At 44.6% G+C, this 123594-nt stretch overlaps 6 protein-coding genes across 16 annotated transcripts in view; 3 read left to right on the forward strand and 3 right to left on the reverse strand.

The window, feature by feature from the left end:
- The window catches only part of ddx3xa (DEAD-box helicase 3 X-linked a), a 17809-nt gene extending 241 nt beyond the window's left edge, over positions 1-17568 (reverse strand). Inside the window, exons 1-19 of one of the 6 annotated variants that reach the window (XM_083681974.1) lie at positions 17272-17568; positions 16181-16226; positions 15693-15740; positions 9552-9659; positions 8469-8595; positions 8259-8366; positions 8063-8162; positions 7664-7799; positions 7444-7538; positions 7199-7297; positions 6839-6999; positions 6497-6641; positions 6255-6399; positions 5749-5799; positions 4095-4276; positions 3869-3986; positions 3499-3652; positions 2996-3129; positions 1-2854 (exon numbers count right to left, since the gene is read on the reverse strand). The exon at positions 1-2854 is cut by the window's left edge and continues 241 nt beyond it. In XM_083681974.1, coding sequence (XP_083538100.1) covers positions 2766-2854; positions 2996-3129; positions 3499-3652; positions 3869-3986; positions 4095-4276; positions 5749-5799; positions 6255-6399; positions 6497-6641; positions 6839-6999; positions 7199-7297; positions 7444-7538; positions 7664-7799; positions 8063-8162; positions 8259-8366; positions 8469-8595; positions 9552-9659; positions 15693-15740; positions 16181-16226; positions 17272-17316 — 2091 coding nt within the window. In that variant the 5' untranslated portion in view covers positions 17317-17568 and the 3' untranslated portion in view covers positions 1-2765. Of the gene's footprint in view, positions 2855-2995; positions 3130-3498; positions 3653-3868; positions 3987-4094; positions 4277-5748; positions 5800-6254; positions 6400-6496; positions 6642-6838; positions 7000-7198; positions 7298-7443; positions 7539-7663; positions 7800-8062; positions 8163-8258; positions 8367-8468; positions 8596-9485; positions 9660-15692; positions 15741-16180; positions 16227-17271 lie in introns of all 6 variants that reach the window. The other 5 variants (XM_083681972.1, XM_083681971.1, XM_083681976.1 and 2 more) reach the window with 5 other exon arrangements.
- Positions 17569-20622: 3054 nt separating this feature from the next.
- On the forward strand, positions 20623-23479 carry rpl8 (ribosomal protein L8). The gene is made up of 6 exons (XM_083681360.1): positions 20623-20651; positions 21409-21551; positions 21699-21840; positions 21975-22193; positions 22705-22820; positions 23290-23479. The coding sequence occupies exons 2-6, from the start codon at positions 21414-21416 to the stop codon at positions 23446-23448; spliced, it is 774 nt and encodes a 257-aa protein (XP_083537486.1). The 5' UTR covers positions 20623-20651; positions 21409-21413; the 3' UTR covers positions 23449-23479.
- Positions 23480-24546: 1067 nt separating this feature from the next.
- Positions 24547-56241, reverse strand: usp9 (ubiquitin specific peptidase 9). 4 transcript variants are annotated; one of them, XM_083681715.1, is made up of 48 exons: positions 55832-56241; positions 51213-51493; positions 49386-49531; positions 49136-49215; positions 48776-48888; positions 47647-47865; positions 46510-46625; positions 46082-46333; positions 45717-45855; positions 45356-45508; positions 45027-45131; positions 44426-44632; positions 44110-44246; positions 43349-43387; positions 42552-42685; positions 42299-42389; positions 41865-41978; positions 41438-41666; positions 40420-40515; positions 40076-40287; positions 39664-39904; positions 39327-39476; positions 39048-39168; positions 38766-38896; positions 38326-38604; positions 38059-38184; positions 37730-37867; positions 37026-37192; positions 36649-36757; positions 36322-36468; positions 36077-36223; positions 35666-35873; positions 35328-35548; positions 34671-34861; positions 34334-34507; positions 34064-34205; positions 33187-33946; positions 31872-31995; positions 31521-31746; positions 31003-31132; positions 30663-30848; positions 30335-30555; positions 30005-30093; positions 29693-29849; positions 29317-29529; positions 28274-28384; positions 26930-27028; positions 24547-26714 (listed from the first exon to the last, which is right to left on the reverse strand). In XM_083681715.1, exons 2-48 carry the CDS (start codon positions 51324-51326, stop codon positions 26448-26450), a joined length of 7971 nt encoding a protein of 2656 aa, XP_083537841.1. In that variant the 5' UTR covers positions 51327-51493; positions 55832-56241; the 3' UTR covers positions 24547-26447. The 4 variants fall into 4 exon arrangements, with proteins under 4 accessions (XP_083537841.1, XP_083537840.1, XP_083537843.1 ...); XM_083681714.1 differs by having other exon boundaries at positions 24547-26717; XM_083681717.1 differs by lacking the exon at positions 43349-43387.
- A 2749-nt stretch (positions 56242-58990) lies between these two features.
- Positions 58991-72306, forward strand: med14 (mediator complex subunit 14). 2 transcript variants are annotated; one of them, XM_083682571.1, is made up of 30 exons: positions 58991-59374; positions 59639-59665; positions 59764-59869; positions 60022-60195; positions 60500-60629; positions 60861-60989; positions 61271-61378; positions 62558-62690; positions 62910-63060; positions 63171-63282; positions 63516-63641; positions 63733-63811; positions 64549-64708; positions 64885-65079; positions 65270-65404; positions 65652-65728; positions 65983-66143; positions 66252-66398; positions 66572-66663; positions 66994-67146; positions 67266-67535; positions 67709-67958; positions 68708-68830; positions 69387-69566; positions 69753-69991; positions 70153-70332; positions 70506-70613; positions 70736-70861; positions 71129-71318; positions 71439-72306. In XM_083682571.1, the coding sequence occupies exons 1-30, from the start codon at positions 59202-59204 to the stop codon at positions 71510-71512; spliced, it is 4308 nt and encodes a 1435-aa protein (XP_083538697.1). In that variant the 5' UTR covers positions 58991-59201; the 3' UTR covers positions 71513-72306. The 2 variants fall into 2 exon arrangements, with proteins under 2 accessions (XP_083538697.1, XP_083538698.1); XM_083682572.1 differs by lacking the exon at positions 68708-68830.
- Positions 72307-76388: 4082 nt separating this feature from the next.
- On the forward strand, positions 76389-90057 carry LOC310813293 (cohesin subunit SA-2). 2 transcript variants are annotated; one of them, XM_083682177.1, is made up of 32 exons: positions 76389-76472; positions 77547-77641; positions 77806-77872; positions 78128-78292; positions 78467-78563; positions 78693-78769; positions 78889-78960; positions 79074-79278; positions 79392-79543; positions 79845-79918; positions 80026-80149; positions 80271-80369; positions 80582-80661; positions 80806-80913; positions 81008-81134; positions 81323-81440; positions 81708-81811; positions 81892-81984; positions 82144-82230; positions 82493-82693; positions 82849-82925; positions 83286-83373; positions 83517-83597; positions 84202-84294; positions 84417-84591; positions 85825-85964; positions 86140-86241; positions 86937-87091; positions 87264-87392; positions 87512-87723; positions 87823-87901; positions 88095-90057. In XM_083682177.1, the coding sequence occupies exons 2-32, from the start codon at positions 77598-77600 to the stop codon at positions 88237-88239; spliced, it is 3570 nt and encodes a 1189-aa protein (XP_083538303.1). In that variant the 5' UTR covers positions 76389-76472; positions 77547-77597; the 3' UTR covers positions 88240-90057. The 2 variants fall into 2 exon arrangements, with proteins under 2 accessions (XP_083538303.1, XP_083538302.1); XM_083682176.1 differs by having other exon boundaries at positions 76396-76472; positions 77570-77641.
- On the reverse strand, positions 89857-101987 carry ppp2r3b (protein phosphatase 2, regulatory subunit B'', beta). Its single transcript, XM_083682178.1, is given in 14 exon segments — positions 89857-91274; positions 92305-92411; positions 92507-92619; positions 93016-93191; positions 93404-93493; positions 93652-93700; positions 94230-94386; positions 94584-94670; positions 94816-94890; positions 96460-96562; positions 97206-97309; positions 98087-98272; positions 101532-101534; positions 101536-101987. Coding segments are annotated over 14 exon segments (1527 nt in total). The 5' UTR covers positions 101668-101987; the 3' UTR covers positions 89857-91129.
- Between the last annotated feature and the right edge of the window lie 21607 nt (positions 101988-123594).

The following is a 123594-nucleotide window of genomic DNA, read 5'->3' on the forward strand; positions in this document are numbered from 1 at the left end:
TGCATTAGCCTATAAGCTAGTACAGAAAGCAAAGTCTACATCTAACGAGTTCTGGGCTTCTCCTAGAGGCATAGAGCAAGTCTGGGGCCTAGTTCATCCCAGTCTGCACTGTGCGGCTGCTGTGGGAATCACGTTGCAGCCAAGACATGCTCTATACCTCCGAAAGAAATTGCCCAAGGTTCCATATATGCAAATGCAACAATAGAGAATAAACCACATGTTTGTTTTTTTAAGATTGCCATGTGCCAGACATTCACTGGAAAAAAATAAATCAGGTCAAATTAGAGTAAAGAATCATAAACAATGCACACAATTGGAGAATCCGAACACTTCTGCACTGATACGTTTAAGAAATTGTTTGCTTTTTTGACAACTTTTTTTCCAAACCTTGGCATGTTTGTTTAATTCCATTTCGAATTTTTGATGGCCAATTGGGTTTCTAATAGTTTTCATTGGCCCTTTGGCCTCGAAACAGCTGCGGATATTATTGACCGAGTCCAATATGTCTTAAACATTAAAAAGCTCACACTACCCCGAAATATATAAATTTCACGCATACAGGTGACATTCAACATTCAAGTGCCCGTGTTTTTGTACTGTCTTTTGGTCAAGTTTCTTGAAACTTTCAAAGAATCACTTTGAGGCTTACAAAAATAAATATTTCTCAAAAATGCTTAATAAATTACACAAAACTAGCAGCAAAAGTAGAATCTAGAAATCTGTGTGCAAATGGCTAAATTCCCCAACTGCTAAATCCCCTGGTCCCAAATAAATCCTGGTTGAACGTTGAGAACCCTTCCCCTTTGTAAACAAGCTGCGTTTTTTCACAATCTCCTCACACACAATATTTGGAAGCTTAAGGACACGTATTCAAGACATTTATATAAAACTCTAGATGTGCAATAAAATAACTTTTGTAAAACTCGATGGGCACGACATACAAGGGCCTACACACCTAACTCAAGTAGCACCATTCAATCTTAAGTTCACAACACTGTCAGTGCATCCGCTTTAAGTTCATCAATTTTTTAAAAAGTTTTCAAGGCACAACACGCATGAGAAGAAAAAAGAGCACTTATGAGGTTAAATGCCCTATCCCTCCTCCTCTCGTTGGCTGGTCCTCTTTGATAAGCCACAGCTATTATACACATTTATGCAGATGAACTCCCAGAGGAGTTGACAGTACTTATGTACCACAAGGAAGGGTAAACTCCCCTGTCTTTGGCCACCTCCACAGCTACAGTACAGAGCAATGGAAACCAAAGCCACGGACTACAATGGTGGTGCACTGAAAACTGCGCCCCAGACCTGACCCCTAACCCCAGCGGCCAGAGTGCTGCTCTGCCCTGCTCTGCCCTTGCTTAGACTGGTAAACCTCAGTGATCGTTCTAATGCCTCTGTCTCTGAAAGATGAGCCATGCCTCCAACGCAGCTTGAAAAGAGAAAACGTTTGTAAGTAAGTTAAGCCTGCGACTCAGTTCATTTGTCTTATATCTCCTTGACCAAAAAACAAAACACTAGCATGCGTAGAATAACGGCTGGACCTCGCAGTTAACGGTACTACGGTAAACGTTAACGCCACGCCACGCTTTGCCCCTCCCCCCCCCGATGCTGTGGTTCTTATGCAGCCATTTTGAACTTCACTTTCAAGATGGCGGGCATTTTTTGTTTTGATACATATTTGTAAAGAAACATTTCACTCAAATCAAAAAACTGAGTCAGTTCATCAACCATGCGCGCGCCCACTCTAAAATGTTTCAAGTAAAAATAAACCAACAAAAAACACCGCCCACTTATGTAGCTAGCACGTGGTAACTTACTAGCTGCCGTAACACTGTCAAGTCAATTCAAAGATGTGGAGTAACAAGTTCCAGCATTGAGTGTTTTGCTGTTTATACCCCAGTGTGTGTTAGCACTGAGATAAACGACTCTCAGTGTTAATTAAGATCACAACTGGAATGGCTTTTTGAACACTACCATATCCATAATAGCGGAGCCTATCCAGGATAGAGTGAGCGAAAAAAGAAAAAAGTAATCGAACTCTTCGTCCCTTAAGATTAGAATACAGTTGCCACACTAGGAGTAGACCCAGTGGAATAGGACGCTATAGTGATGGCTCCATTAGCTGTTTGACTCGGGCCTGTAGAAAAGGCTTCATGATGTCCCTGCAACAAATTTGAAGTTCAAATGGAATCATGACTCGAGGGAGCCACAACACCAAGGTTTTGCCAAGGTTTGATTAAGTACAAGCTTATTTTTCTATGCTTTTCACCAAATAAAAAAATAACAATAACAATTTCGAGCTCTTGGCCAAGTTCATTTGGTGAAATGACAACACAGATTTCCTGCCTAAATTCAAAAGGCACAGTACATTAACATACAAATGATCCTCAGGTTATTCATTTAGTTAGTTTAACTTCGTTTTTTTTTTTTTGCTTTTTTTTGTTTTACAAATAAAGAAAATGATTTGCTGTTTTGAACAACGAAAGTCCAAGTTGCTATCAGACAATACATGCCAGCATCCATGCCCACACTATCTAAAAGGTGAGCGAATCTCTGCTTTCTCCAGTGGATCGCGCTTGCTGGTTTCTTCCTTCGCGGCGTGGCGCGCTGCGCTCCGTTTGAGAGAGGCGAAGGGCAGAGAATCAGAGTTGGTAATGTACTGTGTGTCAGTGAAGCTACACAGGGGGGGTATTATGGTCTGGCTAAAGTTCACATGTGGTTTCCGTGGGAATGGGTTGGCATGGCAACCATTGATATCGTAACTAGTTGCCCCACCAGTCGGTACCGCTGCCGGAGTGGCTGTAGTTTCCTCCATAGCCATCGTTGCTGTAGAAGTTGCCACCGAAGCCACCTGGGAAGGACAGGGTCATGGGTCAGAGTTCAAATAGTAGCTCGAGTAAAAAAGGAAAGAGTCAGAAACCCTTACCCAATGCTATATACATCACTCCAAATCAGTTATGTAGATAACAGATCTGACAGATTCCAGTTTTACCTCCACCGAAGCCACGGTTTCCTCCATGGCCCGAAGTGCCGCGTCCGCCGCCACGTCCACCGCCCCCGCCGAAGCTGCTGGCCCCGCCGGGCTGCTGACGGTAGTCCCTTGCCCCGAATCCACTAGAAGAGAACCTATAAAATTGACAGTGTTCTACATCATTCACTTGTGATTGTGTACCCATAACTATTTGGGTGTATGTGGAGTGTCTGTGCACAATTACATGTCTGTACCATTTTAGTTAAGTATGTGTGTAGCTCTTGGTTGCTGGTGTGTGTGTGTGTGTGTGTGTGTGTATATACCTCTTAGAGCGTCCACGGGTGGTGCTCTTGTGCTGGTGTGTGTGTGTGTGTGTGTGTGTGTGTGTATACCTCTTAGAGCGTCCACGGGTGGTGCTCTTGTGCTGGTGTGTGTGTGTGTGTGTGTGTATACCTCTTAGAGCGTCCACGGGTGGTGCTCTTGTGCTGGTGTGTGTGTGTGTGTGTGTGTGTGTGTGTATATACCTCTTAGAGCGTCCACGGGTGGTGCTCTTGTGCTGGTGTTCGTAGGCCAGACTCTCCAGCCAGGAGGGCACCTCCTGTTTGGCTTCCACCAGGATATCCAGAAGATCTTTGGTAATGTTGCTGTTCTTGTCGTTAAAGAACGACGTGGCCAGGCCTACACGCAAGCATATATACAGGCTTTAGCTATGTTGCAATGTCCCTGTTCAAGTTCAACAACACCAAGTTCAACTAACCCTGGTCTAAGTGGTGAGCAGGCTTTTGTTCAAACTGGATTGAAACCTGTACTAGTGTTGATGACCCCTGCTGTAAAGACTTTGGTGAAAAACACTGGCTTGTTTTCATTCAATTTAAAAAAAGCTCCCACACGTACCCAGGTTTCCCACACGTCCCGTACGGCCGATACGGTGGACATACTCTTCTATGTCACTGGGCAGGTCAAAGTTGATGACGTGTTTCACGTTGGAGATGTCCAGACCTCGGGCTGCCACCTGCAGCAGCAGAGAGACGCCACGCTCAATGAATTTCAAGGCCAGACGAGGTGAGACTAATGACATCATTACTGCAGAGTGTGTGTGTGTGTGTGTGTGTTAACGCACCGCTGTGGCCACCAGGATGGGGCAGCGTCCAGACCGGAACTGGTGCAGCGCCTCCTCTCGGTCTCTCTGGGAACGGTCTCCATGGATACTGGTGCAGGCGTAGCCCTCACGGTACAGGAAGTCCTCCAGAGAGTCGGCTCCCTTCTTTGTCTCAACAAAGACCAGTGTCAGAGAGTCCTTACCTACAGAGAGAGGGGGAGAGGGAGAGGGAGGGAGAGAGACACAGACAGACATTGAGACCCAAGCACACAGTGAAGAGGTGGACAAACAAATGAGGGAGCCATGGGAGCAGGAACTTAAATGGCACGGCACTTTAAGGCAACGTGCTGTGCGACCTCATTAACCATGAGAAAATAAACAAAATGGCAACTGAAAATGGAGACCAGAGGTGCATAAGCAGCTGACAACCATTAAGTAAAATCTGTTTTATTTAGTTTTGTGTTTACAGCATTGTGTTTGCCTAAATGGCAAACACTTATCATAATTTTCTGTCCTTCCCATAACATATCTGTTCTTTAAGTTTAGAATTACTCAATCGGCCCAATATTTGGTCATTTGGCACAAACACTTTGCATTAATGGCTATCAGAGCAAATTAAACTGGATGGAGAGGTGGGTGGGGGAGGTGGGTGGGAGGGGCAGACAGGGCCATGAGGTCTTTGGTCAGTGCCATCATTACCCTACAACCCTGCATCTTCTCGGCGACACCATTCTCACACACAATCCCATAAGGACCTGTAGACCTAACCCTGGGCATTTGGTCTCCTTCTGGAAGGATTGGACAGGTATAAGCAACAGCTCCACCTTGCCATCTGATTGGCAAGGGGGGAAGCCTTTTCACAATCGAGGCTTGTATCCATCCGATTCTTTTAGATCTCCAAAAGCCTAGGGGGTCAGGGCTAAGGGCTGAGATTGAGTAAGTGGCAGGTTGGCCATGTGAGGGTTTGGGTAACGTTGCCATGGCAACATTAAGCAGTGAGGAGGATACACATCTACATGCTTTCCCCTCTCCAGGCCTGGTTATCATGGTGATGGAGACGAGTGCTTGCTTTGGCCAAGCTGCCTGCGACATCTATTTGTTTACTTTAAAACGGTGACTAGTAGCCAGGGAAACAGCATATCAGGGCAGCATGTCAACGTTTAATTTCTGGTTAGAAATGGCCAATACAATTGGTTGGGAAGGAGTGGATTGTTCGGTGACGCACTCAATTCTAAAGGAGAGCAAGTGAATACACAGGGCTTGTATTCTGTTTACCATGGATAAGACCCATACCTCTCTGATTTAAGTCCTCCTGACAGTTGACCAAAGGAAACTGGAGCTCAGTTTCCAAAGGCAACAACACAAATTTGTCCACATTGACTCACTACACAGGCAGCTGGTGTGTCTGTGTGTTGCTGTTGAACATCGTCCCAGACAGTAACTCTAAGCCAAAACGTCTATTTTCACCAGAAGGGGAAATACTTTAAATGCAAGACGAGCTTTGTTCCATTTAGGAAAACCTTGGTAGAAGACAGCAAGGACTGTTGCTGCTCCTAAGCTCCTATCAGAAATGAGAGAGGGGAAGGTCGGCCAGGGAAGAAGGAAGAGAGGGGGATGAGGAGTGGGATGTGATGTTTCCAGCTGGTGGGTCAGACAGGTATTATTTCATACTCACCGGGTTTCTCTGGTGTCTCTGCCACAATTTCCTGAACCTCATTCGGAATGACTAGATAAATACAGACCGCCCAGTAAACGCAAGGCCGTTCGGTACACAACAGTTAGAAGATGTGGGTGCTAGTATAACATTAGTAGTGGATGAGGAGAGTCCCCATAAAGTCAAACGCTTTGAGGACATGGGACTAAACTAAATAAAACGTAACGTAAATTATTTATTATTGGTTTACCAATGGTCCAATGTCTGTAATAAGGGTGAGGGTTCATGGTAACTAGCCAGCTCCAGAGGATACACCTGGGTCTTACGATGCCTTCTCTCTCCTTCTACACTGACTGGGCATGAGGCTGACTAACTATCACAGGAGGATTGGGTGGGGTGGTTGGGGGGGGGAGTTGCTACCTCTAACAAACACTCACTATCCTCAATGAGAAGATCCAAAATAGTTTATCATTGGTTTAATTACAGTTAGAGTAATGTGTTACTGAATGTGTGTGCGTGTTCCTTACCTGTAGCATTGAGCAGATCCAGGAGGAAGGACCTCTTGTCTCCGTCCTCAACCCACACCACCTTCTGGGTGATATTTTCAGAGGTGGAGCCAACACGACCTACCGCTAGGAAAATATAGTCTTCCAGGAAATCACGAGCCAGGATCTACAAAAACACAGGTCACATTTTTTACTCCAGTTTTTTCCACAATCAATCAATGTAAAGTGAGTGTGGGCACACGCGAGTGTGAGAGTTTGGGTACCTGGATCTCCTTGGGGAAGGTAGCGCTGAACATCATAGTCTGGCGGACGCCTTTGGGGGGCATGGTGTCCTGCTCCACGATGCGTCTGATCTGGGGCTCGAAGCCCATGTCCAACATACGGTCAGCCTCATCCAGCACCAGGTAGCTACATGACACAAGACATACACCTCACTTAGCAATCAATTACAGTACTAAATCGCTCAGTACTAAAAAAAATATATATATATAAGCAGGAAAATCATGCAAAAATTATAAATACTCCAAGTTTCAAGAAATGGATGCAGCATTACTCGTCTGCAGAAACATTAGCATGAGCCAACTCATCAGCGCCTCTCCACTCACTTGCAGCAGTCCAGGCCGATCTTGCCCCTCTCCATCATGTCCACTAGGCGTCCGGGCGTGGCCACCAGCAGATGGCAGCCTCGCTCCAGGTCTCTGATCTGCTGCCCGATGTCTGCCCCTCCGTACACCACACAGGGACGCACACGAGAGCGGTACGCAAACTACAGTGGGGGGCAAATAGAGAGAGATCTAAGGTTGAGATTCTTACTCTTTGTGTGATGGGGACAAAGCATAGCAGCATTAGCTAGCAAGAACTTGAAGCAAGCTAGTCAACCTCTTAATCATGTCCTTAGCTATGAGGAGATACAGCTGCAAGTATTAGAAAACACATGAGGCCAGCCTGTATGGGTTTGTCTCTACCTTTCTGGCCTCTTCGTAGATCTGCAGGGCCAGTTCTCTGGTGGGAGCCAGGACCAGAGAGAGGGGGTACTGCTTACGACGGCCATATTTACCATTGTCCTGAGGGAGGAATGAAACATTTTACAACTTGTCAAGATGAAGTCGCGTGGAGGTGTGTATGGTGTATGTATGTGGGTTCAGAGATGGGTTGAGAGGACATCCACTCCTGGTCAGGATAGGGCATTGGTTGTGTGTTTGTTCAGTACCTGTCCGCCATTCTTGCCTGAACTGGCATCTCCAGGCCCCATTGTGTAGATCTGACTCAGCACTGGCAGAAGGAAGGCTGCAGTCTTGCCAGAGCCTAAGAGGGAAAACAAATACACACGTTGTAAGTCATATAAAGAGGTGACCCCCAAGCAGAGTATGCCACGTTAGATCATTCTGATGCACCCAATATTATTCAGTACATCATGTTTAAGACCTTACCAGTCTGTGCGCAAGCCATGAGGTCTCTCTTAGACTTGATGATGGGGATTGCGTATTTCTGGACCGGGGTGGGCCGTGTGTAGCGAGTCAGAGCAATGTTTCCCATAATGATCTCCCCCATGTCCACGTCATGGAACTGAAACACAAACAAAGCCATTATAAATGTGACGTTTTTATTAAAAACGTTTCAGTCCTGTATAAAGCATCAATAATCCCAAGTTATGCCTTTATAAACCCCAAAGCTGTTTATCTGAAGGCATGTGATGGGTGTAATCGATATGATAAAAACTCCACCAAGCCTTTCCATATTGCTTGCCATCCAATTCCATTTAGACCTTCAGTAAATGCCAAGGGATAGGGGTTTAATTTCCTACTGGACACAACAGTAGACTGCCTTACACTCTCGATGTGGGGAGGGCAGTTGGCTCCAGTGGCCTCCACAGGAATGTCGTCATAATTATCAAAGTTAATCCCTGTGTTGCTGCTAGAGAACAGCTCACTAGAGAAGAGAGAAGAGGGGTTTGGGTTAGTGGAGATAAGACACATAGTAGATTTGTGAGGAGATGCTGGACAAAGTGTTCAGAGGGAGACTCACTTCTCCAGACGCTCGTTAGAGGCTGTGGGTTTGGACCAGTCCTCTTCATCTCTGGAGTCTTCTGACCAACGGCTGTTTCCTCCACCCCCAAAACCGCCACGCTCATATCTACCACACACACACACACAGTTTAACACAGCTATTAGTCAACACACAGCTTCACAAAATGTGGTTTAACATACAAATAACACATCAACAGACGTCACTCACCTTCCTCTGGTGCCTGATCCACCGCGGTCATTGAAGAAGGCAGACTTGCCCCGCCCACCAAAGCTGTTGTAGGCTGCGTCCTTGGGAGCACCGCCCCAGCCGCTGCCGCCGCCTTCACCTCCAAACCCTGGGGAGTAACAGAGGGGAGGTTGGAGAATGGTAGAACGGCAGAATGCCTTGTTTCCCCTCACATCAACAGTGTCAAGTAAACATTTTTTTAGCTGTGATGTTCTTACCAATAAACTGATTTTATGGGTATTTATTTACAATTTAAGTTTCTTCATATTTTGTAGCACAATGCAGATTGATTGTTGTTAATTATACAATTTAATCCAACCATCCAATTATTTTTAATATCCATCATCTGTGTGGTTAAGGAAGTACTGCCTCTGCAGATTCCGTCTGTTAGTATAATATCCATCTTGTAGTATTAGTAGTCATTTAAAAACAATCTTAAACAAAGTAGGAATTGGAAGTTAAATTTTGAAATTCTAATACTATGGCACTATCTTTTATTGTAGTCACTACTAGGGGTGTGCCGATATCTCTTAATTAGGACTCGATACTCGGACAACCGGGAGTGTGATTTTAATGCCTAAAATGATGGAGCAGGTGGTTTAGAATGTCATTGAGCTGCGCAAGTCGGCCAGGTGCTTACATATTTAGCGAGCGCCCTGTCACCATCCCTCCTCACAAATTGTTCCTTCCAGCCATTTCATGCATGGGTCATGCGGGTAGGATACAATCATAGCAGTATTCATTGCACACATCTCCCATTTGTTCACAGATCGCAAAACTGGAGTAATCATTTTGAGAGATTGATGGAAAGGAATCCCCTCTCATACCGAATAACATCTCAAAATGATCCGAGTGATGATCGTATCTGTAAAATGCCCAAAATCCTCAAAGACTACTTGTTTCGTCCGAGTAATCGGCACACTCCTAGTAACTAGGCTACTAGTATACTGATTAAAAAATAATCAATCAATCAGGCTATGGCACAGTAGGTTTCCCCACCTGCATTATGCATTGGCTGATTAAACGAGCCTCCGCCCCTGTTACCACGGTAGACGCCGCCCCCACCTCTATCATTGCGAGGGGGTCCTCGCCCACCGAAGCCCCCATTCATGCGGTTGTCATTGTAACCATTCACGAATCCGTTGCCACGTCCGCCATCCCATCCAGGAGAGTCTTCGTGGTGAGAAGAAGGGCATGAAAAGAGGAGAGGAGTATGAGAAAAGGGGTGTAGAGATTGGATACTATGGGGTTGTCTTGGTCAGTGAATATGAGGGTGGATAGTAGGGTTGGGGTTGATATTAGATATCAAATAGTGATATTTGGAGCAAATTGTGATATTCACAGCATACCGTGATATTGTTCTCTTACAGAAAGTACTATGCAAGTGTGCTTAAAACTCCAGATATGGAGATAACTAGCAGTGCAGTTTCCCACTTTTTGCATCTAATGGTGAAAACATGTTTCTGTTTCAGGAGACTATTCTCAACACCAGCCATACACTATGCATCACAGTTCAGTCATTTTGCTCACCCTGGCATGTTTACACCGGGCCTACACAGCCCGCTGTCAATCAATCCTTTGCTACCATACAAGCAATTATAAAGCTTATACAGGCCTCAAATTGACGATTGATGAGAAAATAAACAAGACTCAATAATCGCATTGTCAAAGGAATCCTAAATAAACTCCTACACAACTGGACATGTTCATTCCAAAATCTTACGGACAAGAAGATTGAGGGGGACAGCTAGATTGAGGGGGACACCGATGTGGAAACTCTTGCCAACCATCCCAACCTCAAGAGCTAAGAACTTTATTTAGCTAATGTAATGAGGGCTTCTCTTTCCAATACCACACATGCCATTCCCCAGCCTCTGAAGGACATTTACCACAACGATCTGCCGAGCTCAGCACAGTGGCTGTGTCATCGTTCCCATCGGTGGCGACACTGCTATCAGTGCAGGTGGGGGAGGAGGCTAGGAGGGACAGTGTACAGTTAGTGTCACCAAATTGAGGCTAGGCCTACCTAGGCCCGAGTCAGAGGTGACACATGGCCCCAACACACCAATCTAGGGTCAGATTTGATCTTTTAACTTTCTGATAGAGGTTTAGGTAGGGAGGGTTGATCCTTGATCTGTGGTAAAGAGATCTCTAACCTAAACCGGTGGGCAGAGCTCCTTCAGTGCCGACCCCCCCCCCCCCCCCCCCCCCGACACACACAGCTGTGTATACATTCACACAAACACCACCAGCTAACAGCCATAGACCGGGTCAAACGGCTCATACCCCGGTCACTATGCAGAACAGAGCTAGCCACATCATGCAGTATCAAAGACTACTATTCAGGTAGGCAACACTAAGGAACTTGCCTATAATGACTGAATAAAAAAAAACTGTTTAATCTTAAGACTATAGGCAAGAAGTCCAGAAATACTTGGCTCATTTAGCCATCCAGGAGTGCAAACTGGGCATTAGGCCTAAGATAAAGATGCTTGTGACTCACATGGAAGCAGATTAGCATAGCCTGGGTCATATGATCCATCTAAGGTGGAGCCCTATTCAACCATACAAACTACCAAACATAAAAAACAAGTGTAGTCAGCTCCTCATATTGATAATCTTGTGAACAAAGCATAGAGGCTTGCATAGTTCATATCGGAAAGTAATAATGAGAATTACTTAACTGAAGCGTACGAGAAATTACACTTTTAATGGCCCAATTAATTTTAGCAGGTATAAATTTAGCACGAACAGTCTACTTCTCTTTTTTTTTTTTTTAGAGATGGACTATTTCTGGACAGTGGAGTTAGTGCACAGCACACCAAATGCAGGAGTAAGAATACAGAAAACATCTCTCAGTACTCCTATGACTCAAGGCCTACACAACACCACACGGTCTGGTGTCACTATACAAGAAGGCCCACTGCCAAAGACATGTTTTTACATCACAGCGAGTCTACTGCCCATTTTGGCTCAGTTTTCCTTCCACCCACTGAAGTCCTTTGCCAGCATGGGACTTCGCAATCAGTGTCAACTAGCTGCAGGTGCTACTCAAAGGTAATATTTCTTATTCATGGGTGTGTGCAACTTAAGACCACTTTTGAGATGCTAAACCACGTGGAAAAAAATGGTTAAGTAGCAGCCATTTCATTTTACTAGACAATGACATGTAGCCCAGTCTTGTGCCGTCATGAGGGTTAGACTTCGAGAAGAGCTTATCAGACAGAAGTGAGCCTGACAGGGGCATTTTAGAGAAAATCTTTACCTTTACAACAAATTAGATAGCCAGCCACAGGTGCAAAATCCATGAGGAGCTTCTGAGCTCATTTAACAGGCTCCATTCCCTGCTTTAACTCATCATTGTAGGAATTCTACCAGAATACAATGGGTAGTGAATACTGCGCACCAGAGGCAATTTTAAACGCTACGACTTTCAAACTTCAAAAATATCCAGCCTCACTGGCATTATTAAAACACAGCCACACTGATGCAGAGCAACATCTTCCAACACCAAAAAAGCATGCATCACAAGCAAGCAAACTACAATGTAAGCTTTGACACCACATTAGTCACATTTCAAATTGCTCTCAGGTAGGGACCATGACAAAGCATTGATGCCGTGACCAAGGCCTGGCTTTAGATGCTGTGGTGTTCAGCAGTGAAACTACGGCAACCCAGCCAGCGAGTAGGTGGCATGGCGTGCAGGTACATCCAGGTATACCACATCTGCCTGGCCAGCCCCCACTGTAGGCATGGTAAAAGGCAAGCTCCTGAGAGGCCAGTCTTGGGTAACCTAAGCAAAGGTACAGGGGAAGTAGACTATAAAAAAAACAGAGACTCTCCCATGGCAATTGGCTGGTGCAATAAGACTTGACACTAATAGTTACCGGTCCTACAGTCATCCCATCCAGGAGTATAGCTATTTCTGTAGCTCTGGTTGCCCTCTTGCTGCCATGTTTGGGGATACTGCTTAGGAGAAACTTTAGGGACATTACATATGTGTAAATATAGGGGAGCTTAACACAATACTCTGAAGACACACACATGAAACATCATTAAAAATGCAAGACAGCAGCCTTGATAAGATGTTAAAATGTACTGCAAAGTCAGCAAAAAAAAGGAGAAAAAAAAGCCCATTGTTGGTGATATCAAATCTCCTGTTCCTTTACTCCAAATGAATAATTAATCAAACATGTGAGAAGTGGGTGTTGAAGTGTATTGCGAACTGGGCCCCTTCATATTGGCTTTGCTAGTGTGTAAATGGCTATTTCATGCATCTGGGAATGCAGGTTGCCCTCAGCAAAAACAGACAGAAGGGACTTACAGAGGTTTACTGGTGCCACAGAATAACCACACTGTCTACCAGAGGAATAAGCATTTCCTGCGGTGGAATAAGAAAACAAACGAAAAGTAAGTCAAATATGTGAAATTAAACTCATCAAGACAAATTCATTGCCATGTTCAATGAGATGTTGAATCGAGAACCATTGGCTTTGACTGAAGGTTTTATCCACATTCTCTCAAAGAGCAGAGACATCTTATTGCAAAATTACCTGCAGGCCTCTAGACTTCAGTTTAGAGCAGCCTTTAGGAGGCGGAACAGGCATTCATCATCAATGAATTATTGTGTGAATTGGCAGCAATTCACACAATACCAAAAAAATATTTTCAATTCAGAACTGCCAATTTCCATTCAGTAGTGGCCAAATGACTGTCTGTTATTCTGTTTAGATCCTCTAAGAATACACTGCTCCTGTCCCCCTATTCAGGCCATTGCTAGTGCAATCCCCTGCTTCATGACTACTCGTCACCTGTTAAAACCATACACTAACATTACCCTGTCCAAAAGTAGAATACAAATACATGGAACGTACATTTGTTCCAGCCCATTGACTGACTGGTTGTTTAATCCGCCAAAACACACATTCAACAAATAACCCCGTTTATAATTGAAGAAGTGCATTATTTACAGAGAAACAGGCTAATGACAGCATAAAACAGAAAAAAAAAAAATTATACCAGGACACCGAATATACCGAATACAGAAAATACCATGTTTTGTTTTTTTATTTGGGGGGGGGGGGGGGGGGTGTTCATAAGATGTGAAAGGGGGGGTGGTACCAGGTGAACCCCTAGTTTAATTAGTTAAAAATTTAACAGCAGGTTGTCCTATTCCATTGAGGCCTTTGACCTTTGCTGTAATGGCCATACATTTTCCTCTCTTATGAATAAAGTCTAATTATCCCCATTGATGAACAATTTCTATTTGTCAAATAACTTGCATAAGAGAACAGCTAGATACTACAGAAATATATTGTTGAACAGACACGCCTAAATATTAAGTAATGAATCTTGTCGGCTCTATTCATTCCATTTCTATGGGCATCTAGGACCAGGTCACTCAAACAAACAGCAGAGCGGCGTTGTGTAGGATGACTGCACTGAACTGATCCCATCGAAAGTCACTCATGATATGCCAATCGCAATACGAATCGGCCGTGAGAAGTGCATGTTTTCTCAACAGAATGCAGCTATTCTCTACAATTCCTTGCATGCCTCACCACGCGCGAATGCATTCTCAAAAGCAAACTGGCAGCTAGTACCACTTATCAGAAGTTCCATTTATAATGCATGGACATTCTCTGAAGTGAACTGGCAGTGAGAATTACGTATGAGAAGCCCCATTTATTATCTGAAAAGTTAATTTTCAACACGTTTTACGGTTTAGTTTAACTCTCAATTCTCTACCAAGTAGCCTACTACAAGCATGCATTATTTTATTTTGTACGCATGAAGTTGCACTCGCAAATGTGCTTCTTAATTATATTTTTTCACTCGCACCCTCACAATCCTACGCGCATATGCAAACAAAATACACGCACTGTAGAGCTCTGTACTGCAAGTAGGCATTTTCAGTAGCCTTCGCAAGATTAGAACGTTTTGAATTTTTTTTAAATATTAAACATCATTTATACATGGGTGTCCCACTTAATGCTTACATTAAAATACATTACATTATCCTACCTCACAAACAATTATTTCGATTTAATACAAATTACAAACAATTACACAATATAATCAATCAAGACACGCACACTCCTCAGACGACAGATCCTTTATCAAGGTTTTAAACTAGTTTGAGTACATTTTGAAGGTTATTCCAGGTATTCGGGGCACAAAAACGAAAGGCCGATTTACCCAGCTCAGACAAAACATGTGGAACTTTAATGGTTAGCCAAGGTTAGGACGTGGTCCGGTACTCAGGAAAGCGTGCCTTGCCACAAAAGCAACAATGCGAGGTTGTGGGAGTTAAAATAACTGCTTGAACTAATTGACAAATTTAGTATGGAAAATGACAGGATGTCATACTAGACTTGCCTTTCCATATAGTATGAATTCACTGCACACTATTTTGGAAGTCATTTTCAATTTCAATCCCACAATTCAATAGAGCAGATAAAGGATACATTTAACCAATTACCGTAAACAACATGGTTGAGATACAGATGATGATTTCTCATTATGAATGAGATGTAGTATGTTGAAATGTGTTGCTTACTGCCTACATTGTTACTAAACAATATGGCCTAAATAGTATGTAGTATGGTTTGTATGCAGTATATCATTTTAGTAATGAGTAGGCAATATGAGCATTCAGACACGGCCCATGGTTGGGGGAGTTGACCATGTCCATCAGCATGCTCCTACTGATGAATTGGATTCACATACTGAGTACATGTTCATTGTGATCTGACATGGGTAAAATATCTGGCGGCATGCCCTACTTTATAATTGCCAATGTAAGTTATCATGTCAGACTCTCTTCCAAATTCCACATACTGGGGAAATTGGATTCTGTCAGTCATCTTGGAGAGGATCATCAATACTGACAAAGAGTTTGAGTTATCAAAGTAGCATCCTATTTATTTAAGATAGCTGACATTAGTGCATAGTTATTGTCAACTGTTTTACTTAAAACTAACACAATCAGCAAAGCCTAATGCACACCTGTTTTAATGACATTTAATGACATTTGTTTATTTGTCACTGCATCAAAAGGTCAAACAGAGAGCATGGCATGTCTGGGAACTGACTGGGTAGCAGCAGTATATAATTACTGAGTGTCAGATTATGTTACCAAGGACTGAAGTGAATCAGTGCTGATGTCTTGTGTGTATTTTTCAAGGTGTCAGAGAAAACACTCACCGTTTTTGGAAACCTCTCTGTTCCTCAAGTGAGGTGGAATGTAACGCCCTGAGAGAATAGGAAAATGTGTGTTAAGAGCTATGCATACACAATGAGACACATGAATCATCGGCAGATTACGTCAATCACTAGTAATGCAGTCAGCATGATGATTTTCTCTCAATGACACTAACCAGGATAAATAAAGGTTAAATACAAACGTTTTTTGGGTAAGTCATCCCAATGACCTACACTACAAGTAAAAAACACCTGTGATAACATGCTTTCAGGGTTTGTGTAAGGTTGTTTGAAGCCACCTGTGGTGTTCCTTAGCCCCCTTTAAATGTGCAATCATGGTAAAACATTATCTGGAGAAAGGTCTGCTAAATCATGTTAATTGTAAAGTAGCTAGACATATGTTTGGATTTGAAACGATCATATTGCCAATGTAATCTGCTTAAAATATCTATACAGGAATAAAACTTGAAATACTGAATTTCTTTACTTACTGCCAGTACCTCCACCCTGTCCGTCATTCAAGTCTAGGCCAGCAAGCTGTAAAACACATTTAAAACGATTGATCTGTATTAACTGCATGGTAGAGGTCCCTTTAATCTTGACAGGGAAACATGCTTCTACGAAAACAACAAAATCGGACAGTGCTCAAGGACGTCCTACATTTTCTTAGCTCGTTCTGTCCTACCTCAAACTTGAATTCAGAGGGAGTTAAAACAACGAAATGGCCTGACTAACATTAACTCGCAAAGTTTGCATTTTATGTGGCCGAAACATAGTTTCAATGTACTCGTCGCCACAACTTAAATATGTTAGGTCGCTAGCCAAGTTACAGTATTTCCTGCGCCACGTTTCAAGGCTCTGTCTACTTAGCTAAGTCAGACGCCGGCCGGTTGAAGCTAGCACATAGCACACCGCAGACCTGTTAGTAACGAGCTAGCTAACTGGCTCTATAAGCGAGCCCGAATTAGCTAACGCCAGTTAGCTTGCTAACTACAAGATTACTATCATCGACTGCGCAATCAAGGGTCGGTCTAATTACTGGAAAGGAAAGGAACGCTCCAGTATTTGAGCGCTATTTGACACACAATGTAAACAAAATGTCGAGTTCATACATTGTTTCCTTTCTATTGGAACATCCTGATTATCAACACATTAAGAGAGATACTATTTAATCGATAGGAAAGGTGCGCTAAGAACGACATGGGACGATCTCGTTCCAGGGATTAGTCAGGCCGCAATCGATACTGAATGGTCACGTGTATTACTAAACAATAAAATCCAGACGTTTTAGGCCCGATTGTAGGCTTTAGTTGGCTAGTATTTAACAATAATTATTTTGATAAGAAAAGTTTTATAAAACTTGAATGTTGATGGACAACATTAACATGCGCTACCCTCGCCTCGCCAGCATCACCATCAAAATTTCACCGGCGACATGAACCACCATTTTACCAGCAGCCACGCAGATGGCTGGCTATGTGTGGCGAAGTAGGCTACTTTGACTATCTTTACAGTTCACAAATTCCATCAAAGTTCACCTACACTTGGATAAAATAAATGATATAATGAAGCAAACACTTACCTGTTGATCTAGACCGTGTGGATTATCGACGACCACATGACTCATAACTAAAAGAGAAGTGTGAGGATTATTTCTCAAGAGAAAGGATTTTCTTTGTTAGCACGCTAGCTAGCTAGTTTTATGTAGAGCACGGAATTCGTCCGGATTCCAATCCGCAATCTGTAGCTACGTTTAATTCCTCTTGGTCAATTAAACAAAAGTCTTTACTGTAAGAATAATTGTTCCTTATTGTGGTTTAACGTGGTTATCCTAATGAAAGTATCCGCTGAGTTATAACCGACACCTTCCGCTGGCTTGTCCGTGGTGGAATGGTTGGAGCTGAATGCCCAGGTACCGCGAGATATCACTAGAACTCGAAACTTGGTGGGCAGACCAGTAGTGGCGTTCGTTTTGATTCCCGGTTTACCGTGATTGCATTCATTTTGAAACCTGTCAACTGCTTCCTTTACTCGAGTCGAAGCTGGCGGCAAATCTGTAAAATCCATATTGATATCTCAAGCAGGTGCAGTGTTTTCAAGTGCATAAAGTGTTTGCTCGAAGTCATATCCATTGACATATTAACACGCCTTTTAAAGGGAAACTAATTCGAACATTAATGTTATGAAAAGGGCATAAGGACGTTATTTGTTTCTGAACGATCGATCATGTTGCTTTTTTGACAGGGACCTACTGATTTCTCTTTGCCCCGGTGCGCTCCGCCCTTGTGCAAGGCCACTTGACGGGCCAATGCCCGGTTAGACCTAATCGAACGCCACAATCGAAACCTATAATCTTTGGGCAGAACATCACAATGTTGCTTTTCTGATGAGACATTTCTGCAGATAAATATTTAGCCAATTTGTTTTAACTGCTTGGTTGAATAATAATGAGAAGTCCTTATAATGACAACTATTTTTACAATCAATAAATGAGACAGCATAGGTTACATCACTTGTGCATCTCACTTGTCTTTGGTAATCTCCTCTCTCTCATGGTTTTACCTTCAGCTGCACTGCAGCATTCTGTCTTGTAAGAACTGGACAAGTGAAAGTACATTTGCTTTTTTACAGCCCCAGATCAGTCCAGAGAAGAGAGAGAAATTGAGGAAAGGAAGACATTTTTATACTATTGAGATAAAAGCCATATAAAGGTTGCAAGGTAGTAGGCATGCCTTGGACTGGAGGAGAGAACTACTCCCAGGGTGAGCCTGGAGGTCTCGATCTGGCCTTGCTAGAATAGACGGGCATTATTTGATTTGCTCAACAGTTCTGACAGTTCCGATTTTGTCCTTTCTAGCTTGGTCATCTATTAACTACCTTGTAAACCATGGGCTTGCCAATCCTTATGAGGGCAAAACCAAAGGCAGCTGGCACTGTGCCTCTACTAGGGCTTTCTCTTATGTGAACCTGTGTGTGAACTGAAGCCAACGTGACATATTTGAAGAACAAAGAGCCTCTCCACTCGAACTGGTTTGTGAACTAGGGAAAAGCTTTGATGTAATGGCAGCCCTCTCTTTATTGAGCAATTCATCAATTGACTTATCTGTCTAAGGGAGTGTCACATATATAGTTTACATAAAAGAACATCACACAGACACACACACATGCCTGCCCTGCACTCTCTGTTACTCCTCCTAGTGTTTGTTGTACCAAACTGGATAGCTGTCTGGAGTGGCTAATATAATGTGGTTTATATTATATTATATATTCTCTACCTCTGATTCTCTCCCCCCCCCCCCCCCCCGATCTCTTTCTCTGTCTTTGCTCTCTATTTCTGCTCCCTTTCCATTCAGACTATGAGCCAGTCGTTTTCTTTTCTTAATGTGTTGTCGAAAAGAAAGTAGTCGAATAGAATGTTGTCGAGTAGAAAGTGTTTTTCCATTTTAAAGATGGTACAAATCAACCACCATAGCCCCTATGTATTAGCCCAGTGAACCAGTTGGGGGGGGGGGGTGGGGGTGGGGGGTTGACTAGAGCAGCCAGAGCATATGTTTAGGGGATCAGGTGAATCAGAGGTAATTGGCTGTGTGGAAGAGCTTGCCTGTGGGGATTTATGAGTTAGGCAGGCTGTGTTGTCGTTTTGAGAGGAAACTAGCTAAATCCCCCAGACTGAGCAATTAGTCTCATGCCAAAGTAGTTACATCTCCTCATTAAAATATGTGTTTTAGTGTTCCACAACGGTTAATAGAATCACAACAGGAAAAAAATAAATACACTTCCTATTCATTTTATACAAGAGGAGATGTGTCAAACTATGTCATCTAGTAAAAAGCCTGGTTGCTTTCTTGTTATTGTCCTGTTCTGTTAAAGGTTCAGTCTGTAAGATTTCCAGTAATTTCAATGAATGAAGATTACAAAGATTACAAAGTGTCTTAAATGTCATTAAAGTCAAGCGCTATTTGCATGTGAAAATGTAATTGCTACATTGTCTATATCCACTATTGCCAAAGTGGGGTACGCGGGGGTACGCGGATCAATCTAGGGGGTACGCCAAATAAATCTGTGATTTACCTTCCCAAACAGTCCTGTTGAATAGCCGACTGCAGTCTCAGTACCACACACAGTCTCAGTACCAAAAATAAATACATGCACCCTATCCAACAGAATAATATTACCACAATGTCTAATATGTAAGGTATAATGTTCATAGAATATCAATTAGGCTACAAAATAACCGAAAGGGGGTACATGACTGTTAAAAGTTTGGGAACCACTGGTCTATATGTATATTGGTGGCTTTGGCCCACTATTTCATTATATGCATGAGGTGTATATTCTGTTGCCTGGCAACATGTAATCTTTCCACAAGCAACACACCTGTGTTCAGAAACCTAAACAGAAGAGAGAAAGAGGAATAGAGTGAGGGCCTGTTTCCTCCTTCCTGCTCCTACAGAAACTACGCCTCCCCCTTCTAATATGGAAGGTTAGGTTTCGGGGAAGGTCCAAGGTCAAGTTACTACAGCATGAAAAAAGAGAACTATCTGCTGTCACCTGCTGGACAAAGTTAATCCCATACAATTTATGCTCGATAGTGTGGAATCAAGGGATTCGACACGTTTTTCTTTCACTTTTCACTTGTGTCGTTAAATTGAGACTGCGCCAAAATTAATTATACCATGTTGAACTCATTCTTTGCAATACTATCACTATTAGCGGTGTATAATTATCAATATGATCACTGCCACGACATAAAAATGAGGTACTCTGTAATATTACATTTATTTATATATATATATATTTTTTTCCATGGTCCGAGTTATATTTCTTTCAAATGGAATAAACGTGGCAGAATATCATAAAATGCAAACGAAACTACTATTCCCATCAGCCCCACAGCATATTTCTCCGGAAGAAATCGTCCAGTTCCCCCTTACGCTTCCTCTTTCCGTCTACGGGGTTTAGGTACGAGAATGGTCGTTTTATGCTCTTCATACAATCTAATTTAAATCTTGTTTAAAATAACCTCATCCACTCTAAAACATAATTTGAACATTCACAATAAGTACTCAGTAGTGTAACGCTTATGTTATTGAAACCAAAATTCTAGATTTTGGTGTTTAAAATACTATCCAAATGTGCTGTGTATTGGTACAGATCCGTAGTGACATGGCCTGTCATAGCAGTGCAGTTGTGACTAGCTTTGATAGCGGCTGCCGGTAGCTCGTTTTAATGATTCGGATCAGTCCGCAGATGTTTCGCAATATATTTTCAATGTTACGAATTTGCCCAATTGTTGTGAAGTCACACACTTTTGTTTAGAAACTTCACTTAAAAGTCAGTTGGCAACTACAAGCTTGCGATATTAGTTAGCATGCAACTTAGCAGGCTACACATCACCATGTTGGCTACCTAGTCCGTGGTAGACCCTTGAATGATTGTCCAGGAAACATAACTATTGTTTGACTGTAGTATTCACGTGGCTCCTTTCTTAGTGCTGAGCACGACAACCAATTGCTAGCTTTAGTTCTATTAATTAAGTTGTCACTTGTAGTCAGCTAAGCTAAAGCTAGCTAGTTGCCCGTGGCCGGTGAATTGTGGCTTGTATACATGCACGCAGTCATGCAGTTTGCACTAGTAGCGATTAAAGCATAGTAATATCTGTTTTTTTTATTGAAAATTCATACTGATATCTGACATCAATCTTGCCTATCCATTTCAGACACAATGGGACGTGTGATCAGGGGACAGAGAAAAGGTGCGGGCTCCGTGTTCAAAGCCCATGTGAAGCACAGAAAAGGTGCTGCTAAACTCCGCCACATTGACTTTGCTGAACGCCATGGCTACATCAAGGGAATCGTGAAGGTAATGCTCTACGTTTAAAGTCCTCCTGTAACCAATACACATATATTACTATATGTCACTGTCACAGACGTTATCCACAGTAGAAAGGAAATCTTAATTAATTTCAGCATTATGACCTGATTTAACCTAATCATTCGCACCTCTCAGGACATCATCCATGACCCCGGCCGTGGAGCTCCCCTGGCAAAGGTGGCTTTCCGTGACCCCTACCGCTTCAAGAAGAGGACAGAGCTCTTCATTGCTGCTGAGGGCATCCATACTGGACAGTTCATCTACTGCGGCAAGAAGGGTAAGGGCAGGGCTAAGATGTTGGATGCTGAGTTGCTATGGCTGCTTAGAATCATGAGCACAATGCAGCAGCTGGTGGTTTCTAGCTATCAACACCCTCCCCCCTCCCTTCTGCTCTGCCTCTCTCCATCACAGCTCAGCTGAACATTGGCAATGTCCTGCCTGTCGGCACCATGCCTGAGGGTACCATCATCTGCTGCCTGGAGGAGAAGCCTGGTGACAGGGGCAAGCTGGCCCGCGCATCTGGAAACTACGCCACCGTCATCTCCCACAACCCTGAGACCAAGAAATCCAGAGTCAAGTTGCCCTCTGGCTCAAAGAAGGTCATCGCATCTGCCAACAGAGCTGTTGTCGGTAAGAACCCTGCCCATGAGAGATGATGGGCTCCTAGGCTTTTGTTGGGTTTTATTCAGAAATTCCTGCTTTTGTGATTTCAAATTGAGTGTCAGAAGGAATGTTGTGTATTGGAAACTGTTCTAAGCCTTTCCAGACTGATGTTGTACCAATTGTCTTGCTAATGTTTCTAGGTGATAGAAAAGTGGGCTGTAGTTGAATTTGGCAGGTCTGTCAGGACAGACCCTTTTTGTGCGAGACTATTCTGGTTAGACTGTAGGATCCTTGTTATGATTCGGAATGCTTTGAAAATGCTTACTTCAAAGTAGGCTAATCAATGATCTAGAAAGACCAGATTTTCTGATGCAATGTAGTAGGACCCATGTTGTCACCCATCCAAACATTGGATTTGAAATTACCTCAAGGGAGGGAAGGATGTATTCTTAATGTTTTTTGAACAGGGCACAGGTTGACTGGTATTCCTGTTTTTAATATCATGTTGAGTGACTGTTCTGTCCTGTGTGATTTACAGGTGTGGTTGCCGGAGGTGGTCGTATTGACAAGCCTATCCTGAAGGCTGGTCGTGCCTACCACAAGTACAAGGCTAAGAGGAATTGCTGGCCACGTGTCCGTGGTGTGGCCATGAACGTAAGTGGCCACTTAATTTGGTTGAATATTACATTATTTAGAGCATCCCTCTTACCATACCTTACCAGGTATTATACAACGTTGCAAAGTGGACTGCATACAATGAACATATACAGGACTGCAATTGCTTTTCATCTCTAATTATCCAGTAAGAAGATCATACCTTAAGTCTTTAATTAACATGATTCTGTGGTGTCTGACAATGACGTTCCCTAGTTAAATGGCAATAAAAAAAACAACATCTGAATGACCAGACCTTACTAAAGGATTCAATTTGGTGAAGAACAGTTACAATTTGTAACTGTTTGACAATCTAACATTTCTCTTTTAGTTGCTAGGCTTGGATGTGCAGGTTTCCACATTTTCTTATCAAAGAAGCAATGAGTGATTGAAACAATAGGACAACATTATTGGGGTGCAGATTCATTTTAGTCCTTAACCAGTTCTCCCTTCTCTTGCCTCTCTGCAGCCAGTTGAGCATCCCTTCGGTGGTGGTAACCATCAGCATATTGGCAAACCCTCTACTATCAGGAGGGACGCACCCGCTGGTCGCAAGGTCGGTCTCATTGCTGCCCGCCGCACAGGCAGACTGCGTGGAACAAAGACCGTCCAGGAGAAGGAAAACTAACTGTCTTGATAATAAAATATGTTCCAAGAAATCTGACCTGTGTTGATTCCTTTTGTGTTTGGTTCGATATACCACTTGCATCTTGAGGGCCAATTGTAATCTGGGGGGGCGGGGGGGGTTCTGATCAGTAGCTTTAGTCTCCTGGCTGAATCAATTAAACCAAAAATATTATAATTTCTAGGTGCTTGGCTTGCAGATTTATTCTGGTCCTAAATGAGTTGGCAGTGCTGACCAGGTCAAGAGGGCAGGAATGTTTAGTTCTATGATGGGATAGATTAGAACAGGTGTTTTCAATTCCAGTCTAGGGAACATCTACAATCTCTGTTTCAGCCTAGCTCCACCAGGGTTGGAGTTGGTTGAATTTCAATTCACGTAATACCTAGAATGAAATTGACATTTGACTTCAAAGGCTTGTCTTGGCCTGGGACTAGCATTAAAATATCCTGACTTGGAGGTACTGTGGTCAAATTAACATTAGAAATGACTTGCTTCCCTGATCCATTTGACTTAAACTTGAACATACATCTTAAACGGAGGGTTTAAAATAATCATGAATTGACATGGTTGATTGATTGGTCCTAATCATTAAGTCTGAATAATATAGCACAGTAGATAACATTTATAGTGAAGGCCAGGATGTAAGAAGGATACATCCATCCTGGCTCACATTTGGTCCACAGAAAGTGAGCAGGATGGAGCAGATCTGAGAATGTGTTAAAGGCACATGTAGCCATACAGGTTCATATCCATCTACTCACCCCTCTTGTATACCTGTGTGCTATATATTTTACCAATCTGGTCTTCCCTCCCAACACTTCTATTTATAAACTCATAAATTAACTTAATTGTAATGGGTTAAATTGTTTGTAAATACTTTAGTGTATGGAAATGTAATGTACAGTTGTGTGATTTTAATGTGATTGTACATGCCATATAAATATTGCCCATTTGTGCCTGACACCACAAACAAAGCCCCATTCTCTTATTTCTTGACATTGAAAGTTGCAGCTTTGATCAGACAATCCAGAAGTAAATACATTTGTATATTTAATGTGCATCAGATGTTTATAGTGAGGCTTGAATACAAACGAGACAGTCAAGATTCCATGTTCTTTATTTGCTAAGGGCGCAATGCTTTTTTTGTTATATTTCTGTGCACAAAAAACCTCACAAAGTGAAAGTTCACATCGCGACTGTAGCTCCAGAATTCAACGTCACACCATGGCCAAAACAAAAGTCGGCAAAAAACAGGGCGCAGAACTCTGTACAGTCAATATCTTCTTTAAAAATAACACAAGGACAAAAATGTTCCTCTTAAATCAAATTCTATTCTTTTTTAGTGAAATACAACAAAATAAATTCTATAAAATAAGAGCAAAATATTTAAATATAATACGGTGGGCAGAATATTTTCATTTGCAGGAGTATTTGGTATATTTTAGACAAAAAAATCCAAAAAATACACGCATTCAAGTTACCAATTAAATACAGTATTTACTGATGTTTACCTTTTACTCCTAAAGAATTACACTTTACTTAGCTCAAGTTGCAACATGACTAACCAGCCGATATCTTATGGTACAACCCTGCTGTGTGCCCATTCTCCATGGAGGGAGGGGGAGGTCTCAGACACCATAGCCCAGGATCAGTTACCCTCCCTGGGCAGCAGAGAGACATCCAGCCTGGAGAGCTCCAAGGAACAATGGAAGCCAACAGGCATTTGTCTGTCTAAAGACTAGGCTCTACCAAGGAGAGACAGAGAAGCAAACCACACACAGTCTATTATACACCAGGCAGCCTGGCATAGCAAATCTGTTGCATATATGTGTGTTTTTCTTTTTCAAAATTCCTATAGATGAAAACTAAGCTGTCTATCCCACCAAAAACTGACTGCCGAATGTGAAGTTGGAGGATTATAATAATGTGCAATTGAAAAGCCACTTATTCTTACATTGGTTCAAAATATCGCCCTCAATGTACAAGGGGTAGATGAGAGTAAAAAAAAAAAAAAAAAAAAAAGACCTAAGGAAGTCCCCCTCAGTAGCTGCAGATTAAGAACATCAGCTGTTGGTTGTTATGATCACAAATCTTCCCTTGGGCTACACTATTCTGGTGAGAAGCCATGCTAAATGTTACAGCATATTAACTAGAGCTTCAAAAGGATTGAATTAAATTACCAGAACAAAAAAAAAAAAAGAAAAAAGAAAAAAAAAAGAGAGAAAGGCAATGAGAGTTTCAGAACAATGTTGCATCACCGCTTTTTCACATCAACCAAACACCGTAAAAGTTCACCCAACCAGTCCACATCTCACACTAAAACCAACCCCAGCAGTTGATTTGGCATGGGTCAAGAGGTTGCCAAGGAGCTTAATAATAATAATAATAATAATAATAATATTGATGATGTGTCCTCCTAAAGATGAATGACCAGTAACCATCCGATGGCAGACCAAACCTCACTGCTGAGCACGGGTGATAAAACAAAAAGGAGTTTTTTGTCTTTAAGTGTTTTCTTTTTGTTTGTTTTTTTGTTTCTTATATCATCCATTTTGTTTCTCATTAGATCTGCAAGATCTCCCAACAGCAAACCTGACAAAATTACACTATCAGGGGATTTTTGAACAGTCAAAACATTAACATACTATTTACACCTTTTTGTCATGTAGACAAGCGCATCAGCATCATCAGGCCTGGGTAATTTGTATATGTTTATTACAACACTATCCACTCACTCCTCTCTGCAGCTGGCAGCAAGCCCCAGTCTGCAGGGCAGGCAGCCCCAGGGAAGAGCGCCCCCCCCCAGGCTGGCTGCAGAGAAGCGGGCTGGTGGGGGAGAAACTCGCAGGGGGGGCCTGGAGAGGAGCTGTGAGGCCCTGCCCTACCCTGCCCTGCCCCTGGAGGTCAGAGAGAGAGTGTCCCGATGAGGAGCCCGGTCGATCGGAGGATGAGAGGAGAGAGCAGGACGATGGAGGCTCGAGGCACGGCAGGGGGGGCCGATGTTACTCCTTAGGCGGGGCAGGCGCTGGGGTGGTGGTGGAGGTGGAGGTAGGGGTAGGGGTGACCTCCTCAGTGCTCTCCCAGTTCTCTTGTGCTCGTGGACCTGGGCCGGGGGTAGGGCCTGGACCTGGACCTGGGGTTTGGGTAGGGCCTGGGGCAGGGGCAGGAGCAGGGGCGGGGGCAGGAGCAGGGGCAGGACCAGGACGCTGGGGGTTGTTCATGTGCTGAGCAGCTGGGCCTGTGTATGGCTGCCCATGGGGGTGGTTGTTCTGCTGGAGAGAGGAAAACCAAATCAGGTTTTAGTGCAACTACTGATGCCCTATGACACACAATGTCTGCTGTAATATGCCTCTGTACATTAGTGAGGCCATGTTCCAACAACACTTTATTAGGGTTCTTCTGAAGTTAAATTGCATAAAAAGAAGCAGTTCTAATCTTCTGCATCTAACTGCTAGCCATTGGAATCACTGAACAGTGATTGTACCTGCTGAAACTGTGTCGTCCCAGGAGAGCTTGGGTAGAGGGAGGTGTCTTCAGGAGGGGAGGAGTCCTGATCATCATGAGCTTCCTGGTCGTCGGGCTCCTGGGAAATGTAGACATATTTTCATTCCTCTTACCTCTCAAGCTAACACAAAACATTCCTATTTTGCTGCTAGTACAGTATAGACCAAATAGATCTCTCACTCAGTCCCAAGTGTCTATTATGAACTGACTTTGAACTAATGATGATAATAATAATGATAAGTGAGACACTCTACGTAGGAGTTCCGAAACCATAAGATTGTTACCATATCAAAGAATTGAGAAATAAATATAAAAAAAGAGACTTAATTATGTGAGTAGGTGTAGGCCACACCAGAGTGCATCTACACAGCAGGAGCGATCTCTTGTTAATGTGCTGTTTCCATAGATCTGAGGGGCTCATACTAGATTGCTGTTCTCAGTGAGTTTTATGGCTGTTTTAGACTAACATCTTTGACAGGGTAAAGTCATAAGCAATAGAATGTTGCTGTGTGTTCATGATTTGTTCTGGTTAGAGTGACAGGGTGACAATACACAATTAGTACTGTACACATTACAACAGGTGACTTCTGTGTTAGTGATGACAAACATTGTCAAATGTCCTGAAAACATGGTATCGTAATGAAATGTCTAACAAATAGTCAATAATTTAAGTGTATACATGGCAATGTTTCAGCTTTAAACAAACGTGTGTTGTTAAATAAGTCCTGTTAACAAGCAGTATATGAACATATGCAATCAAATGGCTGATGCACATAAATCATAGGCTCCCCTTACTCTACTGCACAGGCCTGATCTCTCAACACAAAAACAAAAACAACACTTGAACACACATACAGTGACACATCATCAACGGTAGCAATTCATACACTATAGCCAAGGCTTAGAGTTTTCGATCGTGTGTGCGTGGCTGGCTATATGCCACAGTTTGAGTTTGCTTTGGGGAGGAAGAACAAACCGCTTTGATGGATAGTTCAGATGGGGGACTGGTTAGGGGGGAAAGTAAGTGCTGCTTTGGATGACCAATGAGACTGTGCTACTGGACTGAAAAGACAGCAAATGTCCACTCAATGTTTGCTACTTCTATATCAGATACTCAATGAAGCTTTACGATGGTACAGTGCCATCTTGCGTGTCCAGCTCCTGTGCAACAGTGTGTTTGTCTTAGGCTGTGTGTAATGGCTGTTCAGTAATGGCTGTTCAGTCACTGTGCTACTCTACACCACGCCCTGTGGGCCACCATGAGAGGACGGAGGATGGCGATAAGGGGCAGAGGAAGCGTGTTGCTGGGGTACACAAGTCTTACAGTGTGCTGTTGCTGTCCTGTCCCTTCCCCTGGCAAAAGCTGCTGTGGCGAGGACGATTTCCGCATCGCAGCATCTTCTTCAGACACCCCCTCGTGCTTCGTTAAGTGACACTATTTTGAAATGGCAGTTAATATTACATATAGACAAGTGTGGATGCTTGGAATTCCTTCCCCAAGTCTATGAAGTTTATCATTTGTATAATTTTGCAAGTTATGATAATAAAAAATAAATTAGGCTAAACATCGTTTGTACATTGAGGAAATTAAAGAACAAAAATAAGACAAATAATATTCTGAGGATACTTAACATCTTAGCTTGAATTCGTATACATTAAGGGGGGGAATAAGCTGGAAATAAAATAGTTGAAAACTCAAGTAAACATATCTGAAATCATATTCCTGCAAATAACAGCTTTCTAGACAACCTAACAAGCTCAATTGGAGCTACACTTGAAGCTAACAATACTTAGTACACACAAGGTTAAACGCCTAACCTTTTAAAACACAATAGGGAAGAGTGAAAAACAAAGATGGTTAGCAACATTGTCAATTTACACAACAGATAGATGCCAAGCCATACAGACCTAGAGGCTAAAATGCCTTGATTTCAAGTTATTGCCAGATATCAGTGAAAGTAAAATGTACATAACATGGAAAATAAACCTATATGGACATCTAGCTTATTCGCTATGGTATTTCTATACTCTCCATGGTTCATCAAGGATGTTTACAGGGAAGCTCTTTTCAATAAATGTCATCAACTATCTATGGCAGCAATGTTAACCTAATAAACTTGACTTAACTGAATTACTAGTTCTGAGCCATAGTGAGTCCTATCTGAGAGATGGGAGACTGTACACAGACATTGTCAATATGGTGCTGCCAAACCGTTGTTTTTTGGACCATCAATACTGACATTAGTCTACTTCTTAACTTCTGCCATGCACTTATGTTCAATATTATTGTATTGTTTGTGAGATAAAGTGTGTGTGTGTGTGTGTGTCTGAGTTCATCACATCATAATGCATTAGGCAGAGTGTTACCTCCTCGGGGCAGAGTTCGCAGGCCTTGGCCAGGGTCATGCGTGCACTGTGCGAGCGCTCCAGGAAGTAACCGTTGGAGGTCTCGTTGCTCTGGACGGGAGGGGACCAGTTGTTGTAGGTGTACTGGGGGTTCCCCGTGTACGGCCTCCTCTCCAGCTCATCCCCCAGCCACTCCACCGCCCACGTCCACTTACGCTTCAGGTCACCGTTACTCTGCGAGCACACACACACACAGCGTTACCAGTGATCAGTATCACCAGAAAGACCAGGATAGGCAAATTTCTGAATAAACAGCAATAAAATAGAGACCCCATACATTAGATTGAGATACAGAGTGAGAGAAAGGGAGGGATGGAGTGTGTTGCCTGAGTGGTACCTGAAGGATCTGGTAGGCCACAGAGCAGTTGCTGAAGAGGGCCACCATGCATTTGATGCACTGGTAGGCCCGTTTCTGATAGTGGTTCTTGGAGCGCTGGATGGTGTCAAACAGCCCGTCCCTGTCGTCAGGGATCCCCTTTAGAACGTTGTGGATCCTACAGAGCCAGGGACACCACTTATAATCAACCAGGGATAAGCATGTGGGATTCTCAAGGTCTAGAGGATTCCTTCATTGGTTGAATCAACACACACACAAATAGGGGTGAGGAACACTTTCGTTATAGGACGGGAGAACAGTTGACAGTCTGACCTGTGTGTCTGCCAGGAGTCCTCGATGAGCAGGATCTGCAGCAGCAAGTCCAGGTAAGGCCTCAGCTCGTAGGTGTACGAGTACGCCACCTGGGAGACAAACACGGTTTAGATTGCCAGATCACATTGTTTTGCAGATGTTCACAGTCTTTGCATACTGGCATTTTAACCCCTGTTTCATGACGAACGTGATATTGTGAAACATAGAACAGATCCCAGTCAATTGCCTGGTCTCACCTGCCAGAGCAGTGTGTAGTAGAGGAGACCTGGGGGGGGGGGGGGGGGGGATTCTTCATTAGCTCACTAGTACACAGGTATGTTAACCCCTTACCTGCCAGAGTAGTTCGCTGAGCACAGTAGAAGAGAACTGGGGGTTTTCCCAGCAGCTGAAGCGCAGCAGCTTGACCGTCTCCTCAGAGTTGCTACAGTCCTCGATGATCTTCTTCACATAGCTGGTCCTCACAAACAGGATCTCGCCAACCAGCTGCTGAACAGGCATCACAGGGGCAGTCAGGTTGGCATCGCCGTACGGATTGGGGAGAGGGGGATTGCCTGGAGAGAAAAGAGAGAGAAGGAGGGGGTGAGGTAAAGACAAAAGATTAAAATCAGCATTCCACTATAGTCTGTGTGGCAATGGGTAATGACTCCTGTCCACTTACCGTTGATGGAGGACTGCATGCGTGGAGACACATCACAGCAGCGCACCAGCTGGGAGACCACAGTGTAGAGCTTTCCCAGTTCAGCATACTGGTACTTGATGGGAGGACCAGGGCCCTCATCCAGAGCCACCAGCATGAAGGTTGCAGGAACACTCAGCTTCAACAGCTGGGTCTTCTCTGCCAGGCCTGGGGAGGGAGGGAGAGAGGGAGAGGGGATGTGAGGAGGGGGTGTATTCTGTGTATCCCTTCTGTCTATATGGTGAAGTTATATGTATGTGTGTGTGTGTGTGTGTGTGTGTGTGTGTGTGTGTGCGCGCACGCGCAACTGTCAGGTCCTTACCCAGGTTGGCGTACATGACAAAGAGATTGAAGTACTGCTGCAGGTGACGTCCGTGTTCAGACACCTCTCTCCTGAGCAGGTTCAACACAGCTCTCAGCAAGTGGTCACTTAGACTCAGGTTATCACAGGCCTGACAGAGACGGAACAAAGACTCAAAGTCAGAAGAACACATACTACATTCAAGAGAACATGTTCCACCACACAAGATCAAGGCTTTATTAAGTGGTTGCCCAGCTGTACACATACTAGCAAAGCATAGCATATGAAGCATTTACCGTTTACCCTGTAATACTACCCTACGATGCAGAGCATATAAAAAGCTACTATTTATTTTTTGTATCTTATTTTTAGCAGCTCTGATCCCGGTCCTGTATCCACAAACTTCCTCCAACCGTCCACATAGTCAATTAGGTACTTGATGGGAAAGCTATTACTATGTGATGCAGCCCTTCACTCTCTTGCATGTCTGCGCTTGAACGACTGATGTTCAGTGTAGTTTCTGGAGGCCTGGTACCCACCTGTGTGGAGGGGCCTGGGGAGGCGGTGGGTGAGGGGCAGGGGCCGTCTTGCAGGGAGAAGTGTGCGATGAAGACGATGAGTTTGGCAAATGCGCCCCGGACCTCTGCACTGGGGCACTCGAGCAGGTACTCGGAGAACCGGTTGGCGTAGGCAAACAGGACGTTGTGTGCAAACCAGTAGCGTACATTCTTACTGTGTCTCAGCAGCACACAGAGGGCATCATACCTGTAGAGAAGGGGATGCAAGAGGAAGAGGAAGAGAGTGGAAGGATCACTCATTTCTGGTCAACGTATAAATCAAGAAATCAAAGTTTAAAAAAAGGAAAGAGAAACCGGCAGCCCTTCACTTACCAGTCACTGGCGGGACCCCGCACTACTTTCTTCGTGTGGAACCCTGTGCTGAAGAGGAACCTAGCAGCCAGCTGAACACTAATCATAGCTATCTCCTCTGCTTCTGGCAGTAGATGGTCTTGTCCTGTCCAAAACAGAACAGAGATCAGCAATCAGTGCCACATGGTGAAGACAAAGCGCCTCTAATAGCATAGGAAAATAAGGGCAAGGGGATAGTAATGGACTCTTTACTACATTGAAAAATACCAAATCAGTAGTGTATGAGAGATGTGGTCCAACGAGCTCCTGAGCTTTATAGGGAAGGTTTATGAATTATATCAAACGTAACATGCCTATACCTAATTTCTATCAAATTTGGACATTAATGGTGGCCTTGGCTAGCCGCTCAAGGATGCTTATAGTAGGAAACGCACACACGCTGAGCTGAAAGCATTTAATCCTAACCAAGTGCTTTTACACTGATGGCTACCCCTGTAGTTCATTTCCCAGTGCAGCACATTGGGGCATGGTTTCATTAATAATGCATTGGCACATATTAACTTCAGATACAGATGGAAACTGCAGTTCACAGCAGCCAATGTTCACCACCACTATATCTTACTCCCCCACTGAATCTAAATCTCTAAGGGGATACTGAATCTTACTGCATCTAGAATACTGTATCAGCAGCAGAGCATGTGAGCGGAATGGGGGTATTTTGAAGATGGAGTGTGGGCTTTTTCTCTCACTTTTTCACTCACCTCATGAGCTCAGGGCAGCGATTTTGAAGCAAATATGGTCTGTTTTTTACTTCACTAGTTAAAAAGTAGCTGCATGTTCATAATATATGGTCACAAGAAATGGAGGCTCTCATTAAACAGGTAAAATGACATTAATTGAACATTTTATAACAGGAGCGAGTCTTGAGTGGCACCATTATCCCTGCGAGCAGTGAGCGCAGCGGAGCGGGGAAGTGGACGCAGAGCGGGAGAGTGGAGCGTTAACAAATCCTTGTGAGGGATGAGCGATTTTTCCAACTACTCAACTCAACTGTTCACATGCTCTGATCAACAGCAATAAGATTAATGGAAGGGGAATATCAGTTTAGCAGTAAACAGCAGTGATAAAACCGGCCCTTTTGAAATCATCATTGAGATTATTGCAGGAGCCTTGAGGTACAACAGTCATGGCAATTCACAGTGCAGTAATGAAAAATAATACATTTGCATGTCACAGTTAAATTAATCCCCTTAGGCTATTTACACAATAGCAAAGGCAAAAACAGGGGAGTAAAAAGGTCACTCTATATTGTCTACAATTCATCTACAATACATACCTGGAGGAGGGTTTAAATAGACACTGTTACAGGTCAGAAGTTTCTTAATGAACTGGAAATATTCCAGGCTGTATTGCATACGGTTGTGCATGAACTGCACGTTCTGCTTGCGCACGCTGCACTCGATGACCCCGGGCATCTTGACCTGGTGGGGCTTGTTGGTGGACGAGATGGTGAGCTCTGAGATGTACTTCACCAGCTCACTGTCCTTATCCAGAGAGTCCATCCTCTCGTAGAAGAGGATGTAGGCGTTCCACCAGCGCTTCTGCCTCCTGTACGACATCCTCTTCATCATGTGGTCGAACACCTCGCCCATGTACTCCCCTCCGAAGCACTGGTTCTTCATCTCCTCCTCGTCGTCCATCTTACACTCTGTCACGTCTCCGTCGTCAAACTTGTACCAACGGTTCCTCTCGCCGTCTCCCCCGTTCCTCTGGATGATGTAGGAGTAGTAGTGGCCTCCACTGGCCTGGCCCGAGTGGACCAGAACCCCGACCAGACGGTACTTGGAGCTGCCGGGGGGCTCTGGTTCTGAGGGCTCGTTCTGCTGGATCACCTGGTTCTCCGGGTTCACGTCGTCTCCCTCCAGCTTGGCCACTCCTGCCACTGTGTAGGGCTCCATGTCCAGTTCCCTGGGGAACTCAAAGTAGTCGTTGAACTTGATGGCGCACTCCCGCTCCCAGTCGTAGTCAAAGCGCTTCAGTTGGATGGCCAGGACTGGAGGCAGCTTCTTGATCAGCAGGCGCTTCACCGTGTCCACCTGAGGGCAACACACACACACACCACAGGTTAGTACACTGGGCTTTAGACTGACCTGGTGAAAAGCTATTGTATAAACGGAATCCCTGTCAGTACTGGGCCTAGTGAGTCCTCTCACCTTCTTGTTGCACTTCTCACAGTGGTACGCATTAGCTCCCTCCAGCAAGTCTCCTTTCACATACTGTTCCATGGAGTCCAACAGGTTCTGGTGGTTTCGGATGTCTACATTCAGCGTAGTGAACGACTCCTCACACTCATACCTACAGAACACACACACATCAACCCAAAGTTACCAATAACACTGCAGCATGCTCACTATGCAGAGATATTGAAGGTTATCATCAGTAGATGATCAGTGGACATTGGATAATAAAAAGGATGTAGTTACCTGTGGGGACAGCCCTGACAGATCTTCTGGTCAGCGAAGGACCCTCCCAGCACCTTGCTGAGCATGGCCGGGTGGCCCAAAGCTTTCAGAGCCTCATCCAGACTGTCCACTAAAGAGTTAAAGAACTCCAGCGCATCATGCTGCTCCCGCAGGTTCACTGGCTCACCCCATAACCTAGAGAGGGGGAGAGAAGACACCAGAGAAGGATGAGATGGGTCAAGATGGGGTGCAGCAGAATGGGAAGGAAAAAGCAGTAGGGACATGGAGCATGGTTCTGCATTGTAGGTTTTCTTCAAAGGTTTACTTCATGTCAATCAGACAGAAACATTTATCGTACCTGAACTGCTTCCAGAACCCTCTGGGTACATAGTACTGCAGCCTGGAGGCCGCCAGGTGGCCAAAGATCACCTGCAGGTGGCGCAACACCCCGATGTTGTACTCCTTCCTGTCCTCCGACTTACTGAGCGAGGGCTTGTCGTCGAACTGATGGTGGTAGCTGAACACCTCGTCCCGCGGGTCTACGTTACTCTGTGGAGACGTCATGGGCAGACAGGCTCAGTGAAAACAACATGGACTGCATGTCAAATGACTGTCTATTTCTCATAAGGCATTTCTATAAAGCTTTGTCTTAAAGAAGCACAGTGTCTCTAGTGCTATTCCTGCCCTCAGCTCCAAGCTCTGCCTTCACAGCATGTGAGCCTGGAGTAGGCTGTTTTGTCAGTCACTGGATGCTGAGAAAGGATGAAACTCTTCATCGGGCAAAAGCTGGAGGCTCATAAATGTCTGAGTTAGGAAGGAGGAGTTATTTTAAGCTGTAGGACTAAAATGTCTCTTCGACAAAATGAAGTGCCATAATTCAGTGGTTCCAAAATGTTTGAACACCATGACCCATCTAAAGCCTGTTGAATTTTCTTGTGACCCAAAAAACAGGGGGAACTTGGCAATGACCTACCATAGAGATCTGTGCACACACCCACACCCACACCCACGCTACCTCATTCTCCTGCTTCTCGTCTCCAGACATGTCATCGTCCACGTCGCTCCCGGTGCCCTCTATGGCCAGGATGCCATTGCGGATGGGCGGGATCATGTAGAGCTGCTGGATGACCGAGTTCATGTAGCAGGTGGCCCCGGCATTCTTCAGACCCACAAAGCCTTTAGTGGGTCGCGGCCCCACAGGGGGCAGGTACTCCCACTCTGTTAGCGCCTCGCAACCTGAAAACGTAGAAAAAACGTGTCCAGCTACATTCACACAAATCATCTCTCCTTCAGCACTCGTACCTAGGAAAGGTTGCACTCTTAGGCAAAGCATGGTGCGAGGATAAGTCTTACCTAGGTAGTACATGTCTGTGAGAGTGTCTACGATCTGCTTCAGGTTCCGGACACAGCCGACTGCTAGCGCCACCAGCAGCTCAAAGCCGGCATTGATGGAGGCTGGGCTGCTGCAGACAGGGATGGCCTGCTCTGTGGGGAACTCCCCACTCTTCATGAACTGCAGGTACACGTTAGACGCAGGGAAGATGAAGTCATCGATCAGCTCCTGGAGATGAGAGGAAGAGGGGGAAGAGTGAGGGGACAGTGAATACAGGGGGGAGTGGAGGCTCTGAACTGGCGTCTCAATCAGAAGCAACTAAGCACACGATTTAACATTTGAAAACGGAGGAGGAACAATTCAAATATGTCCAACACTCATTTTCGTTCGCCATGTGAAAAACATCTGTCAGAATGCGACCCCTATTTTACCTTTATGAGGTTGGCCCCTCCCTTCTCACAGCCGATGTAGTACTTCTTCTCTGGTGTCTGGAAGGCCAGCAGCTCCTTGGTGACACCGATGTGGCCCTCCAGGATGGTCTCCTCTACGCCCGTCTCTCCGGTCCTCTTCACCTCATCCTGGAGAACATAGCACCGCAATCAGCTCTGGCGCACTCTCACGGACCAGAAACTCAACAATGAGCGGAGCGCAATTTGTAGCTATTTGCCCATCTTACCCTGATCCTTTTGAGCCAGTCGATCTCGTTGTTGAGGAGCACCTCTGCGTTGGGCAGGTTGATGTTGCTGTTGTAGGCGTAGTTCAGTAAGTGTCTGAGCAGGGTGAAGTAGTCCCCTGCATGCTTGGCCCTCTCTTTAGCTGTGCTCTAGAACAGTCAGAGAGAGAGGAAATCAACACTCGGCACTGACGGCTCGGTTGGTACTAGCCTACTGTTTGCAGCACCAGTTGTTGTGGGGTTTTTATTCCAGCATGGGGCACACACTGAAGTAGCTTTGGATACAAGTGTCTGCTAAAACACAATACAATAACCGATGTGGATTCTTACCCCCAGGACTGTGAAGAGGAGGGTGATGAAGAAGAGGAGGGGCCGGTGTCCCATACAGCACCTGGTGGCCATGAGGAAGAACTGCTCCTGAGCCATCTGACGAACTGACCTGGGAAGGGAGGCAGAGGGGACAGTTACAGCAACAAACGCATTATACCACAGGGCACCGCAAACACCATCCACTGAAGGTGTTGTGGCGCAGTGGTCATCAAACCTGACACTGGGGCTGCAGGCTTTTGTTCTAGCCCAGCTCAATCATGTGCTTTTTTTGATGAGCTATAACAAAAGCCTCTAGCACCACGGTTGATTGCACACACCCAGTCAGAACCTCTGCTCTCTATACACACACACACACACACACACACACACGTACGTACTTGCTGTGGCAGTGCAGTAGCAGGTCAATGATGAAGGTCTGCCAGGCCTTCTCCTTACTGAGTGTGTCCAGAGCCGTGGGCAGCAGGGCGAAACACAGGGTCATGACCTCCAGCGCCTCGCAGCAAACCTGCTCATCCTCCCCGTCTGGCTCCTTACCCGCGTTCGTCTGGCAGAGGGGAGAGAACATTCACATGGATGAGTGAACGCACACACACCTAAAACATACATATCCATGTGCACACAAACACACTCGTGCGCACACACAAACATTTGCACACAAAAACACACCCATATACACACAAAAGCAAACAGTCAAGTAGAACGTAGAATATATCCATCCACACAAACAAATGCAGTGTTTTGATGTTTTATTCAAATCATTAAATTGTTTTGAAAACTAAATTCAAGCTCAGCAGTGTTCCTTCCAAAGCCAGACTCACTGATGCTTCTAGCAGCAGGCAGCAGGTGCCCAAAATCAACTAATTAGTCATCTCAGCAAGCTCATAATCTCATCCCATTGACTCCACATGGAGACAATTACCAGTGTACAACACACACAGTGTACAAACAGACCTGCGAGTGTAAATGCCAAAACAAAAATACTTCTTCCAGACAATGCACCACCAATAAACCGTACGCACAAAATAACTACGACAGCACACAACACTTCACTATTCAAATAGCAAATAACACCCAGCCTTACCTTCTCATAGATCTTGCTGATATCTTCGTTGGAGCTGAAGACTAGTTGTACGGTGCCACAGCCTGATGCCCACACGATCTTCTGCACCGCCCGGATCACACAGATGTCTGGGATGTACTTGGATGCCTGGAAGAAGTTCTGGAAGAGAGAACAGTCCTGTTAAAACAGGTATTACAGACATTGCTATGGTATATCAATCAATACATGGCTGTTATATACCCCTGTACCCCTCTCGTCCTCCCTATACTGTATCAATCTCGCACTCCCTCCTTAGCTCTACCCCCTCTTGTCCCCTGCCCTGTATCACGCCGTCTCCAGCCCCCTGTCACCTCATCTGAGATCTGCTGGGCCAGTCGTATGGCCACGTTGCGCAGCATGCACTCAGAGGCAGGGTTGGGGATGTTCTGCAGAGCGCTCTGGAGGACCAAGGCCTGGTCGTGAGTCGCCTGATTTATCTGCAGGGGAGAAACGAGGAAGTAAAAAGAACATTCACGTCAACAACAGGCTGATGTTGATGAAATCAGAGGGGGTGAACTGGCCACAAACCGGTACAACAAGAATGTGTGTGTGTGTGAGAGAGAGAGAGAAAAACTAACCGGTGAGACAGGGATGGTTCCCTCTGCGTTGGGCTGGCAGGCTTCTGCCACTGCCTTGACGTGACCAAATCCCACGGCGGTCAGCAGCAGCTTGGCGATCTTCAGCGCGTTGAGGTAGGCCCCGCGCCTTGTCTCCATGTCCGCACTTGGCAGGAAGTTGTTCCTTGTGAGCATGCTCAGTACGAGAGGAAGCCCGCCGCTCTTCAGGAAGTTGTACTGGAAGTCACTGGCGTCCTCGCCCAGGGTGGCGCTCGCTGGCATAAGTAGAGCATAGACCACCTGAGGAGAGGGGAGAGGAGATTGGGGGGGGGGGGCGTGAGCCATACACATAGAAATACCAATACAAACAAACAAGTATAAATGAGTGGCAAACACACACTCACAGCTACATTCTTGCACACAAAACACACATTACAATGTTCACATCAACATGGACCCACCTCTATGAGGTAAAGCACTTGTGAGGGCGAGGGGCCGAAGAAGCGGGAGTCCAGAGTGGGGCTGAGGCTGTTCTCCCCCAGCTTAGCATGGTCCAGACACACAGCACGCAGGTTCTCTACGGTAGTGTTATCTACATAAACACACAGCACCACCACCACCACCATCATTATCAGTCAGGAAAACACATGGCAGGGCCACGTCTACCAACATCAACATCAAGTAGTCTGGTCAAAAGGTCTGATCAAATGAATACAACAAATCATTCGTGTGTGTGTGTGTACCTGGGGGCATGAGCTTCATGAGTACCCTGGCTCCGTCTCTGAGCAGAGGCATGTTGAGGTTACAGCCCAGGTCTGCCACCTGCCACAGGAAGGAGATGTAGCGCAGGTGCAGAGACATGATCTGGAGGACAGGAGACACACAGGTTAGCGCTGGGCTATTCTCATATGGCAAAAGCTCCACTACCAGTTGAGAGGTAGGCTTGAGTATGAAAAAGCCAATGTCAGTCTCTTAGACTTTGTGTGTGTGTGTGTGTGTGTGTGTGTGTGTAAGTAACTCACCACTCCGGGCAGGCAGCTCTCCACCTCCGGGTTGGGCCCATCGCTGAAGTGGTTGCCATGGTTTCCAGGTGAGCCAGTGGAGGAGTCTGAGGAGCTGTCAGGGCTGGAGGGCATGTTGGCGCTCACCTGGGTCAGCTTGGCTGTGATTAACTATACACACACAGACAGGAGAGGAGAAGATCTAATGTAATACATCTACCAATGCAATAAAAAGTTAGGAAATACAGACACACAATGTGCAGGTAATTCTCCTCTCTCTTAAATTAAATGATATCCTCTAATCCAAACACAGAACAACAGTTATTTTACAGTTCTCTCACCATGCCATCGCACTCACCGTCTTGTCTTTGAGGTTGAGCTGTCCAATCAGCTTTCTGTCGTCGGCTGGATCGACAACCTCCCCACCAATGAAGAGCTCTATCTTGGTGTGTGTGGCGTTGGCCTTGATCCTGGTGAGGATGCCGCGGCGCACAGAGCCAATGGTGTCGTTGGTGTGGGACCAGATGTCCAGGTCGTCCACCTGGCGGCCCTGGTTAGGGAAACGCACGATCAACGTGATGTGCTTCCCGCGGAACGCCCTGAGAGAAGGAGGGAGAGGGTGAGAGAGAGAGAGAGAGAGAGAGAGGAGGGTGGAGAGAGCGAAAGAGAGAGAAAGGGGGGGGGGGGGGGGGGGTGAGATATGGTCTCGGTATAATAATCAGTACAGCTAGAATGAATGATGCCTCAAGAATAGTCTGTCTGTCTCCTACCTGGACATGGGCAGTATGGTCCTCTCCTCGTGGTAGTCGCTGTCACACTCGTTGATGTACTCCTTCAGTACGGTGAGCACTCGGACCATGCGGATGGCCTCCTGGCGGGCGCAGTTGATGCTGTCCTTGTCTCCATCCAGCACACACAGGGTGTCATAGGATGCCTTCAGACGGTCAAAACACGACTGGATGAAATCCTCATGGATCTCTACCTACAGGGGAAAACACACAGGGGACACACTCATTAGATTTGATAGAGCACAATTCAATACTAAACGCTTAACCCCAGTTAGCAAGACAGATGAAGCTATTATTGCAGTGGGACAAAAGGACAACAGCTGTACCTGATTGACTTGTAGTTTTGGTCCGAGGTTGGTGTAGATCTCCTTCAGCAGGTCTATGGCTCGACTGGCGATGTCATCACTTCCTTGAATTACGACCTGCAGGAAGAAATAACAGGAGAAATCAATGTTGAGCCTCTGGCACTCTCCATCATACTGTAGGTAGTGTGTGTGTGTGTGTGTGTGTGTGTCCGTCCTATCCATCACACTGTAGGTCACAGCACTGGAGTCAGTAAGAGCTATGACTCATCATCTCCAGGCTCATTAATAGGCACTTAGTACTAAAAAGGACCAAGCCGACCCTCACCAGTCATGACCGCTGGCCTTCAACTAGCACAAGTGCATTAGCCTACAGTCTTAGGGTCGTATGTTAGTGTGTGTGTGTGTATTAGCACAATCAATCAGTAACATTAGTGCGTTTAGAATGCTTATTACGCCATGAAATATTCACAACCAAAAACTCATGCATAAGGAAGTATTAACACAAACCTATTGTGTTAAGTACCCACATTTAAAATATCCTCATTCCTGAATGAGTGAGATGGTGGCCAAGGGTGGGTGTTGAACAACCACTCAGGTTTCAGCACCCTAATAAGGAGAACTCGATAGACTATGCATCAAACCAGTACCACAGCAGCTCACCCACAAGCCTGACTGTGAATGTGTTTTACATTGGGTAAATAAAGGGATTATATAGCAATGTAGGTCACCAAAATAAACAGCTGCTTTCAACTGGGTCACTCAACGCCCCCCCACCCCATACATACGTACATATGCTAAACCTATCAGTTATAGCAGCTCCTGAGACAATCCCGCTGGTGTCAGAAACAGCAAAGAGATACAGCAACACACAGGGTTTATATATGGAAATGACAAACTGAGCATCACCTCACATGGTAGCACTTAGACAAAAAGAGATGATGGACTGAAGTTTTGCATTTGGTTTGATGAGATGTGACATGATCAAGCAGCATAGTTGAAGGCCTAGTGTATGTGTGTGTGTGTGTGTGTCTCCACACACCCTCCAGAGGTAGTCCAGGCCTATGAGCTCCAGGTCGTCCATCATGTAAGCCCTGCGTTTGGCCACCAGCTTGCCCTCCCTGCAGTTGACAGCCTTGAAGAACCTCTCAAAGCACTTCATGCCGTTCTCCGTCAGCAGAGATGGGTCCAGCTGCAGAACGTTGTTTTCAAAGAAGTCCTTGTTGATGTCCGGGTCCAGGTCCGGCTCGTCACCCATCAGTTTGGAGTACCTGTCAGCGGCATAGACAACATTACACTTAGGATTTAAGGAAGTATACTGGTATGTTTTATATTTAACATGTATATTGGAAGTATCATCAGTATGGAGGGTGCTATGGTACAATGCTATTGTGCTACGCTAGAATGCTGTTGTGCGATCGTAGAATGCTATGGTAGACTATGGCGAAAAGTGGATCTGTTTACAGTACCATTTGAAGCAGGCCTCTCGGTCACATAGAAACACAGCGTTCTCAGCCAGGCACTTCCAGATCTGCTTGGCCTGGGGAGCACACAGCCACAACTGGCCATCCTTCAGCAGGAACCTGGTACACAAACAAACACATCCATTAACAACCAAGCTCTGAAGGCAGTGGTTTGGTTCCCAAATGTTATTGCATTACATCCCCCATTAAGCCTTTCAAATACTTTAGACCCAGCAAATAGACAAAACTATGTTTTAAACCACAACCCAGTCTTCAGCTAAGGGTCAAGAGGGACTGGCTGCCAACCACCATTGGGTTTGTTCCGACCATTGAGGAAACAAGAGTTACTTCTTGTTTTGTGGTCATTCCATAAACACAGAACATGCACGGTTCTATTCAGTCATTGGATTCGTAGAAACAGAGAAGTGCTGACGTCATACCTCAGGAAGTTGAGTCTCTCCTGTACTTCCTGTACGTGGCTGTAGCGGCTCCCTGCCCTCACCGTCTGAGGGTCAAACTCGGCCTGCTCGGCTGCAGAAACCATACAAACACACACACAAACACACGTAAAACAATGGCTCTTACATAATCATCTACGCCAGTGCTCAAGGTGACGTATATCTCTAAATATCAAGAAAATACCGGCACTCTGAAACATAGAAATGTCCCCAGGGCCCAGGCACAGTAGCCTACCTTTCGAGAACTGTCTCATGGTCTCCATGTAGGCAGAAAGGTTCTCAGCCACCAGGGTGACCAGGGCGTGGTTGTGCTGCAGCTGGTTGATCAGATCATGACGGTAGAACACATGAGGACTCCTCTGTGTCTGACTGTAGAGGATACAGAGAAAGAGGTGCAAGATGAGGGAGAGGGAGGGCTAGGATGTGTCTAAAATGAGTACAGAACATCAACCTTACATCACCTGCCCACACCCCCACCCCCACTTGTAGACACAATGATTCTGTACAATTAGTTAATTTGTGGGTTTGTTTGTCTGTCTGTAGCATAAGGAAAGCAGTATTGGTTCCAGCATTCTAACAAGTAACCCATGATCTCTGTGTGTGTGTGTTTACTTGTGTATCTAATAAAAGAACTGCAGGAACCTTAGTCATAAAATCACTAAGTTGTTGTTTTTGGAAATGTGAGTAAGCGCCCCAGAAATGCCCCCAATATGTCGCCCTGCAAACAGTCAGTGATTAGAGCTGAGAGGAGCTGGTGCGGAATGACCAAGGCTGTCTCAAATGACATCCTATTCTCCCTATAGAGCACTACTTTGGACAAGAGATCTACATGTATGTGGCTTTGGCCAAATGTACTACGCTATATGGGGAATATGGAGTCGTTTGAGATTTGCCCTAAAAGAAGTTTGCTGAAGCAGATTTATGAATGTAAACATTATAGATCTGTTGTAACAAATCGGGAAAGAACAAAATTAGACATTTTCACAATTTAAAAATGGCCATAATATCCCCCCAAATTAGCTGTCAACTTACCCCGCTAAGTTCGTTTGTATGTTAATAGGCATTTTCTTTCTGAAAAACAACAGGCATGTGGGCTACATATTTGCTGCATTTACTAGAAGTACTACTTCAGTCATGTGTCAATTTATGTTGTTAAAAGCGGCATTACAGCAAGTCAACAATTTCTATGCTACTCTGAGAGCAGTGTTTAAGATGTTTAGCATAACTTTGTATGTTTTAGTCTTAAAATGTTCCCTGTCTGATGTTAGTGAAAACATAGTCAAACTGGCAAGGTCACCCAGACTGTTGACAAAAATGCCAGTTTTTTAAAAAGTTGGCATGCCTCAGCTCCTCTGAAAATGTGATTAAAATGCCAGGGACATCAGTGTGTCGACTATGTGAAAAATTAAGGCCATGCTTTCTTTTAAGGTTGTTCAGGCACAGTATAACAGAACACAGCTACCAGTCTGAGCACAGCACAAAGATTAGCCTTATTCTGGGGGCAGCAATGTTTAAAACATTGACGTTTAAAACATTACACATGCAGACAGAAATGCATTGTATAGAGCTGACACAATTCCTTATTATATGATAGAGAATTGTGACTGTTCAACAGATTACTTTTCAATCTGTGATATTGCACCCTCCAGAGAAGACCAATCTTTGCTCATACTGTTCTGTATCTGCATTTGAAGTTGTCCATCACTATCATGGTTCATGCTTAACAGAAATTCGGGAACTACATTCCCTTTTCCAAGCCCCAGGATGAACTCTGACCCTGTCCATCTCTTTACCTTAGATTCTGAGGAGCTTCTCCGAACAGGCTACAGATCTCTCTGATTTGCTTTAGTGCAGGAATCACCCATTTGTCATTGGTTCGCAACTCTTCTATGAAGCGATCTATCCACTGGATCTTCTGCGTGTCTCTGTCCTACAGTGACCCAAGAACAAACATGATCGGTAATAAGTAAACACACACACTAGACACACACACTAGACACACACACTAGACACACTCTCTAATGCAAGCTGGGATCCTCTGTTGCCTTTGGACAAACTTTGTCAAAAGGAATCCGTGTCTCCCCATCTTGCAGTCGTAGTGCTGTCTACCTGTGAGCAGCTGTAGTCCAGTATCTTGATGTGAGCGCTGAGGGCCTGGTCCATGATGTCCACAGGGACGTCATCACTGTGAGCCAGGTTCCACAGCAGGTTCAGGACCTTGTGGGCCATCACCCCATCCTTGTCATCCTCCGCCAGGCGCCTGATCAGCTCCAACAGTTTCTCACGCTGCTTCTTACTCGCGTTCGTCCAACTGGCCTGCAGGGTACACGCATCATCCGGGGATTAGCACAGCAGATACAAACGTCTGTGTTTGGGCTATACGCTGTTTATTGCTAAAGCTAAACATAGTGCAGCTCAAGGGTAGGTCTGCGCGAGGCACTGTACAGGCTTCACTGACCAATGGACAATAACAGATCCATCCTTTATTATTTTTTGCAGTTGGAAGTTGCAGGTACAATACATTGATCAGCATTTCTTGTTATTTACATCATAATGCATCACATAAACGTAGTAGTTAATCATAATTAGTCATAGATCATAATCACAAATGATATACAACAGATCTTTACTTAACAAATGTGCAAACCAGCCTCGCTCAAGCTGGCTCCTGGAAACTGAGGTAGAGTAGATTGATCAAGCAACCACTCACCTTGAAGCAGTCGAAGAGATGGTCGAGCTGCTCTGGTGAGAAGTCCCATGCCAGCTTAGCTAGGAGGTCATGAACGTTCTTCACAATGGCCTCATGTTTTCCAGCCTGCGGGTCAGATAACAACAACAACTCTGCTGGATTAACATCATTCCTGAGTCCCTTATATTGCAGATAAAGAAGATGAACTGCCACATAAACAGCATTTTATCTGAGGAGGTCATGCTTAGCTAAGATCTTTTTCAGCACAGAAAACCCAATGACCTGTAAACGCCCCAAGGTGAGACATATTTCACACATGCAACACACACACACACACACACACACATTACCTGTGCAGCCCAGATGTTGTCCAGATCTTGCATGGTAAGAGCTTTCTCCTTGATGACGAAGCGAAGGATCTTCTCCAGTTTCTCCACGTACTGAGGCTGGTGCAGGCTGTCCCTCAACACGATGGATAGGATGTGGTTCTGCTGGATCCACTCCTGACAGAGAGAAGGGGGAGGAAAGAGGTTATTGAAGGTAATTGGGGTCGCGAGGATCAATTTGTATATCAATTTGTGGATGTGTGCCGAGAGCATTAGAGAACCCCTGCGCCAAGCACTTTGTGACGGATGCACTTGTGAAAAGCAAACGATATTTGATAGACAGACATGCATGCAGACGTACACCCAGACAGACGGATTAACTCACCGCCATTCGTTCTGCAGTCAGCCACTCCTCCTCCTCGGGGTTGCCATGTCGATGTGTGTAGTAGGACACACTAGAGATCACCTTGTTTACTTCATTTAGTGCATTCATCTTGCCATTAAAAGAGGAAATTTGCAATAACCTGGGGATGAAAAGATAACCAACACAGATTAGTATCTAATTATCAAGGATTTGTTTTTCTTGTAAGTGATCAATATTGTTATTGTGTGCATGATTAAGTGCATCTGTTGCTAGCCTAATCAATGATGGAAAAAGCTATACATCGGCAATTACAATATTGACTTGTTCACAGGGGTTACATGACAGGAGACAAAACAAGTATGCAATTATGTTTGGTTTCAACTCACCTAAGAATCATTTTTAACCTAAAAATCTCTAAGTTTTTCACTGTCTCCTCCTGCCCTGGTACTCGTGAGGCCAGGTTCTTCAGGGACTTGATTATCATGGACAGTGCGTCGTTTTTGGCTTCATTCTTGGCCTCCTTTTTCAGCTCCTCATCTGTGAGGTTCTCCAGAAACTGAGGAACCATCTCTATGACTGGGAGGAAGTACTTCTTCACGGTGTGCAACGTGAGGAACTCGTAACACTGGCCGAAAGGCCTGCAAAACAAAACAAAAAACACAATCATACCACATCGACTTGTAAAAGATTTCCAAAAAGCCAAATTCTGACTTAAACTATGATCTGGTGGAGAATAGGCAGAGTTACCAAACCTACAGTAAAGCTCTGAGAGACTTAGTTTATAGTTGATGCATGTTTTCACTGATGGACTCACTTGATAAGTGCAGCGATGATCTGGACGTTCAGTGCTTGGCCACTCATAAAGCGATCGTGCAGCGTTTGAAACCCGTTTAACGTGCCGAATTTGTTTATTAAATCCACCAACCAGCCCTGCGAATAGGGAGAAAGAACAGAACAAAACAGAAAACAGAAAAAGAGTTAAGACACTTGCCATCCCTCTTATTGCAAGCTATCACACATAAAGGCTGGGCTAAATTGATGATTTAATCAGACAACTTCTTCCTGACTACACTACACAGACACACACCCACATCAGAGACTGCAGAGGTAGTACTGGGCTGCATGCCATGTAACACAGACAGGCAGCTGCCTTGCTTTCCTGCAGCAGTGTTCATATTGACCCCCCTGCCCACGCTGCATTTCCATGGTAGAACTCATACTAACTGGCACTGCCTCCCTCTCATTTAAACTAGCATTACCACTCGAAGAGTCTCAAGTGCATCCTTTTATTTTATTTCCATCCTTTTGTTTTAAACCCTGTCCACTGAGGGATTCTCTTCATTTCGCTCAGACCCTTAGGGCAAGGCCATGGAGCTCTTCCGTGTAAGTGGATTCATTCCAAGAACCGAAAATGCCAGCAAACAGCCTATTTGAGGAACAAAAAGCCTGTTCTCCGTATTTCTGTTCCTATGGCAATTGCACAGCGAATTAAAAAGATGTAACCTGTGGAGCATCCAGAGGATATTTAATCTAGCCCAATTCTAAAAATGTATCCAGACATTTTCATTTTTTTCAGTTTCATTGTGTAGAAGGACATTTACACAGCATAGGCAGTATCACCTTAGGACCCAGAACCTAGTCCATTTAAGATTTTAAATAAAGATTTATATTAATAAAGATCAATAAATGTCTTTCAGCTTATCCCAAAACACACTTCCCAGACGCAAACCAAAAAACTCCTTATCTTCTCAATTGAAGACCGGGGACAGGTAAAAGTCCTTTGAAGGCTGCATATTGAGAGCAAACAGCTAAGCTAGCAACTAGTGGGAGAGCATTGGTCCATGGGGCTTAAGGGAGGGAATGGGTCAAAGTGAGGATTTGAGGCTTGCCTTGGATGAGAATGGGGGATGTGGGTTGGTTATTCGGGGTCTAGTGCAGGTTTGTGGCCTACCTTGGGTGACCGAGGGTCGGGGGGGCGGGCGAAGAGCTCGTCGTCGGCCAGCTGAGCCCCAGCGGGGACGGTCTCGGAGGGGCGCGTGCCGTTGTAGATGTGGAACTTGCAGTGGGGGTTGGCGGCCATGGCCAGCAGCTCCAGTAAGGGAAACCAGTCCTGAGAGAGCTTGGCCACACACAACTCCACCAGCCGGTGTGTGTTATTGATGATACACCTCTGTGGTCAGAGAGAGGGGCAGGGGAGCGACCGTAGTTAGTTAACACTAATTACACAGAACACACACAGCATAGTGACCTAGTATGCAATACACAAAAATGGGGTGGTAACAAAAAAAACAACAACATTATACTGGTTGGGGTAGGTCACCCCTTCTGTGTTTGCAGATCTCAAGGAACTGGATAGGTGTAAGTAATATGGTGATGGCTCAACATAGCTTTCCAGTGGGCTAAGGGAAGCTTCCCCTATATTGCTTACAACTATCTGGTTCCGTCAGATCCGGTTCCTTTTGAGAACAGCGTACAGTAGCAACTCAAAGAGACAGAACCATGAGTATCTAAGATTCAGAATAGACTCCTCTCCTCCTCTTCATCTGCAAAGATCCAAAAGCACAGGACAGGTGAAAGCTATAAATATCACTGAAGGTGGATTTTGCTTTCACCTGTCCATATATTTCACATCTGTTTAGATGAAGGAAAGGACTCACGGCTTTACTGAGGAAGGCTCTTCAGATCAGATCAATCTCATGGAATTAAACAGAACAGCCCAATCAAAACACCTCCAATGAAAAGAGCATGGATCACCCCTGGCATCGTCTATTCCTCCAGCCCATGGACCAAATAGCAAACTGAATTTATGGACAAAACTGAGGCGGTGGAACTAAATACACCCACTGAGCTTTCAACAGCCCGAGGAGAGGAGGAGAGAATCACTGATGCATTGAATTCATGTTCAAAAGCCCTGAACAGCAGGGTGGCTCTGGTGTCGTCACTCGAGTACGTCTGGGTTTCTGGATGTGTCGTGTCATTTGGTATAGATTTCTTCATGGATCTAAGGACTCCCTGGATAATCGTGAACCCAGCGTCGCTGAGAGCACTATGCAGCTTAAATGAAATTTAAAAAGTCTCACATGGATCTCAAACTTCCACCCGCTGACAGCCTCGTCCGTCAGGATCTTAGTGAAGGAGATCGTCAGGCCGTCTCGGAAAAACCTCTGGCAAGCCTCACACTTGACATCGAGTCCTTCAGCAAGAAAAGAGAAATTATTGAGAGGCTGACATTGCAAGAATATTTTACAAAGTGAAAGTGAAAGAGAGACATTTATGAGTGGCTTCAAATAAAAAAGGTGCAAACTCCATTTGACTCGACTTGCCATACTGTATATTTCATACGCTTGAATAGAATACATGGGAAATATGTTCCCAACGAGCACATAGCCAAAGGTTAAAGCAAATACACAGCAGAGGTTTCAATCTTATAGCATTCTTACCTTTTTTACTAAGATCTATAGCAGCTTCTAGAAGAACCTCCAACTCTCCCTTTGGCAGAACTGGAACAACCCAGCGGGGTCTGGAAGCACAAACATCCAAATGAATACAGATACTGTATACACACACACACACACACTCTTACACACATGCACTCACACACCCTTTCACTGTACCAGTAGAGATGGGGAGAGACATTCAGGATGTCACATTGGTTAATCATGCAAGATAAAAGGGTGTATGTGTACCTACCTGTTGATCATGTCGTCCAGCTTGGCCAGGTCTGTGTGAGGGAAGGCTGGCTCCTCCTCCTCCAGCTGAGGGGGTCCATCCCCTTGACCCTGCTCATCCGGGGGGCTCACTGGAGAGTTCTCATTGGACGAGTTAGGAGACGACGTCTGAAACACAAACACACACGCTGTCTTACAACATATACAACATACTGAATGGAGCGTCAAGAGCCAGGGCACAAGACAGGAATAGAACAGGAGGGGCCAAGATATTCTCAGAACATAAGAGAGACGCATAATATTGACAAGAGGACTGGAGAAGCATAGAGGCCATTTTGACAAAATAGTTGATTCTATTCACTCAATCTCAAGCTTATATGAAGAACATACTCATTTTCCCAGCCACTGCTTTGACAAGATTTATTTACAAATTGTAGCAAGAATATTTCGGTAAGATAAAATTCAAGCTTCAACATAGAAAATGGAGATCAAACATCTGGTGTGACAGGAATATATCTATTGAATTCTATAACAAATTACAATCCACAGTTTGTTTCTCATGCCCAATCTTCTGGTGTGTGTGTGTGTGTGTGTCAGGTGTCTCTCTTGAAGTGCTTCTAAATAAGCTCAGCTGCCATCTAATCAGAATCTTCTCCTGGTGTTATTTATACAGAGTCTAATTTACTCATCCTTATCGCCCTCAAGGAAAATCCCCACGGTGTGTGTGTGTGTGTACCCCGTTTCCTGCTCTGTGTTCATAGCTGAATGTGTGTGAGTGCTGGTGGTGGTGTCAGCGGCAGAATGAGTGTGAATATGAGGGAGCTGCAGAACTTGGGAAATGTGGGGGTGTGTGGAGAAGGCTCCTTCTGCTTGGCTGACCTACATAGGCAGCTTGCCTCTCACGTCTGGGCGCTGCTCATCTCTAACTAACAGCAACATGCACGTCTGCGCGCGCACACACACACACACACACACACACACACACACACACACACACACACACGCACACACACGCACACACACTCTCTCTCTCTCTTTATCTATCACTCAGGGGCTTGTGTTCATTGATTCCTTCCCCCTCTCTCTTCCTCTCCCTCCCTCCCTCCCTGTGTGGTTAGTGTGAGCCCTGACTGTTGAATGAAAAACTGTGCTGCAGTGTCTCCTGCAGACACACATTCTCTTTCTTCCCTCCGCAGGTTAATTCAATTACATGTGTGCTTCTCCTGCTGCTGTGGGCTGATGGGTTGTTGTGAGCCCTCACTGGTGCAGTTAAACTTTGTAACAAACCAACACTAGGTAGCCACCATCCCAGATCAACAAAATATATTACATCATTCATCAAACACTCAGTTGTGCATATGCTACGTTTCAGATGTAAAAAGGGGAAGAGAGAGAGGAAAGATAGAGGAAATTATTTAAAAAAAAGAAAAAGAAAAAAAAAAGAAAATGGAGGGCAGAGGGGTGAAAGGGAGAGTAGGGGAGAGGAAGAAAATAGTGATGGAGTAGAGGAGGGAGACAACAGGGAGGGAGAGAGAGGACAAAGGCAGGATATTGACAATGGAGGACAGAGAAGATGAGAATGAGAGAGAGGGAGCTCAGGATGTCGTTACGGAGATGAAGGACAGAGAGATGAGCATGGAGAGGAAGATGCCGGGGGGGGGGGGGGGGGGGGGGGGAAGGCAAGGATGGTATGATGAGGAGAGAGATAGAGATAGAGAGAGAGGGAGCGAGATAGGCCAGGTGATTAGGCAAATAATCGAGACCAGATGTTGAAGGAGAGATGAGCAGAGGACAAAATGATGAGGCTGGAGGTGCGTGCGAGAGAGACATAGCGTTTCTGGATTCTGACCTGGTTCTGTGGCAGCGGGGGCTGGCTCTGGGCATCGGGCGCCTGGCCCTGGCCCTGGCCCTGGCCCTGGCTGTCGTTGCCCCCCACCGGAGAGCCACGCGTAGTGGCCGTCATGCTCGCCACAGGGCAGATCTTGGCAATCTTGGCCTCTTAGGAAGGACTGGCCAGAAGGGAAATCACAACCGCCTCAGCCTTGGAGCAGAGGGAGGAGAGCCCGAGCACGAGAGAGAGGGACAGAACCACCTGGAGATCTGGACGGGCCGCTGAGACCATTGCATAACCTGGAGAGGAGAGACGAGAGAAGGTTAGGGTGCGTTATAATTGTCTGGTACCTACAACCTAAACTAAGCCAATCAAAACTGCATTCTCACTAGCAAACGTATCATGGCAAGACTGCCATAGGAACATGGTACCCAACAACGCTACAGGTTGAGGACCTGAACATATCAGTGGGAGCAGCCAGTGTTAGAGACACTGGTGAGGTTGATGAGCATAATAGTTCCTACATGATAAGGAGGCTCTGTAGGAGGAGGATACCTGGGGCATATATCCTCAAGTCTCTAAAACCTGTTACACCAACTCTAGGCTGCTGAAAATTCTCAACGGATCAGCTGAGAACTTGGCATGGGTTGGCCAGATGTCAGTATGATGATCATTGAAACATGATATCGCTTGCCAATTCAGCACTTGGCACAAGTTAGACTGCCTAATCAACAACACATCTAGCATACACAAACAGGCATATACATCTCAGCATTTTATGACGGTTCAATGCAAGGCCTGGCCATGCCTCCCCAGGAAGTGGAATCAAAAGAATTGGTTGAAGTCAGCTTGGTCGTAGTACAGGTGAAAAGAAAAATGAGTGACAACATTGCTAGCAATTGAGGTAAGAGAGGGGAAAAATAACAAATCAACAGATGGAAAGAATTCTTCCACTCAGCAATAAAGCTGCCAGAAAGCATGTTCCAAAGGCTGTAAACGTACAGAGAGCAGCACCCTCTCCAGTTATGACAGCATGACATTGACACCATAGGCCTGACGGGAGAAGAAGTGCACTCTGAACCTGCTACAGCATTATCACAATTTAGGTTTGGAAAATTGGCTACAAGTCATTTATTGGAAATACTGTAGGCTGGTTCTTAATTTTCACACAAACAAAGTTGCATTTTATTTGACACAAAACAAGCATGAAGACAAGGCTTTTTGTCGAGCTAAAAACCACTGCAATGGAACTTAAGAGTGAAGCTTATTGATTATGTTCAATGCATTCAACATAACCAGCAAGAAAACCTATTAATAGTCAAGTGGCTTATTAGCATGAGAGTTGTGTGCGTACTAGAGTGGTTACATCAAGTTAATGTATCTGATTTTCTTAATATTCCTCCCCACAGTCTGTACGGCATTGACCATCCAGAGAGATCTCTCCTAAATGTGTACATTGATGAACCACCGAACCAAACACAAGCCTTTGTTCAGTAAGAAATCCCTAATCTCCAGTCCAATCTTCATCAGTGCGAGTCGAGATCAGACGCAAACCATGCATGGAATAAAAATTATTTAATAAAGGAAAGGAAGGTGATGTCATATGAAAACAGTTAGGCATCACTAACTGAAGTTTGCATAGGCCTTCAATGTGATGGAAATGTGAGTGACATCATACTGCTGAGTGCTTTTCCTAATGCCATAAAACTCTGACCAGAGGGGAAACTTGTCCAGTATGCTTGAAACCACATGCAACCTGTTTCGACTTTCAGATATTGTCATTCCAGTGAACACGTCAGTATTTTAACTCTGGACACCATAATGGGAAGACACCATGACTTTGTGAGTTTCAGACAAGTCTGGGGATTTCCTGCAGTAACCATGGGATCTGTTGGCAAGGAAGCAGGATAGATATGCTCATCCTTGCCTTTTTCTCTTTACTTTCATAATCTCTTCCAGACCACAGAACCTTTGGATGAAACACAAATGTATGGACTTTTTCCCCCTTGCCTTGAGGACATCTGCTCAACCACTTTCAAAACAAAATACATTTGCTGAGGAAATAAAAACAAAAAGTCAACATCTAGCCTACCTAATGAACACATCTTTAATATCACTCAAACTCATCAACAGCAGTTTTATTCTCAGCATTCTCTCTGCAGCTAAAAGGTCCTATCTGTTTGATAACCACAACACGCACGCTGACCTCCAATGAGCCAACAAAGCCCAGCTACGGAGGACACATGAGGCCATGAGCCATAATGATGAGCATTGTTTACTCTCTCTCCACCCATCTAAAAGTCTGGCTGCAGTCAGTCGGCTGCCCAGAGACACCAGTCGCCTCGTCTGTGGTCTGACAGATAAACAAAATGACTGGAAATGCACACCAGCATTGGACAAGAGGGTTTCATCATGCATTTCTAAACATCATATATATATATATATATTTTTTTTTTTTTCATATTTTCCTTAAAAAGACAAGCCCTGGTGCACAGCACAGCCACATATTTAGACAATTGCAAATAATTCCAGTAGAACTGTGACTGTGACTAAGTATGTAACGTCATTTAAAAACCACAGCAGCTGCACTGATCATGTAGTGCTGGATAGCTGTGGACACAAACTGATCGACACCTGGCTGCTTGATTTTATGTATACTTACATCACACTACTCATGCAGCAATCAACTGATCAAGAACAGCTTTGTCATCCTAGAGAGGACAAGACCCATCATCATCACTATACTGACCCTAAACTCAAGCCTTACATAAAACACCATTTGATCAGTGATCAAACATACTCTTATGCAGAAGATGCATGGGTGTGGTACCACTCTTTAAACATATTCAACTGTTTATACACACACGGTCATATTTGTAATTCGGCGAGTTGCTGCTAGGGGCAAATGCAAACTAATTTGACTAAACTTTAAGGTAGTGAAACTGGGACATTTCCTTTCCCTTTTGCAGGTGGCCTTTGACATCAGAAATAAGTGATCAACTGCAAAACATCCCCAGAGCTCTACTCATCATCACTGAGACACAGTCCAATGTTCGGCTCCAACAACATTAAGATACTAACATACTCAAATGTGGAAATAAAATCAATCATGTAATTGTCAATCCACAGTAAGTATCTGACAAATGGACATTAAATAATACGATATACAGTTTTGAGACATGGAGGTCATCCTCTGTTGAACATCCAGCCACTCACTTGCTGCTGCAACACAGAAGTGCTGCTGTTATTGTTGAGGCCTGTCGGAGTAGGACACTTTAAATCTCACAAGCTAGATCAGCAGGGGTGGACCAAAAAACTATGATGAAATATGTCTACCGATTATACTATCTTCCAAATGACAGGGGCAGGGACATAGACGGCAATAAACACATATAAAACTCTCGACTCATTCAATGACTTAGAAATTATGCTCATGACATTAATAGGTGTCAAATTTCTGTACCCCACTGATCTAGCTAGCAATCTAGCTACCTATTCTCATATCCACCAAAGTATTTTACAAATGTTCCTCAAACATACTGTTGACGAGCTAACATAATCACACTTTTGCGAGTTTAGAAAAAAATCTGTAGATCATTGAGCAACCCAACATCAATTATGCTGCTTCATCTTACATAAAAGACTTCCCTTCCGCACCATGTCAACTTAGCTAACGTTGTTGGCTCGTTAGGTAGCATAGAGCTAGCTCGTCAAGAGAGCTCTGTCTGTCTGTCTGTGCTTAAAAAATGATATTGTCCTCCCAAATCAGAGTCTGCAAACACTGGGAAAAATCAAGGTTAAAAACCGCATATTATTGTTGCAGCTGGCTAGCTTATAAAAGCCCAAGTTACATTGCGATCCGCCCCTTGTTGAAGGCCTAGTTTCCAAGCGCAGGTTCTCAGGCCTGTGTGGCCGGGCCAGCTACCGAGCTAACGTTAGCGCAAATTGACAAGTAAAGCAGGGTTTACTCACTCTCTGCCGCTAATATCTCCAGCCATCTTATGGGGTGAAATAGTAAATTTAGCTCATTTCGCATCACGCGAATCTACCAGCTAACTAATATACTCGCAGAGTATTAGCTAGCTGCTAACTTAACTCTTGTCTGTTAGCTAGCTAGGAGCAGGCCGTGCAACCACCAGTGGGATGACATTTTATGGGGTAGCTACCTACCTAGCAAGTTAGCTTCCCTAGCAGATACACATCAACTAACCTTAACGTGTTAGTCGTCTTGCAAACTGTCTAGCTAAAGCCAATTCGCAGTATCGACCAGGCTTTTACTGTTCACTGCACTGATACTGCCAGCCAAACTAACTGGCTGTCTAATAAGCTAGCTAGCTGTATGAGCTAACGTTACGCTGACAACTGACACTACAGCGTCCAGGGAGCCGTTCTGTCCCACTGTCTGTCAGACTAGTGTCAGTTACTTGTCGCTATCTTACTATCTATTAACAGAACATGCTGTCTAACATTGCTATCAAATTATTCAATTATGAACGACCCCTATCAACGTACTTCGATCCTAGAAATTTCAAACAAAAGAAATGCAGTCAGCTAGCTAACGTTATCAAGTCAGCTGCCATACCTGCATCCACCAGCTGACGCTAACGTTAGCAATGTGCTAGCTAGCTACCACTTACCAGGAATTTGATAGGACTTCCCCTCTATTCACGAGCTAGTCCAGCCTTGACCGATAGTGTAGTTGTTTAATATTACATAAACGAGACCTATGTTGCTATTTCGTTTCAAGCTAAACTGGCTGTTAGAATGATCTGGTTCCTTTGGGTTTTTTTGTCAGCTCTTGGGTGTTTTTCCTGCGTCACCAGCGCGGTAGCAGCCCCCCCAACTCTAGCTTGTCCGATCTCTCTGTCAGTTCGGTCCCAGTCAGTCACAACTTGCTACTAGTGAACCGCTTCAATATGGCGGAAGCGCAGTCCCCAAAACAACGTCGCGCATCTAAACAGAAGCCAAACGACTTTACGAACTCCAACGGTCAATGTTGTTATCGAGCCAAATAGCCCTTCTATCGAGAACAATTCCTCAAATGGAACCCGTGCTGAACGATTAAAAAAAAATCCATAGAATGTGGATTGTTGAATCCAGGTCCCACACTGGATTCACGGCTCCAAGTTTTTTCTCAAACACAGAGCGGTAGTTGAGTCAAAAAAGGGGTTTGTAAGCCTACTTTACCGCCTCCTATCGTCATGGATCTGGTCAGATCAGATTTTATAGCTACACTTTGCACCTATTTAGTGTGTATGAGAACAGATAAAGGCCATGTTAAAGTATTTTAAATGCACCCTTCCTTCCCTCATTCCAACCATACTTGCTTCCTTCCTGTAGGCAAGTCGTGATGATGGTTTGGAACCTCCCTTAATCAGTCACATTCATGCCTATAGGGCTTGAGACCCAGGGTCGAACTCCAAACTGTCACACTATTGCCATGACCCGCGATCTTTCAGTGGTGGTCAAAGGGGGGCCTTTAGCTTAGCGGATTAGGCGTTGTCAGCTACATGGGAGACCTGGGTTCAAACCCCCAGTTGGTCCCCCAGGATGGGAATAAAAGGGGGAGCCCCTGAATGAGACATGAGCTCCCCCAAATGTTTGAGTGGTCTGTAAATGGCTTAAATATCTCCATCTACTTGTGTGTGTTGTGCCTCTAGTTTCACTTTGCCAAACTCACACAGTGGCCTGTATCCTTATATAGATGCTTTGGGTGATGCTAGATATATATGATATTTCCAAGTTTGCCTAAACAACTGCGATGTAGGCCTAAAAATATAATTGAAAACAAAATGGTGACCCCCCTGGTCACACCAGTGCATCAGATCAATTGTAGGGGAAGTAATCAATCACGGTCCTATAGGTTGCTCAAAAATGTGCAATATCCCTACTGCTTTCCAACATCACCAGTAGTAGAAGTAGTGTGGTGTAGGATGGTCCGTCATAGACATAGATATCAGGTTACTAATCTTTTTCTCTTTGACACCAGCAGCACTGACAGTTGCCATGGCATCAGTAACCAGACTGTCAGTCATCCTGGTCATTCATGTGAGTGTGTGTGTGTGTGTGTGTGTGTGTGTGTGTGTGTGTGTGTGTGTGTGTGCGCATGTTAGAGAGACCTGTTCTGTGGGAATGAAACTATGGCTGGGAGTTTACAGAAAGAGGGAGAAAAAGAGAGTTGACTGCTGACTCACAGGACAACAATAGTCCTGCAGGATTAACCCATGCCACACATTTCCCTCTCTGGTGTATGTGTGTGTGTGTGTGTGTGTGTGTGTGTGTGTGTGTGTGTGTGTGTGTGTGTTCACATTTTCAGCACTTTCCCTTTGTCTCATCAACTTTAGTGTTACGACCCTCCTTTCTCTGTCCTGCAGTGGTTTGAAATTACATCAAAGCAAGTTGCTCTTATTTGCAAAATAGGTGAAGAAGTCTAGTAAACACATATTCCCAACATAATCTATTTGCTGCATCCACTTCTAAACTATGTTCCTCTCTGTCTAGACAACGCATAGTAAAGTGATAATTGTTGTGAGAGTTGTCAACAATCTCTCACTACATTTTGTGTAACTTTTTATTGCTTTGAAATCTGTATGACAATATTATATCAATCTTGTTATGTATCTTCATGTCTCTTTGTTGATAGTGAAATATTGTTTTTGATATAGTTTCTATCCCCAAGCTGATTAACAGTTGAATTGTATGACTGTCTCCTATACATTCTTTGCACACACTATATACACCACACACTACTGCTTACCACTGTGCAGGCATTTACTACCTGGTGCTCTGCTGCAACTATGTCTTATATATCACATGTCTTGTATAGACAAACTGTATTATTGTGTATTATGTATTATTGTGTTACGATTGTATCCTGTGCTACTATTGTGTTCTATTGTGTTTTCGAAGATGAGAGCTCGTGACTGAATAATTTCATTGTACTGTCATACACCCCCCTGTATCCCAGTACATATAACAATATATTTTGAACTTGAATTGCTGTAAAATAAAATGTTGTATAAAGCAATGCATCATCCATTGAAAAAAAAAGTCAAGTATTGTACCCTGTCAACATGTTAGGGTTTTCTTTATCACTAAAGCATGAGAATACTGAATCAAATAATAATAATTTTGTTTGTATTTGACATTTGTGCCACTGTATGTTTATGCATAATTATATTGTTTTGTATTCTATTTTGCTTGTGTGTTTGTCTGTGGTGCTGTGTGAAACGCAATTTATCCCAGGACTCAATAAAGCATTGATTGGCTCTTCCATCTAAAATAAAAAGTAATCTTATGTCCCACTAAATTCTGTTCAGTAGATATTTAACTGTGAAGAAAAAGCACCCAGCTTAAAGCACCCAGCTAAGGAAAGCACCCAGCTCCCCACCCTTTGGTTACTGTAGCTCAATTACAGTGGAGTAGGACTATATTCGAAAAATAATTAGAAAATAAAGCAAAATAAAACGTATAATCTTTGTAAATTGTGAAACTAAATGTGATTGACAAGAGAAGGCACATTATTTCAGATGAAGATAATGAAGATAAAGTAATATATTTCTATTAGATATTTGGTAGTAAGTACTATTTTGGGTCTACCTGTCACAGTTTAGAGTGAATCCCTAAATGAAATTGGATCCAAACTTAAGGCATTACAATACTGACCCTAGAACGGCAAAGCAAAAAAAAAAAAAAAAAAAGCAAAGATTTCAGTGAACCGGTTCACGGGACCAGTAACACTGCCTCCGTGTTTTCTGTTCTACCAAATTGAGATCACTTCCCGTTAGACAGCAAAGATGGCGGGTGAACAGCATTGAATCTTTTTTTGTAATAAGCTATTAAAACGCGGGTATTTAGTGACATTTCTATGGGGCGAAGACGCCGAGCCCTTTCTAAACAATTACGGCTTAAGAAATGTTGTAGAATACGTGTAAGATTGGTAACTACGTCTCGGTATTTGTAATTTTTTTCGGTGTCCATCGCAGGAGCTCGTATTGTTATTTTAAAATGGCTCCGGTGCAGATTGGATCAGATGGGCAACTGGTGCCGGTCGGGGGTCCGACCTCGGCCCCCCAGCCGCCTCCTCCCGGTACCCCGGCGACACAGGGGGTACGGCTAAGCCTTCTGATTGAGTTTCTCCTCCAGAGGACCTACCACGAAATCACCCTGCTGGCTGAACTGTGAGTGATGATGAGATCCCTGTTGAGTGGGAACCCGCTCTTGCCGGTGTTGCCTCCAACTCTGTCATCTGATGTCCCCCTAGCCACAGAATAGTGTTGGCTTGTGCCTTAAGAATAGTAACCATTGATAACGTAGTATTTCTGTGAGTTGTTTTCAAAGTTACTGACTGGCGTCGCGTCTGATGAACTTTGGAATGGTGTTTTTTGTGCTTGTTGTCAATATTAATAAATTAGTTATTAATGGTGATTATCTGTGTCTTTCAGTCTTCCCAGAAAAACGGACATGGAAAGGTAAGATTTGCTCTGGAAAGATAGTGAAAGTCATTTATGACATTTGCTCTGACCTCTGGTAGTAATGTTTTAACATGGATCTCAACTGTTTCTGACAGGAAAATAGAGATAGTCCAGTTTGCCAGTCGCACCAGGCAGCTGTTTGTGCGTCTCCTAGCCCTGGTGAAGTGGGCAAGCAATGCAGGGAAAGTGGAGAAGTGTGCGGTATGTAGTTACTGCAGTAGCCTACTCTCAACATGCCAATCATCTACTTACAAAGGACATGCATGGTTCGAATCTGTACATGAGATATGCACATACACCTCCCAAAAATATTTGTGATGCTAACCTTTCACCCCTGGTTTCCATGGTAACAGATGATCTCTAGCTTCCTGGACCAGCAGGCCTTCCTGTTTGTGGACACGGCCGATAGGCTGGCATCACTGGCAAGAGATGCCCTGGTACATGCTCGCCTGCCCAGCTTTGCCATTCCCTTTGCCATCGATGTGCTCACCACAGGGTCCTACCCACGCCTACCCACATGCATACGGGTAAGCTGCCTGCCTGTATATAGCTGATGTAGCATCAATAACTGTCAGTTGTTTAATTCTAGAGGAGTTGGTTACAGCAGAAACAGACAAAGCAATCTGTTTTTTGTGTATTTGTGAATATTTATCTAAGAAACATTGACAATGGCCTTTGATTTTAGCCCTGCTAGTGTGGTAACAAAGACAGCCCAAGCTAGCTTATTTTATCTGTCTGTCTCATGTTTGTATCACATTGGTGTCATCAGTGTTGGAACTTTATCTTTTGGGCTAGCTCATTAACCCTGTCTGTGTGTGTGTCTGTGTGTAGGATAAGATCATTCCTCCAGACCCCATCACTAAGGTGGAGAAGCAGACGACTCTGAACCAGCTCAATCAGATACTGCGACACCGCCTTGTCACCACAGACCTGCCACCTCAGTTAGCCAACCTTACTGTGGGTAAGCATCACACGCACACACACTACAAATTCATTTTAGCAACCTCAATGTGGGTAAGCATCAACTTAATCTCACACACACATGAAAACACACACTCTACAAAAACACAATTAGACTATGATTTGAGGAGATACACTTTCGCTAATGCGTGTGTGTGTGTGTGTGTGTGTGTGTGTGTGTGTGTGTGTGTGTGTGTGTTTGCACGTGTGCCTGTGTGTGTGTCTCCCCCAGCTAACGGGCGTGTAAAGTTCCGTGTGGAAGGAGAGTTTGAGGCTACTCTGACAGTGATGGGAGATGATCCTGATATTCCCTGGAGACTGCTGAAGCTGGAGATACTGGTGGAGGACAAGGAGACTGGAGGTCAGACACACAACATTGAGAGAGAGAGAGAGAGAGTGCGAGCAGTGTGTTTGTGGAATCTGTTTAGTAGAGTGAATATATATTCTGTCCAAATATACGTCTCCTCACCCTTAATATCCCCGTCCCTTTTCTGTCTTTCGCCCTTCTTTTCCCTTATTACCCCTCCTTTTGCTCTCTCCTTTCTTCTCTCATCATCCCCTTCAAAACCCTTTTCTTCCTCCTTCCCCTGTTCCTCCCTATCCCTCCCTTTCTCCTCCCTATCCCTCCCTTTGTCCTCACAGATGGCCGAGCACTGGTCCACAGTATGCAGGTGAACTTTATCCATGAGTTGGTGCAGTCACGTCTGTTTGCAGATGAGAAGCCCCTGCAGGACATGTACAGCTGCCTGCGTATCCTTTGTGTGTGTGTGTGTGTGTGTGTGTGTGTGTCTGTGTGTGTCTTCTTCGTTCAGACAATGGGCTCAAAGCCAGTGCTGGCATGAAGTGCTGCAGTAGTAATATAGTGTGGGGGTGTGTGTGCACGTACGAGTATGTGCGTGCTCATGTATACAGTATTGACTGAATGACCATGCAGAGGTCCAGGCAGACACAGCATTCCAATGAGCCACTAGCATAGCCTCTCTCTTTGGAATGGTTTTCTAACAGTGTGGAGTCACATGTCCACTCTCTTTCCTCGTTTTATCCCACCACCCCCTTGTTGGGCTTTGTAACAACATACTGTACAGACTGGAAACAGCTTAGGCACCGGTAAATGATGAACACAGTGAATTTACTATGCCGTGCAGGTAATGATAGTACTCTCTGTAAGGAGGGGCTTGTAGAGTGTGTGAGCCTACATCTGTTGCCAAGTCTGAAGTGTGGATGCGGTCCATTTTTCAAGGTGTAAGTAGCCATGACTGAATTACTGTATATCTGGCAACTACAGCTGCTGACAAGTGACCTGCCTTGCTTAAATTGCATTGTTTCTCAAGTTAATGGGGCCATAATAGCATTATAAATAATAGAATTACCAAATTATTGTCATACTCCGATAACAATGCTTTAGATAATAGTGTTATGCCCAAGAGAACAACACAGATGATTATAGGTGTGGAAGGTCTATTTTGTATTAGTCTTTGTTATCGCACATCCGTAGCAACTATCAGTCAGCCGCAGCCTGGTTTCAAAGTCTCTCAGCATCTCCCTAGCCCCTGAGGCACATGGGAAAACAATAGCAACCGCTTGTTAGCATTATGCTAACATCAAAGACCCTAATCAGATATGCAGGAGAGCATGGCCATGTTAATCACAATGCTAATCAGAGCATCGTTGCTCTGCTTCCCTCACATTTAACACACTAGTTCTTTACAATCTCTCAATGGGACCAGGATCTTTGATGCAATTAGTTAATTAACGTGTGTGTGTGTGTGTGTGTGTGTGTGTGTGTGTGTGTGTGTGTGTGTGTGTGTGCGCGTGTGCGTGCGCGTGCGCGTGCGCGTGCGCGTGCGCATGCGCATGCACACACACATGTTCTGCACTCATCCTCCTAGTGTTTTCCTGCTAGCTGCTCCTTAACCCTCTCCTCTCCAGACTCGTTCTGCCTGTCTCTGCAGCTGGAGGTGCTCCACTCTCAGACCCTGATGCTGGTTAGAGAGCGCTGGGGAGACTTGGTACAGGTGGAGAGATACATGCCAGCCAAGTGTCTCACACTCGCTGTCTGGAAGTAAGAAACACACACACACATGCACACACACACACACACTTATTGACAGAAGTTATACACAAGAAGGGATGAGGGATTGTTTGACAGATTGCTCTTTGTCTCAACAACGACTATTTGCTGCTTTGAAAACTGTTGATTGTGCTTTTATGCCGTGCCAAATGAATTTCCTTTCAAGGAATAATGAGGCATCACTTGACTCTCTCTCCCCCCCCCCTCCAGCCAACAGGTCCTGGGCAGGAAGACTGGCACTGCGTCGGTCCACAAAGTCAGCATCAAGATTGACGAATTCGATGGATCCAAGCCACTTCAGATATCGCATGAGCCTCCACTACCCGCTTGTGACTCCAAACTCATGGAGAGAGCCATGAAGGTGATAGCGTGTATAGAGTGACGAGACTAAATAGCCTGCTCTGCATCCCTACTGTTTGTTGTTGTTTCTCATGACCCCATATCCTATTTCTGGCCCCGCCCCTCCTGTAGATTGACCATCTGTCGGTGGAGAAGCTTTTGATTGACAGCGTGCACGCACGCTCCCATCAGAAGCTGCAGGAGCTGAAAGCCATTCTGAAGACCAGTAACCCCAGTGATAACTGTGAGTGTTCCTGCGACTACTGTTGACACTAAAAGATCTGTCCACTGGTCTTGGGAAAAAATTTTTGTTGCCTTTTTCCTCACAAATTACGGCTAAGAAACGGCTTCCACTGAAATGAGTCACTGGTTCCCTGATTCTCCCTTGGAGCTGGCAGTAGTGAAAGAAAGTCTTAGTCACTGAGTGAAAAGAAAGGTTTCAATGTTTGAAGACTGGTTCCCTTCCCTGTGTTTCAGCGTTCATAGAGACGGCTCTGCCCACTCTGGTCATCCCTATCCTGGAGCCCTGCGGCCGCTCAGAGTGCCTGCACATCTTTGTGGACCTGCACTCAGGAATGTTCCAGCCCATGCTGTATGGGATAGGTAAACACACACACACACACACACACACACACACACACACACAGACAGACACAGACACACACTCACTCTCTTCTCTGTGTTCTCTCTCCAGATCAGCCCATGCTGGATGACATTGAGAAGACCATCAACGATGACATGAAACGCATCATATCTTGGTTGCAGCAACTGAAGTAAATCCACTACCTGTCTATCTAGATGTGGTCTGCCTGTTCAGAGCTCAGATACCCATTCTAGCAATACAGTGCCTCACCCTAGTATCCTTGTAGTGCACACCGCTTATTACGGATGGATATTAGGACACAGACATTGTTAGGCTAAGTTTTTTGTTCTGTAGCGTCAGCTTGAGTCTATCGCCTGTCACTGTTCTGATGTAGAGTGTTATAGGCTGGACCGTTTAATCCCCGTCATGGCCAGAGTGTTAGCAGAAGTGCTAATGGTATGAGCGTGAGCATATGGGCTGCAACATCATGTTAGGGCTGTCTGTTCGTCTCTGAAGATGGCACAGACTGGCACACTTGGCCGCAATTAGGGTTGGAATGAGATATCACACTACTGTGGGATAATGTCTGTGAAGCCCCAGCTGTCAACGGGAATGGTGATGTCATGTCCGTGTGGAAAGGCCACATCAAGTCGTGTTTTTTTTTTTGGTTCTCTTTGAGAAGTTTGTGGTGCACTGGTTTTTACTCATGCTCGTGTCCAACTGTGGTTTTAACTAATCTCTCGCTCTCTCTCTCTTTTTCTTTCTCTCTCTCTCTCTCTCTCACTCGCTTTCTCTTTCTCTCTTGCTTTCTCTTTCTCTCTTGCTTTCTCTTTCTCTTTTTCTCTCTCTCGCCTTCTCTTTCACTTTCCCTCTTTCTCACTCGCTCTCTCTCTCTCTCTCTCTCTCTCTCTCTCCCCCCCTCTCTAGGTTCTGGTTAGGGGAGCAGCGCTGTCGACAGTCAGTGAAGCACCTCCCCACAGTGTGCACCGACACACTGCATCTCTCCAACTCAGCCTCTCACCCGGCAGGCGACTTGTCAAAACACAGACTCTTCATCAAGCTGACACGCCTACCACAATACTATATCGTAAGGCCCCCCCCCTCCTCTTTCTTTTCAATGCAATTCACTACATCTTCAGTGTCTCCAAAGGGACATGTACAGTACTTGAAGCAAAAACATAAAACTAACATAAAGCCCATCTGTTTCTTCTCTCTCTCTCTCTCTCTCTCTCTCTCTCCCCCCCCGCCCCCATCTCTCTCTAGGTGGTGGAGATGTTGGATGTTCCTGGCTGTCCCACAGAGCTGCAATACAAGTACTCCATCCTGTCAGTGTCCCAGCTGGAGGGAGAGGAGGGACCTCCGTGCGCCCAGCTCCTGCAGCACTTCAAGCCCAACCTGGAGCAGCTCGTCCTGGACACCGCTTCTGGGAGAGGGGCCCGTCCTGGAACTAAGAGAAAGGTGTGGGAGATAGATACATGATGGTAGCCGTGCAGAGATACTAGCACTAATGTCAACCATATACTGCTTAGGCAGATGAATATTCTGTTTCTATGACCTACCCTACACTATTGAGAACACAGGGCAACATGCCATTTCTTGTGACTGACAGTGTGCTCAGTGTGTCCCCACTCTGTCTCTGCTCCCTCAGCTGTCTGGAGACCAGGGTACTCTGGAGCCTAAGAAGCCCAAGCGCTCTGGGGAGATGTGTGCCTTCAACAAGGAGCTGGCTCACCTAGTGGCTATGTGTGACACCAACATGCCTTTCATAGGCCTCAGAACAGAGGTAAGGAGGGAATCTACCTCTCTCTACCTCTCTCTCCCACCCTCCACCGTTTTCTTCATTGCTCCTTCCTCCCTCTTACCCTCAGTTGTCCGTCCAAGTACTCAATCTTTTTTGTGTGTGTGTGTGTGTGTGTGTGTGTGTGTGTGTGTGTGTGTGTGTGTGTGTGTGTGTGTGTGTGTGTGTGTGTGTGTGTGTGTGTGTGTGTGTGTGTGTGTGTGTGTGTGTGTGTGTGTGTGTGTGTGTGTAGTTGTCCAACATGGAGATTCCACACCAGGGAGTGCAGGTGGAGGGAGACGGCTGTAGCCACGCCATCCGCATCCTAAAGTAAGACAAAGACACGTACATACACATAAAGGCATGAGGAACAACCACAGTATTATTATTATTAGTAGTAGTAGTAGTATCTTGTGGGAAAATGCCATGGTCGATGCAACTCCAGATAAGGATTCAGCTTAAGTTTTTAATCTACTACCTACAGTAATGTCATGCTTAGGTCACACATTTTTGAGTGTTATTATGCCATTTAAAGCCATCTTCATAAGAGTTTGGATAACAACATGCCTCCCCCCCTCCCCCAGGATCCCCCCCAGTAAGGGTGTGGGTGAGGAGACGAGGCGGGCTCTAGAGCGCTCCCTACTGGACTGCACCTTCCGCCTGCAGGGACGCAACAACCGCACCTGGGTGGCTGAACTGATCCTGGCCAACTGCCCTCTGAACAGCACTCACAGCAAGGAGCAAGGTACACACACACACACACACACACACACACACACACACTGCCTCAACAGAGTATTTTTATAGTTTTATTGTCATTTAACGTATTTAACGTATTTGTCTGTCTCTCTAGCGTCAACGCGTCACGTGTATCTGACCTATGAGAACCCTCTGTCAGAGCCTGTGGGCGGGAGGAAGGTGGTGGAGATGTTCCTCAATGACTGGAGCAGCATCAGCCAACTCTACCAGTGTGTCATGGAGTTCTCCCGCTCACTACCAGGTGTGTGTGTGTGTGTGTGTGTGTGTGTGTGTGTGTGTGTGTGTGTGTGTGTGTGTGTGTGTGCGTGTGCGTGCTGTTGAAATGTGATGTGTTGATAACTGTATTTGAATGTAAAGCTACCTTGGTAATGTTGATGAATGTGGTCCTCTTGTTGTTTCTCTTCCTCCTGCCAGAGATGCCATCGTACCTGAGTCTGTTCTCTGAGATCAGGCTGTATAACTACCGGAAGCTGGTGCTCTGCTACGGCAGCACCAAGGGCAGCTCAGTAAGTACACCTAGGGGTGGTGTGTGTGTGTGTGTGTGTGTGTGTATGTGTGGGGGGGGGGGTCTCAACTGTAAGCCTGAAAACCTTTGAAACCACTTAGGGACCCACATATTGTAAAAAAAAACTATTTTTAGGTACACACACGAAACATTTAGCAACAAGAAATATACATATCATATCCCTAGCCGTCGACCTGAGTATAAACAACAACATGGTGGAAGCGTAACCCTACCAGAGGGTGAGAGTAAGCTATGACCAGATTGCTCTGAGGTTATTCACTTGTTCCCCCCCCCCCCCCCCCCCCCTCTCTCTCTCTCTGTCCTCCCTCAGGTGACCATCCAGTGGAACTCCAGCACCCAGCGCTTCCACCTCTCTCTGGGGACAGTGGGCCCTAACTCAGGCTGTAGCAACTGTCATAACATCATACTTCACCAACTGCAAGAGATGTTCAACAAGACCCCCACTGTGGTACAGCTAATGCAGGTACACACGCATGTGCACACACACACACACACACACACACACACACACAGCTGTAGGTACACATCCCGTGGCACTGCCAGCTAAGTGATATATTGTGGATATTGTTGTTCTCCTGTCAGGTCCTGTCAGACACCCAGGCTCCTCTGAATGCCATCAACAAGCTGCCCACGGTGCCCATGCTAGGCCTCACCCAGCGCACCAACACGGCCTACCAGTGCTTCTCCATCCTGCCTCAGTCGCCCACGCACATCCGCCTGGCCTTCAGGAACATGTACTGCATAGACATCTACTGCCGCAGCCGAGGCGTGGTGGCCATCCGAGACGGAGCCTACAGCCTGTTTGACAACACAAAGATCGTAGAGGGGTTCTACCCTGCCCCGGGACTCAAGGTACAGGAGAGACTGAGCACAGGGATATAGTGCTGGGTGGTTGAAATACTTTGGAGGAAGGAAAAGCTCAACTTTTGAGGAAGTTGAGGATGACTTTCCCCTTTTACATCCTCTTTCTCTCTCTCCCTCACCCCCCCCCCCCTCCCCCCCCCCGCCTCCTCTCTTCTCTGCAGACCTTCTTGAACATGTTTGTCGACAGCAACCAGGACGCTCGCCGCCGCTCCGTCAACGAGGACGACAACCCGCCCTCCCCGGTGGGTGTCGACATGATGGACACCCTGATGGGCCAATTACAGGCCCAGCAGCAGCAGCAGCAGCCAATGAGAGGGGCCGGGGGAGGGGTGTACCCACCTCTCACCTCCCCGCCAACACCGTACCATAACGTGGCTCCATCGCCATCCATGATGCCCACTCAGTCCCCAGGTAAGACGTGTGGGTGTGGGTGTGTGTGTGTGTGTGTGGGTCGGGTAGGGGGGGGGGGGCGGTGGCGGTGGCGTCCAGGGGTGGTCGACTCTGGAGTGGAACTCCCCTGGTGCTGCTGTGTTGGGGGGGGGGGGGGGGGGGGGGGTATTGTGGTGGGTGAGAGGAGTGTGTGAGGGAGGGGAATGTAGTGTGGTGGGGGAGAGGAGTGTGTGAGGGAGGGGGGGTGTACTATGGTGGGTGAGAGGAGTGTGTGAGGAAGAGCAGTGGTGTGTGTGCCCCCGTTTTTGTGCCATGTGTGCTTGGCAGCCCTCCATAGAAGCAGAGGAAACCGGCTGGTTCAGTGGTTTGGCTCTCCGCACTCATCACATTCCCACTCGCTCGCCCCAGCTGTGTGTGTGTGTGTGTGTGTGTGTGTGTGTGTGTGTGTGTGTGTGTGGTTGTGAGAGCATGTCATTCAAACATCGGGTGCATGTACCCTAGCCTAGAAGGCAGAGAGCATGCATTCGGCCCTACTCCTCCTCACCCATGTCAGCCTGAAGCCAGCGCCCGCTTTAGCGTGTGTGTGTGACTGTGTGCGTGCGCACTTGCAAATGTGTGTGTGTGTGTGTGTGAATGTGAGGGAGAGAGGTGATCTTGTCAGCCAATATGAGTCTGATGAGCCCGTCGATTGATTGGTTGGTGTGTGTGTGTGTGTGTGTGGTATATGTATGTGTGTGTGTGTGTGTGTGTGTGTGTGTGTGTGCGCGCAGGGACCATCCATACCTCCGGCTCCCCTAGCGGAGCCCTGAGGGCGCCCTCTCCCTTTGGGCCCACCCCGTCTCCCTCTTCTCTGGGGATAACAATGGGCCCGACCAGCTTTGCCAGCCCGCATGGTAAGTGGCTGAACGCACTGACCACAGGGACAGGCTGGGCAGGGTTGGAGGAGGGGGCTGGGAGGGGCTGGCCCAAGGAAAAGGCAGGCTGTGGTCAAGCCGGGTGGTTGGGGGGGGGGGGTCATTTTGACCCAGGCCACACTGCTCAGGGATGAGCTGGGCCAAGCCGGACCAGAGGATGGGCTGTAACAGTGACAGTCTGGGTGGTGTTACAGTGGAACCATAAGCCCTGGCACCCTGGCTGGTTATATCTGGGAGTGAGGATGGGGTGAGCTGTAGCTAGCCCTGTGGTAATGTGCCTGTCTTGAGTTGATCTGTTGATCCAGACTGAGGTGGGCACTCACTCAGTCTTTAGCATGGACTGTTGGAATCCCAATTTGAGAAGTGTGTGACCTCATGGGAGTTGGTGAATGTTTTTATTTTTGTTTGTTTGTGTGTGTGTCAGGGTGTGTGTTTGTGTTCACAATCCTGACGATAAAGGGACTGAGGGCACTTGTACTGTTCCTTACTGTGCTGATGGTGTGTGTGTGTGTGTGAATGTCTGTTTGTTTCCCAGGTGCGCTGGACCCCAGTTCTCCGTATGCCATGGTGTCTCCCAGCCAGAGGGGCCAGTGGCCAGGCTCCCCCCAGGTTTCAGGGCCCTCTCCTGGGGCTCGCATCCATGGCATGTCCCCTGGCAACCCCTCGCTCCATTCCCCCATCCCTGATGCATCACACTCTCCACGTGCTGGCTCCAGTAAGTACCACTCTCTCTTCCTCATGTTATCATGAGGAACTGTCCCATGTGCCCCAGCCCATTACAGGAAAACATATCATCTTATCTTATTTCTGCATACAAACTTCCCCTGTACACACATTTCATTTTTAATCTAATTAGACTACTCTTTTCTGTGTGTGTGTGTGTGTGTTTTCTCTCTCCCAGGCTCCCAGACCATGCCCAGTAGCATGCCCCCGCCCCGTCAGCTACCTCAGCGCTCCTGGGCCGCCTCCATCCCCACCATCCTTACCCACAATGCCTTGCACGTGCTGCTGTTGCCTTCGCCCACGCCCTGCCAGGTGCCCGGGCTGGCAGGAAGTTACCTCTGCTCGCCGCTCGAACGCTTCCTGGGCTCGGTCATCATGAGACGCCACCTGCAGAGGATCATCCAGGTGGAACCCAACGTAAGTGTTTCTCACACTTCTCCATCTCTCTCTGCTATCTCTCTCTCTCTCTCTCCCTCCCTCCCTCCCTCTGTGTCTGTCTGCTTGGGCCCAATGTTAGTGACATCTGTTAGTACAATTCTAAATGAACTAATGTCAAACTCTTTCTCCCCCCACCTCAGTTGTCCATCGTTAACTCTAACGAGCCAGGAGTGATCATGTTCAAGACGGAGGTGCTGAAGTGTCGCGTGGCTCTGAACCCAAAGACCTACCAGACACTCCAGCTCAAAGTCACACCGGAGAACGCCGGGCCGTGGTCACAAGAGGAGCTGCAGGTTCTAGAGAAGTTCTTTGAGACCCGGGTAAGACGAACACACACACACACACACACACACACACACATACACACACACACACACAGGATTCTGATTAAACAATTCACTCCCCTTCCTCTGTCCTTGTTGACCATGTGCGCTTTATGTTGTTGAGGCACACTTTTGTCTTCATGTTTCCTCTCCTCTCTTGTTTCCTCTAGGTGGCAGGACCTCCCTTTAAGTACAACACTCTGAATGCCTTCACCAAGCTGCTGGGGGCTCCCACCAACATCCTCAGGGACTGCGTACGCATCATGAAGCTTGAACTGGTGAGTAGTACAGATACATGTGATGTGTGTGGGTGGAGGCGAGGTGTGTGTATATTGGTGAGAGGAGGAGGGAGATATTTGTGTGAGTGTGTGAAAGTATCTCACTCACTCTCTCTGTCCAGTTCCCTGACCAGGCCACCCAGCTGAAGTGGAACGTCCAGTTCTGTCTGACCATCCCTCCCAGTGCCCCTCCCATCGCCCCTCCAGGAACTATCGCTGTGGTGCTCAAGTCCAAGATGCTCTTCTTTGTGAGTAGAATTCTCCTCTCCTTTCAATACTGCACGGTCCAGGTCTAGCCATAGTCCTCCCAGGATGGATCCACACAGACATTTACAAAAGCCTGTGCTGTACACTTGTCACACAAAAAATCATACAGTAGTGTCACAAAAGGCTGGTCAATGAGTAGAATAGGCAGACATAGTACACAAAGGGGTGTAGTCTGTTTCACTCTGTTGAATTTAGGAAGTTGTGTGTGAAACAGAACTAATTATGTATCCTTGCTGTCTGCCCCTCAGCTCCAGCTGACCCAGCGGCTGCCGGTGCCCCAGGAGCCAGTGAGCATCATCGTGCCCATCGTGTACGACATGGCCACTGGCCTCACCCAGCAGGCTGACATACCCCGCCAACACAGCTCCTCTGGAGCTGCTGCACTCATGGTCTCCAACATCCTCAAGAGGTTCAACGAGCTGCATCCCGCCAGACAGGGTGAGTGTCTGTTTTTGAATATTGACAAGCTTTGAGAACAAGTGAGGAAAAACAAACCGCTTTAATAATGGTTCAATTGCCATCACTTTGACACTTTGGTGTGTTTTTGTCTCCTCGTAGGTGAATGCACAATATTCGCCTCTGTTCATGAACTCATGGCCAACCTCAGCCTGCCTCCCGGTGGCCGCCAGTAGCAACAGCATCTTCCTGGTCAGAAACTGAATCCATCTCATGGACCTCGACTGGACAAGTTCCTTGCTAGAACTGGGAAGGATCCATCCTTGAGTCAAGCAAAATTGGGGTCAAAGTGAACTGTGCTTTCTGTATGTCACACAATGCAACATATCTCTTCTACGCTTCAGCCAATGGACATAAAACTGATGTACAGTTAGTTTTATTGTCAAAAAAGGGAGCAAATTATGCAGAACCATTAAACACAATGTTTATTCTTGATAAAGAACACATTTATGACTCAAATAAAGGAACAATTGGAGGTGTATTTCGAAAGAAAGGTATTTGTTGTTAAGAGAAGAATACGAGAGAATAAGAGACTTATTTTTTTCCTCCAGATCCACTTCTTAACAAAGGATTCACAAATTGAAAATATGGTTGTTTACCAAAAGATGTACATTGTTGTATATTTCAGCATTGAAAATAATCATACACAGTTGGATTAGTTGGACTTTTGCTAGAGCACTGTATTCACAATCTTTTTTTTTTTTCTTTCTTTTTTTTTATAATGCGATATCAATACTGTTGTGGTATTGGGGATGTATTCTTTCTTAGTACACTATTTAAATGTCTTTTCCCTTTATGATGTCATGACCTAGACCCTTCTTAGTTCAACCTGTCACTTTGAATACTGTAAAACTGTGACAAACTTTATAAGCCAGCTGTATTTTATTATGACTGCTTTTGAGTCCTGAATGAAGAATCTGAGACATCTTGTCTGTCTTTGATTACTATTTAATAAACCAGTCAAAATCTGTCCAGAGTTTTGTTTCATTTGAGTGTTTCATTCATTGTGTGAGCTGTCAGATATTTGCTATTTGAATGGCCTGTCATATGATGACTACAATACAACATATATGGTTGTATGTTATTCTTTTAAGTCCGTTTCTCGATAAGTAAGTCAATAATTAAACAGGATTAGACGCAGTAATGTATCCCTACTGTGCACAGATGACGTGCCCTAGAAATCATCAAAATCATGACATCATGCAGAATTGGGGTAGATTCAATAGAAGGTAATAGCACATACAGTCATGGGCGTGTCAACGGCGAAGTTACCAGCAGGCACCAGCTGTCTGTGTGCCCATCAATCCATCTCACCCTTTGTTTACGATGATTAGAGTGGATTACCTGTGGGCTATATTTTGATACGCGCGGATAATCCTTTTATTGGAGATAATCGGCCTGTTGATACAACAGCACACGTTATATCTATCTTGAATGCACCCCTTGTGCTGGACATAAATAATTCCGATTGGATGCAAAGACAAAAGCATTTTTCTTTCCGCATCCGAAACTGTACTGTGCTGTGCACACACCCATTAATTCTCCCATTTCTATTAATTCATTTGTATTTTAAATGACAGAAGTTGGTTTATCAGTTCGATAACCGAACAATAATTCTGATGGCAGCAGTCAGCATCTCCGAACCGCTATGTCACCCTTGCGTTTATCATGAGCAATTCAAAGGTAAGTCGGAGCATCATTGACCCACATTCACTCATGTATTTCATCCGCAATTAACATAATGACGTAATGCAAAATGCCATGCAAAATGTCTGTCTATACAGCATTTGGGACGTTTAGACTATTGCTTTGATAAATAACGAATTGCCTTATAAATATTTTTTATCAACCAATGTTATAGAGCTGACACCATTGCTTGACAGAGAATAATGTATGTTCTGTTACATACTATACAGTATGTTTCTATAGCTAAAGGCTATATGATCAATGATCAATATTACATTCCAAAGTGTTGTCCACTCCCCTCCCTGGACTGAGAGCAATAGAGGGCAAGAACTACAGTATATGGGACCATGGAGGGGGAGTAGGAATTAGATGCATCTCTGACCTGTACTGTATTGACTGACTGTATCGCCTGTGGTTAGTTGAGCTGCAATTGAAGAGGCCTCTGATGCCGGTCCACCTGAGCCCGGAGCAGGTGGGGCTGGAGATGCTGTGTCTGTGTGGACAGCTAGACCTCCTTATCAGGGCCCAGGTACAACAGGTGAGACACACAGACACACCCTGAACCTTCTGGCACAGCCCTTCCCTCCATCTGAACCCTCTCACCTGAGGCTGGAAGGAACCATATTTGAGTGTGGTCGGTTCAAACGAATCAATGATGTGGATTGGAAGTTAGAGTAGCCTAATCAAGACTTGTAGAAGACCAGGATTAGAAACACTGATATAGAAATGTATTGTATGTGTTTTACAATGTAGATATATCATGTATTTTACTATGTAGATATATTTTTAATTGTAATTATACTATGTAAGCCTTACATTATTTCTATTAGAAACTGTGTTATAACTCACAACAATAACATATCTCCTGTGAAGTTCCAGGAGCAGCTGAGTCAGGACTGCAGCCCAGAGGAGTCAGACACTTTCCAGGTTCAAGGTGAGCCTCATTCAGAAGCCCCTCCTAACCACACTACAGTGTCTTTATAGTCTCATGTTTCTCATCTCATCGTCTTCCTCCATCTACACTGACAATCTGATGTTTCTGATCATACAGGTGCTGAAATGATTGATCAGATGCTCCAGTGCTTAGAACACCTGCCTAAACCTATGCCACAGCTGGAGGTACCAACCTTCCCATCATAATCATATTATAATAATGAAACGATACAAAATATGTTAGAAGATGACGACATGATTTATCTCAATGTTTTTCAAATTCAAGTTTATCACATGACAGTCAATACAAGCTTAAACCCATGGGAATAACAACAGTCCTAGTTATGATATTATGTTTGTTTTAGTGAATGTAAAACATTTTTTTCCAGGACTACCTAGATATGATGGGTCTGTCAGCCATGTTTCCTCGTGTGGAGGTGTTCCTCATCCAGGGCTGCCCAGTGGACATGCTGGAGAGGCCGCCCATGGACGGTGAGAGCTCCAGGTAGAAATTGCCCTTAGCCACAGTTATAGGATCAGAATAACCTTCCCTCAGTTGTTAGGAGGATGAAAATATCTCACCATCTATCAGTGGTTAGGGACAACTCTACTACCTCCAACAGGCGAGGAGTAGGATGAAGTTGCCTCTCGACACTAGGCTGATGTCTATTTTGTGTTTTTCGCCTCGAATGCTAAAGGTTGGGATTTGGGGATGGTAAGCTGATCCTAGAACTTTACCTAAGGGCAACATCTACCTGGAGTAGTGAGTTTAATAGTAAAACATTAAAAACACAATGGGAAAACACAAAAGCATGTCTACACAATAAATTTAATTCTGAACACTCGTTGCACATTGCACCCTTCTGATTATTTATGGCCCAGATGTCTAACCTGAGATTGTGTGTGTGTTGTAGACTACTTCTCTCACATCGCCAGGCTGAATCAGCTGCTTGTTCTCAGCCAGCAGCTGGAGGAGGACGTGAAGCATCTAGGGAGCCACAAATACATCGCCCACCAGCTCTCAGTCATATATGTGAGAGGAGCGCTTTCATCATCAATATTCCTATTCTACTCTATTCAGATTTATAAAAGCTTTGTTGTCACACTTTGACAATTGGACCTGTATAAAAGACGCATGGATTCACAGACATAACATCCTATTCTGTTGTATTCTATCCATATGTATGATATAACCATACCCCTAGAGAAAGAACAGGCAGCCCATAGACATCCACTAGCACCCCTTTTATCTGTTTTAGCATGGCCAAATTGTAATGACTAGCAGCGGTCCTCTGCTAGCTCCTATACACCCAACTATACAATGTCTCCACTTGTTTGTGTTTTTCAGCAAGTGATTAGCTCTTTCAAAGGCATCCTGCCCTTGTCTGCACTGAAGAAAGACATCGAGGCCAACTTCAAACAGATGAAGATGTCTCTAGTGTCAGAGGAGGGGTCCAGGCAGGAACCTCAGCTGCCAGCACACTACATCAGCTGGTGAGAGCAACCAAACCCAAACATATTTATGATTCATCAGTTTAACTCTGACAGGCATGGTTTTCAATATGAATTAACATGTGTGTGTTTGTGTGTGTGTGTGTGTGTGTGTGTGTGTGTGTGTGTGTGTATGCAACCCCTCCCTACAGGGTATTAGAAATAACTCATAGCATAACATCAACAATGTCTTCGCTGTCTGAGGAGCTCACTGATGACCTGAGCCCGGCCATGACCTTTGTGTCCCAGCTCTCCTCCTGACCTCATCACATAACACCTATCTTGAACTCAGACGTCACTTCAGACCAGTGTTCCCACCTACCCCTGGGACTGAATAGGCTCAGTGAACGATTGTGTGTCCACTTATCTGTAAAAGAGGTGCTAAATTATTCAGTTCATTAAATTATATACAGGGGTTACGAAATCATGTTTATAATGATATTACGCTTTTACAGAATCCATGCCCATCTGAATGTTTACATGTGACTCACACAGTATGTAACTCCAATAGTTTGGGTATGAATGTTTACATGTGGCTCACACAGTATGTAACTCCAATAATTTGGGTATTAATGTTTACATTTGCTTTTATGTATAGGTTTTATATAGGTTTTATGTATGTCTATTCCTTTAGTTGATAATGATTCACAGAATATGCAATTTTGCTGGTTTTTATCCAACCTCAACAATAAATGGTGTATGGAATTGTTTCAAAACGTGTCTTGCTTAATACAGTTGCATGAAATAACAGTGAGACTAATGCACATACACAATGTGTCATAAACTATGAGGCACATGAAAATATGTATAAGTTCAGATATTTCACCCAAGTATTTTAACATAGTATCAACATAAATAATGTTGTAGTATTATGATCAAGTTATTATGATGACGTAAGCGCCGTGCGCCCTAATATACTCGCTCCTCCTGTTTTTACTCTTGCGAGCCACGCATGATGGCGCTGTAATATCAGATCCTTGGCACTGTACAATGACAGATCCTGCCTTTGAATTTCTCACGCCTCTGGTAAGACAATTGCATTTTATCATCAGGACGGCTTCGTTGCTTAAGTCATGGAATGTATGTGTCCTATATATACAAAAGACGGTTTAACAAGCTTTTCACCATAATGTTCCTTGCTGCTAAGACTTCCTTGCTGCTAACGCGGAAATAAACAAACGTTCTTGTGTGAATACTGATACAAACAAAGTGTTTTATGTATTTATGTGCTGCGAAATCCATGACACAAATCTCATACTACCGCCAGGAGAAGCCAAGTTTTACTTGCTCATGAAATGTGTCGTGTCGGTATGAAGTTGTGAATCATGGGGGATGGGAGACTTGAGGAGGTCTGAGAGCCTACAGTACAGCAAGAAACACTGAGCGACACTCCGAGCATCCAATCAAACTGTGAGCTCTCCACTCACTGACACATACTAGCCAATGGCAGGATGAAGTGAGCTTGTCTCAGTCAGGAAGTGGCAGTTAGACTGTTGTTTAACCTATTCATGGATAATAGTAGCAAATAAATACTCTTTATAGATAATCTAGACAGTAGCTTTTACAAATTATATTGAATTATCAATTATTATTATTGTTGTTATTATCATCAGAAAATGCATAACCCATACCGGTATTGCATACACATCGTGAGAGATTAATTATATTCTGATTTCATACGCATAATTCAGAGGTGTTGTAATCAAATAAATTCTGGTGTAATGCAATAACATTCACCACCCAGCGTACCGTATATCACTAGAGAGAGGTTTCTCTGAGGATCTTTGAAACTTTTGTGTGCTGAGTGCCTGCTACCCAAAATGCAGAGAGAGGGTAGATTGCTGAAACATTCTCAAGCATCTTGATTCGTTCTGTTGCCTAAACTGTTCATAATCTATAAAAGGACATTATTTTCGACCAAGTCAAGCCTGTACCCATAATTGGATCAAAATCAAAATAGCACATTGATTAGTGACCGCATTCTTACAAAATGGCCATAGACAATCTATTCCTCAGCCTAGATGCAGAATGTGATAACGGCCCAATAGTCTCCTCACAGTATGCATCTAGCTGGCGTGAAAACCACATTCATGCTCACAGGTCCTGATAATACCCGTCTACAGCTCCAGTGTGAAGATGATCTGAACAGAGATGATAGCAGAACCTACAGTCTCCTCTAGGTCGTCAGTACAGAAGTAAGGACCTTTGCTTTGTTATCTACAGAATAAATGCCTTTAGATTTGCAGGACTGCATTCCTGAAATGTAATCATAATCTATTGGTTTTACTTGTTATAATCTGATAGTAATAAATGCCCTGTGCTGGTGATATCCAACAGTGTCATGTCTTTGGTTTCCCAGTGAGAACTCAGCTGTGGAAGTCAACTCAACCAACTCAGCCAGCAATGAGAACAGAGAGCAGATTGTGGTGGGTGCTGGCATGGATATGGAGATATATATATATGTGTGTGTGTGTGTGTGTGTGTGTGTGTGTGTGTATATATATATATATTTTACATATTCTAGAATTACACTCATGGAACCTTCAGCTGATAATCATATAACCTTTTTGTTCTTACAGCCTGTGATTGCACAAGAATGTTTCATATTCATCAGTATAGTGTGTGTGTGTCTGTGTGCATGTACTTGTGTCTGTCTGCCTATATGTCTTTGCAACCCACAGAGGGGGAAGAGGAGGGCACGTGAAGACTCAGAGAATGCCAAGCGGAGACACACTAAGACCAGCAATGGCAGTCTGGGCCGTGCGGAGAACAGACACCTCAAACATGGGGACATCGAGGCTGTCACCCTGTTTGAGGTGGTCACCATGGGCAGGGGTGCCATGCAGGTACAGGATGCTAATTTTGACGATCTCTACGCTATATCTAACCATTATTAAGTGATGGAAGAAATTGGTTCACTTACTACACAGCGCTTTGTTTAAAATGGAGGGAGTTGTAGTTTTTTCTATGGTTTCTTTGAATCATGGTGGTGGTTCTGTCTATCTGTGTCCTCTGGACAGGCGGTGGTTGATGATTGGATCGGGGCCTATGTGATGGACAGAGACTCCGCCCTCCTGGACCTCATCAGCTTCTTCATCCAGTGCTGCGGGTGCAAAGGCAAGCAGTCACACACACACACACACACACACACACACACAAATGTCCTAGCCTAGCTACTTGTTGGTCGTAGCAAAAACGGACACCTGGTGAATTAGACGTTGAGTGTTTGTTCCCTCTCTCTTCCAGGTTTGGTCACAGCAGAGCTGTTCCAGAGTAGACAGGACAGTGATGTCATGAGTAAAATGGTGGAGGAGCTGGACGAGGTAAGAGTCTGTTTGTACTCTGTGTCTGTCTGTCTGTCTGTCTGTCTGTCTGTGTCTGTCTGATGATTCTGTCTTTGGCTCTGTTGCCTATTATGTGACAGTGATGGTGTGTATCTCAGGAGTCTGGGCTGCAGTATAAGAAGTTCCTGGCCTTTCCCTGGATCCTCACTGTCACATGGCCCACGGACATGGTCAGTCTCTCATATACAGTATATGTCTTCATTATGTGTATGGCTGTCTAACTGCAGAGACTCTGACCCTGTCTCTCTCTCTCGCCCCCTCCTTCCCCTCCCCTCGGGTGTAGGACAGTGGGGAGTACCCCCTGACCATGTCTGGTCCATACTGGCGACGGTTCCAGTCTGAGTTCTGCGAGTTTGTGTCGGTGCTGGTGGCCCAGTGCCAGTACAGTGTCATCTTCGACAGCTACCTGATGGACACAATCATCTCCCTGCTCACCGAACTGTCTGACTCCTGCGTACTAGCCTTCAGACACACCTGCACCCTCGCAGGTAACACACACACACACACACACACACACACACACACACACACACACACACACACACACACACACACACACACTGGCTGATGTCAGTCTGACCTGTGCCCTTTGACCCCTCAGCGGTGAAGCTGCTGAGTTCTCTGGTGGGCGTGGCGCTGAGCCTGAGTGTGAGTGTAGAGAACAGCCAGAGACTGTGTGAGGTAGAGAGAGGCAAGACCCCAGGACAACGGGCCTCACCTCGACTGGATAGAATATACGGGAAGATCACTGAGGTAAGCCTGCTGGATCTGATCTGTGTGTGTCTGCGTCTGTGTCTGTGTGTGTGTCTGTGTGTGGCAGGGGGAAGTCTGTGTGTGTGGGGTTTCACACACTACAGGGCCAACCTGAAGAATACGGGCTCCGATATTTTCCTTTCACGTTGTCCTTTTCAGCACTAATTCAGCAACTATGGTGGATGCCAGCCCAGTACAGCTCAGCTCGGTTCGGCTCGGTTCGGCTCTGTAGTGTGAATTAGGTTGAAGTGTTTTTGTCTTGCCAACAAATCAAGTGACATGTAAATGCTTTCTCTCTCAGCTGCAGGACAAGAGGGTGGAGATAGAGAATATGATGGATGCTCTTTTCAAAGGAGTCTTTCTGAAGAGATACCGGTAACAGAACATTACTCTGTTACCGTTCTCACCTTTTTTGCCTATGTGAGTTTCTCTTGGTGTGCCTCTAACTGTGTGTGTGTGTGTGTGTGTGTGTGTGCTTGTAGTGATGTTCTTCCAGAGATCCGTTGCATGTGTATGGAGGAGCTGGCTGTATGGATGAAACTCTACAACCCTGTGTTTCTCACTGACAGCTACCTCAAATACATGGGCTGGATGATGCACGACAAGGTAAACAACAACCCTTTGTTGTCAATAAGTCATTTGTTGTGTAGTCAATACATAAATCAATCAAATTCTATTCATGTAGAGTGTGTGTGTGTGTGTGTGTGTATATTCCGTTCCTCCTCAGCAACCTGCTGTGCGTATGCAGTGTGTGCTGGGTCTACAAGGCCTGTATGGAGACCCCCTCCTCCTGCCCAAAATGGACCTGTTCACCAGCCGCTTCAAGGTACTGACCTTTGACAGACACACTGTTTTTGTGAACTCATTGTGTTTTAACTATTGCTTAAAGAAGTAAACAATGAAATAAACTCAAAACTGAAACATGTCTGTAGGCTTTGAATGTGTGTGTGTTCATGAGTGTGTGTGTGTGTGTGTGTGTGTGCGCGCGTGTGTATATATGTGTATATGTTAACTTGTGATTAACTGTCTGTGCTACAGGGCAGGATGATGTCTATGTCTCTGGATGTGGACCAAGAGGTGGCAGTGCAGTCCATGAGACTACTCACACTCATCTCCCAGTGAGTCTCTCCCCTGCTTCTCTCTCCTTCCCCCCCTTTACCTTCTCTCCCCTTTACCTTCTCTTACTTTCCGGTCCTGCTCTGAATGAACACTGATCATGGCAGCACCCATCTCGCCCTCTTTTCCCCCCCTCTTCCTCTCAGGTCCTGTGATGACGTGTTCAGCCCTGAGGACTATAAGCAGCTGTTCCAGTTGGTTTACTCCTCACATCGCCCCCTTGCTGCCACCGCGGGAGAACTGCTCTATAAACGGTCAGTGGGGATATCAAGTGGAACAGCTAAGACAGCGTGAGGGGGGCGGGGGTCACTCACTGATAATTTCTGTACTGGTCACCTCTCCTCCCAGGCTACTCAACCCCCCTGTCCTGACCCTGACCCCTGTCCCTCAGGGCGGGGCCAACGAGAAGGACGCCCACACACGGCTGATGGCAGCCAGAATGCGAGCCCTACTGCGCTTCTACCAGGAAAGCGAGGTGAGACCGAGGCCTTTGCTGTGGGTGTGTATGGGTCGTGACAGTATGGGATTGCTTTGCTCTTTCAAGATGGTAGTATACTTGATAGGCAGCCTGTGGGGCTGTGTCTGTGTCTGTGAGAGTCAGAGTATGTATTATACACAGAATTGTATGATATCTTAGGTATTCTCTACCTGTTCTCTCTGTAGCTCCATCAGCATGTGGCGTACTTGGTAGACAGCCTGTGGGACTCTGCTGAAGCCTTTCTGACGGATTGGCCGTCTCTCACATCTCTGCTGCTACAGGACCCCTCCACTCAGGGTGCAGGTCGGTCCTGTGTGTGTGTGTGTGTGTGTGTGTGTGTGTGTGTGTCTGTGTGTGTGTGTGTCTGTCTGCGTAGTAGTCATTATTAAACACACAATTTTTTCTTCAGTATTCTTAACTGCTAACATTTGTTTTAGATCAAATCAATTTGGACAAGTGACAAAAGTGATTGAAATACATGAGAAGAGGGATGGACAAACAAGATAATTTCAGTTTTTTTTGTGTAGTATGTAGTGTGTATAATGTGTGTGTGTGTGTTTGTTTGAACAGGTCTGACGCAGGCTGAGCAGGCTCTGGTGGTGGAGGTTATGCTGGCATCGGTGCGTCAGGCTGCAGAGGGACCTCTGCTGGTTGGGAGGAGCGTAGGCAAGAAGGTCAGTGTGTTAGAGATTAGTCCTAACACAACCACGAGCCCCGAACAATTGTTGATACTGGGATTGTGTGTGTGTGTCAGGGTCAGGTGGTCAGAGAGAGGAAGACTCAGGTTGACGACAGTGAGAGACTCACTGGACATTTCCTCACGGTGCTTCCCCAGCTGCTTTCCAAGGTAAGACAACCATGACTTCACAGTGGTGTGCAGGGAATGATTGTTTTCTAAAACAAGATGAATCGAACAAATAAATGATTCTGGTAGACCGGCAATGCTGCTGCTGGTGAATGAGAACAGCTATAACGATGATGATGATGATGATGATGATGTTGGCAGTATTCAAAGAGCCCTGAGACAGTTGGGTCCCTGATGAAGATACCTCAGTATTTCCACCCAGTCTCCACTAATGCCGAAAACCCTCAGGTCAGTCTCCCCGCTCCTCGACCCCACAACTCTTTTAGTAGAATATGAAAAGAAAAAAAAAAAATCTGATTATATTGTAATGACTATAATACACATATTATACATTGTTTTTGTATTGCTTATTTGTTTGTATAGTAGTGAAATGTACTATGCGTGATGTTATGTAGCCTTCTCTACGAGGACCGTTCAAAGTAGTTGAGTCTGTCCTTATCGCCCCCTCTGCTAGTGAGGATGAGTCAGTGTTTTTTCCCCTCCCCTCCAGGGATTGTCAGGCCTGCTAACTGAGATGGGAGTTGTTGCGGAGCTCCACTCTGACCCTGTAGTGCTTGAGGCTGCTGCCCGCTCATACCACACCTTGTGTGGGGAAGACGAAGCCTGGCACCCCCTGGCTCACCCTGCCAGGGACTCATTGATCCAGGGCTGGGCAGACAGACTGGCAGCACTGCTGGGGGTGACACTGAAGGTGGGCACAGGGAATATGGTTTCATCATATCAAAAGTCTACAGTGGTCAGATCATGTCAAAAGATGATGTACTGTATTCACTTTGATAGCATATTCAGATGTGTTGTAGGCAAATTATTTATTTCCATGATTCTCACTCTCTCTCTCTCTGTCAGGATGGCACCTTTACTGCTGATGAGGAGAAGACAGGAGAGATTTTATCTACACTGAGGAAGCTCACTGCCTTCCACAAGTAAGATGGATATGTACAGTTAGGTCCATATATATTTGGACTCTGACACAATTTGTGTTATTTTAGCTGTTTACCAAAACATATTCAAGTTACAGTTATATATGAATATGGGCTTAAAGTGCAGACTCTCAGCTTTAATATTATATTTTTGTTCAACCTCTTGAATTAAAGCTGAAAGTGTGCACTTCAATTGCATCTCGGTTGTTTTATTTCAAATCCATTGTGGTGGCGTACAGAGCCACAATTATGAAAATTGTGTCACTGTCCAAATATTTCCGGACCTAACTGAATATACATTCACATATGATTGTGTGTGTGTGTGTGTGTTAGTAAACATCTTCTTCTTCTCTCTCTTGTCAGTGGTCAGGACCTGTCCCGTAGCGGTCTGTTTGAACAGTTGTCTCCTCTCCTCTCAGTAGATGTCACATATGGGGGCTTACCTCCACAGGTAATAATATCACACTCATCACCAAGCCCCCTTCCACCCTCCCAAAGTCATGACTCAACGATAGACAAAACAGTATTTTGTGGCAGTATTTTTCCCCCCCCCCCCCCCACACACACACACACCTTCTTTCTCTCCTTCCACAGCTCATGGTGGAGGCAATGCAGTGTGTGTGTTACTCTGTCCTCTGGAACCTCAACAGCAGTGGGGAAACACTGACCTCCAGGGTGAGTCCGCCCCCCCCCCCCCCCCCCCCATACCTGTCATAACTTGACTGCTAGTTAGTAGCCCAAGCTAGCCAATGACACATCTGCCACAACTCTCCACAGCTAGCATGTTGCTAATTGAGTCAGGCAGGTCCAGGTGATTAATCATAGGCCGGATCATAATATCTCTGGGGCCCTGCTCTGTCTGTATTCATCTCTAGTGTGGCGGTGTTATTGGACTCATATATCCTCCCGTGACCTTTCAGAGACAGCTTGCCGTGGGTGGGATCTAGGTGTGAGACCATGGTTTTACCCTAATCTGCAATGCTAATGTCAGTGGCATTTGGCTGGGGAGGGAGTGGAGGGGAGGGGAGGGGGGGGGAGAAAAGACACACTCAGCATAAATTCCTTATTTTAATGAATCCTTTTGTTAACATTTGATTTAGTGTGTTTTTGTACTTGTACAAGGGTGTTAGCTGACAGTTGTGGCACTGGAACAGGTTTACAGCCCACACAAACAAAAAACAACTAAGACATACACACCCATAAGAGGCTGACCGTGTGTGTGTGTGTGTGTGTGTGTGTGTGTGTGTGTGTGTGTGTGTGTGTGTGTGTGTGTTTTCAGGAGAAGGCCGTTGCCCAGAGGAATCAGCTGGGAGCATTGTGTGAGAAATGCCTGCGCTGTCTCTCCCACTCAGACCAGAGTGTGAGGGAACAGGTAGGAAACACACTCTAGCACTATGGCAGTGTTTAGTAGATACCCTTCATTCTGTTGCTTAATCTCTCTCCATAGTTCAGTCTCTCTCTCTCTCCCCCTCCCTCCCTCTCTCTCTCTCCTAGGCATTTCTGTCCCTATGTGACGTCCTGACAGCCCATAACTACCAGATGCAGGTGTGGGACCCCACATCCTCTGGCCCCCTGCTCTACACTACCGACCCCAAACTGCAGAGGGCGCTTGTGGCCTTCCTAATGGAGCACGTCTTCACTGGTGCTGAATATGACAGCCACAGCACAGGTGAGGGGGGGGGACTGTTCTCCTACATGTCCAGCAGATGGCAGTCTTCCTCTGTGTTAGACTGTAGGTTGTATGTCTCTGGCTCTCAGCGGAGTGAGGAGGGCATGGACTCACTATAGAAGTAAATCATGATAATAGATGCAGATATTAAATGCACAGACGCAGTCTTGGCTAATGACTCTGTACAGGGCTTCTCATGGACTCTAAATCAGTTCATATTTTCCTCCACAAACCCGAACCTTAATCGTGTTTTAAGAGACCCTGTAATACTCCCAGTGCTGCACATTATACAGTTCATTATTAGTTCAAGATGACAATTAGTCTTTTTTTTATGTGAAATTTCCAGGCAAACTTGATACAGTATGTAAATATACAATGAGAACAACACACTCCACAGGGAAAGTACAACACATCTGTCCTGAAATTAAAAGAATAAAGACTATATAATGATTTTACATTTTTACAACAAGAGGAGTCTGGATCAATAGAAAGTGCAGGTCATGTTTCATTCACACTGAGTAATGGCTTTTTTACTTATACAGTCTTGTTGTTTGGAGTAAACCTATATATATAAAAATGTAAAATATATTGATGGTCAACGGCAACCTAAAACAGGTATTAATAATCTGATTTGGACAACAGCTTCTCCCCTTTGAAACATATTGCGTCCACACGGATAGTCCAGATAAGTCAATAACCATCCTGCAAGGAATTTCTCATATGCTCAAACAAATGCAATATGGGACTATTGGTTTTTGAACATGTAATAAAAAACCTATTGTTTTATTAGATTTTCTTCGTAGCGGTTATAGTATATAGACGCACTGTTTTCTATTAGGTAGTGGATTTGAGATCACTCTCAGGGCAAAGGCATTACGTTAAGTTATGAAATAAGGGCAATCTCTTTCCGTGAGAAAATAGCATTAGCTTTGGCTCACCTCAGAGCTTGTTTTATTAGGCATGTGAGGGATTGGGACATGGTGTCAGAACTATAACTCTACTCTCATGTTATCTTTTATATCCACCTGTTAAATCCATTGTCCTGAAACTAGGTAAACCACTTCTCCCTCTTGTCTCTGTTTTTTTTCTCTTCCCATGGTTCTCTCTCTTTCATATTCTTTTTCAACATACTTTTCCCTCTGTTTAACCGCGATTGTTTTTCTTTCCGTCTCTGTGCGTCTCTGTGTCTTTGTCTCGCTCTCTCTCTCTCTCTCTCTCCCCCCCCCCTCCCAGGCAGTGATGGAGAACCTGGAGTGGTGGGGTTGGAGGACCTCCACAGACGTAGGAAGCTGTTGGCAGCCTATTGTAAACTCATAGTGAACGGGGTGCTGGAGATAAGCATGGCGGCAGAGGTCTTCAAGTATTACATGAAGGTAATTAGATGGATTAGATGAAGGTAGTGGGAAGAGAGTCAGCACCCACTCATCAACATTCTCGCCAAGGATACACACACACACACACACACACACACACACACACACACACACACACACACACACAGAGGTGGTAGTGACATGGTTCTCTCTCTCTCTCTCCCTCTCTCTGTAGTATTGTAATAATTTTGGTGACATCATCAAGGAGACCCTGAGCAGGATCAGGCAGATGGATAAGATAGAGAGCGCTCGCACCCTGGTGCTCTGTCTGCAACAGGTATGTAGGGGTCCCTCCCTGTACCCCTCTATCTCCCCTCTCCCTCTCCCTCTCCCCCTCCATCTCAGCTCTTCACCTGTAGTTCACTCTTTTCTTTCTACCTCCGTCCTGTAGCTATTTACTTTCTCTCTCCCTCTCTCTCACTCTATCTGTACCTGTCCCTCTTTTTAATTCCTCAATAAGGAGCAGAGAGAAGGAGCCGAGTTAGTGGACTGGAACCTGTCACACTAGCACTCCTGTCAACATCTCACAGACACAAAGATACCCATCCCCCCCCCCCCCCCCCCCTCAGCCCCTCAGCACAGTGGAATGTTCTAGTCCATTCTCTGAATAGCTAATGGTAGATCCCTTGAGGGTGGGAGTGGGTGGCTGGCACTGTCTTCTTACACTATCTACAGGGTATGTGCTGTACTGTAGTAGCTCTATCGTAGGTTTGTATTTTCATATAGAGTCATAGTTCACCAAACTTACCCAAGATATCAACGTTATTGACCATTTTTGTCAGAATTCCAGAAAATGATGGATTTAAATACACTTGAGCTTGGTTGAGAAAGGTTATGAATTGGTGTTTAAGTGGATGCTTTTGCAGAGTGGAGTAGAAGAAAATGGCTTTACATAGACTTGAGAATTAAAGAACAGTAGTAAATTGAGATAAATGTAGTTGAACTGAAGGCGTGCGTGTGCGTGTGTGTCAGTTGTTCCTGAGTCTGAAGCAGGAGAAGGACAGTGGTGTGACCTGCAGCCCAGGTGTCCAGAGCTTCAGAAGCATCAAGGAGCTGGCCAGGCGCTTCTCACTCACCTTAGGCTGGGACAACAACAAGGCCCGTGATTGCCTGGCCATGATCCACAGGTACACACTGCAGGCCTGGCCAAGTCCTGGACTAAATATACACCTTCAATGGAAATTCTCCCCCACTTCTACTGTAAATGCCTGCGTGTGTCTGTATTGCTCACTCCTCCTCCTGTGTGTGTGTGTGTGTGTGGATGGCTGGATGGATGGATGGATGGATGGATGGATGCAGGGATGGTATTGAGTTTGTGTTCCAGGGGTTTGTCCAGAGAGCAGAGAATCACTCTCCTCCATATATCTCCTACCTCACCATCCTCACCGAGTTCTCCGGCAAACTGCTGAAACCTGACAAGAAGGCAGTGTGAGTTTTCTTCTGTGTGTGCGTGTCGGCTTCTTTAACATGACTCGAATCGTTTCTCTCTCTCTGTGTGTGTGTGTGCGTGTGCGTGCGTTTGCTGTGACCTAAATCTCTCCCCACAGATACTCTTACCTGCTGAGGTACGCTGGAGAACAGACCGTCAGTAACAGGGACGCGTGCTGGTTGCCACTCATGTACTACCGATCCTCCCTACTGTCTACTGGGGCGGAGGGGGAAGACACGGTGTCCCTCATCAGCTCTGATACGCTGAGGCAGCCGTCTCCAGCCAATCAGTCGCTCTCTCCTTCCGTCATACTCAGTCCCGGTGCAGACGGTATTCCATTATTACCCACAGAGTCTACCTTCATTGGTTGTAATGTGTCAGTATGGTAGCACTACAAGCATAAAACTGTGTGTCACCTCATCTTCATAGGAGACCAGATGTCCCCTCCTGCTGCCACCTCTACTGAGATCAGAGGAAAGAGACCCCAGAGAGCCAGCTGCAGCACAAGGTACAGGTTAGGTTAGATAACAGCAGAAGGGCACATTCTGACATATCCATGTCTACTGTACACCTATGATACTCTTACCAGAGTTCTCCATGACTCACCCTGATCTGCAGGGACTGGCTAGTCCACATTTAATGTTGGGGGTCATATTGTCTATAGAAATAAATCTATCTTTTCAATCTAATTCTATGACCAGTGATTTCAATCTCAGCCCAGAGGAAAAGAAAACAGAAGCGGAGGCATCTCCTGTCGTCATGGCGTCCTCGTCAACCACAGCGAGGTCAGAGGTGCCCACCCAACGAGCCAACGTGGAAGTAGACGTGGACACTGTTGACCTGTAACCTGGGAGTTGTTGTCACACTAAGGAGTGTTCTTTTAAAGTTTTAAACTTTGCATTGGGATGGGAGCTTTTTGGGGTGCATCTCAGTTGTTTCAAGTGGCTTCCTTTTCTTGTCTCCTTCCCCCAATTCACACTAAACTGTATTTAAGAGACCTAGAATGGTGAATTTGCATTTCATTTAATTAATGAAGAGGAAGCCTTTCTAGATTGTTGAGATGTACGCCTGTTGGGCCTGTTTTGTTTTTCATATGAACATAAATCACTGTATTCCCGATAACACACGTGGAAGTGCACACCTGCATTTATGCCTATTGGTATTGATATACACGTATCTTTGTCATGCATAGAATGTCAAACTCATATACAGTGCGTTCCATAAGTAATGGGACGTTGAAGCATTTTTTCTTCTTTCGGCTCTACACTCAATGGGTTCGATTGGTTCATAGTTAACAAAACTGCCCAGATATATTTAAGATGGATTTAAATACTTGAGCCTGGTTAAGATGAAGAGTAAACGGCTTAAAATAGATTTGAGAATTGAAGAACAATAAGTTCAGAGAAATGCATTTGAACTGAAGTTTATTAAACTATAGGTGGGTCTGGTGAGTGTGAGTGTGTGAGAGAGAGAGAGAGAGAGAGAGAGTTGTTCCTGCATCTGGAGCAGGACAGTGGTGTCACCTGAGTGAAGAACTTTTTCTTCTTTCGGCACTCCAAAATTTTGGAATTGAAATCAAACCATTACAATGAGGTTAAAGTAGATTCTCAGCTTTTATTTGATGGTATGTACATATTGGTTCCACCATTCAGAAATGTTTATGCATAGTCCCCCTATTTTAGGGTACCCAAAAGTAAAGGGACAATTGGCCGTGACAGGGCAGAGCCAAAAGAAAAGAAAAATGGTTCACTGTCCCATTCCTGACACAGAGCACTGTATGTACAATGTTTACTTTTATTACCAAGTGTGTAGTAAGTTGAATACATTGTGAACAGTGATTCAACTTCCTTCACAAAGATACCAGGAATGAGTTTAATTTGTATAGATAATCTGTCTGTACTGTCCTTGAATGAAATGGTGCGTTACTGATTGAAGCATGTTTGATTTGTACTGTAATTATGGAAAACCCATGTAATTGCCAGTGCTGTGTTACATTTGACCCACAATTGCGTGTTGCTCTGGGGAAAGTACCTCCAGAGACAGACAAATGAACTAAACTGCACTTTCTCAAACTTAATGTGTATTTATATCAGTAGCTTTTAAGAAAGTTGTTTTGACAAGAAGCTTTATGTAAATATGAAATCAAACCACCTCATCTTCATAAGTAGCAATGCTATTTAAATGCCAATGTATTCATTAATTTATATTATAAAACAAATAATATATAGTAGTGTGTACATTTAGGTTTTATACCGTAAGGCTTTTTGTAGTTGTCAACACAATGATTTGAAATGAGGAAGGTTGTTGTAACAGTATTCTATTGATCCAACTTAAAATGCATCCTGACTAGTAGACCCATGTGTCCTGGCTTAGATAGTTACTGATGTGAGGTTGATGGAGGAATGACTTATTAATGACTAACTCACCACTGACTGTTCATTTGTGGCTATATTTTGCACATCAGTGTCTCAAAATGATGTTTCTGTGGACTGTGGTCATACTAACTGATTTTTATTTACAGACAGAATCCATAGGAAATATTCATCAATAACATGGAATCATGTGTATTACTGAACCGTGTGTGGAACTCCATCCTGAATTGTTCTGACAATGAAAATGATTTGAATTCAAATGTCTAACCTCCTATAAATAAATGCAACAAGATCAACCTTTTCATTCTTTATTTGAACAAAAAACAGACATTGAAAAATTGGTTCCTTTTTTCCTGTATAAAAGTACATTGTTACATAGTACTTTTTCACAGATAGAAAAACAATGAGCATTATTTGTTTAAAAACATCTGGCCAACTCATTTGCAACACGGCAAGCACAAAATAAATATTTACAGCTATTTATAAATATTTCTAATAATTTATAGAACCCCGGCTCTCACACAAAAGTCTTTGATACAGAGGGAGCATGGTGAACATCTACAGATAAACTCATTATTGTACAACACACACACACACACACACATCCCATGAAGTCATCTAATTGTGTGTGTGTTTGTGTGAGAGACCTGTATGGCATTTAGAGTCAGCTCCAGCAAAAACCCTCTCACCCCTCACAAACCATGCCATGTTTGTAGTCAGACAGACAGAGTCACTTCGGTTAATATCTGTGGAATGTCATATTAGCCAATCTCTACGAGTGATGAAAAACAAAAAATATATTGTGTGATCACGTCCGTACGTATCCATTAATTCAAGTGTATCTCAGTGAGGCCCAGTGTGGTGACTAACGTGTTGTGCTCACACCCAGTAGGAACTAGCCATGATGACCCAACAGTGCTCAGGACCGTTCAGATGACACAGCACCTCTCTGGGCCAGCGCAACCTTTCCCTTATCATTATTATTTCATGTTGCAACAACTTGTCTGTGTACTTCAACAGAGTAAAGAAGACGTGAAGGTTAAAAAAAACAAACAAAAGTACGAATTAAAAGGGTGAGGGGGTTGGTGGGGTGATGAACTCAGTGGCAGTGGCCTCTCCTGAGGCGTGAGAGGTGATCACAACAGCATCGTCTGGCGGTAGGAGACGCTTTCCCCCACCGCAGACTGTGTCTACTACCTACTTCCTGTCCAGTGTTTGGCGTTTCCTGTTCCTGTGGTTAAGAGCGAGTGGTAGCCAGCTCAACCAGTGATGCTGCTGTATGCTCTGTCCCTGTGAATGGTTTGGCGGTTCCTCTGTATGCTTCATCCCTCTCCCAGTGCTGAAGCAGGGTCAGGGGTCAGGGGTCATTCAAAGTCATCCTCGTATTCGTACTCGTTCAGGTCCAGGTTACAGTGGGGATTAGGGATCTCAAAGAAGTGCCTCTTCTCTGACATCAGACCCAGCTCACCGGAGAGGTGCTGCTCTATGGGACTCAGATGGTTATCGTACCTAGGAGGAGGGAGAGAGAGAGACAGAGGAGGTGAGAGGAGAAGACAGATTACAAATGTTACTTAAGATGTTCAAATGTTAAAAAAACCTATTGACGTCAACAGCATATTGATTTTTACAGTACTTTTGGAAAAATAAGGGTCAAGAAATCCAGGGGAAACACAGGGATCACCTCTTTACAAACAAGCTTACGTTCTCATTGTTGGAGCAATCGACATTCACATTGTCCACAACAAGACACCCAACAATGGGAACACCGAGTGGGAAGAAGGTGAAAAAGAGTGACACCACTCAGTGCTGAGGAAATGTCTGGAACACTGCTGCCCAGTTCCAAATAGACTCCTACCCCCTAAGTAGAGTTACTCTCTAGCTTACGCCTAGCCAATGCTTAGATCTATGAGAGGTGGCTAGTAGGGGCTAGGTGGCAATTTGGAATTGAGCCAGCGTAGACAGAAAGAAAGAGAGAGAGAGAGAGAGAGAGAGAGAGAGAGAGAGAGAGAGAGAGAGAGAGAGAGAATGAGGAGAGAGCCTAAAAACCTGCTGACACCCTGAATGTCTTACCTGCCCAAGATAGCAGTCAGTCACTACTCAGCCTGCCTTTAGAAGTCAGTGGTGTTCCTAAAACCGCCACACAAGAGACCTGTCAGTAGCCTCATCCCTCACGCTGTATCCCTCCTCCATCAGAGCTGTATTTACTGTTAAACACATGCTTAGAGGTCATAGCAATGCCACCCAAGGTGACATTCTTAACCTGTCATATATTCATTTACAGTGATCATCTAAGTCCCGACAGCAAAGCTGGTGGTCATGAACTACAGCTCACCCTGGCCCAATAGAGTCCTTTGTAGTGTAGTCTGAACCATGACTGAACTCTCTGGAACAGGCTTTGTACTGTAATTAGCGGTGAATCACTATTGACTTTCTCCTCCAAAACACACATACTGATGAGCGATTGCTCATTACATCAACGAGAGGCCACTGTGGTTACAGGTTTGAGTGATCAGTCAGTCAGTCGGCCAGTCAGCCTCACCCGTCGTTGTACTGATCGTTGGCCGTCTCCTCTGCTACTAGGATATCATACTCCTCTGCTGCGTACTTCTCCCAGTCTGACATCTCCTGGCCCTCTGCCTCTGCCTCCTTAGAACACAAACCACAGCAAAACACATTACCCCTCAGTCCCAGTCCCTGGCTACATGAGATCATATCCTGTCACAATTCACTAATATTCTTACAACAGAGAAAGGGTCCTTCTGCTCGTGGTCCAGGTACTTCTCGATGTTGAAGAAGGTGTCGTAGAATATGTGGGAGAGCTTGCACCTCTTCAGGTCACGCAGAGTGATCTTCCCTGGAGGAATGGAGAGAATCATCTTTTAGACACATTCCCAAACTCAATGAATCACGGCTGCTTTGTCAGGCTTTGTTGTACTAAATATTAAGGTGGGAAAAAAAAGCCTAAGCCTAAATCCTATTTAGAAAAAGCAGTAGTGGTGATACTGTTGTAGGTTCAAGGGGGAAGTTGGAAAACAGCCTAGGAGACACCAACAGCTGGCATGGGACATTCTAAAACTAGACAGGTCATATCAATGGGACTTTGTTCTATAATGGTCTCGTCGGCTGACGACAAATGATCAGGACGGGCCTGAACATGTGCATGTCTCTCCCCATTTGGCTGTATGGAACAAGCTTAACGTGTGTGTGTGTGTGTGTGTGTGTGTGTGTGTGTGTGTGTAGAAGGACTGACCATCGACCTCAGGTTTGACGAGGTCAAGCATCTGACAGAGGCAGTCCTCGAAGGGCAGGGGCTCGATGGCCATGGTCTCCAATTTCTGACACTGCTCTTCATAGAAATACTCCAGCTCATACATAGACAACACCCCATCCCCATCCAGGTCCATACACCGGAACCAGTACTCTATACTGGAGAGGGAAGGGGAGGGAGGGAGGGATGAGAGAGAGAGACAGAGAGAGAAAGTGCTGTGTATCAGTGACTATATCTACACAACACTCAGGGATGAGATCGGCACAACAACACAGTGATAGAATCAGGAAATAAAGCCTACTAGTCTTCACTGATAAGACACGGTGACAGTATGTTGACTGATGGTATTGGGGGATGTGTGGGTGGGTACCTGGTGTCTGTCTTCTTGTCCTCCTCTGAGATGAGGAACCAGACAAAGTCAGCGTAGCTCAGCCTGCCCTCCTTCCGCACCAGCCTGCCCCTGGGGGGGGGGGAGACGCGGGGAACGTTAAACACAACTAGCCTTTATTTCACTCTCCACTCTGTTCAATATATGTTTCGTATTTGCAAAAGAAAACCTGCAAATACTAAAGAATTGGAAGTTTTCCATTCGAATGGACACCATTTTATGGGACTCACCTTGTTACCGTCCCTGAGAATATTCTTTCAATCATCTTGTGGGAGATGGCTGGAAATCATAGAACAGAAATGACATTTACAATCTGCGTAAGAGAATACTGTATCTGACTAGGGCGTTATGAGTTACTGTATAACTGTTTCATAATGGACACGATCCACAGACACAGGCCGTAAATCTATAGCATTGGAGAGGGAATTGAATGATGTAACTATTCCGCTCTTTATCTTTTCCATACCGTAAATTCTCCAGTCATCATTTGTGCTGGGAGAGGGGATATACTACAGCAGTAATAATGGTGCCAGACATGGCGTCATTCTACCAGGATATTCATGGGGGGGGAGGTTATTGTCTCATTGATGTTACGTCTCATTTCCTCTCACTCATAAGAGCATCAACCAGGAACATGTGGTCTAGAGTGTGAGTGTGAGTGTGTGTGTGGAGGACGGGGACTTTCAGGAGAAGCAATTGGATCCCACACGTATGTGTACGCATGTGTATGTGTATACCTTGGTCATTGTGAGAATGGTGTATGAGTCTATGAGTCTGTGTGTGTGTGTGTGTGTGTGTGTGTGTGTACCTTGGTCTTGGTGTCGTGCTAGGTCTCTCTGGTCTATATAGAGGTCGTGGTCAGTGTCCAGCTCCCAGAACTTGCAGTAGATGACGTAGAAATGCTCGTAGGAGAAGAACTCTGTCAGCTGGTTGACATCCTCCTCCTGGTCTAGTAGGGCCACATTCTGGTGGATCAATCAGCCAGTCAGTCAGTCAATCAACATTTATTTTCGTAGGGCTTTTTTGCAAATACACTATCACAAAGTTGGCTACAGTGGAAACAAGACTGGCACATAGACCAACATTACAACAATGTCCAAACAACAATGTACAGCAAAATAAGCTGTTGAGAAGAAGCAGTTGTGTCAGAGTGGTGGCCTACCTGGAGAAAGCTGCTCTTCCTGAGCTCTGAGCATGTGATTCTGCCTGTCCATGACCGGTTCACATTGTAGAATATCCTCTGGACCACCTGCCAACACAACACACACAGTTCAACATTTATCTACAAACACAGCAAAAACAAATACAACATATGTATCAGTAATGGAATATTGTGTGTGTGTGTGTGTGTGTGTGTGTGTGTGTGTGTGTTTGCAGTCTTCAGTCTCACTTACTGTGGTGATGTAGCGCGAGTGAAAGTCCGATGCCTCCTTCAGAAAGGCCAGGCCTGTGTGAGAGTTCACCACATCCTGAGGAACACAAGGAATTTAACAACATCAATTCACTTTCTGTCTGTCTGTCTGTCTTCACATCACAACACACACTCACTCACGCTCAAACATGCACACATGGAAACAAACGACAGGACATTTACATACGGTGCCTACCACAATGACAAAATAAAAAAAACATGTGTTAAATCAATCTCTGGGATTGTTGGGACAGAAGTCTCTGGAGAGTATTGTACAGACAGACCCCATCTTTTGGTCTGCCTGTTAGTGAGATATTACAAGTGGGTTGGCAGGGATCTATAGATGCTTGCCTGACATTTTCATACATCAAAAGTAGCCTCAAGTCAATCTGAATCAATATATCCACACACCATATGCTGTGTAGATCTAGCTTTGATCTGCAGTAGGAGAAATCTGCAGGCCTCAATTCTAAAATCAGTGGGAGAGATGGTTACCCATGTCATTCAAATGTTACTTCTGAAGAACGAAAACATCTGACAAATGGATTTTCGGGGTGGAGTGAGCTTAAGCTCTGCGCTCCCTTCAGATGAGGGGGCCATGCTGGAGACATTGAGGCCCTGGGAAATGAGAACATAAGGGGACTGAGGGAGCAGAGGCTGAGCCCTGCTGGAGACCCTCTTATTCTGCTGGTCTTCCCCTTGCCGAACCACCAGACACAGGGCATTTCATGTGGTGAGCAGAATCCTAAATGAACTGTATATCCATGTCATGAAACTCACACACGGCACTTTTCCTTTTTTTTTTCCTACTGGGGTGGGGTGGGGGGGGGGGGAATGTAATGTTGACGTAAATTCGAAGGCGGCGATGAAATTAAAAGGCCTTATTTTGGGGCGGACGCCGTGCCTCCTTGACCCTTCCCGTGAGAAATTAAATAATAGAAAAACACATAAATCACCAGGCTGAGGAAACAGGCGGGGACAGTCAAATCTACTCCCCTGCAATCCCTCTTTCATTCATCACAACAGTCAAAGCCCATTCGCAGAGCGGCACAATACAAATTAAACACTGTGTGCCAGAAGGCATCTCCCCAGTATGCGAACGGGTGGCCGGCAAGGCCCAGCCGGTTCTGCCAGCATGAATATGAAACAGATGTACGCTGTACGGATACGGTACACAGGCAGGCCACACAAACGGCCAGCACAGCAATACTCCAGGATGGGATGTATGACAGTATAGAAATGGTCCATTTCAATTATTTCACAGTATTCCTGATTGTCTGAGGTCATCTCTGAGTACTGTTGCTCTAACTCTCTATCCTGCGTACAGAACAAGGATGGTTTATAACAACCCCCCCCCCCCCCCCCCCCCCGACCTGCCTGGGTTAGGGTTAAGGTTAGGGGAAAAAGCTATTCCAGTACTGTCCCACTATCTGTACCCCACCACTCCAAGTAGTGTTGTAACATCTGCACCCCTACCCCACCGCTATAGTACTGTCCCAGCATCTGGACCCCACCACTCCAGCACTGGCCCACGCCCAGCAGTGCCTCAACCACCCCAGTGCTTTCACCCCACCACCGCCAAAGCCCTCTCCCTCTGACCCTGTGGGCTCGTGGCTTTGTACTGTACCTGCAGGAATGGAATAAGGTCCTCTTGTTCCAGGTAATTACAGCCAGGCTTGGCCAAGAGGTGCACAAATTTAGACGCGTCGTCGTGACAGGTCTGCAGCATTCTGGAACAGAGAGAGAGACTGAACAAATGGTTTCAGGGTTTCTCCCTCTTTTTCTACTCTTTCTCTCTTCGCCTCTTTCCATTGAAGAACATTAATCTTAAATTGTTCACCTCAAATGTGCGAGTGAGGGTTAATGCATTCTGAAATTAGGATTCTGAATAGTTGCTAGGTCATTCTAAAGGTGGGAGTGTTGCAGCAGATGATAATGACATAATGGAACAGTCCTGTCAGACACCCTCTCCCAGTCACATGGTAATGTCAGAGGCCATTTCGGTCCGGTTCTCTGGAGGCTACCAAATTAATACAACAGCCTGCCTACAACAACACAACACAAAGGCAAGAGCACAGACACTACAGCACAGGGCGAGGCAGTATTCACTTCAGTGTCCAATAGAAACTGAGAACAACTGACTATTCATTCACACACGCTTCCCAGTTCCACATGTGGTCGTTGGTCTTTCTTTACTGTTGTTTTTTTTTTTTAATGAAAAAAAAGAAAAGTATAAGCCATAATAGAAAGATAACTATGTCTTTGCCTATGCTATGCCTGATCCCATGCGCGTGGAGATGGTCTGGGACTATGGTGTTTGTGAGTGCCCCAGTGGGCTGCTGTTGCTGGGTATGAGGGGCACCATTGTCTTACTTTCTCCACATGGCCACAAACTTGTGAACAGACACACAGCCCGTCCTGTCGCCTCCAGCCGAGTTGAACAATGGTGCTTTCCAGTAGAGAGGACACTCACAGGCCTATGGGGGGGGGAGGGAGAGCGTGAGAGAGAGAAAGATTGGAAGAGAGAGAGAAAAAAAACAGGTGATTAAAAGCTTAGCTTAAAGGTTACTTTCGAGAAGTAAAAGATGTCAGACCACTCTAACCAGTCTTGTCACAAGCTTAGAGCATATAATACATGTGCGTCATACAACATCCATTGCCCAACTGTTTTTTTTGTTAAGATGTTGAATGTCTCTCATTAAAAACCAGGTGAGGGAATTACACTGCATTCTGAGGTGTGGCAAACTCTAGTCTAAGGGAATCTCCGAAGGGAGTCTGAATAGAAGAGTTTTTCACTGGTATGTTTTTTCTTGTTTTGCTTAACCCCACAGCTGTCAATCATTCACCTCTGACCCAAGTGACAAAGTTTAAGGGAGAGTCATAGTTAGGTTGATCTAACAAATGGCCAAATGTGACAGAGCATTTCCTTTGGCTCTGACATGCACAAACACAGCAGAAGGTAAACCTTGGACTTGGTTGATTGTGTTTATGAATGGCACTGCTCATTCTGATAATGGCCGTGTTTCACTCAAACGCCTCCCTGAGGAAACCTAGCTGACATTTCCCTCTCAACTCAGGTTCCTCTCAGGTCAGTGCTCACATACCTCAGGGTGACAGTGATAATATTTTTTTGGAGGTTAAGAGAGTAAAAAGCCATAAGAGCAGCAAACATTGATAAAGCCAGGGGCTAATAGCGCTAATGAAAACAATTTGCTGGGGGGCTGCAGAGCCTCCACACTACAAATCACACTCACCATGGCAACCTGCCCCATGTCCTCAATGGTGGCCCTTTCATTGGGGAATTGGGAAAATATTTTCTCGATCTTGGAAATGAGGCTGTCAATGTTGATATTGGCTTTTGGCCGCCCTCGCGGGAAGTAGAACTTTGGAATGCTTTCACTCAGCGCTGTGGCAACGGGCTCCTCGGGCTTCACCTGGGCCTGATGAGACAGACAGGACAGAAATAAACACTGTTAGCCACTGAGACTAGCACTCGCTAACACTTTGCAAGCACTTACACTAGCACTCGCTAACATTATCAATGGCTAACCCAAACCCTAGTAAATACTCCCCCCCCCGTGCATGTCCCTGCCATTAGGGAAGAGTTAGGATTGCTCGGCAAATTATTCCCACCATCCCTGGCCATTAACCATTTAACTGTAATGGCTTTCAATCAAAGATGTGCCAAGTGACTTTGGTATGTGCAAAATACACCATTTAGAGTCATTTCCTCGGGCGCCAGTGGCCAAGCACCGTGATAGACCTCTTTGTGGACATAGTCTATAGCCTAGGCTATAGACTATCTAAGGAGAGACTCATGAGTGACATTATCAATCAAACTGTCTGGATAAGAGCAGGGCAAGCGAATGTTGGCTTCAGAGACTGCCAAAGACCAGTTATAAATAAAAGTGCTTGCAACTGTAAAGATGGAAAATACATAACATATATGTTGTGTAGCCTGGCTGCATCATTAGAAAGTGAACCCTGTTTGACCAAGTTTATGTAATAACACAATAACACAACCGCTAAATGGATTTTGCATGGTCATCCCACAGCTCTGGTTTGTCCAGACTCCAGACTGTCACTAAGGACAACTGATTACGGGGTCAAGACAAGTTCATCAGGAAGGACTGTTTTCAGATAAAGGGAACAAGGAGACATTCCTAATCTTCTGTGAAAAACACAGTGGGAGAACACAGCAAAGGGTCAGCTATTCCCAGACAACCCAACAAATGGAAAATGTTAGCACAGTACATAACAAGTGGTAACAGATAGCAATGTAAATAGGAGAGATCAAAAGGGCTATGCTGGGCTTGGCCCTCACTTGCAGCTGCTGCATAGGTCCTAGGAGGAGAGGAGTGTGTGTGTGTGTGTGTGTGTGTGTGTGTGTGGATGTGTGACCAAGTAATTGTAATCCAGCAGGGAAATAGATAACCAGTGACCAGATAAGCATTTTGTCTCTGTGGCTATGATCATAAGACAGAGACCCAGAGAGAAAGAGAACAGAGGAGCCATCTTGGCTGGGCATGAATGCCAGTCCTGATTAGAGGAGAAGTGAACAGAAGCCAATGACAGCAGCAGAGATACAGACAGTGTATCTGATTGGGGAGGGGGGGGGGGGGGGGGGAGTTTATAGGCAAGGAACAGAGGCATTGGCTGATAAGACACCCATCTAGTTTCTCTTTGCTCTCTGAATATGTAGGACTCAATCCTATCTAACTCCTATGAATGTCATTCCAAAGTGCCACAGCACCGCAGTAACCTAAAACCCAAAGCATGTCAGAGCCTGTGTGTGTGTGTAACCCCAACACTGTTTCCACCCAGGACACAGAATGACAGCTTTGTCTGTTAGGCCTCAGCAAAAATGACTGCAGAAAATGGCCTCAGCAAAAATGACTGTGTTCTTAAACTCTACAATCATTACATTGGAAACCAGTGAGTCTGTCCTTTCATATACAGTGTAACAACTATGACCTCATGCAATTGGGACCTCATAATTGGACCTAGGCCTACCTGTCATGATCAATTTGATTCCATGCGCGCCAGTATGATTAACACAGACCTACCATGCATCGCAAACATACACTTGGGAGATCTTCTAAAACGGGCGAGTCAGACAAGGTCTCTTATGATAGGCTCTGTCCATATGGTCCAGTGGTTGGTTTCCCCTCATATACTATAAAGAGGATGACAACAACCCAAACCCTGAACCCATTCAATGCAAAACCAGTGTGTTCTGCCACTCACATCACTCTCACATTAGCTATGAGCTAAAAACAGCCTGGCCTGGCCTGGCCTCTGCACTGCTCTAAATCACTACCTCATTCCCTGAGACTATTTACATGACTCGAGAATCTGGATCTTTCTGACCGTCCTAAGTTGTGTCCATGCGTCTCTCTCTCTCTCTCTCTCTAAATGGCATGCGTTTGTTATTCTAACTTAAACAGACAGTCAGTGGCCTTTACTAGCCAACATCCAACAAACATAGCTCTCCCCACACACCTTGTTACACTTAAAACTATCACTATCAAACTCTCTCAATGAGGATGTCAAAACACGGCCGTATATCCTAAACGTTGACAGCAGTAAAAAAAAAAAAAAAAAGAAGTTGACAGATGATAGCCATAAAATAACCTACACCCTAATCTTTTCTATCTGCAGGGCCCTTGTATGGTGTGTGTGTGTGTGTGTTGACTGTTTGGAAATGTTCTGTGGCATTCCGTCAGGGGGATTCTGCTCAGTGTAACCCCGGGAGACATAAATGCTGTTGATCCTCTCTCCTCTCTTCTCTTCTCTCTCCTCTCTGCGAGTGTCAGCCATGGCTATAAAAGGGCATAGACATCTCCTGCTGCCCCACTGAACGGCATGCTCTGTCTCTCTCTCTCCCTCTATGTCGTCCCCCCCCCCCCCCCCCCCTCACACACACTCCCCTATCTCCATGCTAACCGCTAACAGAGCTCCTAAGCACAACCACTAATCCCTGTGATATTCCGCACATTCGCAAGAACGACACAGTCTGACCGCGGACAGTCAAGCGGTCAAACTGAACATAACCACCAAGGGCACCTCGACCCGGAACTAACCCTCGCACAAAACAATACCAAGTCCCCATATCAAATTTTACAACCACAACAACAGTTTCCTCAAGAGATAATATGACAGAGCTACAGTACAGAGAAAAAAGACCAGGTAGACCGGTAGGATGACAACTGCTGGAGGCAACTATAGTACAGCCCCCACACCCACAGGGCCCCTACTGACATCCGCCACAGATTGATAGAGAAACAGACCGCCAAGAACAACATATTTTATTGGTGGAGAGAGAGAGAGAGAGAGAAAGAGAGAGAGAGTTTATAGAGAGAGAAAGACAAGATAGAACCGGTAGGACTACAACCGAAACTGCTGCAGGCAACCCACACCCACGCCACTACAGACCCCTGAGGGCTGGCTGCCTACAATAAAGAAACACCAAGAAACATGTCTTAGCCAGCACCAACGACCAACAAAACCAAGAGACTACTACAGGACCGCGTGCCAGATCTCAAAGGAGGGTTCTTATCATTTAAAAAAAAAAACTAGTGAGAACAGGGAGAACTACAACCATAAAACATATAAAAGCCAAACTGTGGCCAGACCAGCACCATAGAGCGGGGAGGCAGACCAGTAGAATGACAGATTGATATAGTTGTATAGGAGCACCTGCCTGTCCTTGCTGGAAGGCTCGCAGCCTCTTCTTGAAGCGGGAGGGCAGGACAAAGTCACAGCCACGGGCCAACAGAGCCAGCTCCTTCCTCAGGTCAGGGTCCTGACGCAGAGACAGCTCCTTCATCCTCATCCTAGCGCCAGACAGGATGGGACACACTCACACTTCCCCTTAGAGTAGAGATTTTCCTCCTCTGGACTATCCCCAGTAGTAGCAGCAGCAGCGGTAATGTAAATACTGTAGTAGCAGGACTGGTCTCTGTCTGTGCTTGTCCTCTCTCTGAGTGAAAGCCTCTTAACACAGGGTAGCAGCTGCTGCTGTGTCTCTCAGCCCAGCTCTAACCACACACTCACACAGTCTCTCAGCGCTGCCTGCCTGCCTGCCGTCCTGTCCCAGTCCTCTCGCACACATACACACACATACACACACATACACACACATACATACACACACATACACACACACACACACACACACAGGTCAGGGAGCCCCAGTCTCACAGCCACTAGGGGGATAAGGGGTGTGGGTGTGTGTGTGTGTGTGTGTGTGTGTGTGTGTGTGTGTGTGTGAAAGAGAGATGGGAGGGGTACGTGTGGGGTGGATCTGCCCTTTCCAGTTTGCATTCCTCGGCTCTCATAGAAGGTTATGCAAAGAGACAGACCTGTTGTTGCGGCTCGTGACGACAGCAGATCCCGCTAACTTGGGGATGCAGCCCAATGCCAAGATAACCCATCGCCCATGGTCACTGGCACAGCACAGCTCCCATATTACTGAATGGTTCAGAGAAACCCTGCCTCTGCCCCAGAGAAGAGAAAAAACCCCAAGCTGTTTCCTTCTGACTGGAGAGAAGCATCCAGCTGTTAGCTGAGGTATACAAATCATGTATTTCTAAGTCATTTTAGGCTCAAGCTAAAAAAGATTTAAAAAAAAAATGCAGGATTCACTGACAGTTCCTGCTCTTACCCATTGACTGTTGTGAACGCCTGCTATGGATGACAGAAATCACTGAAAACCAGGTCTGACCACAACCTTGTTAGGTTTTTATGTTTGTATGTTTAGGTTCATTATGTAGAGCAGTTACCAAAATCAATACATATTTCTGAGGGATGGGCAAGTAAGCTCAAGCTAAGAAGAAGCCATCCAAACTCATGACGACTCATGAAAAGTATCCTAGAGAAGAAAAAGACTGCGTTCTCCACTCTAAATCACCTCGTACGGTCTTTCTTTGTTTTGCCTTCTCTTCACAGGCTTGGGCTGCCAACCATTCCATATCTTATTATAGTTGACGGGCCCTAGTCGGCGGTATGGAGGGAAGTGTTGAATTCAAAGAATGATGGCCGAACCAGTCTGCGCCTATTAAAAGCGCCAGCGAGCACCTTTTGGGCAACCCAAGAAACCAGATCTGGAGAAACAAGTGTGTATCTTTAGTCCTCATACAAACATCCGCTCCTGTCTTGGACTGACAGCAATTACATCAATTCACCATAACTGTCCTGATCCAACGGCACTGGGCTGCCTGGGCGGGGAGGAGGGGGGCCTTCAGAGGAGAGAAACACACTTTATAACGCCCGTTGTTGTTCTCCGAACAAATCTAATTAAGAAGAAAAGTCTTGCCATCTGTAGGCTGTGTGGTGCATGTGAGAGCTGTGGTAGGGAGGGAGTGAATGTTCACTGGCAGTCGGTGGCCCGGCTCTGTAGTGTGTAAACATGCAGGGTGCGAAGAGAAAAGCACACCCGGCTTAAATGATAAGTATTTTTAGATGACAGGATCACAGAGTCCACATTCTTCCACTGGTTTCAGCTCAAACCCAGTTCCTGTTGTCCCCCAATAGCAGGATACTGCACATGTTTGATAAGCCATTTGTGTGAGGGCTTTTCACGCCATCTGCCTTTTGTTGTCCCCAAATGCTCATCAATTTAAAGCAAATATGAAAGAGACACACGAAGGCCAAAATAAACCAAGCACATGAAACTGTCAGTACATGCAATATTTTTCTGTCAGTGTTATATTTAGCGCAAATATAATCTAAAGTTTGTTCTGTAAACAGAGGTATTATTCCATGATAACAATCGGGTGGTTTCCATATGACGCCTTTCTGTGGTTTGGAACACACACGCAGGAGTGAGAGAGGTCAGTCTCCGTAGTAACAGCGTGAGCTGGTACTGACTGAGAGAATCAGAGATGGGCCCTCATGACAGGGTGCAACTGTAAGTGCAAACAATGAATGCCATTCTCCAAACACACTCACACACACACACACACACGCCCCAAACTAAAGGATGGTAAAGCATGTGCCATGAAGAGTTCTAAAGAACAAACATGCCCCACAAGCACCACTCACCAATATTCAGCCTTGGTTGATCTGTGGTTGAACCGTGGTTGAACCGTGGTTGCCAAATAAGTAGCAATAGACTTGATATTCAATTCACTTCACCAACACTTCGGAATATTGAGCCATAAAGCCAAACATAGATCACTGTAGTAGGCTACATAGAAACACTTCCTCACACGACCAACCTAGGCCAGCAACATGTCTTATCTAAATAGTCTGAATCTGATTTGGAAACAGTATGCCATGTTCTCTGGAAGCTTACTGTGTAACATGATTGTGAAATGACCAGCCTGAGTGACCACTAGCTGGTCTAAATGACATTTCCAGCCGTCAGTTCACAGAATCCACAGTTCCTGGTGGTGCAGCGCTGTTCAGGAGGCTCAGGTCCTGTTTCTCTCCTAACATTAGGGCTTTTTATTGGTTTCAGCTGTTTTGGTGTTACTTTGGAGGGTAGTTTGCATGTTGTCCTTGAAACAAAGTAGGGGAAACACAAGGCTAATGTAGTTAACTGGGCAGTGGGAATGTGTCTGGACTCAGTCGTCCCCTCAGGGGTTTTTCCCAAACCATCGATACAAACCACAACCACAAACAAGATAGAGAATCAGAGAACACACATTCCGGGAACTATTGGGTTTCCCTGGCAGTAAAACCATCACAAGCAGAATGGAACATGCCCTCCACACATAGGGCATACATACAACCCACAGCAGGAGAACGTCAATATTAAAACAGCATAAAGAGTAGTGGTACAGTAGTACTGAAACCCAGAAAGCCACAGCTCGATCCTATTCGATCTGATGTCTGAGACAGGGATTTGAGATTCATGTGAACCAAGGCCAAAAATAGGGCGCACTTCACCAGCAACATGGTGGGCTTAGAGGAGGGCCGACTATAGCGTAACATGATGTGAGCAGATGCTGCTGGCTTGCATTCGAGTGATAAAGCAGTAGCATGGTTGAGAAAAATCCATACGTGGCAACCAGAAGTAGAGCAAAGCGCCACAAAACTGGAGCAAATGGCCAACGCCAACAACAAACGAGGAGCCGAATCGCTTATTGAGTGATAGATATATTTATAGATAATAATATATATAATATTTATATTGAGTGATAGAACATATTTTACGGCATTACAAGAGTAATAAAACACTTACTGAAAGACTGAAAAGTCCACAATAAAACAAAAAAGGCTAGTTGTGTGATCATCGGGGAACTGAACTGATCAGCCTGCTTTGACACTGTTGTTAGCAGATAGAGCATTTCCTGTTTGACAGAGCCAACAAGGCTTTGCTAACACAAAGCACTTGAGGGGGGCTGTTTAGCACTTGGGCCGCCCCGACAGGTCAGGCAATCGATAACGTGATCCCAGCTAGACCCACTGTATGAAACAGCCTCCAGGTTGCTGAACCCAATGCACGGCACATTATAAAAAGACACTTCCGAGAAATAGTCGTGGATGCTAAATGGACAAAGGCCGTGCCTTCATTCCCACGTAGAAGTCACTCCGAGTTCAGAACACTTACATTCAGACAAGGATATTGACAAGTCTTTTTAGAGTAGTGTTGGGTTGTTGCAGAAAACATTGGTTTTGGTTTACAACGTCTACAAAAGAAAGTCACTCTCAGTTCCAGAACAAAAATGTTAGAGACTGAATTATTATTTAAATTCAAAGCAACTAATGTACCAGGTCTATGTAACAGCTGGTAGGCGGCAACGTTTTGTACTATAGGCCAATGCGCGACCCAAAGAAGTGACCATTGCACTGTACTGTAACTACACAGCAGGCCCTGCACATGTAGTCCTGTTTAACCCTCTTAAACAGATTCCATCAGATCACAAGAATCATCTACCACTTATTCTAACAATTAACAGCATCTGACTGGAGAGGTTTTACACTGAATTACACAGAGGACGAAGCTGCAGCCGCTCCACGACACACAGGCTCAGCTCTCAGTAGTTAATGCCAACACAAGGGAACCAAGGCTATCTTTATCGGTGTCTTGTGTCAAAGTTGGACCAGCTGTTCCAAGCCCCGCATCAGCATGACGTTAATTGAATTTTTAACTAATCCTTTGAAGAATGCATTTGTATTCTGGAATTCCTTTGGCTTTCTTAAAATAGAGCATTACTTTATGGTGGATCACAACGCCTTTAATATAAAGTGACATATTGTGGGCACATGCCTCTTACGTCACACCAGAAAATACACAGCGTACAGCAGTTGTTCCATGGAGGGAGCAGCAGGGCTCAGGATCAGTGAAGTGCCCAGGGAAAGAGACTGGTCGTGGAAATCAAAGTCTGTTTCTCACACATGTCAAACCTCTTACCATTTCACAATAAGAACTGTAGTTAAGCAGAGACACAGAGAGGGAAAGAGCCTGACAGATTCATTGCCAACAGATGTCTCTGATGAGAAAGACCATTATCTGAAATCCACAGAGGCTGAGGCTGAATGATTCTGTTGCATTACTCTCTATTCCCCCCCTCACGTCTGTGGCCAGAGACTATTAAGCTGTCCTTCATTCAATACTTTAGAGAAAATTGGTTTTGCTTTTCATTGCACCCACTCTCTTGACTTTGAAGGGTGTGCTATGTGAGTGATTATGTGAAAGTGGACAAGACACACAAAGACGAAGCCTACATTTGTTTGTGTGTTGCTGTCCAGAAACCAAGATATCACTGCTTTACACAGCCCATCTGAAATTCAAGTGGAGGATGGGGCATTGCTGACGTTGGACACAAACACACATGATCTACCACAAGTAGTATCTTACAGTCAGTCGTAGTTTTCTTCCTTACTCAAGATTTTAATGATGAGTAGGCTGAGGTATGTGTTTCTCCTCTGGTGGCTGAGAAGGCAGAGGACCGGCCTCTGGTCTCTCTTCCTGTCTGTAACATGTCAACATCATGCAGGATGTGGGGACACAGAATACGTGAACTCAACTGTATGAGCAGCTCACTGTCACCACATGATGGCCACTAAGGGCATCCTCCTCTCCGTCCCTACCTTCTGACCTCAGTGTGGTGGGCACTCAGTCTAGGGACTGGAATGTATTGTATTCTTTAGATTGTGTCTCTAGGGTGTAGGTGAAGATGGCAAATACAAGTAAATCCTAGGAGTGAAGTACTGTAGTAGCTACTACTAACTATAGAGCTTCACTGGCTAAAGCTTGAACCAGACTGGCATCCAGGCTATGCAAATCATGCTTCGCTGGCTACCTAAATCTACATACACACCCAATGTGTTGAATCTAGTGTTTAATTTAAGATGTCCTCAATACAATTCCCCTTCACCTATGGAGACCAAATGCAGGCTGGGTTGGGCTTTGGTCTGTGCCCACCCAGCATAGACCACCATCACATTTCGTGTGGAGTTATTCGTGTGCCAGGGATAGCCTGGATGCAGACCTTCCCACTTCTCATTCCATACTGATGGCATTATCGTTATTTACAACTAATGCCCGTTCACACACAAATTATTTTGACTACTGGATGAGGCTTCCTGATATTTTACATAAAATCAGCTATTATATCGGACTGCAAGGTCAAAGGTAGGAAGGCCAATGGTACTGTAATACTGTAGGTCAATTAGTGAGTGCAAATACTCTAATCAGCTTTGCTAAACTGATCACTACTCTCTGCTGCAGTGGATAATTAGAGAAATGGCAGAAAACTGAATCCTTTTTTTAATTTTTATCAGAGATGCCAAGAATCTCAAGGTGACCCAGTCCGCTCTTTGGCTCTCTCTTCCCTTTGACAGCCCTGTTATGTGGTAGTAGTAGACTAACAGATTGTGTTGACACTCACTTCCTGGCAGAGAGCTAGCACGCTGAGATGGGGACCAGCTTGTACCCGTCACACACAGTGCATCTACAGTGGACCATCGCCAGGCCTCTCTCTCTCTTTTGCTCTTTCTTGCTCTCTCTCTCTCTCACACACTTGTCACGACAACAGGTAACCCCCCCCCCCCCCCCCCCAAGAGGCTTAAATGTCACGGTGACACCGAACAAACACTCATACGTCTCCTTACATAACATGCATGCTGCCATTCACGTCATAGCCACCAAGTCATTAATGTCATACATAGCGTGACATGGTAAAACAATTTTTAGATGTTCCTGATGTTCCTCCTGACACCGATAACATGGAGTCTGGGACTGTAACGCATTGGTGTCTCATCTCCTCTCCTTTATGTGCACTGATCTAAAACCATACTGTAGGTGAAAGAAACATGGCAGAAACCCACAGGAAACTTGCTCAACTGTTCTTTTCATATCCGTGCATATGAAGTAATGGAGACAAGAGGAAGCCACTGTAGATTCTAGACTCAAGACTGGTATTCAGATGATAGTTCACTTCACCCGTCTTTCACATAAACAAACTCCCTGGAAGGTGATAAACAGTACCTTCTTGGTGCTGATGGACCGCCGTAGAGCTCTGCCATTGGGTCCCACCACTCTGGCATTGCTACTGCTCCCAGAGGGAAGTGTGTGTGCGGAGGCTGGACTGGAAGAGGCACAGAGTGGAGAAGATGCCCTCTCCGTTAGGCTCCTTTTTGACGCCACGTTGTTGTTCTCATTGAAGGCCAACGACCTGTTGTCCTTAACATTCCCACACCCCAGGTCAATGCTCTGTCCACTCTTGATAAGGCTGAGGTAATCTTTGAGGATCGTCTGGGTTGTTGGCTCACTCAACCAGTTCAGGAAGAGCTCGTCCACCTTCATTTTCAGCACTGGCTGGAGGACTTGTGGTGATGGCATGTTGGTTCAGCTAACCTCATCTACTTCAACAACACCACCACCTGGAGATAGAAATATTAAAACAGAGAATATGGGTTACTTAGATATGACTCTCTAAAAATGTATTTTAAAAAATAAAGTTTAAACTAAATAAAAGAGATAATACACATGCTTTAAAAAGATCGTTTAACATAAATAAATAGAACATTCACCACAGGCATAGCTAGAACCGAAATTGAGAGCATATAGCTACACTGTAGCCTACAGTGAAAATTGAAAGAGCCATCACATAAACACAAGGTAGTGAGCTAGGTCTTGGTTGTGTGTTTCGTAGTAAGCATATCCACGCAGAGGCTGTAGCTAACGTTGCATGTCTCGCATAAAAAGCCATCTACTTCGCGGGAACTCTGGTAGGGGATGCTGAATAAAGAGGCTAAACTAGCTTGCTAGCTAACGATAGCTGTTATCTTCCTAACTGTGGTGATTGATATTGCAAACAATTGTAACAATTGACCACATGTCTTATGCAGCCAGACTACAATACACTTTCCAAACATTTCCTAAATAAAGCTAGCTAGCTGATACAGAGCATTACAACAGTGTCAATAGCTGGCTATCTAGCAAGCTAACTCTTCGTTACCACAACAAGCAACGCTGAAAACCAAGCTAGCTAGCAAGCTTGTAGTAGCAAGCATGCTAACTGTTTTTGAGTGCAATGCATGCAATAATCACTCACTACGACTAGCCGATATATAAAACATTCGTCTGTGCAAATGTCTCATTAATGCATATTTTGATAGTTGGTAAAGATTACCTGTAGCTCGCTAATTGAAGTTTCGTTTTTTCCACTGTAGTCATTTCACCGGGTCCCCCTTTGAATCAAGTTCTCGTTCCCTAGGTAACCAGGGGCAATTGACTAACGCGAGAACTTTTTCTCGCATTCGCGCCGCTTGCGTGGGCATTTTATCAATGGCATTGGCAGATAATCACTTTGGCATGGGTTATCAATCTCACAAGCGGCAATGCAAAGACTCTAGCAACTCTGATAATCACAACAGAAATGTTTCGGTGCACCATCCATCATGATCTGAGAATATGCGGATATTTCTATGAAACTGATTTTCTGTTGCACATATTTCATCAACGGAATACACACTGCCCGTCAGGTTCTTTCAAGATTCAACTAATTTGATAGTCAGATACCTACGCACACACACACACACACACACACACACACACACACACACACACACACACACACACACACACACACACACACACACACACACACACACACACTGCTGCGTAGCCTATACAATATAATAGATAATAACTTATGTAATACATGCAGCTGTACGGTGTGTTTGATACTTTCCATAATCGCACATTTTTTAAATGTCAACCACATTCCCCCCTGTAGTTAAATGGTTTGTTTTAATGCCATGCATAGGCCTAATCCAGATTTTAGTTATACCCTAATTGCTCCTCACTGAAGTACTTATTTCCCGGAAACAAGTCTTGTGTGTTTAATTTTGCCCTTATAAACTTGATCCTGCTTCTCCTTGCATGAATAACAATGATTCATCTGTGCCTGATTCCACTCTCAGTTCTCTTACCCCCTGTTTTCTCCACATATTGAAGCAGACTCGGTGGGTGAGACAGAGCTGGACCATCTTATTGATTACTGTGGAGAGGAGTCTGCCCAGACATCATGGCTCCCCAACTGCCTCCCCTGCATAGACAGCAGCACTGTGAGAGGTCAGTTCAAATAAAGGTACCATGTACTGCACACTCACACTGAAAAATAGCAAGTCCAAGTTTCACTCTATTCAGATACCAGACACCCCCCCAAGTATAAACATATTACATATTCACAGGTTGGTCATTAACCCCCCCCCCCGCTTCTTTGCCTTGCCTAGCTACTGTATGCTTTTCTCTATTTATTTTTTTATTTTATTTTCATGCTGTTCACTTCTTTTGTAAAGCATCGTTTGGTCTTATGAAAGCGCTATGTAAGTTTGATTTATTATATAACCATTGCAAAAAATAAACTAAGCATTTTAATCAACGTGTATCACAAGGGAATGCAGAGCAGGTGGGTCATATAAATGAAAATGTTAATTCCTGCGGCAAATCAAAATGTTGTATGTATAATAATAACTGTTATTTTGCTTTTCATTGGGGAAATAATTATGTCTTATGGATTTAACACAAGTTGAAGAATAATGATAATGTCTTGGAGCAACACTGTACTGTAACTGCAGTTTCTTTGTTAATTTCTGACATATTATACACACACACACACACACACACACACACACACACACACACACACACACACACACACACACACACACACACATTGCCTGTAGCTTGTGTTTGTTATGAGCAACTGTAAGTCTCACTGTTGTGAGAATTATTGACTGAGTTCTTCTGATTGCTTCCCTTGATAACAGCAGTAACTAAAATGTGAAAAATTCAAAGTTTTCCAAGGCGAGGAAAGTAATCAGAAACCTCTTTGTTCTATGCAAGAGAGAGCCTCATTTACACCCTAATCAATATCAGAAATGAGAGAAGAAAAAGTGAAGGTCTTGAAACCCTAAACTTTGCAACTTCTCAAAGGGTAATTACTGTGTACAAATATGATTTTACTCAAAGCTATTCGCATGTTGTTTTTTGTGCCTTGAAGGACATTTCAAAGCTTTGGCCGAGTCTGAGACCACAGGGGGACAGCTGGTTAACGTAGAAAAGTGTTCGTTAGGAGTTCATGTGTTTAGCTTTCCCCTACGGCTGTCAAGCTATGGATTTTCTCTGAAGTAGGCTATAAGCAATCAACTTTAACAAGGCAAGTGTGTAAAGAAATAGTTTGCTTGTTGCTACATAGGGAATTATGTTGAGCAGGTCACATGTATCCTTACTGCTTGAGAATTGGCTAAATGTTTACATAGTTTGTGGTTTTTTATATGGTCACTTTGATTGCATACTGTAGATACTTTTTGCAGTAAGTTTCACTTTTGACTTGTTATTTTCATTACCTTTCATTATTGTTTATTTATGGATTTTATCATCAGCAATTTCACTGTAGGGAGAAAAACAGTGCATTTACAGTATGTAGTGTAACTGGCAGCAGCATACCCATGACATTTTTACAGTGTCTATCACCCTTGAAACAAACAGTTGAGCATCCACTGTAGCAGATATTGTTTTCTCTGTTTCCTCAAACTAACATCATTTGACAGTATGGTATTTTGACATCCACGCCCATATACTGTTACAGTACAGTACATTATATTTCAATAATAATTGAAATATAATTATTCAAACATTTACCCCTACATAAAAAGGAATATGTGCTGTATTGTATGTGTAGTTTGGCTCCAGCACAAGGTCATGTATCATGTTTCAGGACATCAGTTCATGCATGATTAGGTCACTCTGTCTCATGTCTCAGATACGTGGCATAGTTACATTTACTGTGAGCAATTTTACAATTTCACACCTATGATGTTTAAGTAGCAATATCAGAACTATAAATTGCTTTGATCTTTGCTTCAAACATTCACTGTTATGTCTTCAAGCTGAGATGTGGTGCGTAGCACACTGAACCTCCAATTCTACCTCCCAAATTGGTATCTGATGGTGATAAGCCTTCTCGTACTTCTTTTATGCTTATACTGTAAACACGCGTACATTGTTTTTAATCCTTAAGAATATCACAGAGACAGAATCAAACCCTCTTCAGTCAACATTTAGATTCCTAATACGCTGTGCGAAACGGAGCCGCAGAGGAGGAGATTTCTTTCATTAGACACATCAGTAGCTCTCTGAAGTTGGCTCCTTCCATCTGAGATGACTTTAAAAGAGAAACAATGCCTCTGCCTATTGAGGTCTTTGGAGATTTTGCCTCTCATCACATTTTAATGAAAGAGGTACTGTACTGTACATGGTGAGCTTTATAGGAAAACCTAAACATGAGGATGTTGAGTTGAGCTACATGGAGTATTATCTCTCCTGTATTGTCTCAGATATGGGAGAGACTTGAACACTGTTTAAGTACAACATGCAATACATTCTGTGGTACACGATGTCCTAAACATTCATATAATGCACAGCAGCAGTGCATTTCCCCCGAAAGCAGTAGAGTGAGAATAGAATGTGTGAATCGATTGGAATGCAATACAATGGCCTGTAGGGGGCACACTTCACTTGGTTTACACAGTAAGGCTTTAGTCTGCTCAGCGCTGCACAGACACATACAGTGGAGTGGTATAGTTGTCTCCTGTCCTCTCTCTTTCTCTGATTCGTTCCTGCTCACTCTCTCGCACGCACACACACAAACACACACACACACACACACACACACGCACACACACACACACACACACACACACACACACACACACACACACATCTCTACTAAAATGAGAATTTATTAAGAGTGTTTCGTACATCATACAGAAGATTCCCCTCACCTCATAAACACTAGTTTGAAGTACAGGGTAGGGATTGGTCAAATTGTCAAATTGAATCGATCAGATGTACCCTACACACTACATCTCCATTGTAGTAAACCAGGACTATCAAGCATACTGTATGTGTAGGCTACATCACAATATGCTGTTGTATTGCCTTTTGATAGATCTTCCAAATGGCATGATATGTGTTGATATTAATTTCCATACTTTATGTATCAAATTGACAGATCTTCTTTGGAACAATCATATCTTCAGATCACAACAATTATGAGTTGTTTATTGTTTTCTATTGTTCTATTTACAGCAGTCTAATCATATTTTGAGGTCAGTCACAGCAATTCATCAACCGTAAGTGGAATGAATAGGTCTTTTGAAGCCTTTAATTTTGTTGTGCTGTATTAGCTCCTTTGAGAGACCCTAGACTAGACGTTGCTTTTGCTTTCAAGATAAAAAGGAATGGACGTTACATCACTTTCTAAATAATTTCATGAATTAGGGAAATTGGCCTTAAATCGGTTGTCTTAAAAGGAAAGGCAACCCATTTAGGAAAATGTGTTTCATGTATTAATTTGCCTGGAGATTATAATCTTGCCTTAATGACTTGAACATGGGAACAAGAGTTTGCGTTCGATTTTGGGCTGATGTTGCCGGCCGTTGTTGTTTGGCCAGACAAAGCTCTCTCTTTACCCCATTACCCCCTCATTTGGCATCGTGGAATACTAGCATGAAATCAGGGAAACCATGGAAATCAGCAGGCCTTCATTATGCCAAGGTCATTATACTTCCCTTTTATCCTCCTCTGTACTTATAGGAGGTAAAGGAAGCCTATGCACTATCACCCAAGGCCTCACCTTTGAACACCCCCCCCCCCCCCCCCCCACACACACACACACACACACACACACACACACACACACACACACCGGATTCTCTTTCATTTGGACCCCTTGAATTTCATCATTCATTTTACATCACATTATGTGCGTCCTGTTGGCCGTACTCTGGGCTCGCTGTGGAGGACGAACGCTGTTGCTTCAGAAATGGACTGAATAATACAGAATAAAATCAGGAGAAGATTAGAGGCTGTAGTTAAAGTACTGCTTACAAATATAGCCCATCAATAAATAGTTTTGTTAACCAGCGGTAACAGTTTTGTTAGGCATTAGAGTTAATATATTGAAGATTCACCCAGCTGCCTTCAGTCTAGCAGAACAAGCTGAAAACAGCAGGATGTATATATAGTTTTGTTCATCAGTCTTTTCTCTGGTACGTATGACGAGTGGATGGATTACATACATGGTTTGGGCGGTAACTGTGTAGCTGTGTAGCTGTGTGAGTGTGTGATACACAATACTGTGTGACAATAGGAATAATAATGATATTTCACAGTTCTTTACTCACTGAATCTCAATAGAAGTGAGTGATCAATAGACCTTCATGTTATGTTATGCATTTCAGTTTCTTGAAAGCTTTGGAAGATTAGAAAATCTGAATAGTAAAATCTTATCTTCCATTTTGGGAAGACATGACATGTAGGAAATAAATAGTAGTCAAGGTTACCATTCAGAGCTCTTTCCAGGGACGGGCAACTACAAATACAAGTTACAGTAATTACACCATTAGGCCTACTTTCAAAGAAATCCTACTCCCCAACTTACAGTAAAAAAACATCTCCACACATTTAAAGTTCATATTTCTAATGAGCATCACAAGACAATTGGGCCTTATTTTATTGCCCCATCTAACACGTCTAACTGTGATCTTCAGAAGAGGGGAAACGTTCTCTTAACGTGTGCCAGAGAATGTCTTTTCAGACATTCTTCTCAGCAGCCGTATCTGATTTGAAACCCTCTGCATTGATACTGGACTGCATATTAAAACTTTGTGTGTGTGTGTGTGTGTGTGTGTGTGTGTGTGTGTGTGTGTGTGCATTTCTGTGTGTATGTACGTGTGTGTGTGTGTATGTGTGTGTGTGTGTGTGTGTGTTCGTCTGTGTGTGCCAGACTCTAGGCAAATGGCTCCAGTCCAGTTGGGTTCATGGGTATGCAAAAAAAAAATTATATGAAAATGTATTCCTGGAGGTATGTGCTCACCAGCGTTACTCAAACAAACGAGAAGATCCTTCAAACTCTTCCAGCTCAGCAGAGGAGTGGCTGCCAACACACACTGGCCTGGCCTTCACTTCTGATGCTGACATCACATGATCTTTAGGAGCAGCTTAATGTTTCAGTCCTAAATCCTTGGTCTGGCTCACCTTACTGGAAGCGCCTTACTGTCTCTCTTCCAAAATGTGAAGACTCCTCTCTTTCTGTCTCTCTTCCAAAACGCAGAAAGACTCTCCTCTTGTCTCTTAATCGTTAATGAAGCCCCTCAGTCTGTCTGTCGTCCAGATTATTAAGTGTTTCCATGCATGTTTAAAGCCATGAAGTCCAATAGACACAAAGCGCCTCTGTGGACCAAATAGGCCGTTTGAGAACTGACAACAGTGAAGGAATAACACTCCTTTCACACACACATGCCAGCACACACACACACACACACACACACACACACACACACACACACACACACACACACACACACACACACACACACACACATACGTACAGCCCACAGAGATATTCCTTCTCCACGGCCTCTATAAGACAATTTTCAAACCTTTTCACAGAGGGCTAGAACAAAACTAAATCGCCTGTCTCGATGCCATCTTGTCCTATGAACAAACGCTTGTTTTATATGCGCTGAAAAGGACACACACTTCTCACATCAAGGCAGGCAGAGAGGCTTGGCAGAGACTACTGGAAAAGGATGAACAGTAGTCACCTGATCGGACAGGATCAATGAAAAGCAATTACATTAGTGGTGCTTGGGATGGAGCCTATGCCGGACCGCTATGCATGCATTGCTGCCTGGCTGCAGTGCCTGTGCCACCATGGCATTGAGAGGAGACCGCCTGTGTCATGTATGAATACTGATCGGCTGCAAAACGGTGTATATGTTGTATGTAATGCTATATTAGCTGTGAGTACAGTATGTGCACATGATTTGATTTCCTGGGACACATCGCCACACATAATCTATAGTGATGTGTGTGTGTGTGTGTATGTGTGTGTGTGTGTGTGTGTGTGTGTTTGTTTGTTTGTGTGTGTTAGCCAAAATGTGTATGGTTAGATGTAGTATATGTGTTTTCCATAACATTTATTGTCATAATTATAGTTTTTATTATTAAGGGAGCGGGGGTTTCACAGCAGGGAAAAAGGGGTTGAAACGCCAACAGGTTGGGCCTCCCTTTGTGTCTCTGTTTGAAGGCTCTGAAAATACATATTCATGTCTGCAATATTAACAACACACATTTGTTTGTTGTTGTTGTTTATTTGGGTTGCATATATTAATGTGAACCCATTTTTCTCTAATTGTACTGTACATGGGAGAAAACAAAATACTAATATGAACATGTTAAGTGTACCATGGTAAGGGTGAACTCAATCTCTATCACTTCATCTTTTAAAGCAGTTTTAACATTGCCCATACTGGGAGAGGTCAAGCTGTCACAGCATGCTATTAGGTAAGTATAAGTAGCTATTAGGCTTAAACATGTACTGTATCTACAGTGCTCTTCACGCTTGGTCTTGGAGGACAGTAGTGTGTGTAGGCGTTTGTATCAGCCTCGTGCTTTAACACCTGTTTCAACCTATCATCATCATTTGTCATCAGGATTTTGATTAGCTGAATCTAATGTGTTAATTCTGGGCTGGGACAAAAGTCAGCACATACTGCAGTCTTCTAGGACAGGAAATGAAGAATACTACAGTATGTTTTATACACTCATATCTAAACCCCCTCAGATGAAGGCTGCATCTGCATAATCTCAACACTAGATGGCAGTGTATCCTGTATGTACACTGTTGGCCAGTACGGCCTCTCTAAGCTGTATCGGCATTGGCAATGCGAGACAGAACAGAAGATTTTAGTTAATAATGTTTTGAGACACCAGGGTTATGAAAACACAGCAACAAAGAAATAACGGGTGACAAAAAGTTTTCATGTTTGAATTAGCCAACAGTTATTTTTCATAAGGCTTTGAACAATGGATTGAAACAGTTTATTTTCAAAAAGTCACAGACACACTGAGGTGAAAGTGCATCAAAATATGCATAAAAATAAACTTGTATGAAACAGCAATTAGGATACATATAATTCAAATCCAGATTTTCTCCGGGTCAAAGAGGACTGACAGGATCTCAAATAATTAGACGCATACTTTAATCAAAACTCAAAACACAACAAAACAGTATCACGTCTCTGTGTACAAGACATGAGTTGAGTGACTGTTTTTAGGTCATTTCAGAGCTCATATTTCTCACTGTAATGACTTCATTGGTTTTCACTGAGTGGATTTATTTAAAGTGTTTATTTGTGTCGTGTTTTTGTGTGGAGGATTTACCATGTGCAGTGGTTTGGTTGCAGGGTTGACTTTGAGGATGTTGTCTTGTTTCCATCTCCACAATGGCCGCCCCGTCTCTTTAGCCTGCAGCTCACAAACCACACGGTCGGACTGTGCATCAAGGCTCTTTATTATGATGTCAGCACTTCGCTTAAATAGCATTCAATATCTCCAGGACAGCCGTTAGTGGAACATCAATAGAATAATACAGAAACACACTAAAAGGCTATTCCTCATAGCTGGTCAGTTCATCTGTGCATTGATTTATTGATAGCTGGCAGTGTAATGCAATTAAATGGCAGCGATTACAGCACTGGGAAACAGGTTGTTTGTTTTTTATTGTGTAGTCCTGAGAGCATCTATCTGCTGTGGTTGCAAGGCCTTCAGCACCCGCTTTGAACATGCAGACACACACACACACACACACACACACACACACACACACACACACACACACACAAGCGCACACACACACATACACACAAATGCATTTTTTGCATATCTTTAACAAAAGAAAGAGAGGGGAACCAGCTCATTCTGTTATACCTAATTCAACCCTGACAATCTCACTATGGACCACAAGTCCTGAGGCAAGAGGTAAGGAAATGGAAAGGAGGGATTGAAAAAGCACAGAAACAAATGAGAAAACCAGCAGAGGAAAGGAGAGAGGGCTATTAGCCCAGGTCTGGTTAACAGGACCATTAAAACGTACTGATGTAGAAAACAAACAAAGCTTTAGTAGGCACTCACATGGAAATCACAGGCATAAATCAGGGTGTGATTACTTCAAGAGCTCGTGTTATAGGGTGCTAACACTGCTGCCTACGATCTTTAACATTATTAACACTCCTAATAGCCAACGACAGCCTGCAACCCAATTTAGCTTAGCTCTCCTCTCCCATTCCCAGCAAGGACTCGTACCGCTAACAACTGGAACAAAAAAACTGGATAAATAAAAACAGAGAATGACAAAAAGCTAAATTATTCTCTACACCTGGTGTTGGTCTACAGGGGTTTCAGCCATGTTGGTACATTAGTGTCAGAGTCAGAGAGGGAGTTTGATGATAGGGAGTTTGCTGCTGTAATGTGAGTTTGTATGGTGTCAGTGAAATATGTGTGCACACCTCCCCATCTTAGGTTACCACTCCTCTTGCATTGTAATTCATGCAAAATTAAATGAAAACCTTCTGAGCAATATGCAGATTTCTTTATGCAAAGCAGCATTACCTATGGTGCACGGACGGCAGCTCGCTCCTTTGATCAGCCTCTCTGACATTCTCTAACTACGGAGAAGAAAAGAACTTAAAAACTGTAAAGGCTCTTAATTGAAGTTAACATAAAAGAAGATACATGGTGTTAATTGGTATACGCTAAGAATAATCTAGACCTTGGAGACCACTGTCCCTTCCCGGCCCCCCTGCCAAAGTGTCAGGATTTACATCTTTAATTCAAGATTTCCCCGTATTAATTACCTCGTAGCTAGATGTGGATCACTTCATTTTAAAGTATAATAAACACCCAAATATTTTTTTCCTCCCCATCCATGAATAGCAATTTCCCTGAGTGAGCTGCGTTGCTCTCCTGTACATGAGGAAGCATTATGCACAAATCTGTGTTGGTGTTTGGAACTAGGTTGTGAAATATGTCAGTGTAATTGAAATAGTATCTGATACAGAGAGCCAAGATTTGAACAGTTTGTTCAATATGGTAGTCATTTGTTGTACTGATAATAAATAAAATGTATTTTTTCTGTTGTATTTTGTGAAATAAAGCAAGTTTTGCGCAATCAATGATAAACCCACAGTCCCTCCCTATAATTACATTGCTCTAAGGGACACTCTAAACTGTTGCTGAATGGATGGAGGGATATTCAATTATGCAAGAGTTGAGTAGTGACTTATTTCCCAATGAAGTGGAAGACTTTCAAGAGGGGAATAGATGAATTTCGTAAACTAATGACTAGGTCTTACTCACTCAAGACAGAACAAGTAATGACGATTAGTGAGGTCAATCAAAATTGTCTTGTAAATTGTTGTCTACACTTGACCTGTAAAATCACTCCAATCCTAATTGTATTGTCTTGATTTCACATCTAAAGACGAAAAATAGCCAGGTTAGATTCCAGCTTTTAGACTATTCCTTTGGCAGGGTACCATTTGAATTTGGCAAGAGTGCCCCTGTGTGTGTGTGTGTGTGTGTGTGTGTGTGTGTGTGTGTGTGTGTGTGTGTGTGTGTGTGTGTGTGTGTGCGTGTGTGTGTGTGTTTCGCTGTGAAGTAAAGCAATTTCAACACCCGGCCCCCAGTGTGACTTTGATTATGAGAGAGGAATACAGCAGTGCTCATATCCCAGGGCTCTCTGCTCCCCACTCAACATGATGAATGGGACAGAGAGAGCTGCCGGACAAAACAAGCATTTAAGGAGGCAGAGCGACACACACACACACACACACACACACACACACACACACACACACACACACACACACACACACACACACACACACACACACACACACACAAACACACACACACACACACATACACACACACACACAAACAAACACACACACACACACACACACACACATACACACACACACACACACACACACACACACAAACAAACACAAACACACACACAAACACACACACACACACACTGATAGACACACATCACTACACTCAAGCACTCATAACTGTTGCAACACCAAACACTTACCTGTATACATATTGTAGGCCCTGAAATGCCACCACCAGCATTCACACACAGCCCCTCACTTTACCACACAAGCACTTTTCTCACTGTTTAAAAAAGATTTAACATCACACTGCCCTTGAAAATAAGTAGCAAAGTAGCTGCTTTTATCTAGATAGCAGATTCATGTATGGATTTATTAGTAGAAATGGAAACATCTATTACAAGGCTTCACTGAATCAGTTTTAAAAGCACCCCTATGTGGTGGTTAATTTTATTCAGTTTATGAAGCAACTATAAGCAATTTATGTAAACATAGTTAAAATGAGCACTGTTCCTGTACACCTAAAAAACTCTCCTTTTTGAAGTGATTTTATTTTGGGGTTTTATTGTAATTTATTGGCTCAAAGTGCAAGATCCAGTGTTAAAAATGATTTGATATGGAAACCTGTAGGGACATATTAATTAAAATAGCAATCTAATTAGCATTCCACAGTGACTTAAAAGTTGAATATTATTAGAGCTGCAACCGTCGGCTGTGATGAAAAGAGTTTACATGACAGTGAAATTGAAATTCAAAGAGCTGGAGATAATGTACACACAGATCAAAAGAACAAACAGCGGGGAGAAAAATAACACACCAAGAAGTTTTACATTTCCTCACAAGAGGAGAATGAGTACAAATGATTTGAGAGAAAGTACACACACACACACACACACACACACACACACACACACACACACACACACACACACACACACACACACACACACACACACACACACACACACACACACACACACACTCACACACTGGAAAAGAAGAAAGTCCATTACTATGAGAGCTGATATAATCAAGAGGGTCATTGTTGTTGTTGTTTATTGCATCACCAGATAGATATTCATTCACTGTTTTGCCTATGTCAACACTTACCTTATCAATGGTCAAACTCAGACATCCTACAATCAATCCACCACATTTGTACTGTACATGCACATTGGTCTTTGGGAGAGGAAGGAGAAGACATAACATTTGGATTTTAAACCTATGTCAGCTGTCGTGGCATATCCTGACCGACAAACCTTACTCCATATTGAGCCTATAGTGCAGCTTTATGAATGTAGTTATTAATGTGTGTCACGCTACCTCAAGTTTAAATGCTACTACAGTTTATGTTACCTTGAGATGCCCCTCTCTGCCCCCCCCCCCCTCCTAGCTATGGATCCCTGTAGCCTAGTGGTGGCTGATATCTGGCTGTGGACGAGGCTATGCGTTGACTTTACAGCGGCGTGTATTAGCATGTGTCCCTGCAGAGGGCCTGAGTGCCAGCGAGGCAGTGATAATTATTCATTAGTATTCATTAGTGTGAGGTGCTGGCCGGTGCGGGCCTCATGTTGAATCAGCGCCAGTGCCAGTGTTCTGACGAGGCCAGGACGAGCGCGGGTCAGGGAGGAGGCAGTAATTAGGCCCACCAGTCAGGAGGTATTTTCCGACGTGGAACACGCGAGGTTAAGAGAGAGGAGACGCTACCGCTGAGAGAGGGGCGATGATCGGAATGAGAGAAACACAACCTTGCCCTCCTTTCATTCTTACTTCTACCAATCATTTTCAACCTCTCTCTCTATCGGGTTAGGGAAGTCCCAGTCATATTGTTCTTCACGTTCTCTCTCTCTCCATACCTTAGTTCTCTCCACGTTCTCTCCACCTGTACTTAAGACCCTTTCGTTGTGCTCTTCAATTTGCAAGTAGAAGAAAGGATCAACTTGGATAGAGAGATGTGTTATGAAGATAGCCATGACCACCTCCGCCCTCATTCTCTATGTCAGAATCCTTTGTCCATCGTCGTAGAATCAACGACAACAAAGCCGTCACCCCGCCATTTTTGAGGTGAACTGCTGAGGGATGGGGCTGGAGAAATGTGACCACTCTCAAAATCATAGACGTAGCTATGGATACAAGGACTGACCATCCATGAGATCAAAATGATAGTTTTAACCATGTTTTTAAGTGATACAGTGTTTGTTTACAGCTCAACAAAGCTCATGAGGCTTTTATAAGTCATATTATTCAATAGTCTATGGCTATATATCATTAATTTAAAAGATGAAAAATTGATGTACTAATCCCAGATTGCCCCATTAATGTAATTCTGCATTTCGTTTTTTTTTTCACTTTCGGTGTCAGCTACGTCAACTCCTCTCAATTTGAGTCCTGCCTATTCCCTGTGGTCGTCCATAACAAGCCAGAGGATTTTCATCCCCAGTGATTTGGAGTCTCTTTTGAAACCAGCCGCTGTGGGTGAGATCTGGGGCTAGGCCTGGTGGACGATCCTTTTGAGTCCAAGCTCAGAGTGTCTTGGCTTGTCCAAAACTCCTCTCTCTCTCTGCTCAATGTCTGTTCAATGACTGAACCCATCAACTCTCAACCAACACAGAATGCCTCCAGTGGAGATTTATTAAGATGGACAATGAAGGCTAATTTCTCTGGGTTATGATCTACTGTAGGTTGGTATGAAAATGTGTTATTCTGGATAAACATTCCGGATGGACAGTTCACATAACCTTTTTAAAAATGGATAAAACAGCGATTGCCTGCTGTATTATAATTCACTCTGTGATTTTGCATGCCACTATTGAAATTTAATATAGGGAATATTTGGTGGCAAGCCTGCCTATGAAATGTTGTGGTTCTGCTTTTGTGTGTTTTAATGAGGTGGAAGATGGCTGTATATCTGCAGACAATGATTCTTTATTTTAATATAGATTTATCCCCATTTTTAGACCCTGGGACACATTTCAACGCACAATCTGAAGTGGTATGTGTGAATGTTTAAAAAAAAAAAAGTATATGTGTGCGTGTGTGGAATATGTGTGTGTGTGTGTGTGTGTGTGTGTGTGTGTGTGTGTGTGTGTGTGTGTGTGTGTGTGTGTGTGTGTGTGTGTGTGTGTGTGTGTGTGTATGTGTGCGTCTGTGCATGCATGTGTGTGGTTTGGAAGGGTTTTTTATAGACCAGTGCTGTGATAATAATGCCAGTCATACCTTTGAAGGGGGAAAACATCAATTCTGCCTCAATCTTCAAATGACCCTTCCCCCGATGGGACAAATGGCTAGCTTTACAAGCTCTCAAGAATGTGGTAATGGTGTTATCTGAATAGAATAGATTGGATGCTCATTGGTTTTCCTTGCAAATAGCTCCTAATTTAAATAGTGTGGTTGTCGTGGGATATAAAAGCAGAATGCAGGGGATAAGTCTTCCTCTTTTTCTTTCCTCTTGGTGTCTTGGTCACAGCTTCAGGTGTTGATTGTGAGGACAGTAGACAGATCATGTACAGATCACACAGTAGACCTCTCTCCCCATCGACCATTTATCATT

This window comes from Argentina silus (genome assembly GCF_951799395.1).
Source record: "Argentina silus genome assembly, chromosome: 12".
NCBI classification, from domain to species: Eukaryota; Metazoa; Chordata; class Actinopteri; order Argentiniformes; family Argentinidae; genus Argentina; species Argentina silus.

Coding starts and splice junctions, on each gene's coding strand:
- usp9 (XM_083681714.1), bottom strand. CDS start 51,326: ATGACGGCCACTACGCGTGGCTCTCCGGTGGGGGGCAACGACAGCCAG. Junction 37,193..37,729: donor TCAGCAAGATCTATGAGAAG/GTAAGGCTGGGT, acceptor CCCCTCTGCCAG/ACGAACGCGGGTAAGGAGCC. Junction 26,718..26,929: donor GGACGACACAGTTTCAGCAG/GTACAATCACTG, acceptor TCCTCTCTCCAG/CAGAACAACCACCCCCATGG.
- rpl8 (XM_083681360.1), top strand. CDS start 21,414: ATGGGACGTGTGATCAGGGGACAGAGAAAAGGTGCGGGCTCCGTGTTC. Junction 21,841..21,974: donor CATCTACTGCGGCAAGAAGG/GTAAGGGCAGGG, acceptor TCTCCATCACAG/CTCAGCTGAACATTGGCAAT. Junction 22,194..22,704: donor TGCCAACAGAGCTGTTGTCG/GTAAGAACCCTG, acceptor TGTGATTTACAG/GTGTGGTTGCCGGAGGTGGT.
- LOC310813293 (XM_083682177.1), top strand. CDS start 77,598: ATGATAGCAGAACCTACAGTCTCCTCTAGGTCGTCAGTACAGAA. Junction 82,926..83,285: donor AAGCTCACTGCCTTCCACAA/GTAAGATGGATA, acceptor CTCTCTTGTCAG/TGGTCAGGACCTGTCCCGTA. Junction 83,598..84,201: donor GGGAAACACTGACCTCCAGG/GTGAGTCCGCCC, acceptor GTGTGTTTTCAG/GAGAAGGCCGTTGCCCAGAG.
- med14 (XM_083682571.1), top strand. CDS start 59,202: ATGGCTCCGGTGCAGATTGGATCAGATGGGCAACTGGTGCCGGTCGGG. Junction 64,709..64,884: donor GCCTACCACAATACTATATC/GTAAGGCCCCCC, acceptor ATCTCTCTCTAG/GTGGTGGAGATGTTGGATGT. Junction 66,399..66,571: donor GTTCTCCCGCTCACTACCAG/GTGTGTGTGTGT, acceptor TCCTCCTGCCAG/AGATGCCATCGTACCTGAGT.